The 142,968-nt window shown below is 50.3% G+C and overlaps 1 protein-coding gene across 4 annotated transcripts; it reads left to right on the forward strand.

Annotated features, from left to right (window-relative positions):
• The first annotated feature begins 33,063 nt into the window (after nt 1-33,063).
• LOC103663804 (core histone macro-H2A.1) lies at nt 33,064-109,558 on the forward strand. 4 transcript variants are annotated; one of them, XM_040622421.1, is made up of 9 exons: nt 33,064-33,175; nt 43,172-43,375; nt 64,815-64,921; nt 65,341-65,538; nt 83,608-83,718; nt 91,071-91,170; nt 97,869-97,958; nt 100,338-100,512; nt 108,809-109,558. In XM_040622421.1, the coding sequence occupies exons 2-9, from the start codon at nt 43,204-43,206 to the stop codon at nt 108,972-108,974; spliced, it is 1,119 nt and encodes a 372-aa protein (XP_040478355.1). In that variant the 5' UTR covers nt 33,064-33,175; nt 43,172-43,203; the 3' UTR covers nt 108,975-109,558. The 4 variants fall into 4 exon arrangements, with proteins under 4 accessions (XP_040478355.1, XP_040478357.1, XP_040478356.1 ...); XM_040622423.1 differs by lacking the exon at nt 91,071-91,170 and adding an exon at nt 92,876-92,966; XM_040622422.1 differs by having other exon boundaries at nt 83,611-83,718.
• Nucleotides 109,559-142,968: the final 33,410 nt, after the last annotated feature.

Raw genomic sequence — 142,968 nt, forward strand, 5'->3', positions numbered from 1 at the left:
GTTGCACGGTGAGAGCACCAGCTCGTAGCACTTCCCTGCACAGACACAATAGCTGTCAGTTCCTCCAGAGCACAGATTCAGCAAGATGCAGTAAAATGTTTAGGAGACTGAGTTTTTATTATTTATTAAATGTTTTTAATATAATTTATTTAGCTGTAAGTTCATGCAATTTAATTTTTAATAATGACTGTTTTTTAAAATTTAACTTTAGTGAATTAACACATCGTGTATTATTAGTTTCAAAGGTAGAGTTCAGTGATTCATCAGTTGCATATAACACCCAGTGCTCATTACATCACGTGCCCTCCTCAATGCCCATCATCCCATTACCCCAACCTCCTACCCATCTCCCCTCCAGCAACCCTCCGTTTCTTTCCTGTGGTTAGGAGTCTCTTATGGTTTGTCTCCCTCTCTGATTTCTTGTTTTATTTTTCTTTCCCTTCCCCTATGTTCCTCTGTTTTGTTTCTTAAATTCCACATATGAGTCAAGTCATGTGGTTTCTGTCTTTCTCTGGCTGACTTATTTCGCTTACCATAATACCCTCTAGTTCCATCCATGTCATTGCAAATGAAAAGATTTCATTTTTCATGACTGAGTAGTTTTCCAGTGTGTGTGTGTGTGTGTGTGTGTGTGTGTGTGTGTGTGTGTGTGTATACACCATATCTTCTTTATCCATTCATCCATCGATGCACATCTGGGCTCTTTCCATAGTTTGGCTACTGTGGACATTGCTGCTCTAAACACTGGGGTGCAGGTTCCCCTTCCAATCACCATGTTTGTATCCTTGGGGTAAATACCTACTAGTGCAGTTGCTGGGTCATAGGGTAGTTCTGTTTTTAACTTTTTGAGGAAACTCCGTACTGTTTTCCAGAGGGGCTCTTTAATCATTCGCTCTCACAAGACAGTTTGAGACAGCTCCAGCACAGCCAAATTGAGAAAGTTGCAGCCCCTGAGAACAGGGGCCAGAGGAACAAAAAACCAATGTGAAAATGCCTTGAAATGATTATGGAGCCTACACAGCAGGGCTGGAAAGGTCAGGGTGAGCCTTCTAAGAAAACCGTACCGTGTTTTGCCATTGAGAAGTGAATGTGTTTATATTTACAACATTAGATATTTAAAATAATCTTAAGAGGATCTTAAAGCTTCCCACGCTACAGATGAGGAAGCTAAGATTCACAGAGGGGAAGGGTGCCCAAATCCACTGAGCTGGGAGGTGGGGGATTCTTGCTCTTTTCCTCACCCCCTCCATCCATGCACACATGGTGAGGGGTAGCCCACAAGCTCAAGCTGAACCCCACTCTCAGTGCCCACCTAGCAGCTGTCACCAGACACAGTTCACAATGGCAGTGCTGTGCTGGAACCCTGTAATCAGTCCCCTGGCTTCTAAACATGCCAGCAGGTATTAGTTAAGAGGCCATGCTCAATTCTTTCCTGGGATCTCTCTCTCAGAGCTCAGGGCAGGACAGGTTGCCTGGCATTTTGAGGTAACCTTCTTTCTCAGAAGGAAGGAAAAACATCTCTCTGGGCCCCACCTCATCTCCCTGCACTCTTAGACACTGGATGTTGGAGACTCTGGCAAACTGACCAGCTGGGAGTAGGGAGACTTCCAGCTCAATCTCTGAGCTGTAGCCAAACCCCAGGGCCTCCAGGACCCCAAGAGCAAGGCAGTATCTGGTCGGCCACCCAGGCTGTGTGCAAGCATTACCCGGCATCCCTTTGGGGGGCACAGACAGGCCCCCCCCGCCCCCCTGACAACCCAGAGCAACTGGCATTGGATTCCTGATAAGATCAGGACCCTTGTTTGAGGCTTGGATCCCAGACCCAAACTCACATGTGGCTGGAAACCAGTCATTACAAAATCCTCCAGTGCAAAGTGAACCCCTCGCCCACCTCCCACCTTCTCCCCGCTTGGCTACTGCAGCTCTGGCTTCTGGGTAGGAAATGCCCCATTGTCCAGGCCACATCCCTTCAATCCTTTGTCATTTCAAATTTTCTGGCATGTAGGTTTGGTATGCTTGGCGCTTTATGGCCGTTCGCAGCGTAATTCTGTTTCTGTCCTGCCATTCAATTTGAATTAAATATCAAACAGATGTGAGTCATTTTTTGCTCTTTTTAAAGAAAAAGTTTAATATTAGGGAGCATGCCCTCCTATATGATCAGGAAAGCCGTTCAGAGAAATAAGCCCCTTCAAATTAAAAAAGAATCACACTGGTTAATGTTAAGATGCTTTCAAGTGATACATTTCGAAGTGCTAAGGGAAGGTGTTTCCAGCAAGCTATAAAGCAGCCAGGAGAAAAGAGGAGAAGATATACGGCCACAGGCCGATGGGGAAATTGGAGCTCAGAGAGGGGCAACCCCACCTGGGGAGGAAGCTCTAAACTTAGAGATGAGGTTCACAGATGATGGTGGGGGAAGCCATCTTCCCTGAAGGTCCAGGGGGTGGGGGGACTCTGCTCTCCGCAGCCTGTGTGGTCAGAGTGGGAAGGGAGTCAGAAGGAGAGTCAGCCTGACCTGGGTACCCATTCCCCATCCTCACATACTTGTGCCTGTCTGGCACATCTTCCCCTGGCAGTAGTCCCAGGGTTCATGGTATAGTTGAACATGCTGAATGACTTAATCCCTTGGCCCGCACTGCAGTCTCTTGGGTAGTAGGGTCTTTGGCCTTTTGTGGGTCGTGGACACCTGAAAATGCAGAGAAAGCTATGGCTACTTGTTGGACACATGTATGCATGAACTTGCATACAACCTCAGAAGCCCATGGTCCCCTGATTTAGACCTCCCCCTACCCTCAAGATAACCATGGCAAGGAACATTTTATCACCAAGACACTCAGCCCACAGGACCATGGCCCCTCTGTCACAGAACAGGGACCTACATTCTCAAGCACCTATATGCCCGGCACCATGCACAGCCTTTTCGCGTGCTGGAGAAGCTGGGCAGTCTCCAAAACCCCTCTGGCTTCTTGGCAACGTGCTTGCCTGGAGCTCAACATTATTGGACCTGCCGCCATTCATGGCTATGAGCCAGGGCTTCTCTGGTGCTGGCTCAGGCCCTGAGTGTTTCCATGTGGTCCTTTTACTCACTGTACCTAAAAGGCAGCTCTCCAACTACAGCCGGCTGATTGCAAATGACATTTCCATGTGGTGGGGCAAAGGGCCAGAATGCCTCTGATTCCGGCTGGTTCTGGACATCCTGGCCCTGGGAGATGAGGCTCTGCACACCCAACATTTGCCTGTAGGGATGATGTGCAAATGCCCAGAGACCTTGCTCCACGGGGAGCACGAGGCCCTGCTGATGAGAAACAGAACCAACACTTCCTAGAATTCCGCAGACAAAAGAGAAGGTCGAGTGGAGGGATTTAGAGCAAAGAAAAGCCTAGACTTTGGAATCAAACAGCCAAAGTCTGGATCCTGGCTCTACTCCTTACTAGCTCCATGACCTTGGGCAAGAGACCAACCTCTCCCAGCCTCAGTGTCTCCCATCTGTAAGCAGGAATACTGCCTGTCTCGTGGGGTGTTTGGGAGAGTGAAACCGGATGTTACGTGCAGGGTGCTGAGATCAGCGTTTGACTTAAACAGTGAGTGCTCAGGGTTTGGAAGTTATCTTCCTTTGCTGTTCCCTCCAAGATGACCAGCCCGCTGTGTGATGGTTCTTGTGAGGGCCTAGGGTGCTGGGAGGTGGGTCAGAATCAGCCTTATCCCTAAAGTAGCCATAGTGATAACCACAGGAGGAGCCGGAGATGCAAAGGGAGGGGGTGTGAGTTACTGTTTCATAACTCCAGTCTGGGGGGGAGGAAGAAGTAGGATGGGGGAGTGGAGGAAAGCGGCAGAAATATCTGCAAGTGGTTTTAAAAGAGGAATCGAAATTCACAGGTCATTGCTGCTATTCCAACTGTTATTTTGCATCTGGGGCAACTCAATAAGATGGAGAGCCATTCTGAAAGCCCCCGGGGAGAGGGAGGTGCGGCTGGGAAAGGGTGAGGTCTGGCTCCTGCCCTCCAGGCACTCAGGGCTGCAGACAGACTTCAGAAATGCTCTGAGAGCAGACTGGCAAGGGCTGAGCTGGTCAGAAGAGGTTCCCAGGAGGAGGAGGAGGATGGAGCTACGCCTTGAATGACGGGAAGTATGCTGAGCAAGAGAGATGGCCACCCTCTGTGCCTTGCAGCGCACCAGGCAGCGGTCCCAGGACAAGGCGGCTGGCTGTCAGGGGTCTCAGTTTAGGTCCCCTCTAGCCCTCAACCTACACGGCCACTAGTGGCAGCCCTTCATTTGTGCTTCATGAACAAGAGGAGGTCCCGTCTACGATGCTGCTCAGGTGCCCAGCCGTAGAGCTCCTCACGGCCATGAAGCACACGGCTGTCACCCTACAGCCAAGGGCAGCCGTGTGCCAATCAGAGCCCTGAGGACAGCCCTGAGGACCCTCCCCACCCTCCTCAGGGGCCCAGGCAGTACGTGCTGTCCTGACAGAGACTTAGCCCCATCTCCCCCAGGTTGCCCAGGACGCCCTGCCCCACGCCAGAAGCTCACATGGGTGGCCGCACTCACTCTGATGACCCCGCATCTATGTCCCCTGCAGGGGCCGAGCCCCAGCCACAGGCTTTTCTCCGGCCTTTGAGATCGCGTACGTCTTGTCCTGGACTGATGACAGGAGGTCTCGTCCTAGTAGCCACTTGATAATTGACACACATTCATATCTCTCCCTGTGCTTCTTTCATTTTCATTTTAAATTATGCATTTAAATATTGAGTGACTTAAATATATGTACATAAACAATTACTTGCATCTCCCTCCGATCTTCCCCAAGGTACACACCTTCTGACCGTTGTAATTAGGGCACATAGATTTGTTTTCTTCAGTCGTTTCCTGGGCCTTTTACACGGCTCCATGCTTGTCATCATGATCTTATTGGCTATTCCTTATTACATCAGCGACACACCTCAGTCTACAACCAATTGATGGGCATTTTCATGGGTTACATTTTTTTGGGTCATGTCTAAAGTAATACTTTACACGGTCCAAAAAATAATTTTCCTTTTGAGTGACTCCCCTGGGGTTGTTCCCAGGAGCTGGATACTCAGTTGAGAGCCGCGTGAAGATTCTCCGTGCGCTCATCCCAGGCCGTGGGTATCTCGTTAATCTGTGTGCCAACACCGCAGAGTTTGTGCCTGCAATGCCCATTAGACAACGGAGGTGGCTGGGGTGGGGGTGAGCATCTGCCCAGAGCCACCCGGTGTCTCTCCCTGTGCCATCGCTCAGAATGGCCCTCCCTCCAGGCACATCTGGGTGCAGCGGGAGCCGCAAGTGCCTTTACCCGGGCAGTGAGGGACCGACGGCAGCATGAAGATATTTTGGAAGGAGCAAAGCTGTTTCTTTAGCCTCTGGAACAAACGCTGCAGATGGCTATCTTAGATCAAGCCCAAGGCCGCCTCCCCAGCCCCTCCAGAGACCCTTTAAGCAAGGGAGGGCGTGCTTTGTGGATCCTTAAGCCCTTCAGAAGATGTGCAAATGGGGGCAGGTCAGCCACATGAAGTGCCGGCTACAATGTGTAAACACCACCTCGGGGCGCTGCTAATCTTTCGGGTCAGGCGCTGGTGCCGCCAGGCGCCCACTGCAGGCACACAGGCTGGGGTGCCTCCCACCAAGTCACCCGTGTGATCCCGTGGCAGAGCTGGGCAGTTATGGGGCTCCCAGGGCCAGCTGCCGAACCGTTCGCTGGGACCCCTGTCTGCCCTGCAGTGGCCCGACTGCCCTGTCCAGCCTTCTCTGCAGGCACAGCCGCACAGCTGCTGGGCCACAGAAGCCCCGGGCTCACCGGCATCCCTGGCCCGCAATTGTGCCCCTGGGTGAGGTGCACGGGGCTAACCAGAAACACCTGTGTACATGGAATTTCCTGCCCCAGTTCAGCCTTCATTTCCTCCGCCAGTAAAAACCCAAGGCGTGCAAAGGTGAAAGAAACCAGCCAGTCAATCACCCAGACGACGGCCACCAGGGCCGCAGAGACAGGACTTTCTAAATTAAATTTTAATTCCCACCCGATGGCCTGGCTGGGACAGCCATGATTCAAACCGTGCAACTGGCCGCCTTGGCCCGGCAGATGCCCGCTCGGGTCCTCGCAGGAATTCACCCCCGCCCTGGGCCAGGGGACGGTGGGTGGCGTCTGCCTTGGCCCTCAGATTGTGGAATGAGACCCTAAGAATGAAAGGGACCCCCTTTTCCCTCAACCTCATTGTGCAGCTGCAAAGGCTGCCCAGCTGATTAGTGGCTCACTGCCCCAGGCTGTTTGAATTATTAGGTGCTGGGGAGATCAGAGCCCACCGGTGACTCGGGGACATTTACCAAGACAACATCAAAGCCGGAGGCGCCTGGGTCCAAAGTGTAGGATAACGGTCAGAGCCCGAGGGTCTGCGCTCTGTCCTGGCCTAGCAGGTTTAGGTGAGGAGAGAGTCATAAAAATGCCTCTGTTTTTCCAGAACATTTTTCTAGCGATTCCTGTTGGTGAGAGGAGGGGGGCTTGGGGCAAGAAGAAGGGTGGTATTGAGCTGCCCGTTTTATGGTCAAACCAACTGAAGTGGTGTCTGAGATCGTGACTTACTTCCCTGACCTCATGGTTGGCTGTGAACAGGTCAGCAGACTGAGACTGTCTCTCAGATGGAGCCCTGACTCTCTTCCCCCCATCTTAGCCAGCGATCGGAGGGGCAGGACCGTGGTCCTGAGAGGCAACACCGAGGTCACACGAACCTGGTCTCACAGCCCAGCGTGTGCCCTTAACAAGTTCCTTCTCCCAGCATCAGGCCATTGGTGCCTCGACTGGGAAATCACGACAGCCCCTCCTCCGTAAGATTGCGAGCACTGAAGAAGTATCCAGGAGGGGCTTTACGTGAGGAATGTGACAAGCCAGGGGGCCAGATAAGGCAAACTTTGTCTGATTCTCTGCCATCGGCATGTCAGCGACAGCCACCAGTGGAACAGAGGTGAAGACCTTCAGGAGCACCTGGCCCCATTCTGGACACCCCAGGCCCCACTTGCTGTTCAGCCCCACGTGCAAGACTCACAGGGCCCTCTCCCCATCTTGTCTCATTGGTCTCCTCATCGAGGGGGTCAAACACGAAGACGCATCACTGGTGAGGGCCGGGGGGATGGTGAGATCAGCGCAAATCCTTCCTAGACCTGGAGAAACAAGCTCCAGGGCAAGCGGCCAGGGGCTGGAGGCCACGACTGGCTCCCTGGCAGAGAACTGCAGAACATTCCCTGGGAAGTGGAAAGCATCCCAGCTTTTTAATAGCCACCATCTGCCATCTTTTTAAAATAGCCTTATGATTTTAAAAATAATATAGGCTCATTGTAATATACTACAACTACACACCATAACATAAATGAATCTCACCAACAATGTTGAGCCAAAGAAGCCAGATACGGAGGAGTTCACACCGCATGCATGATTCCAACTTTTATAACAGGCACATGGAATCTGTGGTGTTTAAATCAGGAAATGGGTCATCCCGGCTGTGGGAGTGACTGGAAGGGGACACAGGGGGACTTCTTTTTTTTTTTTTTTAAGATTTTATTTATTTATTCGACAGAGATAGAGACAGCCAGCGAGAGAGGGAACACAAGCAGGGGGAGCGGGAGAGGAAGAAGCAGGGTCATAGCGGAGGAGCCTGATGTGGGGCTCGATCCCATAACGCCGGGATCACGCCCTGAGCCGAAGGCAGACGCTTAACCGCTGCGCCACCCAGGCGCCACCCAGGTGCCCCCACAGGGGGACTTCTAAGAGGTCTGCTGATGTTCTGTTTCTTAATCTGAGTGCTGGTTATGTAAGTATATTCACTTAGTGAAACTCTACTGAGCTATATATGCCTATAAACTTTACTGCAAGCATGTTATATCAATAATAAATCTCTGAAAATAAAATAGTGGGTCTGTGGCAACACTATGTGTACAAATAAATAGACATAAAACACTCATGATCAGTGTAGAAAATGTGGTTGGTTTTTTTTTTTCCTGAAAAGGGAAAACTTGGAAACAGGTCACCTATCTTACCATCCGGAGTTAATTCCTTTAGTATTTTAGCATTTTTTTCCTTCCCACCTCTTCCCAGGTGTGAGGCGTGCTTATTTATACATTGAGTATTATTCTTGTATGGAAAATTATATGTACACCTTTTTTCTTAATATTATATCGTAAGGATTCTTGCATGCATTCTCAATCACTCCTGAAAGCGATCTCTAGGACCCTGTAACACGTCACTGGTTGGCCACATCATGCGTTAACCCAGTGGTTCCCAAACGCAGCCGAACTCGCCACTCCCTCAGGGGGCATTTTGCAAAGTCTGGAGACGTTTTTGGTTGTCACAACCGCCAGGTGGGGTGGTGGCTCCTGGCATCTGGTAATCTAGACACTGTTCGTCATGCCGCTAAAACATCCTGCAATGCCCAGGACAGCTCCCACAGCAAAGAATTATCTGACGTCAAATGTCAACAGCGGAGGCTGAGAATCCCTGCATGACCATATCCTTATTGTCATACCTACAGGCTCCTTTCAGCTTTTCCCGTCACGAGTAAAGCCACAACGCACCTCAGTTTCTATGGGCAAGCTCAATGCTATGGCCACTGGAAAGAGCCCAATACGTACTTTCTGGCCCACCTGCCCAAAAGTGGCCTCAGTTTACGCTCACCACCTGACCCTTCCTCCATGTTGCTGGTGACACACTAGAGACGTCAACCTTTCAGAAGCTCACAGACCTCCCATACCTAAAGATGGCCCTCTTTTGCCTGGCTGCCCTCTCTCACTCCAGCCCATCCTCTTTCTCTTAAAGCTTCCTAAAAGAAATCCACACCCCTCTCCCCTCACCCATGTCCCTGTCCAGCCCTCAGGCATCACAGAAGCCTCCGACCCTCCCCACTCCCCTGAGACTGTCGTCAGAGTACTACAGGCGCCCCTTGAACCAAACGTCAAGGTGGATTTTCAAAGCTCAGCCACATCTGCTCCCAGCAAGCTCCCCACCCCCCATCTCTCTGAGAAGATTGCCAGAGATTCCTAAGCCCGCCGCCCCTCAGGGCCCACCCCACCCCGGGGCTCGGATGCCGCCCTTTCTCACCCAGGGGCAGAGGTCGTTCCGGCCCAGGCTGCTCTCCCCAACTCCAGACCCAATGGAAACAATGTAACTTGGCCTCTTTCTGGAGCTAGAAGACTTGAACCTGCCGTATTTCACCTTCCCTGCACGAGCTTCTGAAACAGAAATCATAACTGCGGTGTGTAGACTGGCTTTGAATCCTGATTCCTACAAATCAACCCTGACACAAATGCATTTTGGGGACAATGTGGGAAATCTGGTTATGAACCTGGTATTAGAAGTTAAGAAATTCCTGTCAATTACATGAGGGGCGGTAACAATGGTAGCATAGCTGTGTAAAAAAAAAAAAAATCCTAATTCATCAAGTTTCTAAAGAGGGTGACTTGATTTGCCTTAAAATATTTAAGCAAAGAAGAAATACTTTTAAAAAATTTGGAAAAACATTAATAATTGTTCAGTTTAAGTACGGGCTCATGGAGGTTCACTATATACTTCTCTCTACTTTGTATGGAATTTGTCATACACTCAAAAAACCCCACAAACCTGACCACAGCGCTCTCCTGCTCAGAATATTCTGGTATTGTCTGCTGCCTAGAGGATCCATTCTGGACTTGTAAATGTGTCATACCAGCCCGAGGGTTCAGGCTGCTCTCCATTCTCCAGCCTCCTGTGCCATCATCTGTCCCCACATCGACAGATGACCCTCTTCACTGTGTGGAGACCACGGGGACTAACCCCGTCCTCTCTGCCTGCAAAACCGTACTCATTTTCCAAGAGTCTCTTCAAAGTGTCCCCTCATTTCTGATCTTCCCTGAGTTTTCCAGTCTCTGACTCTTCAGGCCAAGCCTCTAGCCTGCCCTCTATACCCCTGCCCTGTCCTGATCAACTATCTTATGGTGGCCAGTTGTCCTATGTTCCCCATCCCACCCTCACCCCGCCCGGGACTGAGCTCCCTGTGGGGGAGAGCTATGTCTTGCTCACTCCCCCTTCTCAAGACTGGTGCATTCCCAGAACTTGATCAGGATTCGATAGAAGTCAGGGGAGGGAAGGAGTGAGTCTCTTTCCTTCTTCCTCTTTCCCTCCTGGAGATGAACAATAGTTACATTTGAGTTTTCTAGGCTGGGTTTTTTCTCTGCTTTGCTCTGGATGGGACATGATTAGAATCGTTTCTGAAAATGAGTTTCAGGAACTCAGAGTAGAAGTGTAAGCCAATCTCAAGGAATACTTGAGTTGCCAGGCAACAGAAGGACACAAGCACAAACTCTCAAATACCAGCCCAGAGATGTTTTGTAATTGCTCAGGGTCGTTCTCTTTACTAGTAATCTGATTACTTACATGCATGGAAAGGCAGAGTCAATAAATAGAGTAAACCGCACTGGTCACTGGGAGGAGAATGCCAGAACTGAGATCATGTACCCCTGATGAAAAAAGAGCAATCCTGACCCTGGTCCTGGGAGAATTAGGGAGAAAGAAGACAGCATGACCAACTCCAGAAGGGGCCAGAACCCCAAGTCACCTCCTGCCTCTGGCCTTTGCTGGACCCCACAGACAAGCTTGGCTGGGAAGGGGCAGGCTGGCGATGGATGCAGGACAGGGCTCCGAGGGCTGGCATGGAGGTGGGCAGATCCCACCGCAAGGCCCTGCATCTCAGAGCCACGAGGCTTGGTTGCGGGTCCCTGTCAGTCCTCTGCTCCCAAGACTGCCACTTTCAGGTGCAGCCTGGGGAGACCAAGTACATGGAGTGGCCTACCTTCCCTCGTCCCAATGTTTGAAGTGTGAGAATCCTGCCTCAGGAAAGTGCAGCAGGCCCTCCTCTTCTGTTTCCTTGTGTTTCCCAAGAAGGGCAGGTGGCATGACCAACCACAGCTCTGCATGCTAAAGGAGGCCCCTGGATTACCCACATCGGAGACCCTTGGCAAGCCTGTAGAAAGGCACATCATGGAGCCCCACCCTGGTCTTACCGATTCAACAAGTTGGGGAGCGGGTCTTTGGAGCCCACATTGCAGCAAGCCCTTCTGGTATTTTTTTTTTTTTTTTGATTGTGGTAAAATATATACAACAGAAGATATGTCACTTTAACCATTTTTCAGTGTTCAATTCAGTGGCAGGCGTTAATCACCTCGACACTCTTGTATAATCCTCTCCACTGTTTCCCAGACTTTCCCATCTCCCCAAACAGCAGCTCTGTGCCCATTAAACAGGAACTCCCCCAAGCCTCTGGTAACCCCTAATCCGCTTTCTGACGCTATGAATTTGCCTATTCTAGAGAGTATGTGTAAGTGGGATCATGCTTTTGTGTCTGACTTATTTCACTTGGCGCAAATATTGTCAAGGTTCATCCATGTTGTAGCGTGTATCAGAATCCATTCCCTCTTCGGCTGAAAACCATCTATTGTATGGATGTACCACATTTTGTGTCCCCATTCTTTTGTTGCTAGACACTTGAGACTCTTCCACCTTTTGGTTATTGTGAAGAAGCTGCTGTGAACGTTGGTGTACTGCTATCAGCTCAAGCCCCTGCTTTCCTTTTTTTTTTTTTTTTTTTTTGGTGAGTGTACTTTGGAGTGGAAATGCTGGGTCATGTGATAATTCTATGTCTAACTTTTCGAGGGATGCCAAACTATTTTCCCCAGAAGCTGCACCATTTTATATCTCACCAACAAGCGTGCATGAAGATTCCATGCCCATCCTCGCTAATGCTTGTTATTTTTCTCTTTTTTTAAAGGATTTATTTATTTATTTTAGAGAAAGAGAGAGCATGCACGAGCAGGAGGAGGGGCAGATGGAGAGGGAGAGAAATCCTTAAGCAAACTCCCTGCTGAGTGCGGAGCCTGACGCAGGGCTCCATCCCAGGACCCTGAAACCATGACCTGAGCTGAAATCAAGAGTCAGATGCTCAAACCTCTGAGCCACCCAGGCGCCCCACTCATGCTTGTTATTTTCCGCATTTTTTATTATAACCGTCCTCGTAGGTGTGACACGGAATCTCGCTGTGGTTTCCCTTCAGGTAATTCTGCTGAACATTCAATAGAGAGAGACAGGTACTCACAACAAAGAGAAGGGGATCTGGGTCAAAGAGTGAGTTTTCGTCTTCTTCTTCCTTTGTAAACAAACACTGTTCCCTAGGGGGCTGAGTTCAGTTCAGTGGCCCATCAAGAGCACCTCATAGTCCTGAAGAGAATTTGAAGCGTTTGGGGGTCGTGAGGGTGGGGGTAATCCCGGGAAGCCCGGGCACGTGAGTGTGGCTGAGCTGGGGACAGAGCCACGGTGTTGGTGACCATGGAGCTGTGGAAGCTTACCGCTGGGGATCCACTCTCATTAAGCCTCTGCCAGGGGAAGGGATTGAGTCCGAACCTCTCCCCAGGGTCTAATGATTTTGTTGGCTCTGTAGGATCACTCTGCCTTGTAGGAAGAGCTTGCCATGAGAAGGCACAGCGGGAAAAGCGCCATGCAGCTTTTAATAAAAAGCCACGTGAGTCTGGGGTGGGGAGACAAACTTCTCCACCTTCTCCCCAGCAGTGTCTGTGGAATAGCACTTGGTGGGCAAGACACCAGGCTTTGGGTCAAACAATCAGAGGGGTTTTCTTGCATTCCAGGATTTAAGTCCAGGCTGAGTGAAAATCTCTCCGGAGGCAGGGGGTGCCCCTTATGACCCTCCGTCACCCTGATCACGAAACGGCTGCCCATTAGCCGAGTGTCTGGGAAGGGTGGGGTGGGACCCAGGGCTGACCCCTGAGCCCCTGCAGAGGCTGCCTTCTCCCAAATGTCAAATCCTGCCAGAAGGAACACTCACCGCTTTGGGTAGAATTTTGCTTCTTCGGCAACCCCGGGCCAATTAGCATAGCAGAGCTCTGTGGGTAAGCACGCTCTCAATGGGACTTGTAAGAGCCACAGTCAAGAGATCAAATAACCCCCTTGCTCTCCGTGCAACAGGCCTGGACTCCATCAGAAGGACACGCCCAGCCAGCCAAGACATAACTTCGGTGCAGACAGCAGGGCAATGAGGCAAGCAATAAAAAGGCCTAATCTCTTAAGGCAACATGAATTGTTGGCGAGAACATAAGGGTAAAGCAACATTAGCCAAGGATCATTTTCCTCTTGTTATAGATGCCTGCTGACTGCTTGGAAAAACCAAAGTGGGAAAAAAAATCCTGCTAGCACCGGTGGGCGGCAAGATGCAATTTACAGGACTGGTTTTCCCGAGTTTCCAACAGCTAAATAGTTAGTCTTCTTCCAATCATTAGCAACTACCATGGGCTGAGGGCTTCTTCCGTGACAGGCATTTTCTATTTAATAGCTTGCCTAATCCCGTGATTCTAAACAATTAGCAGGACCCGTCATCTTCTGTCTGTTTGGTTCAGTGTAAGGAACAGAAGTCGTTCTAGATGTTTCCAGCAAAAAGGGGTTTTTGTATCAGGAATCAAATGCTTCCAATACTCTGGTAAGGGCGGGAGGAGCATATACAAGGGGGTGACAGCCAGCTGTCCGTTAGAAGGACCCATCACCTAGCAGAGACTTCAGGAAGCTCTTACAGCTGCCACCGTAGCTACCGTCACAAGTACCTCTCCCAGCCTGAGGCTCCTGACCTTCATCCTTGTCCGCTCCTCAATACACCACGGCCGAGCTTGCCAGCAACCTCAGCAGGAGGGGGAAGGCCTTCCTCAGCTCCACCTTCCAGACCTCCCATGAGCACCAACAACCAGTCGAACTTACTTGCCGTCCGGAAGTCCAGCCGCAAGTGAGTCCGGGGAGTTTTCCGGGCTCCCTGAAGGAGGAGGGTGGAATGGAGAATGAAAGCGCCTCACACCCCCATCATTCAGTCTCATCCCGGCAGGTTTAATCACTTGTACGGGGTCACGCAGCTCGTGGGTAGTGGAGCCATGACTCGAGCTCCAGTTTGCCGGACGGTGAGGTCTGTTCTTACCCACAGATTTCTGAGCAATTAGGAGACAAAGCACTCTACATATTCTAAGCATTTCTATTAATTATAATTACACTAGGGGCTAATATTAGATCTCAGATTAAATTGCCAGGAGATTACTCTGAATTGTACAAAGATAATGACACTGGCAATTGTGAGAAATGAGTTGTTTCAGTGTCAGGGGAGAGGGGATAAAGAAGGCATGTGTGGGAGAAAAAAAAAATGGGACTAGTCTGGACTTAGCTGCAGGGCAACCCTGTTTCCCCCCTAGATCCCCATTCCACGCTACAGGTCCTTGGTCCCCTGCCACCGGCAGCCTGGAAGAGCTTTGCGGCGCTGTTGTTGAAAGATTAGCTTGGAAAGGCAATACTCACAGCTGCTTACTGACACTTAGATTCCGGGCACCAAGGATTAGCTCACTGCATCTGCACGACAACTTGTAAGGTAGGTGACTGTCTCATTTGAATTTCATAGATACAGAGGCTGAGTCTCAGAGAGGTTAAATGACTCACCCAAGGTCACACAGCCAGCCTGTGATTAAGTCAGAATTGACACTCAAGTCTGTCCAAGTCCAGATGCTCTGTCCTTAGCCCCTGGGCTGTGCATTGACTCTACAAGCTCTGGCAGCCCCTCACAGCACACACAGAGCTGGATGAAGCCAAAACAGCCAAACACCAGTCAGGTGAACACTACTTGCGGCACAGTACTGGAGAATGACACCCGGCACCCTAATCTGGAGAACTCCGTGCAGACGGACCTGGGCCTGGGCACAAGCTGGGGCTAAGGCATCTCTCTACATGGGGGATTCTTTCCAGGCCTGTTATGTATTCTCCCCACCCCACCCCATCCTGTAGGATTTGGGGCAAGTCCTAAAACCAAAGTTGTTCCAAGTTCAGAAACCTTAGCGGCTTGCTGATCCAAACCTCCCATTGTGTACACGGAAAATCAGAGATTCTAAAAGAGGAAGTAACTTACCAAAGGTAAGTCAGATGCTGCAATCAAGGGGAGGGCAAATCCCAGCTGCTTTAACGGCTCCTCAACTCTGGAGCTGACACTTAAAGGAGAACCCACACGACGTACTAGCAACTCACTACCCCTAGAATATCCTCTCTCATCACCAAGAACCCCCCGCCCTCCCTTATTCGTTGATTTCTAAGGTAGTGGTAATGTTTTATTTCTTGACGTGGGTGATAGTCACATGACTCTACTGACCTGGTGAAAATTCATTGAGTGGTTTATTTACTGTTTTTTCCCCTTTTCTATATTATGTCAAGCTTCAGCAAAAAGCTTACTTAAAAATAATATTAGCCGATTAGATCTCCCCCAGCCCCAAGAAAGTATTCCATGTTTTAACTGAAAAGCAACTTCCTTCTAGTCTTAAGAGGCTGAAAAATATCATATGTAGCATTGCTGTCAACTCAGGATTTGAATAAACTGAGAGGTTGAATGATCCAAGGAGGTTTAGGGGCTCTTTGCAAAAACGGAGACATTCTTTTTACTTTTCCTTTGGAAAGCAGAAACACACACACACACACACACACACACACACACACACACACAAATGAGACCTGGAACAGAGATTTGATAGCTGTTTACAACCATTTTACCTGTTCCTCCTGGGCAACCACTAGGCTACCCTTCCCAGCCTCCTTTGCAGGTAGGTGCAGCCATTTGACCGGATGTTGGCCAATGAAATGCCCAACGTAGGTATAAGTGATAGATACAAATTCCAAGTCTGGCCCATAAACTTTCCCATGTGCAACCGCTGACTACCTTTTCCTAGCTACTGGCTAATTAGAGAGTTCTCTGAGGCCCTAGAAGAATGTGGAGTCATAAGACTAAAGGAACCTGAGTTCCTGTGACATCAGGTGGAGGAAAGCCATGTAGGAGAGTCACCTGACGAGGAAAACCTCCTGATGGGACACTGCACCAGCAAGAAATAAACTTTCCTGCACAGTGAAATGTGCAGCTTGTTTCAGCAGTTAGCCTACCCTGAAAAACACAAGGGTCATTTTGAAATTCAGCAAATCCTATTCTCCAAATCACCCCTACTTTCTCAACCTTGAGCCAGCCCCAGAGTGCTTTTTAAAATCTGAGAGGCCAAAGTGGAGTCTTGCCTGTTACTTATGGATTCTTAATTCAGAAACAGTTGTTACAGATACAATTCACCAGTCCTGGGTAAGTCAGGGAAAGAGACCAAAGAGAAAGACTCATTGTAACAAGATGTGAGAGTTGGCAGTCCTGTTTTTCTTCTAATTGTTCTGTCTCCTCCTTTGCTGATAGTGCTCAAAATGGCAGCGTTCTAGACCCATTCTATGCAGGGGCTAACAGCTCCATACCACCAGAGGGCAATGCTATATAATAGCCGGTACACACGATGATAACTGAATCAGTGTGAAAGGGAGAACCAGAGTCAATTTTTCTTTTTAAGATTTATTTATTTATTTAATAGAGACAGAGAGAGAGAGAGAGAGACAGAGAGAGAGACCTTGTGTGAGCGGGGAGAGGGGAAGGGGCAGAGGGAGAAGGAGAGAGAATCTGGAAACAGACTCCCCACTGAGCCTGGAGCCTGTCATGGGGCTCCATCCCAGGACCCTGAGATCATGACCTGAGCCAAAAATCAAGAGTCAACCACCCAGTCACTGAGCCACCCAGATGCCCCTTAGCATTTTTTTTTTTTAAGTCGACATCTATGGAAAGGGGCAGGAGTCAGACACCAGGATTGTGGAAAGGTCCCCAGGTGATGGAATGGTGGACAGTGTTAGGAAGGCATCTTTGAGATGCACACCCCCAACTTCTATCTCCCTTGCAATTGTTCCAAGGACTAGCTCTCTATAGTTTTCCCACAGGTATTAAAGTTTTCCAGACTACCAAACAATTTCATTCATATATGGAATTTAAGAAACAAAAGAACAAGCAAAGAAAAAAAAAAGAGAGAGAGAGACAATACAAGAAACAGACTCTTAACTATGGAGAACAGATGTTTACCAGAGGAAAGGGGTGGGGGGATGGGTGACACGGGTGATGGGGTTAAGGAGGGCACTTGTAAAGAGCACCGGGTGATGGATGGAAGTGTCGAATCAGTAGATTGTACATCTGAAACTAATACAACACTGTATGTTAATTATACTGGAATTAAAATGAAAAACAATTAAAAAAAATAGAATTATAAGTAAATATTACATATGATCCTCCATCAAAAGTTTTCAAAACCTTGACAATTTTCTAGGAAAATATAAATTAGCAAAAAAAAAAAAAATTCTCCAGCTGAAAGATCCAGCTGCATGTGGCAAGGAAAATTGTACAAAAGCTACCTTCCACCAGCACACTCAAATGTGGAAAGCAGTTAGAAAATAAAGACACTGAATAAAAATAGAAATAAAACGAGGCATGTGAGGGGCAGAGCCGGCTCTGGTCTCCGCTGGGCCTGGGGCCCGCCAGACTCTAAGGAAACAGCAGTTTCTCTAGCAGTAGCCTGTGGTTTCCTATGAAAACCGAGGGTTGAGTTCTGCTTCTTGGAATGGAGAACTAGCTTTTGTCCAGACCAAGCTTCTAGCTGAAAATAACTAGAAAAAAAAGACAAAACTATATATCTTTTAAACGGTCTGATGGCAGGAAAGAGCAACACAGGATTTCTAGAAGCAAGATCTGAGAGAGAAGGGAGCTTAGGAATCTGAGCCTGATATATGGTGTTGTTTTTCCTCCTGAGATATTAGCCAACTCAGACTTTCGGGTTGAAAAGCCATCAGAAAGTGGCAGCTGAGAAGCTGAGTAGAACTTTCAGGGGCGCCTGGGTGGCACAGCGGTTAAGCGTCTGCCTTCGGCTCAGGGCGTGATTCCATCGTTATGGGATCAAGCCCCACATCAGGCTCCTCTGCGAAGAGCCTGCTTCTTCCTCTCCCACTCCCCCTGCTTGTGTTCCCTCTCTCGCTGGCTGTCTCTATCTCTGTTGAATAAATAAATAAAATCTTTAAAAAAAAAAAAAAAAGAACTTTCAATAGCCTCTCATCAGTTGGCTAGAGCAAGAGCTAGAATTGGAGACCTGCCAATCAGGAGAGGGTGTGATGAGCCACTCAGGTTTTCAGGTGGGGTCCCCAAGACTGGTGATAACCTAGAATAAGAGAGCCTTACCACGGATTTCCTAGAAGAGAGAGTCAGAGGCAAAATCTTGCATGCGGACACTTTCCTAAGAAATGCACTTGCAGGGAGGCCGGAGGGAGGGAGGGAGAAAGGGAAGGGAGGAGAAACAGAAGGAAACACTTGAGCAGAGGAGGGCACTCCGAGCTCCACAGAATACCGGTGCTCCTCAGCGCTCCCATCAAAGTCAGGGAAAATCGGATCCCCGAACAGACCAGAGCCGGAGGAGATGTGCCGAACAAATACGAACTGGTAGCCTGGAACAGAAAACGTACGTGAGGGAACAACTAATGAGATCCAAATAAAGTATGGAGTTTAGGGAATAGTCACGTACCAGTGTGGGCTCTTTAGTTGGAAACGCACCACGTCAGTATAAACCATTAGTAACAGGGGAACGTGGGTGCAAGGTCGGTGGCACTTTCTTCGCTATCTTTGCAACTTTTGTGTAAACCTAAAACTAACACAAGATTTTATTTAAAAAAAAGAGTAAACAGTAGTTTATTTTTTTAATTTTTTTCTTTTTTTTTAAACAAGTAGTTTCCATAATAATGTCTTGTGGGATTGTAAATATGTACTTAACATTACTTGTAATTAAATCATACACATATTAAATATGAATAAACATAAAGACACATAATTATATTCTATTATGTACATAATTAAAACGTACAGCAATAGCAGACAAGGCAGGAGGAGGGAGATACATGAAGTTAAGAAGTTGTAAAATCCTTGTATTGTCCAGGAAATTGTAAAAATATTCATTTATATTAGATTTTAATAGATCAAAAATGCACATCATGATCTCTATGTTCATCACTAATAGAATAGTTTCTAAATATGTATCTCACAACTAACAGAAAAAATAGAATAATGAAAGTACATAATATGAAACAGAGTAAGAAAGGAAATGGAACATATACGAAGTGGGACAAATGGAAAATAAATAGTACGTTGCAATGCTTAGTCCCAAATATCAGCTATCACATTAATATAAATGATGAAAATGTTCCAATTGAAAGTCTAAGAGTATACTTAGAAACAACATTAACCAAATGCTACTCTGAATACACACTTTAACTATAAGAATACAGAATTATTAAAAATCAATGAGATGGGGGGGCCCTGGCTACCTCAGTTGGTAGAGTGTCTGACTCTTGGTCTTAGGGTCATGAATTCAAGCCCCATGTTGGGCGTGGAGTCTACTAAAAATTTTCAAAAAATAAAATAAAATAAAAATCTGAAAAGAAAGAAATGGGATGGAAGAGACATTCAATTCAAACAGTAATCCAAAGGAAGCTAGTATAGCTCAATGGACTTTAAAACAAAGCATCACTAGAGATAAAGAGGAATAATGTATATTAAAAGGGTCAATCTACTGGAAATATGTAACAATTCCAAATTTGTAAGCACTTCATAACAGAGGCTCAAAATATAAAAAGCAAAACTTGAAAGAACCAAAAAGGAAAGAGACAAATGTGCACCTATAGAGGGAGCCACTAATACACTTTCCTAGGTAACAGAACAAGCAGAAAAAAATCAGTAAGGATTGAAAAGAATTAAACTATACAATAAAAAATGTTGACCTAACTAACATACATAGACTACTACCTCCCAACAGTGAGAAAATGAATATACATTCTTTTCAAGTGCATATGGCCTTTGGCCCAAATTGGACACATGTGGAACCATAAGGCAAATTTCAACAAATTTCAAAGAACTGAAACTATGCAGAAGATATTCTCTAATCAAAGTGGAATTAAGCTAGAAATCAGTAACAGTAAAATTACTAGAAAAATACTTGAATGTTCGGAGATTAAGTGATGTACTTCTAAATAAGTTATGGATCAAAGAAGAAATCTCAATAGAGGAGAAACCTACCGAATGGCAATGAAGACACAGCACACTAAAACTTGTGTGCTGTGGAACAGAGGGCTTGCACCTCCCCCAAATTCCTATGTTGAAACACTAATCTCCAATGTGGTGGCATTGGGAGGAGGACCTTTTGGAGGTCATTAGGTTTAGTTGAGGTGACACTGTTGGGACTCGCATGATGAGAATAGTGCCCTTCCGAGAAGAGGAAGGGACAAGACTCCTCCCTCCCTCTCTCTCCACCATGGGAAGATACAGCAAGAAGGTGGCTATGTGCAGACCAGAAAAAGAGTCCTCACCTAGCACCTTAATCTTGGAATTCCCAGCTTCTAGAACTATGAAAAGTAAATGTTTATTGTTTAGGCCACCCACGTCTATGGAATTTTCTTAAAGCTGCCCGAGCTGGCTGAGACACTGTGGGATATGGTCAGCATGGACTTAGAGGGAAATCTACACCCTGGAACTCACGTAAGAGATGAAAGGAAAGAGCATCTATCTCCAGAAAGTTAGAATAACGACAGCAAATTCAACTCAAAGAGTCCCTCCTCCAGGTAGATGTAGTCGTCTGTGGCAAGGCAATGCCCCCACTGAGAAAACCTAGAAACATCAGACAACTTATAAAAATCATATACTCAAAAGCATCAGAGAACTACGGAGGCAATTACAGGAAGTAAGATTTTGTTGAGGAGAGACCTTTCCCCAAGCGACTGCAGGACATACGTTCCTTTCGAAAGAGGTGTATATGGTCAATTCATTTTCAATACAGTTGCCAAAACAACCCAAAAGAAATTTCTTCATCAATGGATGCTGGAACAACTGAAGGTCCAAATGAGGGAAAACAAAGCTTGACTTTCCCCGCCTCACACTATACACAAGATTTAATCTGCCATGGATCATAGCCCTAAATGTAAAAGCTAAAACTATAAAGATATTAAGGAAAATATCCTCATGCTCTGGGGCCAAAGATTTCTTAGATAAAACTGGAAAGACGTAACTATAAAAGAAATCATTGATAAAATGGAATTTATTGAAAGTAAAAACACCTGTTCATCAAAAGACTGTAAAGAAAATAAACGGGCAAGCCACAGACTGGAAGAAAATATTTGCAAGACATGTAAGAAATAGTTAGTGTCCAGAATATATAAAAACACTTACAACTTCACAGTTAAAAGAACAAACAATCCCATAAAAATAAGCAGAAGACTTGACAGACATTTCACAAAGGAAAATATTTGAATGGAAAGGAGCAAGGATATAGAACAATCAACATTCCTCTGTTGCTGGTAGGAACATAAAAGGGTACAACTATTTTAGAAAAACTCCACCAATTTCTCCACAAGTTAAATGTACACTTACACTTGGACCCAACAATTCCAATCCGAGGTGTTTATGCAAGAGATATAAAAACATGTGTTTGTGAACCAACTTGTTAAAGAATGCTCATGACACCTTTACTCACAACCCCCCCCCCCAAACCAAATATCCACCTGTAGGAGAATGAATCAACAGATCATGATATATTTATACAATGGGATGCTATTCAACAACAAAAATGCATGAACTATTAGCCCACACAGCAAAATGTACTGATTCACAGAACAAAAGCAATGGAGCATGAAAGAGAGATACCGCATAATTCCATTTTTATGAAGTTCTATAACGGGCAACACCAATCTGACGTCAAAAACATCAAAACGTTAGTTGCCTCTGGGGGAAGAGATCCACTGGGAAGGGACTCCAGGGAACTTTCTAAGGTGACAAAAATGTTGTGATTGTGATAAAGGCGACAATCAAGTGGGGTATCCATTTGTCACAATGACACAGCTAAAATGTGCGTACCTCCACGTAGGTACGTTTTACCTACCTTAAAATAAAGGAACGATTAAAAATAATTATCATCACCATTTTTATTGGTCAGGCCGCACCCCACTGCCCATCTTTTAAAAATCCGTTTAAACTGGGCATCTAAACTGACCACCAACCTTCAATACAAAAGCCATGAGTTACCGGATTATGTCAGAGCACAGCAGAGTACTTTTCACAACTGTTGAAATTATACCTCCTAACTTCCTTCTTCAGAAAACAATTGGATTAGTCTACACCAGAAAGAAGCAGCTTAGAAAAAAACAGCTCATTTCACCCACAGAAAACCCGTTTTACCTGTCAAAACACTTGCCTTTCTACATACCCAGGTACTGACTTTCAGAGGTTTGGATTCTTCCGTGTTTGACTTTGTACGATAGATTCGGGGTGTCAGATTGCCTTCACCTCCTTTTCCGACCAATCTAAGCCGTCATTCTGGTTTACGGTCCGTCTTCTGAGGAACACTGACAAGTCAAGCTGTGAGGCTAGTGTTTTCCATGATTTATGAAAGTTTTCCTTCCTTTACATTTCCTTTAATACTGTTCTCTCTATAGCCACACAATCTTTTCTTTCTTTTATCTTTTGGTTTATATATAAAAAACAGACTTTATAATGTAGTCAATACACTGAACCGCCTTGCATTTCCTGCTCTTTTCTCAACTTTTTTTTCAAGATTTTATACATATGTGTATATTTGGTGGGGGAGGGGCAGGGGGACAGGGACAAGCAGACGCTGTGCTGAGTGCAGAGCCCCATACAGGCTCAATTTCACGACCCCGAGATCATGACCTGAGCTGAAATCAAGAGTCAGACGCTTAACCGACAGTGTCACCCAGGGACCCCTCTTTTCTCGTTTTTTAAAGAAAAAACATTAAAGACCATTGTGCAAAATTCCTCATTAAAAAAAAATCATCATCATCATCATCATGACCGTCAAGTTGAGGTGCGGTTGGGGGAGATGCGGGAACGGCCAAATCTGATAACCGTCCGTGGGAATTTGTTACACTCTCCTCTTTACTTTGCAAATGTCTGAATCTGCCCATGATGGAATTTCTTGTTAATGAAGGTGCAATAAAGAAGTTTTGAAACTTCTTTAAAGTAGAAAAAGCAGAGAAGTCGTTGCCAGCACTGATGGTAGTCTTTTCCAGAAAAATAATAAGGATCCATGTGGCAACATAGATATGCAGGGGAGAATGAAGAGCACCAGGAAGGGTAAATATGTGGGTAAATGTCAATGAGTAGAATTGTGCTAGAATAATACATTCCTAATAATCCTAGAAATGTAGTGGAGTTTCAAATATGTGTAGGAGATTCATGAGAATAATGAAAAGTGGAGAGAGTTAAGATATTCTAGGTGAAAATATTCTAGGGTCGTGTTATCTTTGGGAAGATAGAAAAAACAATTTCTTGGTAAAATGTCAAGGACACATCTTGTAATACGTGTGGCAATTTGTTGCAACAGTAATCAGAAACTAATATAGTATCCACTGATGATGTTTGCCAAAACCAGTCTTTATTATCCTGGTTGGGAAATGCTGTGCTTATTGCTAAAAGGGAGGTCTTTGCTTCGTGGCCTTTTCAGCAGACAGAGCTAGGAAACATATGTATGTATATACACATATACGCACAAATTTTTATTTTTTAATTTTTTTTAAAGGTTTTATTTATTTATTCCAGAGAGAGAGAGTAGGGGGAGGAGCAGAGGGAGAGAGACGAGGAGACTCTGCATTGAGCGAGAAGCCTGAGACAAGGCTCGATCTCAGGACCCTGAGTTCATGACCTGAGCCAAAACCAAGAGTCAGATGCTTAATGGACTAAGCCACCCAGGTGCCCCATATTTATGTATATTCTAGAAGCGAGTTTATACCAATACCTCCAATCCCAGTTCATCCTCACAGCGCTCCTTCTTGCCTTCCTCCATTCCGTATTTCTTTAAAGATTCAGTTCTTTATTTTAGAGAGAGAGAGAGAGAGAGAGGGAGACAGAGGCAGAGGGAGAGAATCCCAAGCGGACTCCCGGCTGAGCATGGAGCCCACCACGGAGTTCCATCCCACAACCCCAAGACCACTATCCGAGCCGAAAACAAGAGTCTGAGGTTCAAGGTACAGGCGTCCCTCCTCCATTCCATATTTATATGTCCCTCCTTTCCCACTGAGAACCCTGACTCCCAATAACAACGCATTTACTCATTGGCTAAAACCCGTAAGAGATCCAAAGTTGTCTTAGCATTGATTTTCCCGCGCCACTACAAAAAACAGTGACAGAAGTTCAGGATTTTTCCGTAATTCTTCCCAATGCCCTTTCTCACCGCTGACTGAAAGTATCCAATACTGTGTTCATAAAGAAAGTGGATTGCTTCTTTCTCCTCGCCTCCGGGAGGATTATGACATGCATTCGAGGTATGCTTGGGTTCATTGGCTTTGGTTTGATTTCAGTTTTAGAAATTTTCTCCCTGTCCATTATTACAGCTGCAAGGCTAGTTTTTCAACGTGTAGAGCATGAACCCGCTTCCAAAAACCGGAAGTGTGCAAAACAAAATACTCACAGAACTATCTCTGTGTCCCTTTCTTTCGCTATCCCTCACCCTTTATAGGTAACTGTCTTCAGCGTTTTCTGGTTTATCCCCCCGCTGTGTTGCCCTCTGTAGAGAGAGTATGTATGTGTTCTTATTTTCCCTACGTTCTTAGACAGCACAGAGCACCCCATACACGCTCGCCCTCTGCGTTTTTCACTTCCCGATGTCTCTCGGAAATCACTCCGTAATCAGCTGGTAGAGATCTTCATCACTCGCTCTTGCAGTGTGTGGTGCTTACTGTGTGTACGTATCTTAGTGCATTCAGCCAATCCCCTACGCTTGGATATTTGAGTGTTTACAATATTTTGCAATTACAAACAAGGAAGCAATGAATAGTCTCGTGGGTTTGTATTTTCCTATCACTGAGGTGTATTTTCAGGGTAAAAGCTACAAGCAGAATTGCTTGGTTCGGGGTAAATGCAGAGGTAGCTTTATCAAATACTGTGAAAAGTTCCCTCCGGAGAGCTGCAGCACTTTGTGTTCCTACCAGTAATGGATGAGAGCCTGTCTCCTAGAGCTCCGCTCACAGATTGCGGCCTCCAGCCTTTGAACTTTGGCCCGTCTCGTAAGGAGATAGGATATCTAGGTATAGTTTTATTAGCACTTTCCTTGTGAGTGAAGCTGAACATCTTTTCATATTGTAAGCACTATTTTTTTTATCTTTTTGTTAATTGTTCACATCTTTCGAGCGCTTTTTCAATAGTTTTAATGTCCCCCCCAATTTTCACATATACATATAGATCTGTATCTATATCTATATAGATAGATATAGATAAATGGTAAATATGACTGCTGTGGGTTGAATTATGTCCACTCATGTTCATATCGAAGCCCTAACTCTCGATGTGACTGTATTTGGGGATAGGGCCTTCAAGAGGTAATGGAGATTAAATGAGATTGGAAGGATGGGGCCCTAATCCAATAGGAGACACCAGAGAGTACCCCCCACCCCCACCCGCACCCCCGGCCCCATAGACAGGTGCACAGAGGAAAGGTCAGGTGAGGGCAAGTGGCTTTGCTTTGGGAGAGAAACTGAACTGAACCAGAACGTTGATTTTGGATTTGACAGCCTCTAGAGCTCGGAGGAAATTCTATTTTTTAAGCCACCCTGTCTACGGTATTTTCTTATGGCAGCCGAGCAGATTAAGTCAGGAACAATGCTTTTTATCCGTGTCAAATTTTTCCAATATTTTCTTCCAGCACGTCATTTGTCTCTTGACTTTCTTTGTGTGGGATTTTTTTCCATGCGGAAGTTTTATTTTATTTTTTGTGTAGTCAAGGGAGGAATATTACAATAACCTTTTCAACTAATTGCGGATATTGTTCTCTGATTCTATACCGAAACTTGATAAGTTTCTTAAAGTTGCGTAGATTATTAAAACATATTAAAACATAACTGTGAACTTTTCATCTCTGTGACATTAAAGCCGTTGGTTTCTCTTGCGCTTGGAGTGGATTTTCTTTTTAACCTACTCATGATGCTGGAGCGTCATACATTACTCATTTGGAAAATACGAGTTCACTAAGTTGTACTACCATATATCACTAACATATAGAAGACCTTTCCAAATGTTGGCAGATTTTATGATATAATACCAAAAATTGTGTTGTTAATACCATCACCAATCTCATCAGAAAGTTTTTAAGTATTGGGAAGCTGTCAAATCATGGTGGCAGATACAAAAATGTTACAATCTGCTTCATTCAGGACATTTTTAATCAAGTGAAACTAGTCGCTCTGTGTGTGTGTGTGTGTGTGTGTGTGTGTGTGTGTGTGTGTGTTGAAGAATCCCATGCCTGCTAGCAGCTTGGGGCCCCACCTTGATGCCTCCTGAGGCACCAACAGTTTCCCCACCAGTGCTTTTGTATCATCAGTGCAAAGGTCAACATGGTGGCAAAGGCAAGTATGGCCTTAGCATTAATTTTTTTTAAGATTGTATTTATTTATTTGAGAGTGAGAGAGAGAGAACATGAACAGGGGAGAGGGGCAGAGGCAGCAGAGGGAGAGGGAGAAGCAGGCTCCCTCTGAGCAGGGAGACCGACGCGGGGCTCGATCCCAGGACCCTAGGATCATGACCTGAGCGGAAGGCAGGTAACTGACTGAGCCACCCAGGCGCCCCAAGGCCTTAGCGTTATTATGAAAGTACTTTTGATGCGCAGACGCTGTTAAAGTGCCTCATGTACCCCTCAGTGGTCCATGGACCACACTTTGGAGATCACCTCTCTACAGGTTGTCTAAATTCTTCACACTGCATTTTCAATTCAGCACTAAGTTCAGGGAAAGGATATTAAATCTAGAGATGCCCAGAAAGAGGGAATACAGCCCCTCTTCCTTCTGACATACACCCTAGGACAGTTTTCCTCAGCCCCTTTCTGATACCTCACTGAGGGTAAATATTCGCCTGTCCTCCCCTTGGAGAAGGCATTAAATGCTTAACAAAGAGGAGATGGAGTGTAGGCTGTTGAAAACAAGGGAAAGTGTCAGATGTTGCTGCCAATGGCAGATCAAAGAGAGAACTTATCTCTGAAGTAATCAAGCATGGAAGAAAGGCTCCAGCCAGCAGAGAGGACGAATACACCTGTTCGATGGAAAAGAGCCCATCTGTCCGTTTGTGGGGGCAGACGATGGTGGGGGAGAGGTTTAGCAGAGGTTTTCTTTCCTGGAATCCACCCCCCCCCACCAACTCCCTCGAGTGCATACACACTCCTCTTCCTGTGATATGTGTTGATCAAAAGCTTAGGAATTAACTGGAGGAGACTCGCTCTCTGCCCTTCCACAAACAACATCAAGGTAAGCCAAGGGGAAGATTGACCCCCACAGTTTGACTCTCAGATCATCGCAGGTCTTGGAGAACACTCAGGGTGGGGCAAAGAGGTGCTGGGGAATGCAGGAATGTTCAGGCCTGCCCGCTGGGACACCCTGTCCTGCCTTCCCAGGAGGGTGTTCAAACTTCGGGCTGTGGCTCCTGCACCCAGCAGTTGCTCTTGTGAGAATTTACCCTCAGCGCTCAGATGTGCTCAACGATGTATCTCTAAGGCGATTCATTGTGTCTTTATAATAGAGTTGCAAACAGCCTGGCGGGGTGGGGGGGTGGGGGGGAGGGACCAGTAAGGAAATGGTTAAACCAAGAGTGGGACAGCCTCAAGATGTTATGAACAGCGGTTCAGAAAATGGGGTCTACAGGGCCCCGAAGGTCACTGACACCCTTTCGAGGGGGTCCGCAAAGTCAAAGTACTAAGACATTATTTAGACATTTCACTGTCTTGATCTTTGTGTCAGTGACGCAAACACAGTAGTGGGTGGAACTGTTAGCGACTTAGTAGAGTTCAGCAAGGGCGCCGAATTGCACCCATAATCATTCTGTTCTTCACTGCCAAGCACTTGCAGGAAAAAAAAAAAGGTTTCACTTAAGAATGTCCTTGATGAAGCAATAAAAAGTATTAATTGAATCTTGATCCTTTAGGACACATTTCTACCCTTTCTAGGTGACCAAATGAGAAGCATGGATAAAGCCCTTCTACCGTATTACAAACTAAGCCGGTTGCCTTGAGGAAGAGCCTTTGTGGGATTGAGTTGTGAGCTAACCTAGCTGTTTTTTACACCAAACACCATTTGTATTTGAAACAATGACTGACCTCAGGGCTTCATTTACCCCTTCACAGGTCTGCAGCAATTTTACCTTTGTGAACCCTTCTCCTTAAAAAGATATAAAAATTATATTTTATGACCACATGGGTATAAGGATAGATATATTAATATTATATATTAAAATATGTTCTTCTATCTTAAAGAATTAACTTCCACTTTCTTTCTCTGATTTTAAAAGAAAATGTTTCCATGGACCCATGAAATCTTTTGAGCCTCAGCAATATTCCTGATGGAGAAGTTGGGCCTGACTGACGGACAAACTATGGATATTCACACCTGGTTTTGCGCAGGGCCGAATTCTCCATAAGGCACAATCTTGATATCTAATGTTAACATATTTGTCTTTATGTCAATGCAGGTTTTTTGTTTGTTTGTTTTGCTTTTGTTTTGTTTTATTAAAGATTTTTATTTATTTATTTATTCGACAGAGATAGAGACAGCCAGCGAGAGAGGGAACACAAGCAGGGGGAGTGGGGGAGGAAGAAGCAGGCTCATAGCGGAGGAGCCTGATGTGGGGCTCGATCCCAGAACGCCGGATCACACCCTGAGCCGAAGGCAGACGCCCAACCGCTGTGCCACCCAGGCGCCCCAGGAATGTGATTTTCTGATCTTGTACAATGAAAGGTGCTCCCATTTGGAAGACTGGAAGAGCTATATAACTCCGTCGAAACAACTATTTTTCCAAATCACCAGTGTATGATTTTACCGAATCATGCATGGCTAAAACATCATTCAAGATAAAAGACAGATTAATGGACTTTTATGTTACCAAGTTTATTGATCAGTTTCAGATTTTGCATTGCGATTAACCTTTAAGAAACTACTACTTCTTGAATTTTGGTGTAATATCAAAGAAGAACATGCAAAAGAATCTGAGGAATCTATTAAAATCCTCTATTTTTCCCCAAAATACATATCTGTGTATGGCTGGATTTTTTTTTTTTTTTGTATACTTCAAGACATGTAGCAGCTGATTGAACACAGGGGCTGTCAGAATCTAGCTATCCTCTTTTAAACAAGACATTAAAGAAATGTGCAACATTGCAAAACAATGCTACTCTTATTCCTTTTTTTTTGTTTAGAGAATATGATCATTTTTCATACACTTAAATTATTTATAGATTTTAATATATTTAAAAATGAATAAATTAATACATATTTAAATTTTTTCTGTTTTAATTTATAATAAAGCAAATTTTGATAGATACAGCCTACATAAACTAAAGCTCTTCAGAGACCTCATTAATTTTTAAGAGGACAAAAGGGTTTTGAATCTGAATAGTTTGAGAACTGCTGCTGTGGAATAACTACCTGGTAAAATGTTCATAAAAGACCATTAAGCTTGAAAAGCAGGTGACAAATGATAAATGCAATAGAAACCCAAATATGTTTAACATTAAGTAGATATGGATACAGGAGTTGGAAAAGGAGTGGTGGTTCTCTCCTACTGGTGTACCAAGGGTGATTTTTATATTTTGTGCATTTTTATTTTCAAAGTTCCACATGGTAAGCATGCACTTATTTTGCAATTGGAGGGGAAAGATCTGGTGAACCCCCTTGAGCCAGATTAGGTGGGGGGAACAGGCCACCAAGGAGGTGAAAGAACAGGGCATACAAAATAAGGAGAGAAGAAAGAGAGAAAAGGTGGAGCCTTCTAGACAGAGGAGGAGAGGGCCTATGCCTGAACAGCTGTGGGGGACAATATTGCTAGTGAGTTCTATAAGAACAACACACTGTAGAGCGGCTTTGGGGGTGGCATGGCACTGAGATCACCTCTTGGGGGGTGGTATAGACTCTAACCCATGGATGGTGGTGTGGGACTGAGTGGGGACAAAAAGACCCACTCTGCATTGGGGGACGTGGAAGCCTGGTCGGGCACAGAGAGGAAACCAAACCCCCCAGAAGGGGTCCTTCAGGCCTGAGTCACAAAAACTTAGGTCCCGGGTGAACCCGGGTTTGAACCCCAGTACCTGCCCTCTCTGTGGTCACAGGCAGATTTCTTGGCTTCTGGAATCTATAGTGTCCTTATCTGTAAAATGGGAATAGAAACGTATGAGACACGGCCTGCCAGCGGTGAGGGTGATGGGATTATCATAAATTATGGGACATACACGCTCTTCACTGAGACAGAACCGATGCTGGGGTGGACGTGAATGAGTTACTTCTTGGCCTCCTAGGGTTGCAGCCTGGGATCTGTTGGACAGTCATCCTCTGCATCTGGCCTTAGCCATCACTGAGGACCTGGGCAAGAAGAAGCCTCAGGTCTGTCTGCCGCCAGGACACAAGCAGGCTGTAGAAGACTTCCCCTCTCCACACAGGCCTGGCCTTCTCTTCAGCCCCAATGTTGACTCTTGTTAAGGTTTCCAGGAGTACCTCCTACATTTTGGACCAGGGTCTGGATAGTGTGGCAACATACCTAGGTTTCCTTCTCTGGGAAGGAGACTTGCATGGGCCTGGCACAAAGCAGGTGCTCAGCAAGTGTTTGTTGATTGAATACATAAAGTCTGGCATCCTTCTGGTGGCTGACCCTTGCAAAACTAAGGGGCCTGCCCAAGGACCCAGGAAAGGACAAAGCAACATGGCAGGTGGTCTCCGCACCTTCCCTGACACCCCTCTGTAGCTTCCCTAAGGGAGTCTCACACATCCTTAATGCTTTCATCAGAGACCCAAAGAATCATCATTTCCCCAGTTTCATCTCCTAATACTCTCCCCCTCACTCATTTCACTCCAACTTCACACTCGCTATTCCTTTTTTAAAAAACTGAGATACGGGGCACCTTGGTGGCTCAGTCGATTAAGTGTCTGACTCTTAATTTCAGCTCAGGTCATGATCTCAGGGTTGAAAAATAAAAAATGAAACAAAAAGTTTGCAAAGCACTGTCCAATACAGGCCATTCATGTATTCATTAATCCAACTAAGTACTGAGGTCATACTTTGTGTCATACAGCAATGTGGGTGACGCAGATTAAACAGTGAACAAAGCAGGAAAAAATCCCTGCCCTCTAGGAGTTTGAAGTCCAGGAGGGAAACAAAGACAAGAGACTAAAGAGTTGACATGTCAGATAGTGTAAATGCTGTGGAGAAAAATAAGGCAGGGAAGGGGAGAGTGTAAGATGGGGGAGGGGTTCAAATTTTAGAGACGGTTTCCCTGAGAAGGTGACATTTATTATTTTTTATAATAATTTTTTATTATGTTATGTTAGTCACCATACAGTACATCCCCGGTTTCCGATGTAAGGCTCGATGATTCATTAGTTGTGTATAACACCCAGTGCACCATGCAATACGTGCCCTCCTTAACACCCATCACCGGCCTATCCCAATCCCCCACCCCCTCCCCTCTGAAGCCCTCAATTTGTTTCCCAGAGTCCATAGTCTCTCGTGGTTCATTCCCCAGAAGGTGACATTTGAGCAAAGTCCTGAAGGAACTGAAGGATCAAGCCATGAGGATGGGGCAGGGAGTGTTCCAAGATGAGGAATAACAAGTGCAAAGGCCCTGAGGCAGAAGTGTCTCTGAGGTGGTCAAGGACTAGAGAGTATGTTCTTACTACAAAAAGAAATAATTATGTGGTGTAATAGAAGAGGTAATCATATTGCAACATATAAATGTATCTAGCAACCCATTCCTTAAGTTTACATATTGTTATATATCAGTTTATATCTCAATTTTTACTTTTTTTTCAAGAGAGAGAGAGCACAGGGGTGGGGGGCAGAGGTAAAGGTAAAGACTCTTAAGCAGGCTCCACATCCAGCGCAGAGCCCACAAGGCAGGGCTCCATCTCACCATTCCAAGATCATGAACTGACCCCAAATCAAGAGTTGGAGGCTTAACCCACTGAGCTGCCCAGGCGCCCCTGCTCTGCAAATTTTTAAAGTGTGAAAGCAGTATGGCGAGCGGAGGAGGTTACCACAGCCGCCATAGAGACAGCCTGAGAGCCGGCGTGGTTTTGGATAAATTCCCTAATCTCTTCCCATCACCTCGAGCAAGGTACACTGAACTTCGCAATTCTTCCGGGCATGTATTATTATTTAAATTTGGTCCACAGCTGGGTGCTGAGGTGGCTTCGCCCATCCAATTTGGCCAAGAAAGGGAACGAAGTAGAGAGAAGGCCCCTATTTAGGTACCCTGGATGGGGCACTAACGCCTTCCGGCAAGAAAGCTACTTAGCAATATATAGATGGGCTTTGTAGTGGTTCCTTCTCTTTCTGCTTGTCTGCGGTTAAAAAAAATGTGTGATAATAACTTTTGATGTCCGTAAATCCCAGTTTGGGCCCGATAGTGAACCACTTCCATGGACAGAGCAGGTCCAGTCACTATGAAGAAGCCCAGGGGAGCCCATGGTGTGCAGTAGTCAGTCATGCAGCAGAAAAGGGTTTGACGGGGCTTGCACCGAAACACAGCGGCAAGTTCTGAGGTGCGCGGGAGGTTTGCACTGCTTGCTGGTAACAGCAATGATGCCTCCCCCGCCCCGGATTAACGGGAAGGCTTCTAGGGTTGAGTCAGCTACAATGCCGTGCTCAGGCACACAGTAGGTGCTCAATAAGTGTCGCTGGAGAGAGACGGACTGAGACGCGCGCCGGAGAAGCACCTCTGCCTGGGGGCCAGACCCCTTGGGAGCACTGGGCTCAGGGCGCGCCCGGGCTCGGCCCGACCCTGCGTTCGGCGTCCAGCCTCGAGGCGGGGTGTCCGCGGGCAGGGCCTCGGGGCGGCCGGCAGACAGACAGACAGACCGACGTCCCGGCGGCGGAGCGCGGAGGCCGTGGCGCGCGCAGCCGCGGGGCTGGGGTCAAGGCCGGGGCGCCCGGGTGGCGCGGGAGGGGTGGCCGGACGCGCGGGGACGGCATGGGATGTGACGAGCGGCGCGCTGTGCATTGTGGGAATCCCGGGGCCGCGGCGACTGGTTCCAGTTCACTCGGCAGCGGAGCCGGGCGGAGGGGGCGAAAGATGGCGGCGCGCGGGCGGAAGCGAGGGAGGCGGGCGGGAGCGCGACGAGCGCGGAGAGAAAAGGCGCGAGCGGCCGAGAGGGCACGGGCCGGACACCTAGCTGCTGCCGCCGCCGCCGCCACCGCCGCCGCCGAGCCGCCCCGTAAGTGCCGCGCGGGCCCCCTCGCCGCGCGCCCGGTCTCCCGCCGCCCGGTCCGGTCGCCGGCTCTTCCGGCCGCGGGGACCCGGGGAGCGGCCCGGCCTGGCGCGCACGGGCGGCGCTCGGCCGGGCTCCAGTCGCCGCGCTCGGCGTGGCCCACGCGGGGCCTCGCTCGCGCACGGCGCCCTCCCAGGCCCTGCCCGGCCGCGCGGGATTCTCTTTGGTTTTGTTCAAACAGCAAACCCGGAAGCCAACTTCTCTCCAAACCTCGTCCTCCTGCCCGAGCCTGGGCGCTTTTGTGGGAAGGCGACAGTGCGGGCCCCTCCCCCGGCGACCCTTCCCGGGGCGGGCGGGCGGGCTGAGCCGGAGGCCCGGGGAGGCCCCGCAGCGCTGGCCGGGCAGCCTGGGCCTGGGCGACCGGGAGCTGCGGTGCGCGGAGTTGTACTTGGTGAGGCCCCCGCCGGCCCGCGAGTTGCCGGCCCCCGCACAATAAGTCGGGCCCGAGAGCCAGGTGGCGGTGGTGTAGGCGTCTGGCTCGGGTTCTGCGGAGAGGGGAGGGTTGGCGGCTGGGGGATACTCGTGGGATCGGAGCCAGGCAGGGCCGGGGAGGGGGTTGTCCAGGGACTGGCTGGCGAGGATTTGAATTTCCCCCGTTGCCCTCGTTCATCTTCAGACGGGCCTTTTGTTTGCTTTGTGGCTGGGAGTTTTTTTAAAAGGTAACTCCGGAAGGCTGTAGGCTTCCAGGGTGGAGAAGGCCGGGAGGGAAGGGACTCGCTGGGGGTGGGGTGGAGTGGGGAGGTGAGTGCGCTGGATGCTGCTGGCGGTGTCACCTGACAACAGGTGTGCAGGGTGGCGCGCCCCGCCTCCACTCCTGCGGGGACCACGAATCACCTAGGGATCTGGTCAGTAGATTGGAAGGTGCTTTTAGACAAGATGTTGGGGGAAATATTGCTGAGTTTGAAATTGAAAAACGTCTGTACAAGCAGCTAAGACAAACTTTGAATTCAGCAATTACAATTACCATGAAATCCTTGTAAGATTTTAATGATCCAATAAACAGCGTATAAAAATAGACAATTAGAGGGGCATTCCTGCTAGCTTCTCTTTTTCTTCCACCTTTGTGGTTTGAGGTTTTACCGTTAAAGAGGGGGCAAAGTACTTTGTCCCAGGCTTCCTGCTTAGCGGACTAGGGGAATTTCAAACAGCTTTGGGTTTGAGTAGGAGACTCTACTTGTAAGTTCGGTGGGATCCACCTACTGCAGGCCCTTTAGTGTACCACTCTGCCTTCAGAGGAGTTGCGGGCCCTGAAATGGCCACCTTATGCCTGCAACTGGAATTTATACCCCTTGTACACAACTGACTAAAGCTGGGCATCATCATCCCCGTCTTGTACAAGAGCTTCTCCAGGATGGGGATAAATATGCTTTAAAACCTTATTTTTTTCCTTAAAAAAAAAAAACCCAAAAACCCTTGAGTCTTTAAATTCTTACCCCTCTAATTTTAGGAGGAGAGCAGGAAAACTCTTCATTCTGTTATTTTGTTTTAGCCTGTCACCATTGTTAATGCTGATTGCTAGATGAAGGCATTAAGAAGGAGGGAAGAGTTTAAGTGAAAAATTATTTGAGATAGGGCCTTTAGAATGAGGAGTGGTCTGGAACATCCCTTGTGACACTGTGACACACAGCCCTAAGTCACTGGCGTGGTCTATACCAAAGGGGCCAGGCGCAGGGAGTGGTACATCTCCGTCTGCCATTTCTTCCAGTTCTGGTGACAGCAGAACTCTGAGACCCCTTATCCCTTTCCCATAGAGAGGCTTGGAGTACGTGTATTCTGGGACCTGCCTCTGATACCTTCAGAGCTAATGCTGCCCCCAGCCATTTAAAGGCAATTTATTGAAATCAACCAAAGTGCAAACCCCAAGCTGACTAAACACAGTAAGAACTTATATGTGCTATTGACCAGAATTACAGCGGCTTCTACTTTTTGTTGGGTTGTGACTTTGGATTTGTGTTAGGTTTTTCAGAGCTCCGTTCTTGGCACATATGCTGGGAAGGAGCAGGGGCGAGGGGGGCCCCACACCTGTCCTATGGGTCGTCCCCATGTTCTACAGTTTTAGAAGTACATTGGGGGCCACCCCAGCTCTTATGAGTGAGCCCAGGTGGGTTCCAAAGAGTTGTATAGCTCGTTTGCTTGGATCAAGCCTGCCAGATTGGTGTCTTACAGTCTTTCCATAAATAATTCCTGAGAATCGACTCTGAGTCAGGCAGTGGGGACAGGAGCATGATCAAGAAATGCCCCGTCCTCATCCTTGGGAAAGTGATGTAAGGAGAAGACAGGCAAGTGGCTGTTGCAAGGTTGGTGCAGAAGGCCACAGTAGCTCCCATGGTAGCCCCCAGAACAGTGACATAAGCAGGAGCAAGCCCTTCCTGGGTACAGAAAGGCCAGGTAAGAGTTGGCTGGGCAGAGGAGGGCAGATGCAGACAAGTGTTTAAGGCCTGGGGAACCCCATGTGTTGAGTCTTAGAACAGTGAGAATAGAGGTCATATGGGGGAACCACCAGAGGCTCAGAATGGCTGAATCCTGGAGGGAGTCAGGTGAAGCTAGAAGAAGCCATTGAAGGCTCTGAGCAGAAGAGAGACATGGCCAGATGTTCTTTATTCTTACCGGGAATACACCTATTCAACAAATACCGTATGGCTTCTAGATGCCAAGCCCAACCAACCAGGGTCCTCCTCTACTGAAGCTCACATTTAAACTTTTCCTTTGATAGCCTTCCATTGAAATGGCTATCTTAGAGTTTGGCACAACCTTTAAAAGAGAGAGGAGGTGTGAAGGAAAGTTTCCTCTTAAAGCAGGAAGGCCGTGCCTCGCTACTGAAACGTAGTGCCGATTCATTTAGTGCGGCTCACGAGCTTGGCGGGGGGAGGGGGGGTTACAGAGGTGAAATTGTAATCCCAGACTAGCCTCCTGTAAACTCTTTCCTGAATAACACTTGTATTTGGCTTCTGTTTTCTCCCCACCACTGAAAACCTCACACACGAGGAAGATATGTGTGCTGGAACAAAATTTGCAGTTTAGGATTTATTTATTATCTCAATTTGTCCTTCTCTCCTTGTTTGTAATGGCTTGGTTCACTGAGGGTGGACTGTAAGTTCTCTAATCATCCGGCTCCCTTGATGATGTAGTGTTTTATGAATGGAGAGAGATGTTTTTCCTGATTGGCTAGAGTACCAGAACCAGTCTGTCTTCTCAGCCAGTCAGAGTGCTGTTTCTGCACCCCAGCTCTGTGAGTGATAGTTGTGTAGTAGATCCTCATGCCTCTGGGGACATGGCAGCAGTGACACCGTTAATCATCTGGTATGATAGGAGTAAATGGAAGAAAATGCTGGAAACAGGAGTAGTGTCCTACGCTTCAGAAATAAGTGTCTCAGGTTTGCTGTCATGATTGGAGTTGATGGGAAGGTGACAAATGCATGTGGACATGTGGGCATTTATCCAGCTGCAGGGAGTGGATGGCGCGGTCCTCTCTCGGCCACAGTGACTTAAACCACTGATGGCTCCGGTCCCCCATGCTCGGGTGCTGGAGAGAGGGCCGGCTGACTAGCAGCTCCCCAGCAGTTCTGGTCAATATTTCATTCGGGATCGATAGGCATGAATTCATTGCTTAGATAATAAAAGACTTCACAGTCGCCGGTTCCAGTGGTTTTGTAAGTGCCCTGATTAAGAGTTTTCTATGCTATAGCCTTAGCGGAGGTCAGTCACTTACAGATGTGAGAAAGGTAAGTATTTCTCTCTGGTCGCGTTCATCTTTTACTGAGAGCTAGTCTTGTGGCAAAAGAGAGGCGGCCGGAGCCATAGAATTATCAGGGAGTGGGAAGGCCTCTTCGCGGCTCCCACCGTAGCTGTCGGGGCAGTCGTGGTATTCCCTTCCTGGGAATCCCTAAGGTGGCTGGCTCCACAAGCTCCCTGAATTTCGAGGGTCTGAGCTTCCACAGGGATTGGCCAGGTAGGTGTCCACGAATGGTCTCACTGAAGGTCCCTGGCGGGTGTCCCACTTGCCACATCTCTGAGCCCTGTGGCCTGTGGGCTTTGGAAATGCTGCCCTCATCTTTATCAAGAGCACCCCATCCACTGTAAATGCCAACTAATCGCTCACCAGCCAGCCAGCATTTGAGAGCCTACCAGGTAACAGGCAGAGTGGGGGGGCGGGCGTGGGGGCACACTGGTGAGCAGAGCCAGCCGGTGCATCCCATCAGGACAGACAAGGAAACTGGCAGTGATGATAGAGTGTGGCAACCGCTAAGGGTGAGGAGGTCGGCTTCAGAATATTTACATAAATTGGATCTAGAATAACAATCAGGTTAGAAGAAAGGGCTGGAAACTGCATTTGCAGAGCACTTTACTTATTTATGAAGATTTTATGTATTTATTTATTTATTTGAGAGAGAGAGAGACAGAGACAGAGTGAGCACAAGCAGGGTAGAGAGGCAGCAAGAGATAGAGAAGGAGAAGCAGGCTGTCTGATGAGCAGGGAGCCCAATGCGGGGCTCGATCCCAGGATCCTGAGATGATGACCTGAGCCAAAGGCAGATGCTTGACCGACTGAGCCACCCGGGTGCCCTTGCAGAGCATTTTTTATAAGATTGAGAAAAGTGATTGGGTATATTAAAGAATGGTGGCAGGCTCAGGAACATTGTAGGGGATTCGTAGCTGAGCTCCGGGGCCACAGCAGGAATGTCCACTGAGGAAACAGGAGCAGTTTGGCCTGGTGGAGCCGTTGTTGCTGGAAATAGGGAGAGATGGGCTGGAGTTCCGTGGGGCCTTGTGTGCAAGGCTGGAGTCCGGGCATAGGGCTGTCCCAAACTAGACTGTGGCTGGGGAGCACAAGGTGCAGCCGCAGCAGGAGCACAGAGGAGGGGGCCACGTGGTAGGTCTGCATCACCAGACCAGTAGGTAGGATCACCTCAGGCAGGGCTGGAGGGGGTGTTATAGACTGAGATCGCGGCATGTGCCGAAGAGTGAAGGTAGGGGTGAATGCGGTGTGTAATGCAGCGAGGAGCTCGTTAGGGTGCCCTGCTGGGGAGGAGTGGAATGGTGGGGTCGTAGGTAGGACAGCCTTTTGCCCCTCTTACCTCTATAGTAGAGGGCTTGTCATTCTCAAGTCCCATCTCATTCACAGGATCCTCACAGCCAGCCTTCTCCCTAGTCCTGTGCCATGAGCACAGATCACGTGCCCTGGTCCCATCTCGGTTGTCGGGAGGCCTGTGGTCAGAGGCTGGCCTCTCACTCAAGCCTGGCTCACTTCTCCATACAGCCCCTCTCCGATGGTGTGTGACTCTGGGTAAGCTTTGGGTTTCTGCAAGCAAGGTTCATGTCTATTGTGATTGATGCATAGTCAGAGGAGTTGCAGGGGTAAAGACCACAGAGGTCCCTTCAGGATCAACCACAGAATCTTCATTTCCTGGCCTGGTAACAGTAAAAAAGAACAGCCAAGCTAATGTGCCGTGATGAGTGGATGCCGGGGTTGCCTGAAGCCCCCCTATCTTCAGAGCACGTGGGGCCCCGTCTAGGGGTGAGGACTTCTGGTTTCTTGAATGGAGTATCATCCAGGAAGGAAGGACACGGTTTTGTCAGTTTACAAGATAGTACAGCTCTTTCTCTTCTGAGCAACGTCGGTGCCTTGAAGAGAAGCCGAGTGTGTTAGAAGCCACTTTTTCTGTGATGGAGGACCGTCCATCTCTCAGAAGAGGCTGGATGCAGGACATGGGTCAAACAGGGCCCAACAGCCTTTGGTTGGCTGCTCACACCCTGGCTTCATGGTCCGCTTTCAACTTGGTTTGTTATGTGACAGAGACTGGCTGTTTTCTCCTCTGACCAAATAGCTAAAGGACATTTCTCAACCTCTCTTGCAATTAGGTGTGGCCATATGACCAAGTTCTAGTCCATGAATCATGGTCAGTAGTGGTGTGCCGCCCTCTAGGCCTGGCCCTTGAAGGCGTCCATGTGTTATCCTCCATGGCCTTTTCCCTTCTGTGGTAACACTCACTGGGAGTCGTGCATTGAAGGATGGGAGGGGTCAGGATTCATGAGTCGTGTGGAGCAGCACCAGCCAATCATGGAAACCCACTCTGGACTTCCGCGAGGGAGAAATACGCTGCAGGGACTCGTTCGTTAGTGCAGCGAGTGCTGTCCTTGCCAGTACACATAACCAACATCAGTGTCCAAGGAGGGGGCCTCTTTTCAGATTAGACACGTTGCTGTTACTTCTATTGACTTTCCCGAGCACTCGCTCAGTGAGTGCTTGTCAGGCCCTGCATATGCATGTTTCCATTCAGTTCTCCCACCAGTGGTTCGGGGTCCATTCTGTCTTCATCCCCGCTTGACAGCCGATAAAATCTCCGAGGGTTAACTTTATATCACACGCCCAATGACACATAGGCCATAAGCGGCCGAGCCACAGCCTGAATGAGGCCAGTCTGACTTTGGAATTTAAGTCATTAACTGCAGTGCTCAACAGCCACGTCCATCCTGGCTGCTCTCCCCTGACGTGTGTGCCTGGCCGTGGCCACCCATGTTTCCGTAGACCCCTGAGGAGTGGGATGGACCTGGCACATCCGATGGACCTGGGTTTATCTGGAGACTGCCCCACTACAAGGTGACTTTCTGGAAGATATTTTTAAAGTCAGCACACATCACTGGATGTCATGAGGCTGCATGGCTTTGTCAGAAGTCTTTCCAAGCTGTGGCTGTAGCTTGGGGACCTATGGTTAGAAGTGCGGGAAGAACACGGGGAGGGGTGAGGACCAGCCCCAGGGCAGGGGATGAAGATGTGGGGCCTGATTGAAGATCAGGTATGAAGATGTTCTCTTCTCGGCATGATATGGCACCCGAGGATCCTTGACGACGGTCCTGCCTGGGACGCAGGACCTCGGGGATGAGCCCAACACAGCCTGGCATCAAGTAGCTTGCCGTGCAGTCAGGCCAGGGAGGCAGGCGCACAGATCTGTGCCAGAATGCGTGCTTTGGGAACATGGAGCAGTGGGTGACGCCAGTCCGTGGTTGGGTCCGAGGACAGGGATCTCATGAGACCCAGTTCTGCAGGCTGGCAAGAGGACAAAGGGTGTCTGAGGCAGGAGAGACATTCTGGACTGGGCATTGCAGGGCAGGAAGTCAGGGGCGGCAGGAGGCCATGCTGTGGAAGTAGGTGAAGGATGCTGTTTGTGGCTGGCTGGGGGTGATGAGGAACCATCCAGGGGGCACACATCCTCTGGCATCCATGGAGAGAGACCGGAACTGAGGACGGCAGGTGAGAAGGAGAGAGAGCTGAACCAAGGCAGGGAGGGCAAAGAGAAGGGAAGAGGCTTGAGAAGTTACGAGGTGGGTTCAACAGAGCTTGGCTAATGGCTGGGCACTGTGAAGGTAGGCAGAGAAGTAGGGCCCAGGTTCACAGCTGCTTGGTGGCTTGGTGCGTGAGGTCGTCACTGCTGTGGCTGAGCAACCCAGAGGAGGGAGCTCCAGGTGTCCATGGGACTTGCAAGTGGGTCCTTACACAGGCAGGCAGAACAGAGCTCTGGGCCTCCACGCCAGGTGTGCACCTGGGAGTCCCCGGCGTGTCCACATAAAGGCTGGAGTGGAAGGGACGCACCAGGAGCATCACCTTGAGGGAACGAGCATCTCTAGGGCCTGTCAGGTCCCTGAATGTGAATGGCTTCTCTCTGGGGCAGGACATCGCCCAATTCCCACAGAGGCAGCGCCAAACATACCCAGACGGCTCTGCCTGGAGATGGGAGTTGACGCCTGGGCTCCAGTGAGAAACGGGGCTGAGCTGCATTCATCATCAAGGAGGGGAAACGTTCAGATCTGAAAACTCCTAGTCCAGAGGCATTGCGTTGGTCTGTGAAACACGTATGTAGTAAAGCAAAAGACCGCTGGGAAGCCCAGTGACAGCTTTCCCCGCATTCACGCTCATGCACACATATGTACGTATACCATTTCCTGCTCAGAGTCAGCGTGGGCACCTGTTTGCAGGGAATCTTTCAGAATGGAGCTCATCACAGAAAGAAATGGAGCCATTTAATTGTTTCAGAGAAACTCACGCCCTTCTGGGACTCTCTTTAGCACACAGTGATCAATTAAGGCTTGATGCCTCTTGATGAGAAATGTTAAGATTCTTATCATGGTTGTCAGTAGCCACCCTACCCCCACCCCCCAACATCCATCCAGAGCCACCTTAATTCTGTTAGAGTGCCCAAGAATTCTGCTCTCTGCTGTTTCGGCCATCTGTGTCAGGCAGACAATTTGAGATGATCTTAGGGGTCGCGCCGATGTTAGGAATGGACCACGGTGTGTTCCAGATATAGGGTTGGGCGTCACAGTAACAAGGACTCCTAACTCTGTGGCCTCCGCTGGCATAGAGGCATGGCCTGTTGGAGCTGGAGTAGCCTCACACCACACAGCCCGACCTCAGTTTACCAGTAAATGGGAGACCTGCCCATTTGGTTCAGTGGTTGAACATAGATGTTCTCCAGGAAATGCTTGCCTGGTGCTCAAGGATAGGCTGAGGCCTCTTCACAGCCCCTCTCCAGCACCCCCACTGCCTTTCGTGATGATCATTTAAATGACGGTAGGGCTATTTCTTCTCTCTCTTCCTCACCAGCTCTGGGAGAACAGAGATCCCATCTGCCTTGTGCCCTGCTGTCTCCGTTCCCCCGCACTGTTCCTGAAGTGAATGCATGAATGACTTGAATGCTCTTAGCAAACATGTAGACTTTCGGGGTGCCCTGCTCGAAGTACAGACAGGGGCGGCTCTCTGAGAGCCTGCGTTCTGATGGGAGAGACAGGGGCATATGAACGTCATCATGGCATAAGTGCAAGGGAGCCCAGAGGATGGAGGTGCTGTATCTGAGGACTCAGAGAAGGGTTGGCAGAGGGCAGAACACAAGTGTGAGGGGTAGTGGTGGTCCTGGGCAAAGGCCACAGCCCCTGCAGAGGAGGGCATTTGCGGGGAACCGCGTGTGACTCCCCCTGTGTCTGAGTTTGGACCACCGGAGGTATGGGGTGAAGCTGGCTGGATGTGCCAGGCCTATTTTTCTCGGACATCCCATGACAGGCCAAACATCTCGATTTTTCCTCGGGAACTGTGGCAGCCACAGAGAGCTTTACGACCAGGGCTGTTGAGTATTCAGACTTGTATGTACTGCCCTCGGAGGGCAGGTGGATTGGAGAGTAGGGCCGGCGGTGGGGAGATCTCTTCAGGAGGTGTTTGTGATCGGTTGGTTGGTGATGACCTGGATTCAGTCACGGTCGGGGTGGACAGGAGAGGCCTTCCAAGAGCTGTTGGAGGTGGAGCCTCCTCTGGACTTGAGTGGCATTTTGGATGGGGTTGGGGAGGAAGAGCAGGGAAAGACAAGCACTTCTGCGTCTCCTCTAAGGACAGGCCCAGCTCGCAGACTGGAAATGTTCTGAGGGCCTGTGATTGCAGCCCGGCTGTCTGCGGAACTCCTGTGAGCTGTTCTTGCCCCCCCCCACCCCGAGAAACGACCCTGAGGTAGAGACGCTGCTTTCAGCAGAGGGCCTAGGTATCAGGCCTTACATCATTCCAGGGCCAGGTGACATAGTTTTCTTTCGTGAAGCCTTCGGCACATTCATCCGCCCCGGTCTCAAGGGTGTGAAAGTGCAATTATTAAACAAGTGTATAGGACGTAGCCAAGAAATCCCGTTTTCTTTTACATCCTGTGGCATAAAGGCAAGGCACTCAAGAGCACTCATTGTCAGAGTAACGTCCAAGTGGAAGTGGCCGCCGAAACTGGTGTTACGGTATAAAGTGTGAAAAGCATCGCCGTTCTCTCTTCAGGGGCCGAAGTGCTCCAGCCAAGGGCATCAGCCGGGCTCGGAGGGCTCAGTGGCGGCAGGCGGTGGCCTTCCTTCTAGGGGCTGGGGGGGGGGGGCGGGGGAGGCGCCGTTCCGGTGACCCTGACCCTGTGCCTCTCGCCTCCACAGTGTGCTTGCTGGTTCACCTCCAGGCCGCCGCCATGTCGAGCCGGGGCGGGAAGAAGAAGTCCACCAAAACCTCCCGGTCCGCCAAGGCGGGAGTCATCTTCCCCGTGGGGCGGATGCTGCGCTACATCAAGAAGGGCCACCCCAAGTACAGGATTGGAGTGGGGGCGCCCGTGTACATGGCCGCCGTCCTGGAGTACCTGACGGGTGAGTACGCCCGAGCCCCCGGGGACACCGCCATGCTCACGTCGTGGCGGAGCGGACACCTTCCGGGGACTGACCCGACCCGTGCGCTTGCTTTTCTTTGGAAACTTTTCAAACCCGCCCAGAAGTTACACCAGTCGTACGATGAACATTTTCTGGGTCAGTCCAGAAAACCAACCGGGTGTCCCGGTTGTTAACTTTCTGCCCCGCTGCCTTTTTCTCCCCCCACCTTGGCTGTGTATGTGCGTGTGCATAGGTGTGCACATTTATACATTTGTTTTGGGCTGTTCAGTCCACGTGGAGATTGCTTTAATTGTCCCAATAATGGGGGACAATTACAGTTTTTTTTGGTATTCTTTCCTGATCCAGGTTCTGTTTCAGGATCCTGCGTTTCCTTTAGTTGTCAGGTTTCTTTAGTCTTGAAACAATTCCTCAGGTTGGTTTTTTGTTTTTTAATTTTTTTTTTATTTATTTATTTATTTTTTATTTTTTATTTTTTTTTAAAGAAGTTATTTATTTATTTGACAGAGATAGAGACAGCCAGTGAGAGAGGGAACACAAGCAGGGGGAGTGGGAGAGGAAGAAGCAGGCTCATAGTGGAGGAGCCTGACGTGGGGCTCGATCCCGTAATGCCGGGATCACGCCCTGAGCCGAAGGCAGACGCTTAACCGCTGTGCCACCCAGGCGCCCCTGTTTTTTAATTTTTTAAAAGTCTTCCACGACATGGACGTTTTTGGAGAGGGCAGCCAGTTGTGTTGCGGAATGCCCTTCAGTCTGGGCTGGTCTCCTGCTTGGGTTCGGGTTAAATGTTTTGGCAGGGGGATTGCCCAAGTGCCGTTGCGTCCTCGTCGAGGATCATGCTAGGAGGCGCCTGATGTGGGTTTGTGCTGCCACTGGTGATTCACTGGGGTCATACGGTTCAGGAGGTGTCTGCTGGACTTCTGCACAGCCTGAAGCACAGTCTTCCCCCGTGGCTTTGGCATTCCTATGTGATCTTACCTGAATCTGTTACTACGGTAGTGGTTATAAAAGAGTGATTTTTCTGTTTCTGTCATTTCTTCTGCATGTATTAGTTGGCACTCTTCTGTAAAGAACTACTTTCCTTCTGCCCTTCCCCTCTTCCTGTTTTTTGTACTCACAATGTTGCTTCACGGACTTCTTTAATTTAATGGGTTATACGCTGTCACATCATTACTCAGTATGGTGCTCAGATTGTCTCACACTTGACATTCAAGCTGGTTCTGATGTCCTTTGTGATGGCCTCTTCCATTCTTACACATTCTCTTGCTTTCCCCCACAACAAGATGTCCTGGTCTCACCCTGAATTTCCCCAGCCCCAGTCTCAAAACCAGCTATCTCTCTGGGGGGGGGGGGTTGGTCCTTTTCCTGGAAATAATCTTACTGGTCTCTCTGGTGGCTCCATGACCACTGTGGGAAGCCAGCTGGGCAGGGATATCACCCCCATTTGTAGTGATGCGAAAACGAGCCTCAAAGTGTAAGAGACCTTGCCTGGGGCCACATATGGCCAGTAAGGAATTGAGAAGGGACCCAGGTCCTGTTGGCCTCTTGTAATGCTTTTACCTCTTACTGCTCCGTGAACCATCAGGGTCTGCGGCAGAAAGGGCACCCTCGATTCTTGCAGCCACCTCTCCTACAGCCAGACAGGGAGACTCAGCAAGACAAGCTGCCTCTTCCAAAGTGATAATAGGCAGCAGGAGAGCTGGATCACTTCTTGCTCTCCCAAGTCTCTCAGTGAGGCAAGACCAAGGGTTCCATAAAGAACACGGTCATGAGGGATATAAAGTTGTTGTGTTCTTTTGAAAGCACCTAGGCCCGAAAAGTCATTGATGGGTTATAGTTGGGAGGCATTCACACTTGTGGGACATTTAACCCTCTGCTTCTCAGAGACTCTTGGAGGTGGCATACCTGGTAGCATGAGCTAGGCATGATTCTTCTCATTCTGTGGATGAGGCCCAGAGCTTGCGACATACCCAGGAAAGCCAGGTAGAACATTGGCAGTCAGGGGAGGAGTTACTAGACACGAAGCAGAGGACATTGTTTCGTTCTGGCTTGGCAGTTTACATGCTGTGTGACTTTGAGTGATTCACTTCACCTCTCTGGACCCCAATTTCCTTACAACTCAGATGTTGACAACAGCCCGTGCTCCAACTTCAGGCTGCTGTGATAGCCAGAGGGTTTTGTCTGAGCGTGATGGGGAAGCTGATGTGCTGGGCATACCCAGTCAGGCCGTGATTCCCGGTTCCCGAATGCCGTGATGTCCCTCTCACTGGGATGTCCGCAGACACTATCATTAGGTCAAGTACAAAATCGGTTTCATTTCTTCCATCAAGCTTCTGTTTTTCAGTTTGCAGGGTGTGGGGCGGGGGTGAGGGGATACCATTGCTCCAACATATCTGAGGCAGTTGCTATGTGTGCTGCACAGAAAATCTGGACGTTTTCCTCGTCTGTGCCTGGCTGGCTCTGGAACTGAGCACGGTGCTCATGAGTTTGGGGTCAGCGGGCCCATTCTCATGGACTTTGATTCTCTTTGCGCCCACACCCCTTGTGCCTCTCCCCAGCTCTCATGGGTGTGTGGTCGTGGTCACGGAGGAGTGTGGGTATGGTCAGGGCAGCCCATCACTAGTGCTGGACTAGTAGCTCAAGGCAAAGTTTTACTCAGGTGTCAGCCGTGTTAACTCCTGTGTATTAAGAATAATGTATATTTTGAAGTTTTACCAGGTCCTTCCAGTGGAGCTATAGTTAGCTGAATCTGAGCCATTTTTTCTGTCTGCATGCAGTGCTATGTCATTGGGTTGACCATTGCCCTATGCCTGTCCCCACCATGGAGCCCAGCCCACATGATGGACACATCAGGAGACATCCTGAGACATTAGTGCTGTGCTCAGTCATGTTGTGGTCACTTGTGCCCTGTTGCCAGATGGGGTAGTAGCTGAGCTCTGGAGCCATATCCGGTGAAGACCCTGCTCCGTTCCACCCCTCAGAACAGCCCTGCGTGCCCACAGTGACTGACCAGCCCTAACCACCTTGGGCTGAGATGTGGCAACATGTGACTATTTGGAAGTTCTGAGTGTTTGCCCACTCAGAACTTTGGTTTTGCTCCATGAGTGAGAAGGGAAGGTGGACAGGCCCTCTTTCTGCTCTGCTCTTTGATTTCGCTTCCCCGAAGACACTTTTTCATTCATTCCACAAACTGTTGAGCACCTGCTGTGTACCAGGCACCGTGCTAGGCTCTGTATGAGAACACAGTAATGATTGCGACAGAAGTGGTCTCTGTTCTGTGCTGCTCATGGTCCAGTCTGGGAGAAAGAACCAACCAACCCCGATGGTTACTGACCGTGAGAGACAGCATGGAGAGCATGAACCAGCCGAAGCAGTGGCCCGGGCGCCTGAGCGCCTGGAGAAGCTTCTGTGGGGAGGTGCTCTCAGCTGCGACCTGAAGAAGGAGGTGGGGCTAGTCAGCCCTGTGAGAGCTGGCAGTGGGGCTGTGTCACCCCCACCCCTGTGCTCCAGGTGCCTGCTGGGTTCCAGCCTCTTCCCAGAGCTCAGGGAAGATAGGGAACGAGGACGCAGCCCGAGTGCCAGCCCTCGAGCAGCTCAGGGCCTCGACAGCAATGTGGCCCAGACATGGTGCTCTGGCGCGAGGCATGTGAGGGAAGTAAGCCATTCAGCAGGTCCTCACTGAACATGTATCTGGGACAGAAGCCAGAGCAACACCTTTCCTCCCCCCAGAGAGCTTTCTGTCCAGAGACAGGTAGAGGCAAGGAGAAGGCGGTGCCGTAGGTCTGTGTTAGGCAGAGGGGGCTTTTTAACCAAAGCTCGCCGGTGTGTCTAGCTGTCACCTGAAGGGCCCTGTCGAGGGATGTGTTCAGACTCTCCCAGGTGGTGCACAGAGTTGCAGGCCTGGTGATGGAGGTGTGCTGGTGATGCCCTTCGACATGGCGGGGCCAGGCCTCCTGCCTTCAGCAGCCCAGCGGAGAGACGAGGGGTCTGGATGTGGCTGCTAATAGGCAGGCTGAGCTACCAGGGTCCTGCTGGGACTAGGTGGCCGTGGACCAGGGAGCTGATGTCTCCTTGGTGGCCAGCACTGGGGACCAGATGGGATGCCACAATGTCCGGCAGACGTCAGGTACAGGCAGCAGAGCTGGACAGTTAAGATGTGGACCTAGGTGTCCACAGTTTCATAATTGTGGCCTCAGGCTGGTCGCTCACATTTCTGGGCTGCGGTTTGGTGATCTGTACAAGGGGGCTAGCAGCGACGGTCCCGCAGGGTTGTAGAGACTGCAGTGAGGGGACGCAGGGGAAGGGCTTATCCCACGTGCACGCAGTATAAGTGCCCAAATCTGACCCTTAGCAGGGGGTTAAGGCAGAGAGAGGAGGAAGTCCCTAGTGCCCCTGCTCTGACGGCTGAGGTTACTTTCCTAGGGGTGGTGACAGGGGCTGTCACTGCCCCCCCACCGCGTGTCATCCTTCAGCTGCTCAGAACCCAGCGAACCTCCCCACACCCCTGCAGAATGCCTTGGCGGCTTCAGCGCCTGCTCTCCGGTTTGTTTCAAGCGGCACTTTCCTCCTCCTCCTAACCTGCGCTAGCCTCCGCACCAGGACACCCCGTTACCACACTCCTGCGTCTGACGCCGGCGGCCCCTTCTATCCTGAGCACCTGGCACACGCGTGGACATCTTCCCGAAGGATTTTTTCAGTTAGCCAGGAGCCAAGCATGCGAGAGCTGAGGCCGCACCAGCATTAAGAGTGTCTGAGCCAGGGGCCGTCAGAGCCCAGTGACTCCCCCCGCCCCCACTCTGCCGTGTAGAGCATGTTTTCAGGGGTGAGGGACCACAAGGGTCCTCCTCCTTATGGCCGGCTCCAGGCCGGGGTAGATGTCAGGAGGAGCTGGTAGCCTTGCATCTTGCTCTACAACGTGAAGCTGGCCTCCGTTTCTCCTCTTGGGTCCAGAGCCCAATCATCTGTCATACTTAAAAGGAAAAGGCAACATCTGGAACAAGCTTGGGCCTGGCCACCAGACAGTTCCTTCCCCAGATCTGTGTGCGCCTGGCTCTGCTTCCCGGCTGGCCTCTCTCCGGAGCTCTTCCCAAGGAATGGGATGCCGTCCGCTCGTCCTCTCAGTGGCCAGGACAATCTGGGCCTTGCTCCATTCTCCAGCCCCAGCTCTTGGGGCTGCTGTGAGGATTGACACTGCATCTAAAGCGTTTAGCCAGCATTCAAACTAACCCCGCGACACATGGTAGGTGGAAGCGTTACCGCATGGAAACTGAGGCAGTCAGGGCAGCCCCCTCCCAGCCATCGTCTTTGCCCCCATGGTACTGTGGTACTTGCCCCTTCCGTGACATCTAAATGATAACATTTAAGGGCAGTCAAGTTGGAATCTCCCCCCGTGCCCAGCACAGCACTGCTGGAAGGTATGGGAGAGGTGAGACGTGAAATGAGCAACACGGGGCATGGCTTTTGCCCCACTGAGATGTCCACTGATGTTGGGGACACACCAGCCCAGAGACCAATAAAGGAATAGGGCAGATGAAGGGAGAAGTTACAGGTGCTTGAGTCCTACAGTTGGGGGCGGGGTGTAACTGAAAAGTGTGTGGAAGAGCAGAGAGCAAGCGCCCTTGTGATTTGTTGGTTTTTTTTTTTTTTAAGCTTTCATTTATTTGAGAAAGAGAGGGAGCACGGGGGGGGGGCGCGGTGAGGAGCAGAAATGGAGGAAGAGGGAGGGAGAAAAAAATTGCAAGTAGACTCCACACTGAGCATGGAGCCTGACACGGGGCTCGATCTCAGGACCCTGAGATCATGACCCGAGCCGAGATCATGACCTGAGCCAAAATCAAGAGTCAAATGCTTAACCAACTGAGCCACCCAGGCATTCCCGATTTGTTGGTCTTAAGTCATGGGTCAAGGCACTGTGGGTCAGCATTGCTCTGTGTTTAGCAGAACCTAAGTGATGAAACTGAAGAGGTATTCCACCAAAAAACACGGCTCCATGGCTGAGATAGGAAGACGGCTAGATTCATATCCCCTCTTTTGAGGTGGATATATGAAGAACCTCCGATGAGTTTCTCCATGAAGAAATTTGTTTGAGTTTGGGACCCACCAAGAAGTAGCCCTGTTCACTGCAGGACTCTTCAGAGCCTTTAACGTGTTGGTGTCATTGGGAATCCCCACAGGAAGGAACTGTGATCGGTAGTGGTTCCCAAACTTTTATCACAGAAGTCTCTCAGGGAACACCTTAAAGCACCCTGCACAGTGCAGTGTCGGGGACCCTGGTACGGCTTACACCCATGACAAACAGCACTGCGAGCTGGGCCACGTGAAGAAACAAAATGGAAAGCTCCTGCCAAAAGCAGGCTTTGGTTTTGTGCCATTGAGGCCCAGAGCTTGGCTCAGAGGGGCCCGATGCCTAGAAGGTGCCTCAACATCTGCCAGGGGAGGTGGCGTCTCGGGAAGGCCCTGGCACGTACTTTACTGAGCTGAGTTGCTCAGGCGTTAACGCGGGGACGGCCTACTAGACCCCAGGCCCTGTGCCAGTCGCTGACGTGCCCGACAAAGGTCCCGGCCAAGGAACTTACTCCCTGGAAGGGAAGCACCTTTGGAGCCATTTGACCTAACCCCTGAGAGAACAGTCCTGGCTCCTGTTCATCAAATCCAAAAGAGATGTGCAGTGACATCTTTTTCTTTTCTTTTTTTTGGTGCAGAAGCCCTATGCCGTAGCGTGATCACAAACCTTACTCTACCAACTTCCCTCCTAGTAGTTTCACTTGTTTGAAAAAAATCCAGTTCACTCTCAGAGGGTTTCTCGACATCAAGGAGGATGGAAAGCTCTCAAGACTCAATGCTGGTACCTTGTGATAAGTATGGACCCTCCCAAGGTTGCCACTGATTTGGGTCACTAAGCTGGGATCCATGTGAAATCCCAGTGTTGTAGGATTGCATTTCCACCTCTCACAAGATAAGGCTGTGGCTAGATTTTTCTTTTTCTTATCTTCTTTGGATCTAATCTACAAAATGATGAAGACCTCTAGATTTTTGTATTCTTTTCTTTTTTAAAGACCTATTTATTTTAAAGGAGAGAGAGTGCGGGGTGGGGGGGAGCAGAGAGAGAGGGAGAGAGAGTCCCAAGCGGACTTCACACTAAGCACAGAGCCTGATGCGGGGCTCGATCTCATGACCCTGAGATCTGAAACCAAGAGTCAGTCATTTAAGTGAGTGAGCCACCCAGGCGCCCCAGATTTTTGTTTTCTTAATCCCCCACTCCTTCCATTTTCCCAAGCCCTGCCCCTCCCAGCGCCCATGTTTCAGACCTGGTCATCCCTGTCCTGTCTCTTGTCAGGGACCAGAGCCTCCCCCTCTTTCAATCGGCCCTTGGCACCTTCTCCCACCGGATGCTGTCATGGGAGGCTGTTGTGGTGAAGTTCACGGGGCTGGCTCCTGACCTGGGGAATAAGCAGGGTCCCCTAGGTGACCTTATGGCCACTCTGCAGACTAAAGGGGGCCCGGCCCTGGTGCCTGACTGCATCCTACAATAAAAGCCCAAGGAAAAGGATGACTCTTAAGGATATACCTTGCTGTCTGTTTGGCTGGCGAAATGATCATTGTCTCCCCGAGTTTCAGCTTGCTTGATTTCTGATCCATAACTGGGTCAGATGTTGCATATCCCTTTGCTGTTAGGGGTTGGGCTGTACTCCGGCCCTGCCCCTTCTCTAAGTGCAGGAGGGGGAGCCCTCCCGGTCCGCAGCACACGCTGTCACACACATACTCATTTCAGCAAACACCCATCACATGCGGTGTTTCTGGCCTGGGAAAGAAAGGATCTGAAGAGCTTGGCAGATTGGGGTAGGCAGAACCTGCACTTGGCTCGTCACTTACCTGGCCTCTTTACCACTTTCCTATCCAGGACACCCGAGTGTGTCCTGTACTCATGCAGCTAAAAATAGGGCAGGAAGAGGAGGACAGTCAGGCTGACTCCTTCATGCTCCAAGGCCCCCTGAGTTCCTCCTGAGTCTCTTGCTTGTCTGCCTGACCACCCCTACCTGAGACTAACACTTCAGGCCAGGACCCAGCTAACTCTTATGAGCACCTTCTTGGGCACTCATGCTGCCCTGGGGCTCTCAGCACCCCACAGTGCTCACTGTTCTGCAAAGCCCTTTACCAGCTTCATAGTCCTAAACAAGCCCCCCACACACACACATGAAAGGGAGGGCTCGGGATTTTAATGAGTCAGAAAAAAGTTGGGAACGCTGAAGTTGAAACTAGCGTGCTGGACACCCAGTACGCGCAGACAGTATTTAAGTGCGTTTTTCTGTTTCAGGTTATATGAGCAATTTGTGTTTACAAATGTAAGAAGCTAAAACTCATTCATAATCCCACTGCCCAGAGGTAGCTGCTGGCCCTGGATGCTTTTTGTGTGTACGTGCATGAAAGGGAGTTAGATTTTTGCCCAATTATTTGTTTTTATTAATATGGGCCATTGATGGTCTTCACTGACAGCCCGTCACAGAAAATCATCACTATGCATCATCTTCAAAGCAAATCTCGAGGTAGTTCGGGAGGGGCTCCCCCCATGCTTCATGGGCAGTCCTCTGTCTGCACCCCGGGGGAATAGATGATTCCGTGGCCAGGAGACGTTGGGGGAGTGCTGGAAGAAGTGGTTTATCAAACTCAATGCCGGGGGGCCAGCCAGGTAGCACCCCAGGTGGGGCAGGCCTCAAGGCTGGAGGAGAGGGCCTGGAAACTGCCGAGGGGGTGGCATTCCCAGAGCTTCGCTACCCCCACCCAAGACTGGAGGCGACAGCACAGCGGGACAGCACGCTTCTCCCAGAAGCACGTGAACCTGCCGTGGGCGCAAACACTGAGTTCTTATCTGTCCACCACCCAGTCCTTCCAGAGAGTCCCTGAGGGGGTCCACGACAGTTTCAGCATGACCAGTGGCCCCGCTTCTCCTGCTGTCTCGGGGCTGGGGCGTGGACTGTGTCGCTGGGCTTGGAGAAGGGAAAGGCCTCATTGCTTGCTTTTGCAATCATTTTCTCCCAGTCTGTGACCGGTCTTCTTATTCTCTTAACAGTGTCTTTCACGGAGCTGAAGTTTGTAATTGTAGTGAAGTCTAGCGGATCATTTCTTTTTTCATTTTTTGCTCCTTTGGTGTTGTATCTAAAACGTCATCACCAAACCCAAGGCCATGCAGATTTTCTCTTACGTTGTCTTCTAGGAGTTTTATAGTTCGGTGTTTTACATTTAGGTCTGTGATCCATTTTGAGTTAACTTTTGCAAAGGATGTGAGGTCTGTGTCTAGATTCAATTCTTTGCATGTGGATGTCCATTGTTCTGACCTCTCTGTTTCCCTGAAGATGTGCTGCATTGCCTGGGAATGCCCAGTGGCCAGGGAGGCTCACTGGTGCTTCACGATTTCCCTGGGAAGGGTCACATGTCACTTTCTGCCACTGGGGTCTACAGATGCAGAGACAAGTGCCCTAGCAAGGGTTCTGTTTTTGCTGGGGCCAGTGGAAAAGCCCGCAGCAAGACCACACCTGTTTCTGGATTCAGGCAAGGACAGAGGTGGGCCCCAACTGAATGTGCCTCTTTCACCGCAGGCCTTCCATCTGGGGTCACTTTACTCGTGGCTGATGCACATCGTTTAGAATTTCATCTCGTGAGGTCTTTTGGTGATAACTTTTCTCAGGCTGTGGTTTTGAACATGCTTTTTAAATTTTTTTTTAAAGATTTTTATTTATTTATTTGAGAGAGAGAGAGAGCACAAGCACGGGGGAGGCAGAAGGGGAGGAAGAAGCAGGCTCCCTACTGAGCAGGGAGCCCAATGCGGGGCTCGAACCCAGGACCCCGAGATCATGACCTGAGCCAAAGGCAGATGCTCAACTGACTGAGCCACCCAGGCGCCCCTGAACATGCTTCTATCATATCTATAAAGTTTTTAGCTGTTATTTCTTCAGTGTCTCTATTCTAGGCTCTTTCTCCTTATAAAACACAAATCAAACATGTGTTAGTGTCTCGTTCTTTTGTCCACATCTGTTCATCTCATTTATAGTTTTCTGTCTCGCAGAGTTTATTTGTGGGTAACTCTGCTCTGCCTTCTCGAACTATCTCTCCGTTTGCTATTCTCTCTTCAGCTATATCTTACATGCTATTTAATTCAGTCGCTATTTTATTTTTGAGAGAGAATGCTGCCCATGCACCTGAGGGAGGGGCGGAGGGAGAGGGAGAGAAACTCTTAAGCAGGCTCACGCCCAATGCGGAGCCCAACTCCGGGCTCCATCTCCCGACCCTGAGATCATGACCTGAGCCAAAATCAAGAGTCGGACGTTAACCGACTGAGCCACCCAGGTGCCCCCAGCCAATGAATTTTTTATTTCAGCTTTGAAACTTTTATTTCTAGAAGTCCGTTGGTTTTTTTTTTTTTTTAATCTTCTTGGTTGTTCTTTATAATTTCTTATTTTCTCATTTTCAAAATTTTCTTTAGTCATGTTATACATAATAACATATTTATTTGAATAATTTTTTTCAGTTTCAATAAGGAATAAATGACACATATAATTGTATATATTTAAGGTATACATCCTGATGATTTGATATCCATATGCATTGTGGAATCATTACCAAGTTTATCTGAATAATCCTAATAACGAAAGACTTTTATACATCTATTTCTGCCAGATTTTGAGTCACCATTCAGAAAGTCTACTTCTCTCCAAGGTTACAGAGGAAGTCCCTTGTGCTTTTGCTTAGTGTTTTTATGGTTTAATTTTTTACATTTTTACTTCGATCCATTTGAAATTTATCCTGATATATAGTGTGAGATAGGGATTGACTTAATTTTGTTCCAGATGGTTACCCAGTTATCTCAACACAATCCATCGAATATCCCATCTTTTCCCTGGTGACCTGAGATGCTACCTTTACCATACATGAAATTTCTAGATATATTTAGGGCTATTTCTGGACTTTATTTTCTATTTCATTGGTCTGTCTGTCTGGTTACGTACTTCATGTTTCTTTAGTAAGTGGTGTATACCAAAGGTAAAACTCACATGTCCCCACAGAACATACAGTGAGACCTGCATTTCCTTTCCTGCCCTTTTTCCTACCCAGTTCTCCTCCCAGGAGACAGATTATGTATGTTCTGTACATTTCTAAAGATATTTTTCTTCTCCCCTTTCATTTCAAAATAAATCTTAAAAATGAAATGCCAAGAAATAATGAATCAGGATAATGGGTACGTGTGATATGCAGAGACTGACATTTATATTTGAGCCCAAATCTTGGTTGGGGGAATCTGAGGGTTGCTGATCTACCCCAAACCTCTCCCCAGCACCCCAGGGCCCTCTGCCAACCCCGAGACCGGACTTGAGACTGTGAGGGGAGGCCTGCCTGGACCCTGGGCCCTCATGGGGCTGCCTTCCCCTGGGATGACTGCTTTATAGTTCACACTGCCTGCCACGGAGCCTGAGTGTTGGCTCTAATACATGAAACCAGGCCAGTGCCTTGGAGAACGTCCCCGCACTTACATCCTGAATCACGGTCTGAACGCTGCAGGGCTTGGTTTACTCGTTTAGCGATCCATCCGTAATGACCTATTTGTGAAGGACTTACCAGGCTCTGACCAGGTGCAGGGTGCCACTTGGGGTGCTGAGGGTCGAAAGAATCAGTGTTCATTTCAACAGATTTGTAGTGAGTGTCCGTGATGGGTCAGACCTATCCGAGGCCATATTCATGACCCCAGGGCTGGGAGCGCGCCTCTCCCAGCTCTCCCTCATCACCGTGAGCTCAGCTACCAGCACGAGGACTCGCGTTCTGTGGCTGCTTTGTAAATAGTTTTTCACGGAAGGATCAGAAGACCAGTTAGAGGACGATGAATTTCAGGAGGAGGGAATGTTGGTAATGTCAGATGCTGCCAGGACACTGATGAGATGGGAGCTGAACTAGACCCCCGGAGTTACAATGAAGCAGAATTCGGGTTATGCTAATGACACGGGGGGGGAGGCGATGGGGGGCCAGCCCGCCTGGGGAGAGGCAAAGGGTGGCAAAGGGGAAGGCATGGGAACCTTATTGGGGGCTGATCTCTCACCTCCAACACAAAAGCCACTGAGGATGTCTCAGCTATACTTTATAAAGCAGAGGAAGCCAGGAGCTGCCACTTGGTTTAAATAGCATCCCAGGAGGGGTGCTAGCTCTACCCCAGGGTCTCTCTGTGGATGACCAGCAAGAATGCCTTTAAAGAACTACTTACTGGGAGGAGAAGGAAGTGATAAGAATGCTACAAATATCCTCTCTCGCTGATATTTTAACAGAAAGATATCAACTAATAAAATATACTTATAGTCCTCTTGCTTTCCTAGCCTGCCTGAAGGCTTCTACCTCCAGTCGACCCAGAATAAAACATGGTGAAAGCAAAAAGCCACTCCTTAGAGCTATAAATACATCGTAGCAAGAAGACAGACACAAAGGGTATTAGCCACAGTCAGCCTCCCCCCAACTCCCTGTCTGTCCCCACTGCCCCCTCCCGTGCTGGTTGCCGAGAAGACAACACGGACTCAGACTCGCCTTGGATTTGCTAGGCTGCGCAGCCCGCCTGCAGCTCTGACCCTGGCTCCCACCTCCCCTTCCCTGATGTCTTTCCTCCTTCATTTCACATCCCACCTTCTTTTTTAGGCAAGTGCCTTCCATCTGGTGGCCAGGAAGCGTGTGCTGTCATCCCCATGTACACAGGGACACGCGTGTAGAGTGGCCTTTACGGAAGACATTTAGAAATGTCGTCCACATGGGAAGGAGGCTCTTGTTCTGCCAGAGCTCACATTTCTTGTCCGTAGGACGGTGGGAACCGTGTGGGAATCCAGGGCCTCTGGAGAAGGCTAACCGTGGGCTTCCCTGGCCGTGGCTATCCTGCTGGAGGCTCCTTGTGGTAACTGGCAACTGAGGTGGTCTTTGGTAAACAGTAACGTGTTGCTTCTGTAAATCTGGGGACCGACTGCTGAAAGTCAGCGTCAGAAAACGAGGACACTTACCTTGAGCAGCATCGGTTTCCTCGCCCTCCCACGTCCACCCCAGGCCCTGGTGGTCCCTATTCCAGATGGAGATCGTGGCTTGTGGTTGTGTTAGTTTTGGGGGCATGGGGGCCAGTGCTCTGAGTACTAGGCGGAGGCAGAGCCACGTAAGTAATGAAACATCTGCCTTAGAGTGAGCACTTCCTGTGAGCCAGGCACTGGCTCAGTGCTTTGCATTTGGTAGCTCCCGGAATCCTCAAACTGCCTATTTTGCCTAGAAGGAAACCGGGGCTCAGAGTCCAAGTAACCTCTGCGAGGCCACCCTGCATAGTCGCCCATCTCGAGAAGAGCACCTCCTGCAGGCTGTCCTCAGAAGTGCGGACCTTAGCAGTTACCAGGAGAGCTGGGGGGTGGGTGTGGTTCAGGGTCCCTGGGTCCACTTGGTATCTCATGTGTCTTGTGGCAGGAGAATGGTATGTGCCTGGTCCTGGAAGGCTGGCTTGGGTCCTCAGGGGAACCACAGCCTCCTGAGCGGGGCAGGCCCTGAGCAGTTGCAGGTGATGTGTAAGAGCTGGAGACAGTCTTGGGGTCTGGCCTGGGCAGAGGGGACGGGGGTCCTGCAGGGATGGGCCTGGAGGGACAAGGACTCACTGACAGGGAGGAGATGGGTTTGAGCACAAGAGGGCTGGTGGCCGTTGGCGTGACATGTGCTGGGCTATAGAGAAGGGCAGTCTGGTCAGTGTCGGGGGTGCTGGCTGTATGAGCAGCAGGACAAGTGAGGCTCTGGGGGAAAGAGAAGCCGGAGAGTCCTCGGTGAGGGGAGGGCAGCGCCCTGTCCTCCATGAGGAGATTGTGTGGCTCTGCGGCCCTGGGGGGTGGACTAGAGGGCCAGGAACTTTTTGCCTGATGTCCCTTCATCTTCCCCTTAGGGAAGAGGGGGTAGAATCCTGAGTGACACAGCTTTCATCGGACCAGTGGCCCTCAGCATCGGGATTCATTAGAGCACACAGGGCCAGAGCCTCCTCTTCTATGACACGCTCATACAGCTCTAAAAACAGGCAGGGGAAGAACCTAAAAAGTCCAAATGCTCAGAACTCTTGTGAGAAGCAGAATTAAGCAGGCAGGGACAGATGTCAGGGTAGGAGGGTGACACGTGGTCTCAAAGACGGTGGGTGGGGGAGGGGCATATACCATAGTTGCCTCTTCTCATTTACACTGCGGTTTCATTTCTTACATTTTGAAAAGGTAATTGTGCCCAAGGTAAACCGCACAAAAGAGGGCGAAGTGTCTCCCTCTGATGGAGTCCCGATTCCACTCAGAGGCACCAGGGCTCCATGTCTTGGCAAACGCGCACGTGAGTGCAGAAGACAGGCGTCACCTCTCCTCCCCCCAAACCAGGACTGCCCGCCATACCCCATACCGCCTTTCTCCTTGTTTTCCTCTTTGAAAGTCCATCTGGGAAATGACACCCTGTCATGGCTCTTGAAATGAGTTTCCTCTTTACATTACACTCTTGAAATCATTTCATTTCAGCACACCTCTCTGAATGTTCATCCCTTCCCCAGATGAATTAAGAGCAAATGACTGTGATTTTTCATATCCAAACATACATATTAACCATTTCCTTCTAAATTAACTCAGAGTCCTTGAAAGGGAGTGAGTGGCAGGGCAGAGGGCCCTGGCCAGCTGTCAGCCAGGCCCTGGGTGAGAGCAGCTTTCTCTGGGCCTGCCCCAGGCACGGCGTCCTTGTGCCTTCCTTCCTGGGCCTTGACTCGTGGTGTCTCAGCAGCTGGCTTCAGCTCTGCCCCTGCCCTGGTACATGCCCTGTGGGGGTCAGACAAAAGCCCCAGACCCCATCCCGAGCCAGAGACAGCCTGTGGGGCCGCCCCTGGTGCTGCATTCTATCAAGGTAAGTCTGGCAGCCCCGAGGTTAATCGGGTTCAAGTGCATTTTTCAAACATATGTAAACTGTTAAGTGTAACAGCAAAGAGTAAATTGTCGGTGAGGAAACACCAGGTTTTCTGTATCGCTTTTCTCCTCTTCCCAGCTCTCGCACATGTGAGAGCATCTACCCACTTAGCCAGCCCATTATTTTGATAGAGGAATCCGAGGAAAAGAAAGTATAGTTTTCTTCCCTTAGAAATCAAGCCTGCTATATTTTGTAAAAGATGAAGTGTGTGGTTGTAGCCTCTGAAACAGTAGCTGACACCTGCCAACTGTGGGAAGCACGTAACTTACTAAGTTGTGAGTCCTCACCTGCCCGAGGGTGACCTCGTGATCCTCCCCCTTCCATAGAAAGGGAAAGCGAGCCTCAGGTGTGTATGGGCACGTGGACAGCGAGGTGCAGGAGCTGGGATTCGCACCCAGGCTGTCTGACGGCAGACCCCGGCTCTGCCCTGGCGTCCTCACGGCTGCTGCTCCCTGCTGACGACAGACCGAGGAGGTGAGCTCATGCAGGAGGGCTGGGACTCAGGGGAAGGCCCAGGCAGGCTTTCCAGAAAGGGAAGGGACTCGCGCACTGGGCTGGGTTGGTGGGGAAGGTAGTGTTTGTCAAGAACCCTCTCTCTTTTCTTTTGTTCGTGTGTATAATGCAGAATTACTTTTTACTTCGAAATACAAAAAACAGCCTACTTTAGAAACTCCCAAATTAAGCTGCGTTTCTCTCTTCCTGCGAGACGTGGGGAAGGTGGGAGACTGGACCAGATGCTCATGGGTTCTTAGGAGGGGTCTGTAACGTGGGCTTAACAGCAAGGGACAAGTGTGTCGCAGACTCGGAACATCTGCAGAAAAGCAACAGAATGGCTTATTGTTACAAAATACCTTGTATCCTGCACACACACAAAATGCTACCTTCTGTTACTGCTGTTTTAGTCTCTCTTTGGAATCCCTGGTTCCTTTGAGGCCCAGGACAGGCAGGCTGGAGGGCTTTGCTGGGGCCCATGAGTGAGGCCCCGGAACCTCGGGGTGACAGCTCTGTGGGTTTCAGACTCTGCCGCTCATCTCCTGAAAGGCGAGATGTGGGCCGGTGGATTTGGGGGGCCCCCGGGGGATTTGGAGGAAAGTGCGGTGCAGTCAGGATGCAGGAAACTCTGAGCAATCACTCTCCGATTTGGGTTGATTGGGTTAAGGCTTTCCAGAACGGTGTAAAACAGTTCTGAACTCCGTGAACTGCTGACAGAAGCCCGATGAATTGAGAGAAATACAATAAACAGATTGCTCGTCATGTTGTTGGCTTTGTAGCAAATACCTGTTTTCTCCTTGGGATTACGTGAACATTTGCTTTCCTTTGATTTCTGGTTGTTATTCTCAATCTTTCCTTTGTTAGCGGAGATGCTTCAAACAGCTCCGGAGAAGCCCCCCGACTCTCGAGTTTGCAACGTTTGTGTCGAGAGCTTGGCGCCGGCTCCGCACGTCACCTGTTAGTTGTTAGGAGTCTAATTCTGTAAAGCCATGACTTCATCTCCCTCAAGGAAGATAGACGGAATGCTTCCATACAACAGACATAGTTCAGTTCAAGATGTTTGGGGGGGAGGGGAAGACTCTAGGCCTTTGGTCTCTCGGTGAACTTGGAAAGGAGACCTGTCAAAGGTATTCACTTTCGGACAGCTGGTCTGTAGCTGAAAGGGCTGTCAAATCATGCCATTCTTCATGGCTGTGGGGGTTTTGTCAGGCGGCCTTAAAGCAGTCCTGCTCAGTGGGGCTGGGGAACGGTGGGCCCAGGGGTGTCTCTGCAGCGCTTGCTGGTCGGAGGAGAGAATAGGGTCACCGTGCTGGTCTGCGCCAATGCAGATGATGGATCCAGTGGCTCCCTACTTGCCTGAGCGGCCCTGGCCAGGAGTGGGAACCAGAGATAGTCTGGTGGTTTGCAAGTTAGATCTTAAAAATATTTTAAAACAAAAGAAATCGCTCCTAAGCTGGGCAGTCTTGCTCGTCATTCAACTTGTGCCCGTGCAGCATGTATCCCTAGGAACCTGACCACATTACAGTCCCCTCTAGAGCTGTCCAAGCGCTTTGGGCCCCAAACCTGTCCACTGTTGGTCACTGGTAACAAAACTGTTCTGTCGCTGGCCGGGAAGACCCGGCTTGAGCTGGTGGAGAACGTGGCAAGGGGTCTGTTTCTTCTCTTTCTAGCTGCTCTTGCCCAGTTGCCTTCTGTGGTTTCTTGCAGATTCCATTTGTTTTGGTTATAGCCCCCTGGGCTGTGGCTCCTGAAAAATCCCTCCGAGGAGGATCCACGCATTGAGCTCTGGAAACCGTGAAAAGGGCTTCGGTCCGTAGATCTGGTGCTTTCCTGATTCTCTTTCCCAGAATCCTTTTCCCTTAATCCAGGCAGGCAAAACCTTCTGAAATACAAGATGAATCAGGTGCAAGAAACCCTCCCTTGCAGGAAGGCATGGGTTCCGTGCAAGTTGAGGCAGGGCTGAAGCTGGCTCTGGCTCCCCCAGGAGGCTGCCCCCTTGCTTGTGGCGGGGAGGGCCCTTCCCACTGGGTATGTGGGGCGGGGCGGTGGAAGGAACTGTGTACAGCCCCTGAGCCTGGGGCTTCCCTAACCCCACCATTGCTGTCGTTTGCAAAGGTGAGGATCAATTACTAGGAAGGAAAGTGCATGAGGAAATTCCTTGGGTGGCCTGTGCCCTGCCCCCATCCCTCACAGCCAGCACCCTCTCCCCCTGCAGAGTGGAGGGGAACTGTTCCATCCCTACGAGCAGCTGGCGCTACCCACCTCCCCTCTCCCCCTGCAGCAGGCAGCCCTCTCCTGGCCAGGAAGGCCCTTGTAATGGCTGATGCCGAAGCGGGCCTGAGGATGAGAGGGTGGGCATTAATGAAGACCTGGCAAGGGCTGAGTTCGCCCTCTGAGCTCCTGCCTTTGTTAGCTGTCAGATGCAGCCCCCATCTTTCTTGGCTGCTTGAACTGGCCCAGCTCTCTGCCAGCCGCAGGGTACTGGCCGGACGGGCGTGGAACGTGCTTCTCATAAAAGGTGTGTCTCTGAGGTGCTCTGTCTCCTGTGTGTCCCTTGACAAAGGAGTTGCTATGGTAACTGCCCTCTGGAAAACATGCAGGAGTAAACAGAAGATGAAGCTCTTGCTCAACTAGCCACATGTGAATCTGCGCCCCTCTTTATTAGCCCCACCTGACCCCCGCCCCTCCCTCCACACAGGCGGAGCTGAGGGCCCACCCTTGGGCGGGAGGGCCAGTCATCTGGGCCTGCGCAGATGGAAGGCGAGCTGGGGTTTGCAGCAAGAAGGGAGCTGGGGATTTTCCTGCTCCTTGGTGAAGAAGGCAGAGGAATGAGGCCCCCCGCCCCGCTCTTTCTGAGGGGCTGCAGTGCTCCTCATCCCACCTGACACACCTACCCCTCAGTGTCACTCCCAGGTGGAACCAGGCCGAATTCGCAGTAGGTGAGCCCACCCTGTGAGATTTCCCAAGTGGAGAAACTCTGGCCGTTGAGGGTTCAGCCACAGAGTAAGAGCCTAGGGGCTGGGCGAGTGGTGGGGGAAGAAGGGCTCTGGAAAGTGAGGGGGAATTCCTGGAGAACTGATCTCCAGATTTCTGAGCCATGGGTGCTACTCACAGGTCACTGTGTTTTATATCCTTGTGTCACATGCTCCCTGTGTCCCACCCAAATGAGCAGTCCAAGGCCCCTCAGAGTCATGGTGACCCCTCCCCACCCCCCAGGTCTTTGCGTCGGTCAGCACCTTCTTCTCCTGCACACAGAGCAAGTTAAAGGAGCAGTGCCTAAAATAAGACCACAGCCTCTCCCCACAGTGGCCACAGTACCTTCTCTTGGGGAGAGCCTTTCATACCACTCCGGGCAGGAAGAGGAAACAAGCCATGGCCACTTGCCTGCGAAGCCATAATTTTCACATCTTGCCAGAGGGGTGGGCTTAGGGCAGCGTCACAGGTCTCTGCCTAATGCAGGCCCGGTAAAGTATTCTTAGCACGTTATGGGGAAAAGGCCGTAACCATCAGACTCCTTCTGTACATTCTGGCTCTGCGGATACTGTTTGCCCCATGTTTCCTGGTGGCCCCAGAAAGCAGGGCATGGTGAGGAGGTGAGGGGATAGTGGAGGCCAGGAGGAATGCCAGATAGGCTACCCCTCTGTGGTACCAGCTGCTCCTCTCTGGCCTTCTCTCTACTTGGGCTCCCCCCGAGACAGCTGTGGCTAGCTCTCTTCTCTGCCTCTACTCCTGGAGTCGGTGCTCACACCAGGTGAGGCTCCTACTATAGCTTCCTCAGCAGCCACGGGCAGGACAACAGTGTAGCAGGTGTGAGGCCTCCTCCGTGAGTGAAGGAGGAAGAAGCCCAAGCTGGGCCCATTTCTGCATCTTGGCACCTGGGGCCTAGGGCCACTTGGGCATCCCAGGCACCCAATCCTGCTTGGCCAACATAGGTCCGTGTCTGCTGGGCGTTGGAGCACACTGCCACCGTCACTTACAGGGAGGCTTCAGTGAGACCAGCAGGTGGGCTCTCTCCCCCTCTATCTGCGTTCAGGCTGCAGGGGGAACTGTCCTGTGGAGATTAATGGTTAAGGGTGGGAAATGGGCTGGCTATCATCCTGTCCTTGCGGGGCCTCACTCTAGTGATTGTCAAATGGGAAGTTCGAGGTGAGGGACTCTGGCCTGGAAGCGTCAAGGTGGCATGGGCCTCGTGATGCCTCCGGGGGTAGTGTCTCATCAGGGACGTGATTACTGAGTCACTGAATTCCTGCCTGGGGTTCCCGGTGGAAACCTGTTCCGGGTGTGACAGGTTTTCCACTGCTGCCGACAGGAGGGTTTGCATGAGTAGCCAAGTGCTTTCTTAGCAATCTGCACCATAATTACTGCATTGGACCAGCAGCTAGCACTCCTTCATGCGTACCATGTAATATTGTCAAGTGTAAATACAGGATCTATTCCCTGCTTATGATGATTCTGAGTTTGGACTTTGCTGGCGATCTCTAGTATTGACAACATAAACCGGAATACTAGAATTTTTTAGTACCAGGAGGAGGTCCGGCTTGAGCTGGGCCCACAGGGTAGTGGTCATAGGCAGGCCCGTGGCACGGGTAGAATTGCAGACGTGGGGAGGGGAGTGTAAGATATGTTCTAGGACAATCTAAGTTAAGAAAATGAGGAAACAATGATGTTGACATTTCCCAAGAGAACTTTGCTGCAGAGGAGAAAAAACTCTCCTGCCAAAGGGCCCTTGCTGTTTCGGCCCATTTTTGGTGATGTGGAAGAGCCATTGTCCTGTCCGGTGAGGGCCTGCCCTGAAGGACGGATAAATGAACCTGAGCACCAGCTAGGGGCCAGGCTCCTCGCTGTCTAGTTTTTAAAATGCTTTACAGCGCTGGGGCGCCTGCGTGGCTCAGTTGGTTAAGTGTCTTCTTTCGGCTCAGGTCATAGTTCCGGGGTCCTGGGATCAAGCCCCAAGTTGGGCTCTCTGCTCAGCGGGGAGTCTGCTTCTCCCTCTCCCTCTGCCCCTCCTCCCCACTCGTGCTCTCTCTCTCAACTAAATCTTAAAAAAAATTCTACAGTGTCAAGCATACAGAATGGTGAAAGAGGGGCACTTACATCGCACACCTAGATTTAATAGCACTTAGCCTATCCCCACATTGGCTTTACTCCGTGGAGTTTGACGGAATTATTTGAGAGTAAATTGCAGAAGTCAGGATCCTTGACCCCCAAGTACTTAGGCATGTATCTCCTGTGAACATGGCTCTCTACAGGGTGGTGACATTACAGTCACACCCAAGAAAATTAATAATCCTTTAGCATCTAATATCCAGTCTATGTTCAGATCTCAGTTTTGTCCAGAATGACTTTCATAGCTTTTTTTGATCATCAGTACCCAGTCGAGCTTTGTTGGTGTGATATGTCGCATTTCGTTGTGCGTCTTCGGCCTGCTCTGTTGCATCCTACCTCTTTTGGTTTATGTTTTTAGGTTGTTGACTTGGTGGAGTCCCGTCATATGCTTTTACTTTTGAGCCTGAAGGTGTGGGTGTTCGATGTTGCTTTTGTCAACAGAGGTTGGCCAAGCCCCTGCCGTCCCAGAAACCCAGGCCCGCCCCGCTGCTCGGGATGCACAGCTCACTCTCGGGGCCGCACTACTGCCTCCGCAGGCTTGGTCTTGGCGGCATGTGGAGGGCTGACCGCAGGCAGCCCGTTGTGGAAATCAGGATCACGTGTCCTCTCCACCACTTCTCACTGGGGGACCTTCAGCTGGTGCCTTCTTTCTGAGCCTCCGTGTTCATCTCCAAAACAAATGGATTGGAGCGGAGGGGCCTCCTGGGCGCACCCAGCACCTCTGTGACTCAGCTCGTAGTGGGGTGGCGCAGGGCACCTGCAGCGTCATGCCTGGGGGTAGCGGGACACGGGAGCATGCCCGAGATCCTCTGACGCTCTAACGTGCCCGGATGCTCTCCCCCTCTGCTCCCCGCAGCTGAGATTCTGGAACTGGCAGGCAATGCAGCAAGAGACAACAAGAAGGGACGGGTCACGCCCCGGCACATCCTGCTGGCTGTGGCCAACGACGAGGAGCTGAATCAGGTATGGGGCGCTCTTCTCCCTCCCCTGCCAGACGCTTCGGTGGGCGGTCTGCTGCTTGAGAGACACAGGGAGGTTGGCGCTTGCCTGGCCGTCAGAGGTGTGCACTGCGTTTTGGACTCTTAGCAGCTTCTCTGACCCTGTGCCAGTGTTTCCTCGAGGCCTCATTTGGGGATGGGAGGGAATGAAACAAGGTATTTGGCCCTCCCCAGAGGAAAGATAGTGAAGTTCCGCTAGAGTGAGCGACTCTGAGGACTTGCTCTCTGTGTACTGAGCCTGGGTCCCGTCAGCATCCTTGGAGGTGCTGTGGAGGAAGGCACGCTACCGAGCAAAGCAAGAATGTGAACGGGCAGGGCAGACTTCTTGAAGGTCAGAGACAGGGTGCCCAGGCTAACCATCTGCTCCTTTGATTTTCCTGCAAGCTGCTAAAAGGAGTCACCATAGCCAGCGGGGGAGTGTTACCAAACATCCACCCGGAGTTGCTAGCAAAGAAACGAGGATCCAAAGGGAAGTTGGAAGCCATCATCACGCCACCCCCAGCCAAAAAGGCCAAGTCTCCATCCCAGAAGAAGCCCGTGTCTAAGAAAGCAGGAGGCAAGAAAGGGGCCCGGAAATCCAAGGTATGTGATTGGGCAGGGGTATGTGGGTTGGGGTAGGGCAGGTGCAGGTGGGGGAGGTCATGAGTGGCTCCTTCCTGCTGGGGGCTTATCCAAGGACTAAGAAAGAACGAGTCGGAGCTGCTGGTAGAGAAGCTAGTCCAGCTCCGTTGGCCAGAATCTGAGTGGAAAACTTGATTCCTGCAGGCAAGGGGAACGTGGGGAGGAAGCTGGGGCAGATAGCCCCAGGCTGCAAAGACCCCATTCCTGGCCTGCCAGGGAGAGGCTCACACCTCTGGGAAGGGACCTGGGTGTGCAGGAGCTTTCCTGTGCTGGGTGGCCGCCGTCGAGTCCTACCTAGAGGCACCGCCTGCCTCCTCGCCCCCGACGCTCTCAGAATGAACACTAGGTTGCCATGCCTCCACGTCTGCTCCTCAAGGAAGGATGGTTCAGGCAGTTTGCTCTTTAGAATGGTTGCCGTGTTAAGGAAGAAAACAGGTGCATTATCCAGACGCTCCTGCCGGACCCAGCATGGACTGGGATGAGGTCCTAGGTGCTATCTTTTTGTGGCAAGTGAAGCGCTCTCAGTAGCGTGACCTTCTGTCTTCGTGGGTGCGGCAGGCCAGCTGATCCCCAGCCCCAATCCTCACAGTGGAGCGGCGGCAGCCCACCCTCCGGAGGTCTGGGCCTGTGGGGGGTGGCGCTCCCTTCTCTGAGCATTGGCCTGAGGCTCCAAAACTCCTGGAACACGTGTTGTGTGTTCCTTCCTCAGTGGACCCGGCCTCTGAGCTCTTGTCACAGCCTCCAGGCCCAGCCAACTAGGGACCGGGTAGTGAAAGCTCCTCGGGAACAAAATGGAAGCTTAAACTGCCCTGCTCCACCCGCCCTGGGGCACCCCCTCAGGTGTGATCCTTCAGTCTCCAGCCAGACTAGGAGGGAATTGCCTCTGGCAGAGGGTGGCCTGCCTACTTTGAGACCCTCACGAGTAGCTTCCTGGAGACGCCTTGTGGGTCAGATGCAGCGTCAGCGCGTTCTTCCCCAGAACCCAGAGCCTTCGACCAGGCGATATGGTGAGGACACCTTGCTGGGCCAGGCTGCGCCCTACCCCTGTCCACCCTCCCAGCATGTCCCCTACCCCGAGCCGGTCCACAGAGCAGGCCCCTGCCCCCAGCTTCCTATCCACACCGTTGGCCGGCCTTTGGTAGTGAGGCGGAAGCAGCCTTACTTTTTGTACACACTTCTGGGTGTGAGCAAATGTTTCCCTGAGAACAGCAACTCTGAATCCATCTTGTGCACAGGCCACCGCCCCGCCCCGCCCCTCCCCACCTAGCTGAGAATCACTCCCAGCTCTCTGAGACAGAAACCCATTACTGAAGGGCGTCCTGGAAGTTCTTTCCAGACACTTACACGCCACCTCGCTCATGAGTCCTAGGGGAGGCATGCAGCCAGGCGGGGATGTTGCAGAATGCTCCCGTACTCCTTCCTGCCAAGTACAAAATTAGCAGATTGAACGGTTTCTCTCCCCCCTTTCAACATGGACATTCGTGGGGAGGAGCAGGACGAGAGGGAAGGCCGGGGAAAGTGTGCAAGCCTTTCTGAATGCTAGAGGCTGAAGATGCCAAGTCCATCGTCTCTGGATCACGGCCCTGGGGAGCTGGCTGCCCACAGAGCAGAGCCCTTGGTGCTTGGCGTAGCGTTTGTCCAGCTGTGGCCCAAGCGTGGCCCTTGTTCACACAGACCTTCTGCTCGTTGACGTCAGAGCAGCCCCTCTAACTGTGTGCCTCAGCAACCCTGGGCTGAACCCTGCTCCCGTCACCCCTGAACTGCCCCTAGTAGTTATTGCCTGACAGCTTTCTGGCCCTCCCACTTTACCAAGCACTAGGAATGCTGTTTCTTTTTGGACTGGAAATGAAGGGTGTGTGTGTGTGTGTGTGTGTGTGTGTGTGTCTTTAGTTCTAGTAGCTATATTTGGAACTCACTGTTTCTAATAACCATATGCCAATAATCACTCAAACACTCAGCTTTCCCCTTGATTACAAAAGCAGGAAGTCTGTTATGGTGGTCTGTTTTTCTTCCACACAATAAAACACATTGTCTGCTTACTGTACCAGTATTTGGCTAACATTAAACTCTGGGGGAAGCTGAAATTGGAACCGTGAACAGCTAATTTTCAAAACATTTGTTTAATGTAAATTGTGGTGTCAGCTCCCAGAAACAGCAGAGAACCTGCATCTCCAGGTTTAAGTGGAATGTTCTGAAAATAACCTTTCCAGAGACATGCGGAAAAAGCCTTAGTAACATGCTAAAGCACTTGGAGTAAAAGGGAGTTGGTATTTTTCAAGTGTCAACACTTGAATTCCAAATCATAATTTTCCCCCCAATTCGATGTAATTGGGAGGTTTTGAAAGTCTCCAGTTGTGACAGCTGAGTCAGCTATCATGGAACCAGAACCCACTGGGGCTGGGAGTCCAGGGCCCTCACGGTGCCTTGGGGCTCCTCCTTCCTACTTGGTGGGTGGCCTCAGGCGAGTCTGTGCCTCAGTTTACCCCCTCCCCTAAAATGATGGCGTCCCTTCCAGCCTCACATTTCAGCGACCGAACACGTGCACCGTGTTTCTGACCAGGTAGTATGTGTCAGGGTGGGGATGGCACAAAGGAGGGTGCTGTAAGAATTCTCAGCACGGCCCCCCTGCCTCCCAGAGCAGTCCCTGTAATGAGTGTGAATGTACCTTTCAGAAAGTCTATGCGTGAAAGCATAGCAATCCGTAAAGCCCTCCTCATTGTCCCTGCCTTTAAATATAAGAACGTATAAACGACGTTACCCGCCGTTTGGCCAGGGTGCCGCAGCAGTGAAGGGTGCCAGTGCACTTGGCTTTGTGTTCAAATTCTGCCACGTCCTGGTCGTGTGACCTTAGGAAGTGACTTAATTTCCCTGGTGTCTCCGTTTCCTCGTCTGTGAAGTGAGTTCGAACACAGGGTGCGCGGGTGGCTTAGGAGAGCGTGCTGTCAAGTCCTCACAACAGTGCCTGGCACACACCTTCGCTCTTGCTCTCACTGCCTTGTTCTTGGGCGGCTCTGAACACAGAGCTGTTCTTGCGTATTCCCCCGGGTGGTTCTGGTGCCCTGGGTAGTGTGCAAAGCCATTCTCACCAGTGCTCTGCGAATGAACTGGCAGTTCTGAGCATTCCAGCCACCAAGTGCCACAGGGACCCTGAGTGTGCATGGGTGTTCGCCTGCAGAGCATCTTCTCCCAGCCAGAAGTGTCCAACTCTGCCTCCTTTTAGCGGTTAACACCAAAGTTGTTGAAAGAAGATGCCTTCAGTTTGATCGGTACTCACCGAGCCTGCACGTGCTCCCCGTTACTCTTGCTGTGAGGGCGCAGCGGTGAGCGCAGGCCCTTGCGCTCCGTGGGCGCTCGCTGAGCTTTGATCTACTGAGGGGGAGCAGGGCCATTACAGAAGGTTTTCACCCGCATAAAATACTGAAGATTCAAAGGAAGCCATTTATGCTTAAGTCCTCCAGGTTAAGACCCCTTGTCGGAATGTTTACTGAGAGCCATAGGGCAACCTTTAAGGCATCTCCAAGACCGTTTTTGCCAAAAGTCTGGATTAAAAAATACTCTCAATTAGGATTTTTCTGATTTGTTTCCTTTTTTTTTTAAGTTTTTATTTTAGTTCAAGTTAGTTAACATACAGAGTTCTGTTAGTCTCAGGTGTACAATACAGTGATGCAGTCTCACCTAGGACTCTGCAAACATAAACCCACGCTGCCACCCCCACTGAACTCCACCCCCGTGTGGAAATCACCTCCTGAATCATGACGATACACTTGCTCACTGCCTGTCGGAAAGCCCACGATGAATTTGGTAGAGCACCTGTTTCTTTTTTGAGAAATATTTAAACTGGAAACTGAGTGGTGAATGTTGGAGTCAAGGGTGCCAAAGAAAGACATTGGTTCTTGTGAGAAGCTGCCATCCTTGCAAAATTTTGCTGGCCTTTTAAGCTTCCCAGCAGGTCCGACATCAGGGTGAAGGAGACAGGGAATAGGTCATCTTGGGTTGATGATTTCACGTAAGGCTTTTTGGACACTCAGCCCGCACATGTTCTTAAATAGGTCTCCCCCCTGACTCTGACCGAATAGAAGCTGGGTGCAGGTACAATACATGGGGGCTTTAGGATTTGTAGAACATTATTAAATTCCCCAAAGTCAGTCATTTTGGAAACTGACAAAGACTATTGCTTGCTAGCTTTTTCCCCTCCTGCCAGGTTCTGAAAAAAATCTACCGCCTACTCTCACCATTTCATAAAAGAAAGTGGCATTTGAATCCAAAAGGCTGGGAAGGGAAGTGATCCCTGACTACAGGCTTGATGTAAAACTTACGGAACGGTTACTGTGATCTGAACGTAGGGACCTCTCACAGGGCACCTCAACTACCCTGTCGTGGGCCGGGAACCTCGCACGGAAGAGACTCGGGGTGTTTGCCAAATAGCTGGACTGGAGAGAACCGGGAAGGAATGGCTTGTCCTACACAGACAGGGCTTGGCAGCTTTCTCTCAAGGCCAGTGTTTTATCAGATCTCCCACCTTAGACTCATTTTTCCCACAAGGAATCAAAGGCAGAGAGAAGTTAAGCAGTGTGCTCTAGATTTCAGCACTAGTAGAACCAGAAATCGTATGCAGAATTTCAGAGCCCGCACATCATGTCCCTTGTGTGTCCTGTGACCACAGACCACTTACTCGCCTTGGCAGAAGCCCCTCGGTAGGTGCAGGGCTGACAGCCATCTGTTGTAGGCCAAGTGGAGCAACAGCTTAAAAACATTTTTTTTCTTAATATCACATCCTGGACTCTCACTGTATTTGTGCATTCATGGTACCTCTTCTGCTCAAAGTTTCCACCTCTTATCCTCTCTAGCGCTGTTTTCCAGTTTTATCGAGATATGCCTGACATACAGCACTACCTACATTTAAGGTATGCAGCATGAGGACTTGACTTACATCAGCTGTGGAATGGTTACCACAGTGAGTTCAGGCGATATTGTCTCATGTAGCTACAAAAAAAGCGTTCGTTTGTCTTTGTGATGAGAACTCTTAGGACTTACCCTCTTAATAACTTTCAGCTATACCGTGCAGCACTGTTAACTCTAGTTGGCGTGCTGTGTGTTACAGCCCCTGTACTTCTTTATCTCATAACTGGAAGTTTGTATCTTTTTTTGTAGTATTTTTTTTAAAAAGTGTAAATGACCTACAATGTTAGTTTCAGGGTGTACAATGTAGCTGTTTGTCTTTGTATGTTTCACTGTGCTCACCCCCCACTGTCTTTACCGTCTGTCACCGCGCAACCATATTATAACGCCATTGATTTTATTCCCTGTGCTGTACGTTTTATCCTTGTGACTTATTCTGTAACTAGAAGCCTGTACCTCCCACGCCTCTTCACCCATTTTGCCCACCATGCCACCCACCTCTCCTCTGGCAGCCTCATGTGCTCTGTATTTATGATTCTGTTTCTACTTTTTGTTTCATTCATCTCTTTTGATTTTTAGATGGCATGTGTAAGTGATACCATACGGTATTTATCTTCTCTGACTTATTTCACTTAGCATAATATGCTCTGGGTCTATCCTCGTTGTTGCATACGGCAAGATCTCATCCTTTTATATCACTGAGCAATATTCCTTTGTGTGTGCATGTGAATAATATATGCGTATGCCACTTCTTTATGCATTCATCTGTGGATGGACACTTGGGTTGCTTCTCTGTCTTGGGTACTATACATAATACTGCAATAAACATAGGAGTGCATATATCTTTCCCAATTAGCGTGTTCTGTTTCTTTGGAGATATAACAAGTGGATTACTGGACCATATGGTAACTGTATTTTTAAATTTTGAGGAACACGCATATTGTTTTGCATAGTGGCCGCACCAGTTTACATTCCCACCAGCAGTGCACAAGGGTTCTTTTTTCTCCACCTCCTCCCCAACACTTGTTATTTCTTATTCTTTTGATTTCAGCCGTTTTGGTAGGTGTGAGGTGATAAGTCACTGTGGTTTTGATTTGCATTTCCCTGATGATGAGTGATGTTGAGCAACTGTATGTCATCCTTGGAAAAATGTCTATTCATGAAACCCTCTTTATTGAGAGTTTTTATCATGAATAGATGTTGAATTTTGTCACATGTTTTTTTTTTAATCTTTTGATCCTCTTGGTCATAGTATATTTATCCTTCATTGTGTTGATGTGGTGTATCATGTTGCTTGATTTGCAAAGATTGAACCATCCTTGCATCCCCAGAATAAATCCCATTCGGTCATGGTGAGTGATTTTTTTTTTTTTTAAGATTTTATTTGAGAGACAGCATGAGAGAGAGAGCAGGAGCAGGGGTGAGGGGTAGAGGGAGAAACGGACTGCTGGGATCATGACCCGAGCCGAAGGCAGACGCTTAACGACTGAGCTACCCAGGCACCCAGTGAATGATCTTTCTCATGTATTCTTGAATGCAGTTTGGTAATATTTTGTTGAGGATTTTTTTTTAATCTTTGTTCATCAAGGATATTGGATGTAGGGCACTGGGACCCTGCTCCCTCCCATCCACCCATGCTACCAAGGTGTAGGGGAAATGGAAACCATGGCACTAACCAGTTCCTCTGACCTGGAGAGAATTTCAGCAGCAACCCTGCCATTTAGTGGAGTTCTAGGGCTGGATCTTTTATATTCTAGCTGCTCTTTTAAACCAAGGCTATTTTTTCCCTGTGCCCCACGGCAGAGAAATCTGCTCCCAGTGCCGCACTACTGTTCCTCCCTCCTGCAGTATGCAGCAGCAAGGGTGGGGGTTCCCTTCATGATCATGTCTCCGTCTCTTCTGCTATTATTCTCTATGTGGTCTCTTTATCTTTTGTTGTGTAGAAGCTGTTCAGTCAGCCCTCAGTTCTTCAGAAGGAATTGCTGTATCAATAGGGGCAGATGTGGGGTGTCTGTGGTGGAGGTGAGTTCAGGGTCTTCCCACATCACTAGCTCGGACTGGAACTCTAGGTGAAGTTAGTACTTTCTGACCGCTGACATCCAAGTCTCCCACAAATACACAACTATAAATAAAAAATGAGGTATAGGGCTTTAGATGGAATTCGAGCAAGTTAAGGGACCTTTTTTTGTCTTCATAGTACACTTCATTGGGGTGCATATATTTTTATTTTTGTCTTAACATTGTGTTTGATTCATTTAGGTTATTGTATGTAGCAGACAGCACCGAGTCTGTGCATCTCATGGTCGGAATTTACCACCACGTGGTTATCCATTCTGCTCTGGAGATATTTGTTTCCAATTTGAGGCTCCCACCAAGATTCCTGCTCCAAAAGTACATGCCTTTTGGTGCGCACATGTTGTATTGTCTTGGGAGAATACCTTTAAGTGGAATCGTGGTATCACAGGGTATTTATATGTTCAGCTTTAGCAGAGAGTGCCAAATAGTTTTCCCGAGTGGGGGTAAAAGTATGTAGTCCCAATGCAGCAAATGGGAATTCCAGTGCTACATTCTTGCCGAGGCAGGCTAATCTGAGAATTGAATTTTAACCATTCTGCTGGCTGTGCATCGTCTCGATGACCAGTTAGCTTTAGCGTGTGCTCAAACCAATTTTGGCCCTTTGCGTAATTCCTTTTGTGCTAGTGCTTGTGCAGTTTTAAAAATTAGGATTGGCTATCTATTTTAAATGACGTACAGTACTTCTTTTTATATTATGGATTTGAATTTCTTTTTTATTGAGAGAGAATTGGCATTTAACATTACAGTCCTTTCAGGTGTACCACGTGACGATTTGATATTTGTATATATATTGTGAATGATGGCCACAGTATGTCCAGTTAGCCTCTATCACTGTACGTAATTACCGAGTTACTTTTCTTAGGATGAGAACTTGTAAGGTCGACTTTGTTAGCTACTTTCAAATAGGCAATACAATATTACTGACTCTAGTCACCAGGCTTCATATTACCCCCTCAGGACTTCTTTCTTTTATAACTGAAAGTTTGTAGCTTTTGACCTCCTTCACCCATCTCACCTGCCTCCCACCCTCAGCCCCTGCCTCTGTCAACTGTCAGTCTGTTCTCTGTATCTAGCAACTGGGCTTTTTTTCTTTCTTTTTTATGATTCTACCTATAAGTGAGAACATACAGTTATTTGTCTTTCTCTGTGATGTATTTCACTTAGTATAATACCTTAAGGTCACATCCTTCTTTTTTATGGTTTAGTAACATTGTGTTTTATATAAATGTATGTGTATATGTATACATAAAATGATTTAGGAGATATGTATAATAAGACATATAATTATAATAGGACATATTATATATGTAAGGACATATATTAGAATATAAAACATGTTCATATATGTAATATATAAATCTCTTCATTAAATTATCATATTTTCTTTATGTTTCCATTGATGGGTACTTAGGTTCTTTCCATGACGTGGCTATTACAGATAATGCTCTAGTAAACATGGGGGTACATATATCTTTTTGAGTTAGTGTTTTTGTGTTCTTCAGAAGTAAAAATTGGTGGGTCATATGGTAGTTCTGTTTTTAATTTTCTGAGGAACCTCCACACTGTATCCCATGGTGGCCGCACCAATTTACATTCCCACCAACAGTACACAGGGAGTCTCCCTTTCTCCATGTCCTCACCAACACCTCTTATTTCCTGTCTTTTCGATAATAACCTAACAGCTGTGAGGTGATGTCTCATGATGCTCTGGAATCGCATTTACCTGATGGTTGGTGATGTGAGGCACCTTTCCATATATTTGTTTGCCATCGGTATGTCCTCTTTGGAAAAATGTCTACTCAGAATCTGACCACTTTTTAAAGTTTTTATTTAAATTCCAGTTACTTAACGTACAGCATAATGTTAGTTTCCCGTGTCTGCTGTAGTGATTCAGCACTTCCGTACAATACCCGGTGCTCGTGACGAGCACCCTCTTTAATCCCCATCACCTGTTTGACCCATTCCCTCACCCATCTTCCCTCTGGTAACCATCCACTTGTTCTGCAGAGCTGAGACACTGGTTCTTGGTTTGCCTCCCTCTCTTTTTTCCCGTTTGCTCTTTTGTTTCGTACATTTCACATATGCGTGAAATCATATGGTATTTTTCTTTCTCTGACTGACCTGTCTCGCTAAGCATAATATTCCTAGCTCTATCCAAGTTGTTGCCAACGGCAAAACTTGGTTCTTTTTTATGGTTGAGTATTAATCCATTGTGTATATGCACTACGTCTTCTTTATCAGTTCATCATTCAGCGGACACTTGGGCTGTTTCCGTAATTGGGCTATTGTAGATAATGCCGCTTTAAACGTCATGGTACATGTATCCCTTTTAATTAGTATTTTCTATCCTTTGGGTAAATACCTAGCAGTGTGACTGCTGCATCACAGAGTAGTTCCATTTTTAACTTTCTGAGGAACCCCATACTGTTTTCCACAGTGGCTGCACCAGTTTGCATTCCCACCAACAGTGTAAGAGGGCTCCCCCTTCCCCCCTTCCTCACCAACACCTTTTGTTCCTTGTGCTGTTGATTTTTGCCATTTTGACAGGTGTGAGGTGATAATTCGTTGTGGTTTTGATTTGCATTTCCCTGATGATCAGTGGTGATGAGCATCTTTTCATGTGTCTGTTGGGGATCTGTATGTCTTTTATAGAAAAATGTCTGTTCACATCTTCTGCCCATTTTTAATTATTTGTTTTTTGGGTGTTGAGTTTATTAAGTTCTTTATATATTTTGGAAGCTAACCCTTTATCAGATGTGTCATTTGCAAATATCTTCTCCCATTCCATAGGTTAGTTTTAGTTTTGTGAATTATTTCCTTCCCTCTGCAGAAGCTTTTTATTTTGGTGTAGTCCCAATCATCTATTTTTGCTTTTGTCTCCCTTGCCTCAGGAGACATATCTAGGAAGAAGTTGCTATGGCTGATGTCAAAGAAGTTACTGCCTGTGTTCTCTTCTACAATTTTTATGGTTTCAGGCCTCACATTTAGGTCTCTGGCCACTTTTTAATCAAATTTTTTTTTTCCTTTTGCTATTGAGTTGTAGGAGTTCTTTATATAGTTTGGATATTAACCCCTTATCAGATACAGAGCTTCTTTGACTTTTGACGGGGTTGCATCCTGGTAAACCCATTAAAAGTTCAAAATGCGTCTGACACACCTAACCTACCAAACATCATAGCTTAGCCTAGCCTACTGCACATGTGCTCAGAACACTAATTTGCTTACAGTTGGACAAAATCCTTCTCACACAAAAGCCTATTTTATAAGAAAGTGTGGAATATTTCAAGTTATTTATTGAATACTGTACTGAAAGTGAAAAACAGGATGGTTCCATAGGTACAGGATGGTTTTGTAAGTGTATTCATCATGTACCCTTATGACTGTGTGGCTGACGGGGCGCTGCGGCTAGCTCTTGTTGCCTAGCACCCCTGGAGAGTATAGCACGTCGCTATCCTAGGAAAAAAATCAAAATTTAAATTCGAGGTATGGTTTCTACTGAACGTGTATTGCTTTTGTACCATTGTAAAGCTGAAAAATTCAAAGTCAAACCATTGGACGTCAGGGACTGTCTGTAGATGATTTGCAAATTTCTCTAAAGGTTGACTTTTCGTTTTGTTGATGGTTCCTTTGCTCTGCACAATCTTTTCCATTTGGTGTAGTCCCACTGTTGATCTTGCTTTGGTTGCCTTTGCCTGTGATCCCATATCCAAAAAAATCATCACCAAGACCAATAACAAGGAGCTTGCCCTCTGTTTCCTAGGAGTTTCTTGATTCAGGACTTATATTCACATGTTTTCTCCATTTTGAGTTAATTTTTGTGTAAGATGTATAATGTTGGTACAGCTTCATTCTTTTGCATACGGCTGTCCCATTTTCCCAACACAGTTTAATGGAAGAGACTGATCTTTCCCCTTTTGTATATTCTTAACTCTTTTGACATGAACTAGTAATATATATGCGGGTTTTTTCTGGGCTCTCTGTTCTGTCCCATTGGTCTATGTCTGTTTTCATGTTGATACCATACTGTTTTGATTACTGATCTTTGTAATATAATTTGAAATCAGGGAGCATGATGCCTTCTCTTTTGTTTTTTTGCAAAGATTGCTTTGGCTTTCAGAGTCTTGTGATTTTATATAAATCTTAGGATTGTTCTGTTTCCCTGAGAAATGCCATTGGAATTTTGATAGAGGTTGTATTAAATCTGTAGATTGCTTTGGTTGGTACAGACATTTTAACAATTTTAATCCTTCCAATCCATAAGCACAGAATCTCTCTCCATTTGTGTCTTCTTCAATTTCTTTCATTAATATATTATAGTTTTCAGTGTACAATACAGAGTTTTCAGCATATAGTTTTTTGCCTTTTTGGTTAAATTCCTAAGTATTTTATTTCTTTGATGCCATTGTCAATGGGATTGTTTTCTTAATTTCTCTTTCTGATAATTTGTTATTAGCATATACAAATGCAACAGAATCCTGTATATTAATCTGGTATCCTGCAACTTTATTGAATCCATTTATTCTAACAGGTTTTTGGTGGAGTCTTTAGGGTTTTATATATATAATATCATGCTATTTGCAAATAGTGACCGCTTTACTTCCCTTCTGATTTTGATGCCTTGTATTTATTTTTCTTGCCTAATTGCTCTGGCTAGGACTTATATAATAGTATATTGAATAAAAGTGGCAAGAATGGGCATTGCTGTCTTGTTCCTGATCTTAGAGGAAACGCTTTGAGCTTTTCACTAATGAATATGATGTTAGCTTTTGGCTTGGTACTTATGGACTTTATTATGTATAGATAGGTATGTTCCTTCTGTACCCAGTTTTTGACAGCTTTTTATCATAAATGGATGTTGAATTTTGTCAGATGCTTTTTCTGCATTTGTTGAGGTGATCATATGCTTTTTATCCGTCATTTGTTACTATGGTGTATCACTCTGATGGATATTAAACCACGCTTACATCCCCAGAATAAAGCCCACTTGATCATGGTATATGATTCTTTTAATGTACTGTTGAATTCAGTTTGTTAGTATTTTGTTGAGGGTCTTGCATCTGTGTTAACAAGGGATATTGGCGTGTAATTTACTTTTCTTATGGCATCCTTGTCTAGTTTTGGTATCAGGATAATGCTGGCCTGTAAATTGAGTTTGGAAGTGTCCTCCTCTTTTATATTTTGGAATAATTTAAGAAGGATTGGTATTAATTCTTCTTTAAATGTTTGGTAGAACTAATCAGTGAAACCTTCTGGTCCTGGACTTTTGTTTGTTGTGAGGTTTTGATTACTGATTCTATCCCTTTACTAGTAATCCATCTGTTGAGATTTTTATTTTTCTTCAGGATTCAGTCTCGGTAGGTTGTGTGTTGCTAGGATTTTGTCCCTTTCTTCTAGGTTGTCCATTTTTTGGGGGCATATAATTTTTCATAGTAGTCTCTTACAGTTCTTTGTATTTCTGTGGTGTCAGTTGTAACATCTTTTTCATTTCTGATTTTATTTATTTGAATCCTCTGGGGGTTTTTTTCTTGGTGAGTCTAGCCAGAGGTTTATCTTTTCAAAGGGCTAGCTCTTAGATTTATTGATCTTTTCTGTTTTTAGTTTGTTTCCACTCTGATCTGTATTATTTCGTTCTTACTACTAACTTAGGGCTTCATTTGTTCCCTTTTTTTTTCTTTCCTGGTTTCTTTTGATGTTAGGCGTTTGAGATTTCTCCTGTTTTTTGAAGTAGGCCTGTATTGCTGTAAACATTCCTCTTAGAACTGCTTTTGCTGCATCTCATAAGTTTTGGTGTGTTGTATTTCCATTTGTCTCAGGGTATTTCTTTCTTTCTTTTTAAAGATTTATTTATTTTTTTTAATAATATTTTTTATTCTATTATGTTAGTCACCATACAGTACATCCCCAGTTTTTGATGTAAAGTTCGATGATTCATTAGTTGCGTATAACATCCAGTGCACCATGCAATACGTGCCCTCCTTAATACCCATCACCAGCCTATCCCAGCCCTCCCTCCCGAAGCCCTCAGTTTGTTTCCCAGAGTCCATAGTCTCTCATGGTTCTTTCCCCCTTCTGTTTACCCCCCCTTTCTTCTTCCCTTTCATCTCCTACCGATCTTCCTACTTCTTATGTTCCATAAATGTCTCAGGGTATTTCTTGATTTCTCTTTTGATTTCTTCTTTAGACCCATTGGTTGTTGAATAGTGTGTAGTTTAATCTCCACATATTTGAATTTTCCAGTTTTTTCCCTCATAATTGTTTTCTAGTTTCTTGGCACTATGATCAAAAAAGATGATTGATATGATTTCAGTTTTCTTAAATTTATTAAGACCTGTTTTGTGGCCTAAAATATGACCTGTCCTACAGAATGTTCCATGTGGGTATGAAAGAAATGTGTACTGTGTTACTTTTGGGTGAAATGTTCTGAATATATCTGTTAAATCCACTTGGTCTCATGTCATTTAAGGCCAGTCTTCATTGATTTTCTGTCTGCTTGATCTATCTATTGATGAAGGTGGGGGTATGATGTCCCCTATTATTAATGTATTGCTGTCCGTTTCTCCCTTTAGGTCTTTTCGTGTTTGCTTTATATATTTATGTGATCCTAGATTGGGTGCATAAGTGTTTACAATATTTATAGAGTATATATAGATATTCTCTTGTGGGTTTGACACATTTATCATTATGTAATACCCTTTAGTATCTGTTATTGTAGTCTTTATTTTAAAGAATATTTTGTCTGATATAACTGTAGCTACCCCTGCTTTCTCTTGGTTTCCTTTTGCATGAAAAATCTTTTTCTACCACTTCACTTTGTGTCTTGTCCTTACTTGTGAACTGTGTCTCTTGTAGGCAGCCTATCAATGAGTCTTGTGTTTTTATCCATTCAGTCGTTGTATGTCTTTTGATTGGAGAATTTAGCCCATTCACATTTAAAGTAATTATTGACAGGTATGTACCTGTCATTTTGTGAATTGTTTTCTGGCTGTTCTGTAATTCTTCTGTTCCTTTCTTCTCTTGCTCTCTGCCTTTGTGATTTGGTGGTTGTCTTTAATGGTGTCTTTATCTTTTGTGTAGTATCTACTGTAGGCTTTTGCTTTGTGTTTACCATGAGGCTGATAAATAACAACTATTCACAATCTGTTTCAAGTTGATAATGTAAGTTTGAATACATTCTAAAACTCTGCATTTTTATCCTCCTTACACTTCATGTTATTGGTGTCACACATGATGTCTTTTAATCTCACGTGACCCTTAACTAATTATTGTACTAATTGTTATTCCAACATTGTCTTTTAAACTTCGTATTAGCCTTATAAGGGATTAAGTCCCTACTTTTAGTATATACTTACCTTTGCTAGTGAGAGTTACACTTTCATATGTTTTCCTATTACTAAATAGCACCCTTTCTTTTTGGCTTAAGTCCCCTTCACATTTCTAGTATGGCCAGTTTAGTTGTGGTGAACTCTTTTGGCTTTTTGCATCTCTGGAAAATTATTTATCTCTCAATTTCAAAGGACACTTTTGCCAGGTAGAGTATTCCTGGTTGGAAGTTTTTTACTTTCGGTACTTTGAATATATTGTGCCACTCTCTTGTGGCCTGCAAATTTCTGCTGAAGAATCTGCTGATAGTCTAATGGGGGTTCCCTTGTACGTAACAAGTTGTTTTTCTCTTGCCACTTTTAAGATTCTCTCCTTGTCTTTAACTTTTGACATTTTAATTATAATGTGTCTTGCCTGTAGGTCTCTTTGGGCTCATCTTTTTTGGAACTCTCTGGGTTTCCTGTCAGGATTTCCTTATTTTTTATGGCTGAATGTTTCCACAGTTCTTTATCCATTCATCTGGCTGTGGACACTTAGGTTGTTTCTTTGTGTTGGCTGTGACCTCTTGGACATAGTGTTTTTATTTCCTTTGGTTATATTCCCAGAAATGGAACTGCTGGATCATATGGATTCTACTTTTAAATGTTTGAGGAACTTCATACTGTTTTTCATAGTGGTCGTACCAGTGTACAATGTGGGCAACGGCTTTAATGGAGGAGGCCATGAGCAAACGAATCACTGCTGGCATCACCAGTATTAATCATTACAGGCTCAGCCTTAAAACTTGGCTTTATAGGCAGCTCCTGACTCATACCAGGGACACAGGGAAGCTGTCACGGTCCCCTCCTCCCAATAGAGCTAGCTCCGTTTCTTGAATGCTTGAAATCTGTCAGTTAAGGCCTTTTTACCTCTAAAAAAAAAACCAACCAACCAAACAACAACAACAAAAAACAACCACCACCACCACCAAACAAACAAAAACACAAAAACCCAAGTATTTTTGGGCATAAGCACTAAATCCTTATTTACTTATCAACTGCATCCTATTCCCAAGCATTTACTGAACACCTCCTGTATGCATGGTGTTCACTGGGGTGGAGCAGTGATTCTCAAACTTTTTCTGCTTGCAGAACAACAATTTGAAAATCTTTGTATCTCACACATTTAAAATTTGACAGCTAAACTTCTGATAATAAATAAAAATCTGTGTAGGATGTATTTTTTGATATATAAAAACTGTTTTATCACTCATTTAAATGTATCCAAAGAAATCAAAATACTGTGCTGATTTGGAATACCACCATCATTTTAAAAGTATGTAGACAAGCTCTTTTTTAATAGGTGGAAAATTTACATTACTTTTCTCCTTGAGCCCGTATGTCCCTTTCACTTGTCCCACAGAATTTTATCCTAATGCCACACATTTAATGCTGGTGGTAGTATTGTGTTGATCTTCACAACAAAAATAATGTATATAATTTTAAGTTTTCTTGAAAAAATTTCTTGTGATCATAAAGGCACTAAATGCGGATTCTACAGGATTGGATAGTTATCACACTTATTAACATGCAGTTGATCAAACCAATAAATATTTTACAAATTTATTAACTATTAAGGAAAAAGTATTCTTGGAACTGTATGGGATAGATGGAGATATAGTTTTTACAATTAACTCAAGTTCTTAAGATAGAGACTTATTGCTAAAAACAGGTTCAGCATCCTGTATCTGTATATTTACAGGTGTAAGTACCAGGAATGTCTTGTTCTCACGCACGCGCGCACACACACACACACACACACACACAAAAGTGGGAATGGAAAGGATTTTGTTAAAGTGACATCACTCAGTCCTCTGAACTCGAGTTAAGTGCCAACAGTCACCTAGTAATCTGTCATCAATTCGTTTTAATATGTTTTATTTTACAATTGTTTTCGATTGACAGAAAAGTTACAGAGAACGTACAGAGTTCCTCAGTACCCCTCACCAGTTTCCCCATTGTAATGTCTTCCATCACCCCGGTACATTGGTCACAACTAAGAAACTGGCGTTGGTACGTTACTATGAAGTCCGTCAAGCTGTCCTTTAATGACCTCTCATCTGTTAAGTCAATTGGGTATTTCTCCCATTTTGTTGAAAGCACAGAATTAGAAACATCTGAGTAGTGAAAGGATTTGTCACCCAGTCTTTCCCTTTCTTGTTTTCTGGAAAGTATATCAAAAAAGGCTTAGTAAGACTTAGCACGTAACTGTACGTTATACCTTTCACTGTTGGGTTCTCTTTCACTTGTCAAATCTGGTATACTGAAAGAATTAGGAAAACCATAATAGTGATCATTTTAACATATCTTTGCTAATGCCCTGTTTCTTGATAAAATGCTTTTTGTATTAGCATTAATATCCAAACCTTCTAGCTTCAGATTTAGCTCATTTAACTTACAGAAAATGTTCCAGGTTGGCCATAGAACTTAAATGTTAAAGCAACACTTCTTGTTAAAGCAGACCATAAAACTAGAATAATTTTCCAATGTAAGCAAACATGTTAACATGTGACTGAATCTGAGTCCCTAAACAGGCATCTGTACGGGCACAAACCTCGCCCTGAGGTTGCGATCCAGAGCCTTCCTCTAGGAAGGCGTGGCCATCTGGAATACCTCTCACCCCCCTGCTTGCTTGGTTTGCTCACACTGGAGAATCCCCTCAAGAGTGATGTACTTTTTGATAATAACTCAGGGCAAGGGAGGAGGTGGAGTGTCGAAACCCAAACTACCGTTGCTCCCACTCCCCTCAGTCTGTGACGTATCTGAGTGTAGACATCCCCAGATGAGCCAAGTTACCCGCTTCTCATACGGCCCTCCTACTTAACAGAAATGCATGAAAGACTGGTAAAGCCCCGTATCCCGACTCCCGGGGTGGGTGGGGGGTGCCATGCCAGTCAGGGGAAGCGGGACAAGGCTGGTGGTGCAAGGAGGTGGGGCGTGAGACCTCTGTCCCAGGTGCACATCACTCAGGGCAGATCAGTTGCAGGAAAAGTCCATTCGAAAGTGGAGGCTCTGGAAATTAATGAAACCTACCTGGACAACATATGTTGCAGGGCTCTTGGGAACCCCAGGGTATACATACTTGAGTCTGGTTGGGACGGGGAAGAAGCCCAGGAGCACGCTGATAGCCCTGCCCACCAGGAGGACGGGGAGTCCCCAGAGGCAGCGGGGCTCACCAGCAGCCACCATAGGGATCCTTCTCCAGGGCTGGTTTTCTCGAAGGACAGTCGGGGAGTGTCTTACGTCCTCGGCTAGAGAAGGTTGGAGGGTTATGGTCCTTGGTCTGATATTTGGCTCTTTGAGAATTCATGATCGGGAACAGTTTGCTTTTTCCCCTCACACTTGAATAGTGTGCAGACATCTAGAAAGCAAAGACCCTTAATTAAGAGACATTTAATTGGTCTAACTTTATGAAAAGTTGTTAGAGTTTATCACTCCACAGTAAAGGTTTGCCTTTAAGTAGCTCTATTTCGAGATTACGAAGTGATGAGACTACAGCTAACACTCTTGGTGGGACTCCCGGACCTCAAAGAGCCTGCGGCTCCCACGTTGAGAAACACCGGAAAGTGGGGGTGGGTAGTTGCCCATTTCTCCAGGGTGACGGGTGGGGCCCTGGAGCCACCTCCCTGGTAGAAAGCCCCGATTCCTTGGTGCTCTGCCTGTGTGGGCCTCACAGTGACTCTTGTATTTGTGCAAGAAGAAGCAGGGGGAAGTCAGCAAGGCCGCCAGTGCCGACAGCACCACCGAGGGAACGCCAGCGGACGGCTTCACGGTCCTCTCCACCAAGAGCCTCTTCCTCGGCCAGAAGGTAGGCAGACACGTGGCCTCGGTCGGCTCGCGCCCTGGGACGGATGGGTGGAGGCCACCTCTGCTGCAGGAAGGCCTGGGGGTTCCTGGAGGCCGCTCCTGGGCTGGGGGCAGTGGGTGGAGGAGTGGGCGGCCGGGGCTTTTGGGGTGGCCTCAGGGAGGGCCGAGGCAGGAGTGCAGGGGAGGGGGGGACTGTCTCGGTGGGTGGGAAGAGGAGATAGCGCTGAAAGGAGGGGAGGCCACTCCTGCTGTGTTGGGGGGGGTGGTTCGGGACAGCCTGGGGTTAGTCTGCAGAAGGAGCTGCTAATGTGGGATTAAACGGGTCATCATGTAGCCTCGGCCAGAAAAACAGCCCAAAGTCAAAGCTGGGTCTTGGAAAAGGAAAGGTCTAGCAGGCAGCCCGCTCGCTCCGGGGGGCCCTGCAGGCAGAGCCTCTGATTGGGGGGCGGGATCATGTCTAAACATCCTTCGGTAACGGGTACACTGAGCCACCTCTCGACTCCTCAAGCCAATCTTTTGTTTGTTGTAACCGCGGGCACTGTATTTTCAGCCATCCCAGTGACGCCGCTTTGCCAGGACGCCATGGTTTCGTAAAAGATGATTCACTTTTGTTGAAAATAAAAATGATGCAAAGGCTTTTAAGACCTGAGAGTGAGAGTTAATTAATATTTCTCTATTAACACCAAAAAAGGGGGGGTGGAGAAAGAGGGAATTCCATTTCTCTTAATTTTGTAATCCTACATGAAAGAAAATGAAAGGTGTGAATTTGACCTTCTGTGTAAATTGCTTTGTGGCTAACAACTTGGTTCTGAAGCTGCATCATTTTTACAACCTCACTGTCAATTTTCTTTCGCATCTCAAGTGACACAGCCCTCCTGCTCCTGCCTTGCAAGTGCTCCTTCTCCCCTCCCCCTCCTCCCCGTCCTGACTGCACTCAGGCTCTCATGATGCCATTCCTGTGCCGGACCCTGTGTTCCAGCAAGTAACCATCGCAGCTAACATTTTATAACCATTATCTGTACTTTGTATGCATTTTTCAAAGGACAAAAAAAAAAAGCAGCGCTTGTCATCTTAAGGTCGGGGGTTTTGAAAGTTTTCATTGAAGATATTTTTTATTTATTTTAAAAATTTCAACTCAGCAGTGAAGGCAACCACCTGGGTCTACTTTCACACCCTTTAACATGTCCTTTGGGTCATATACTGGGTGTTCATGGGAAGCGTCGTCCCGGTTGTTGTGGTTTGATTTCAAGTGTGAGCGCCCCTGTGCTCGGGAGCAGCTCCAGTGTGCTTCTGATCCCCGGTGCGGACCGTCCGCCGGGCTTGCAACCTGCCGGGCAGGTAGAGCAGCTCCGGCCCTCCTGCTGTCCCCACCGCCCCTCGCTCTTTCCTCCACCCCACCTTTGGGTGCCCTGACCCTGGCTTCTCCCTTCCCTGTGTGGTTCTTGCTACCTCCTGCCGGCCCCCCCAAAGCCAGCCTCCTCTCAGAACTCCTCACACGCCCTTCCCTGGAGAGTAGCCGCGCTCAGCCACACCAAGGTCCACGTACAGATGGATGTCCTTCTTGATCCTGAGATTGGGGTCCTGTCCGAGCTCTGCTGCACGTGAGCCCTGGAAGGGAGGCGGCACAGGCTGCACACACCTGGCTAGTTCCCCTGCACCGAGCAGCGCCCTCTTCCCCGCCATCTGGGGTCTGCCTGGTCTCGGCACCAGCAGCCCCAGGCGTAATGGTCCCACAAAGTACAAACCAGCGAGTACTGACGGTACTCCATGCAGGGGTGGGGAGACCAGAAAGCTCTAGAGAAGTAGCGATACTCTAGAATAACCTACAGGGGCGTCATTTAGTGTTCTTTAAGAAACAGAAAAATGGAAGACAGTGACTTGACAGACACTCATGTGCCCGGTACTGATGTGCTGGCTTTGGAAGGGAGAGTCTGAAAGGACGGGTTGAGCTGGACCCAGTGTAAAGTGGCCCGCTGTCAGAGAGGGAGTTGAGTGCAGACCCAGGCGGACCACCCACCTGCTTCCCCACGTCACGCGCTTAGATGTCAGCAGGGGAGAACAGGCACCAAGCCACCGAGAGGCCGTGCTCCGCGTTAAGAGTGCTTCCAGATTAATGACCCGAGAGTCGCATAGCCAGGACGAGGTAGCCCCAAATCCAGGACCAAAAGTGGCGTTGTGGAGTAAGGCGGCCCTTCAGGTCAGCCTGGGCCCCGAGTCAGGAAGCAGGGTGCCAGCAGCCCCTCCTGGAGCCCTGGGCCCCTGGGGGGTGACGCGCAGCAGGTGCTGATCCCCGGGAGCATTACTTGCAAGCAGTACTTTCCGGCCCTTGGTTGGCTGTTACCATGGGGTGAAAGTCACGGCATGTAAAGCAAAAGTGGCAAGAGCCCTAAAACTGACGTGACTTTTCTCGCAAAGCACATTTTAAAATGTCATTCTTCCAGATGATAGTGTTGACTTAGATTTTTGGAAATGTCCTAGAAAGGGTGCCTGAGAAGGAAGACGGGATAGTACCCGGGATTCTCTGAATCGTGCCTTGCCACCTGTGACGGTGAAGCCGATGCTTGACTCTTGCAAGCACGCGACGGTAGGGAAAGGTGATCCCGCAGCCCGCACGGCCTTGCCAGGCCTGGTTGCTAAGCTGCTCGCAGGGGAAGCCTGCCCGGGGCTCAGGAGTCCGGGATCTCGTTATTGTTGATCAGGTCTCGGGAGGAAGCGTCCTCACGACTCTGCTTCTGCCCAGTGTTCACTTCTTTCGAAAAGAAGACATGCTGTGAATCTGAATCCACCGAATGTTTTTGCTTTGTGCTTCCACAGAGATTCGCAGCTTCCTTTTGGGGATTTGAAAACCTGGTGGTTTTATTGCCAAAGAAAATTCTTCCAGTGTGTACTTGTATAAATCTGGGCCCGTGGCAGCAAATGATTTAAGGCTTTCTTGGTAGGGTCAGCATTATTTGAGGGAGCAGGGAAGGCAGCGTGAGGAGGCTATGAGTGGGTCTCCACGCCCCCCAGACTGTCAGGGTTGGAGCCGCAGCCCCGTCGGCTGCGGGGGTACTGTGGGTTGTCTGCCTCACAGACACACACGGCCGACTCCCGGGCCTGGAACACTGTAAGGAGAGAGGGAACATTAAAGCAGCAGTGAGGAGGGAAGGGTCGATGCCCTCGTTCTGCGCCATGGCTGATGATTGGTGTCTGAGACGTAGCAACAGGGCTGGCTCTGCACCTGGGCCTCTAGCCGTGGCCACCTGTGTCCTTGTCTTTGAGTGATGGGTTCTAGCCTGAGACCCACCAGATGTCACCACCAGACCTGAGGCCTTTGGGAGAACTGAAGCTGGGGACGTGTGCAGGGTGGGACGCAGAGCACAGTTAAAGGAGCCCCTTTAGCCCAGAGGCTGGGCAGGCGTGGGCCACGGAGAAGACGTGGCCCTCCATTGGGCTACAAACAGTTTTATGGAGCACCTCACCCTTTCCCCCTGCCTTGGTCGAAGTGGACTCTGGGGACAGGAAGAGTTACATTTTACAGGGCTAGCACAAGGAAATACGGCTGGTCAGTGTTCTCCCTCCCTTGTCCATCATGAGGCCAGGAGACACACCAGAATTGGACAATGACGGCCAGATCCAACATGTCAGTCAGATACTGTTTATCAATTACTCTCATTTCCTAAAATTGAGTTTTTAAACAATACGTTAAAAAAAAATAGGTCATGTCAAGGCACAGCCCACATGTCTGTCTAGTAGTTCCAAGCCATGGCTCCTTCCCTGTCACTGGCAGGCTGCCTCCTGACCTGCTGTGAGTGGTAGGGGCCCAGCCTTCCTTCCAGGAGGCCAGGTTGGCCCTGAGCCACCTCAGGTCCAAGCCAGGCCAAGGGCCCGGTTCCTGAGCTCTGGCATTTCCATTAGCCCTACTTTAAGAGAAGGGAGATGTTCATTTCACCTCAGAGTTGTTGGGGTGTTGGACATTCAAGTCCAGCTCTGTCTGAGCACCATCTCAGGCATCGTGTGGCACTCAGGGCTAAGAGACAGGCCACGCTCCACCTTCTAGGAGCTTCTAGAGATGAGTTCACTCATGATTAGAGAACAAGGACTGACATGGATATAACCACTAGAGGGAAGATGGGGGCATAAAAGACAGAGACACTGGCTGTAGCTGAGATTAATCAGGGCCCAGAAGTGGAAGGGTCTTGCAGGACACTTGGCTAAGTCCCCTTCTTCCAGTTCCACAGCCATGTAGGACCCCCTTCTGCTCTGTACCTGGCAGTATCCTTTGGTCACTCTGTGGCCAACAATCTTCAGATATTTTAAGTTCCTCATGCTTTGGGTTAAAACTGATTTTTCCACCATTTCCAGTGATAAGACAAAGGAGCAGTGACCTTATGCAAATTCTGAAATCATCAGTGACCCTCCTGCCTCCCAGAGAATCAGACTAAATATGAGAATATGCACAGGTGCCTGGAAATCTTGCTTCCTGCCCCCCTCTGCCCCTGCCCTGTGCTGCAGACAGCCGCACGGTCCCTGGGGGAGCAGGGGCTGGGACTTCCTAGGACTGCCTGTCTTTCCTGGTCCTACCAGGCTGATTTGTGTGCAGCCACAGGACTGCAGGATCCTTGTCAGACCTCTGCACACATGGCCTATTTGTATGTCATGCTCACGGGGTTTCTTCTCCTGTCCAGGGGAGCTGTGGCCTTTGTTCTTGACCATTTCACTGTTGGCTTCTGTCCCCTGGCCTGCCTGCCCAAGCCGAGCTGGTTACCCCTGTGTCTCTCAAAGTGCCTGTGGCAGTTTGTCCTCTCCCCTCCCACCCGTGCCTCTCCCAGACGTACACACAGAGTCCCTCCGCCCCAAACACATGCTTCATAGTCCAGAGGTGGTTTTCAAAAAATACTTGTATGTGTTTAACCGCAGCAAACTGTTCTGCGGCTCAGGCCCTCAGCCTGAGGACTTGTGCTGAGCCTGGCGCACGGCGGAACATAGTCGGAAAAGCCAGAGTCCGATGCCGGGGAGAGTGAGACAGGACTCGGTTAGCCGGGAGTTCTCCTGGCTGGTGGTAGTGGCTCCCTGTGCTGCAGCATTCTGGGCTTCCAAGAGTGGGGCACCTCTTGTCAGGAAGGTGAGGAGTCCAGAGGGAACCGGGAATTCTCCAAGGAGTTTGTTCTGTTTGCAACCACTCCCTTGCTCCAGCAAAGCCCTAAAGCTCCCCCGCCCCCAGTTTCTCCAGAGATCGCATTCCCCAGGCGCAGAGACAGTCTTCGGGGGTCTTCTCTGCTAGCTGAATCCAAGCCCATGGAAATAGCTGGTTTCCCAATGAGGCACTTGCAAGTATAGCTTCAGAAGCATCTATACTGTTGGGGAAAAAATAGCATGAATTTTAGGGATTTGAACATGTATATTTTTAACAAACAAGAAAGAGAACTCATAGATTCCTTCAAAGTATACTCATCCATGCCACCCCAAGTCAAGTGTTGCTTTCCTTTTTTTCTCCTTTCCCTTCCTCCCTCAATAACCTCTTGCTACTTCATAGTGTAGGGTTTTAGGGTGGGGTTTTATTTAGAGCGGGGGAGGCAGGGCGTTTTAGCTTAATTTGAGTTTTTATAAACAGCATTTGCTTAAAGTTAGATGCAAAGATGCAATACTTACCTGGTATCATAACCAAACCCTTTACCTTGTCCTGAATCCTGACCGTTCACTTGCCTTCCTGGAGTGCCCCCTCCCCCTTCAGTCTGTGCCCACCCACACCCCTTGTCCCTGAACGCAGCACTCACTCAGCAACCTGGCCCCGATGCTGGTCTCTTCTCTGCCTCTGTCCCAGCACCAGAGCCTGCAGTGCGGACAGCTCTGCTGTGTGAGGTCCCCCCAGTGGGCTTCCTCCAGCTTTGGGGATATTGGTGGTCCCTAAACCACCCTGCAGTGCTGGGAACCACACCCCAGGAAGTCCCCATGGAGAAAACTTCTTCCCCTTCCACCTTCCAGCCCTAAGTAGAAATGGAGCCCACTGCCCTGTGGCAGGGCCTGGCTAAGTCTTTCCCCAGCCCAGCGTATGACCAGATTTATTTTATGAGTTTTGGTTTAAGTGGGTCCATTTTTTTGAGAATCTACAGAGTGCTTCTGGGAATGAGAAATGTGAGTTTATATTTCTGGTGCTTATAGAGTGTCAGGTTTTCTGTTTGGTTTTGTTTTCAACAAAACATTTGGCCCCAGAAATGCAGTGCCTTGGACCCAGGCTGCCAAGAGCCTCCCTGCCAAGTGTCTGCACACGGCCCTCTCGTCCGAGCGCGCCTGGACAGGGGCGGCTGTCCTGTTGGTCGCTGCGGCCGCAGGCAGCTCTTCCAGCCTGGATCCCAGTTGGTCCCAGGCACCGACTCCTCTGGGGGCTGCTTCGACATTGCTCTTTGCTGCAGCTGTTAGGAATTCGTGTCACTGGAGGATAAGCATCTTGGAGAGCACACGTGAGAGCACTTAGCTGCAGGCACTCGTACCTAAGAACAGGAAGGGAAAGGGTAGGACCCAGGACCTGGGACCGTAGTTCTGGGCCGGCTAATTCCTCTTGCCCCTCTTGACAGCTGAATCTAGAATTCAGGGCTCCTGTCAGCCAGTGGGTTGCTATAGCAACGGGATAACTGTGAGGAGGGAGGACATTCAGTGGCACTTCCAAAAAAGGCCAGTTGGTTTCTTGCTCCTGAAACTGGGGGAAATCCTCAAGCCAGTGGGGCCCAACAGAGTGCAACACTTGAAGAGATACCGCCTGGCTAGAGAGCCGCTCTTTCTCCTCCTGCCTGTCACCAGAACTGCGACATTACCTGACTCCTAGGCACGGAAATTTAGATGTCACTAAGCAGCAGACCATCTCGCTCTTGGCCCCCTCTGAGCAGGGCAGGGGAGCCAGCTGGCCAGGAGGCAGGGTCAGGGGGACGGCCTTAAAAACCCATGGCCACTTGGAGGAGAATGGCAGGGCTGCTAGGGCTTTCCCAGACCAGCTAGGACTTGCGTAGCATCCCGGGGCTCAGAGAGGAGGTCACGTATACCCACCCCGGCCGTAAGCACTCTCATTCTGGGTCCTGATAGCTGCACTCCTTTGTTTCTTCAAAGGGCGGTGGATCCCGCAGTCCACGTGGCTTAGGCCTCCCTCTTGCCCCAAGCTCGCCCAGCAGGTCCTGGCCCCTCAGCCCAGCTTGCTTCCTTCCAGCACCCTGAGCAGCACTCGAGTCTTGTTTGAAACGGATTCGTTAGCCAGCGACTCCCCATCCCCTGTGCGCCCAGCGCACCCGGAGTGCCCACTGCCCTTCATCTGTATCCCAAGGCTCACTTCTCTGTGACTTCCCGGCTGTCCTGTTATTTCCCACCTCATGCTTTTCTTTTCAGCTGAACCTTATTCACAGTGAAATCAGTAATTTAGCCGGCTTTGAGGTGGAGGCCATAATCAATCCTACCAATGCTGACATTGACCTTAAAGATGACCTAGGTAATTGGGGATGGGGTTTGGCACCGCCAGCTGTCAGATGAAAAGTTATGGAACCCAGAATTTAGGCTCTTCATCTTCTCAAACTTCCGGTGGGCAAACCAAATTCCCAAATCCAAGACGGACATTTGAGGGTAATGCTCACATCTGAATGCTTACTCACTCCAAGCCATTTCAAATGGAAATGATCTGATGACGTTTCATTAAGTGCAATTGGCTACTCTCCCCCTTGATTGTCAATATATTGCTATCTAAATTCTCTTCCATAATGATCATACTGACTGCTGGTTACTTGGGAGGGATTTTTTAAAAATGTGTTTGTTTTTTTTTAGAACTGAAAAATCTCAGGTTGCTACAAAATGATAGTTTCTCCATTTAAGCCTTAATTAGAAATGGCAAAGCTTGAATGCACTTGAAAAGGAAGAGACAATTAAACTGCCATCAGCATATTGTGAAGTTGTCTTGAATCCACCAGCAAATTGGTTTCCCCCAAATTTACCTCCTACTCCGTTTTTCCTACGACCGAAAACAGTATATGACTGCATGCCAATTTGATGAATTATTTGATTGGAGGGTGATACTAAACAGAAGGGCAGCACCTCTTTCTGAGTGAGTTCCTAACTCTGCCCCAGAGCCATGGCGTCTTCCCAGCTCCGGGCAAGCCAAGAGGTGCCGCTCAGGTGTCCGATTCCGGGGCTTGACGGTCGCAGAGAGGAGCTCTGCGGGCTCAGTGAAGGCTGCTGTCCTCTTAGCTGTGAGCCTCGCCAGGGGCAGCAGGCGGGCAGATGCCCACTGAGGCAGCCTCCTGCCTGATGCTGACTTAGGTATGTTTCCAAAGCCTTTCGTTCCCACCTTTGGCTGCCTTCGTGCNNNGGCGGCCGCCTCTCTTACTGGGAGAGATGCTCATTCTTGAGCCTGGGCCCGACCCTCCCAAACTAGGTATGATTGTGGGCTGGAAACATGGGAGCGGGGACTCAAGAATGCCCTGCCCGAACTCATTTTCCACCCATATACTTTCTTTATACAGATATTTCCTTAAAAAAAAAAAAAAGGCCACAAGCTAGAAAAAGCAGGGATCGTATCCACAGTCCATTTTATATGTAAAATACATGAAAATAAGATAGACTAGAATAAATGGCAGACCTGGAGAAACATTTTTACACATTGAGGGGGACGACAAGGCAAGTCTTTATGCACACATACTGTTTTCTTGGTTTGCAAGAGCTGTCCCTCGAAGGCAGACAAGACGATGCGTGTCGTTAGGAATAAAACTCCAGCTCTGAAAGTGGCTGCCAACAAAATGGAGAAACTTGTTGTTGTGGTCGGCCTGGTAGTCCACATTTTTTTTAAAACAGATGCCATGTTTTTAGTAGTCTTCTCAGTGGGGTGCCAGTCTTCTAGGCTTTTGCGAAGTGAGATGGGGCATTCGTTGTTTTGTTATTTCTTTTACTCTTTGGAAATGATCTCATGTGTGTGTTTCTCTTTTTTTGGACATGTCATTCAAATGTTTAATTTAAACATGTCACATTTGCTATTCCTCCTCCTCACCCCCATCCACGTGTGCGCACACTTCGTGGACTGATTGCCCCTTGGGCTCATATGTTGGAATCGACCAGGTAGGCCAGCCCTGCCATTGGGCAGTAGTAAATGTGCCTGTGCGTGGGTCTCGGTCCAACACAGTTGATATACATTTGTTTACCTGTTATAGTTGCAAGTTGTACAGGCTGACATTGCCTCGATCGACAGTGAGGCTGTCGTTCACCCGACAAACACTGACTTCTACACCGGTGGTGAAGTAGGTAATGCCTAGCCGGGTGCTGCCGAGTGTGTGTGTGCATGGTCGGTCGGCCGCCGCAGACAGCTTGACCCTTGGACAGCTATGCAGGGCTGCATTCATTTCACACTTCCAGCCGTCCTGACCTCCCCCAGGCCGCCCGTCCCCGGGCTGTGGACCCGAGAAACGACAGCTCGCTGTCGGCCCGGGCGCGCCACACGGCTCCCAGGTGGGCCCACTTCTGGTTTGGAGACTGGTTCGGCAACGTCATTTCAGCGCTCGCTGCACGAGGCACAGCTTTGTGGGAGACTGGGTTCCCCCTTGAGTTAGCGGCAAGGAGGGTGCAGCCAGGTGGGCCGAGTGGCTTCTCAGACCACTTCCGTGCCGTCCGTAGGCCGGACACGCAGGGATGTCTGTGCACGGGTCCCTGCCCCCCCCCCGGTCCCCACCCCCACTTCAGTGTCAGAAGCACCCTTCCCTGACCATGGCCTTGAAGCCTCAGGGGCACTTAGAGAACACACTGGGGTTCTCAGACCTTAACTGCACGAAAGGCACCTCATTCTGATGTGCGGTCCCTAGACCACTCGAGAAACACTCTCCTAGACCCAGAAAGCCCCTTCCTGTCCCCTGGCAGCTGCCCGCGTCGTCTCTTGGCTTGTGGCGCTCACCAGCGGAAGGTGGGGTGAGGGGGAGAGAGGCCCAGGCTGGGTGCCGAGCACCACGGCCGCAGACTTGCTGCTTGAATGGCAGGGACTGCCCTGCTTGGAAGGTGCACTGTGGGCTTGCTTCAACCAGGGGGCATCCGGATGTTTTGGCAAAAAGGCACAGGGTGAGAGCTAGGTGCAAGGGGCTTAAATCATAGCCTTGCCATTGCCTGGTGATGAGCGCTGGGCTAGTAACTTCTCAGCGCCTCAGTTTCCCTATGGATAAAAGAGTGATCATGAGAATGATGGATGTTCATATAAGCAAAGCACCTTGTTTTGTGCCTGCCCCATGATGGGTGCTTCCTGTCTCTCACCCTCAGGGGCATCTAGGATTTTGCCAGTTGGTGTGCCTGTCCCGAGAGCAGCACGGTGCCTGTACATTTGAGCACAGCTTCCTAAAGCAGTGCCCTTTCTAATAAAGGGCAAAAGTGAAGTCATCCTGGAGGCTGAGGCCCCCAGGACTTGCCTGAGTGTCCCAGACACGGGAAGCACGAACGCTGCAGCAGTCTGAGGCTGTCCAGCTCTGTTCAGTGTCGCTGGCAACGCCTGCCGTCCACAGCCTGCCCTAGCCATTGTGACCCGGGCTGATTGCTCTCCTGAGCATTTTGGATCTCAGATGTGGATGGAAAAGACGAATGGGCCGGGATTCGCTAAGGCGTCCAGGCCAAAATGAAATCAGGCTGTCAACAATTAAAATAAACTCCACTTTCACGAGATCTTGGAGGAGTTTAAGAGCTCCTAAGCCAGTCAGCTTAAGAGAAAGATACTCCCTTTTTTTTTTTTTAAAGATTTTATTTATTTATTCGACAGAGATAGAGACAGCCAGCGAGAGAGGGAACACAAGCAGGGGGCGTGGGAGAGGAAGAAGCAGGCTCATAGCGGAGGAGCCTGATGTGAGGCTCGATCCCATAACACCGGGATCACGCCCTGAGCTGAAGGCAGACGCTTAACCGCTGTGCCACCCAGGCGCCCCAGATACTCCCTTTCTTAACCAAATGAAAACTTGATGGGAGGGAAGTACTTCTTTGGAGGAGAATAAACAGCAGGCAAGGGGCTTATCTTTCTGCCTGGAGTGACTAAGGCTTGGGTTCACCCTGCCATCCAGGAATTGGGGTGAAATGGAACTGAGGAAGCTCCCAGTGCAAAAGTATCTCTCCCCCCCCCCCCCCCCCAGGCTCACGGAGAAGAGAAAGCCGACTTTCTCTGCTGTGGAAGGAGGGTGTTCCCCAGCATTAGCGATGCCCAGAGGTAGAGCTGAGGCTTTGAGGCGGGGGCAGGAGCCAGTTTTGGGGTAATAGAGAACCTAGTCCTTCCAGAACCGTGACCAGAACTGGTCTGCTAGGAATCGTGACAGTACTAATACTTTCCCCTGTGATGTGCTGGCCCTCACCCCACTGACACATGCAGGGGAGGCACGATTAGCCTCGGTGACCTGTCAGTCGCCCAGCTCCCAGAGCTTGTGCAAGGTCACCTGGCACATCACTGGCGGACGCCGTCCCAGCTGGAAAAGAACCTCAGCAAGTCCAGACAGCTTTACTGGCCGAGGAGGACCGCAGGTGACTGTGCCAGAACCCAGGTCTTCCAAAGCTCGCCTCAGTGCTTTTTCTCGGTGAACCAGTCCAGACTAGTACTGAGCCCACCTATCTTTTACATTTCCAAAACAATAACAAACCAGATTCATCCGTGGTCTCAATTGGTGCCAGCTCCCATTTCGATGTGCGAGAGGGGAAAAGAGGAAGCTAGGACACGGTCGCTCCATTTCTCCCAATGGGTGTGAATTCCTGAGACCCGAGACTGCTGGAAGAAGGAATGCCAGTGCAGGAATGCTTAGCCCCGTGATTAACTCTTACCCATCACAGTTCTTTCTAACAGTGAAATAGACCACAGGCTTAGCCTGACATTTGTCCAAGCCTAAATTTTCGCTTAGGCTGTTTTGAACACTGATACTTATGCCTGCTTTCTAAGCATGAAATAATGTTCTTGTTCTCATGGGAGTAACACATGTTTATGCTTGGGGGCAAAGAAGCCAATTGCTTTACGATTAACCCTGAAGTGGAGCCTAAAAAGCAAGAGTCTTCCATGATGAGTGTTGACAATACAGTTGCAACGGGCCTGTTTCTTGTTACAAAGTACACGTGTGTCTACATGAACATGTGCATACATGTGTGTGTGTAGGGTCCAGTCCTGAACCGCGGTGATTGCCTGCCACCCGGGGTTCAATTTTTTTAAGTTTGGGAAATGCATTGAGTGTATTTTAACTTGCAAGTTTCACTTCTAATTAAAGCAAGATTTAATTATAAGTAAAAATTTTAAAGTAAACACTCTTCCTAAGATAAAACACCTTTAATGATACATCAGCCCATTTTCTTCATACTGTCTGCTTTAGAAAGGAGTTGGTAGTATGAATATAGTACTGATTTTATTTTACCCTCCAAATTTCTCCGTCCCCCCCCCCCCNCAGAGTATGTACGATAGAGAACGCAGACCTAACGGAGCTCTGCCTGGAGCAGATCGGTTTCCCCTCCTCCAGCTTGAGAACGGGTCAGGAGGGAAGGCCAGACCAGGGGTGCTGGGCAGCAGTGTTTGGGACCTGGCAAATTCCGACTTAAAGATTCCTTTTTCTCAGTTGCACGATCCTTTGAGTGAACCCATAATTGGGCCTCACTCCCCTGGGTCGGATCCCTAAAGTCGGCACTTCCTGCAGGGTGGAGGTGGCCACGAGGCCCGGCCCTGCGCCCTCAGGCCCATTCAGCCACCTGCTGTGATGCTGGTTTCTGTCAGAAATGTGCAGCAGTGCCGCAGCCGTTAGAAGTCTCTGGAGTGGATGTATTTTCCCTCCTGATTCCTCTGCCATTGAAAGCGTCCGTGACTGCTGTCCAAGACAGGCGAAGGCGTGAGGGTCTAGTCCCGGCTAATGAGGGATGCTGGCTCCCTCCCCAGGCATCCCACGCTAATCCCTCCGAAAGCCGGGCCTTCTCTTAGACATCTGAGACTCCCCACGGGTGATGGCCTGCTGGTCACGTTCATTCTCGCACCCCAGACTTGCTGCCGGTCAGCGTGCCCTTCCTCCCCGATACTTCCCGGGGTTAGTTCACTTCTCCAGAACCGTTCTGCCAAAGACAAACAGACCTAGTCACGAAAGGGTGATCCCAAGAGAATTTGGGCTGGTGCACTCCCATGTGCCCTGACTGACACATGCCACAATGTGCCAAGTGCAACTTAGAATTTTCCAAGATAAATGGTGAATCTTAAGGGGAGTATTTTATCCTCTTGTGAGGAAAAGTACTTTAAAATGTGCAAAACTGATGAATCAGAGCTTAAGGAAGACTGAGACCCCATTCTGGCCAAACCTGAAAGGGTGACGTCGTTGGGTTCGAACGCTGTCTGCTGTGCCCGCGGGGCCGTGAAGCAGCAGGCCGCACGGAGGCTGGTCGTCTCGGGTGGGCACTCCGCGTTCACGGCACGAGCGGAACGCTCAGCAAGCCCCGGCCTTCAAGGAACGGGGCTGCCTGCCTCCGCTGGGTTAATCTTGAAAATCTGGCCCTTTCATGTGGTACAAGCTCGCCTTTAAGCTCTGCTTCTGATGTTGCCTTCCTTTACCTAAAGTGATTCTGAGTCATTAGTGTGATGAAGGAAATACTGTCTGAGGCCTTTTTTTTTTTTTTTTCACATATGATGCCAGAGCTGCAAAATAGGAATGAAGCCTGGTACCAATGCTGGTCCAGAGGCGGCCAGACTTGAGTGCTCGCTTCTGGGCCAGTGGCCAAGGGCAGACCTGGCTCCCTCCCGGGAACATGGTATGCTTCCCCACAGCCTCCTTATTCGGGGGTTCTCCCCAGAGACACAGAAGAAAGTCCAGGGGAGGCATGAGCCTCCGAAGCCAACACCATCTGGCTTCTCACAGGACTGAAAAGCATGCAGGGAGGTGCGCCTGCAAGAAACAGGCATATCCCGTGGCCCTCCCATCTCCGGCCTTTCTCGGATTACTCCGAGTCACCCCCAAATGTGGGACAGTGAAGACCGCTCAGTGGTCATTGGCCAGCGGTGGATCCTTTCTAAACGTCACTTTAATGACTTCACCAAGGCTTAGTTCGTGTTTTGCAGCTGTGTGGAAATTTAGCTGGTCAGATCATTGGAAGTCTGTAATCACCTGACATGCTAAGTGTCTGTCTGTGCCCCAAGACGCAAGAATGGCCGTCTGACCTCCCCCTGTCCTTGTCTAGGAAACACGCTGGAGAAGAAAGGTGGCAAGGAGTTTGTGGAAGCTGTTCTGGAACTGCGAAAAAAGAACGGGCCCTTGGAAGTCGCTGGAGGTGAGTTGGGGAAGCGCCCTGCTTATCTGGGCGTGCTTCATGCCGCGTCAGGAGAACCGGGTCATGAGGCATCTTGGAACACAGGTGCGTGGCCATCGCACCTGTCTCCAAGCCGGAGCCACAGGGATGCCCGCCGGCTTTAGAACTGGGACTGACCACGTGCAAATAGTCAGGGGGAGCTTAAGGGTGGTGCAAACTACCCTTCCACTTTTTTTTCTTTATTGCTCAAAATAGCTTTTGTATGTTTGATGTCTAGACCTCTCATTTTAAGGAATTATAGCAGCCGAGTTTGGCAAAGCTAGGAGTCGAGAATTGTCGATAGTGATACTGAGCCATCTGCAGAAGTGCTGGGGAGAAATGCAAAGGAATCCTTTTCATTCAGCCATCTGTGTTTTTAATGGGAAAAATAGAAATAGACATTCTTTGTTTGTCAGTCACACCTTTCCTGATACCAGGGGGTAGGAAAAGGACTTGGAACCTGATGTAGGGAGAAGGAAGGATTGCTAAGAGCTAGAGGCAGGTCCTTATTCCTCTGCTGGCCTGGAATTTGAAACGTGAGGTGGTCAGTAGGACATGCAGGATGGAGGGCCACCTCCGGGCCTGGATGTCCAAACAAACAGTGGGGGGTGAGGCCCGGCTCATTCCACCAGCCGTGTAAGGACAAGCCATTCCCTCCCTTGCTTCTGGGCTCCCCTGTCTCTTCATACGAGATGGTCCCCAGTGCCCATTCTGTCTAGTAAATCCTATTTCTCTTTTAAAAAATGTAGATTAAATACAGGTGGCAACAGTTACTATATGCCTGCGACACCAGCCCTCTCTGAGGGTACAGTGGTGACCCTCCTGGGCTAGTCACGGAGCCCAGGGGATAACAGGGTAGCATTCTCATTGCTGATTTGTGCTTTCGACCTCTGCCCTGCCCCTTCTGTTTTGCCTACAGAGGGCTATGGCATCGGGGTACAGGACTTTCCAAGCCCTTCGAGGTATTGCCACCACAGTCCCGTATGGAACAAGGGAGGACCCTGCATGATTACCCAGCCAGGGGCTCCTGGCCTCACCTCAGTCCCTTCCCGGCACCTCTCTGTGCCAGCCTGGAGGTCCTTCCCCTGGGTGACCCTCTGATGGAGCGGTGACGAGGCAGCCCTGGTGCTCCCCTTGCACCCAACTCAGCTGGGACACCTGAGCCCCAGGGGAGGCAAACCCGTTACATTTAGCATGGCTGCAGACATCTGCTTTACAAGATGTTTTAAAATATTTTGAGACATAAAGGTAGTATAAAACATAGCCGTGCTCCACCGTCCGAAGATGACCCCCGTCAGGATGTTTTTTTGCAGTCTTTTCCCAGGCGTCGTTTAGCCGTGACTCCTCCGGCGGACAGAGCAGTGCGTAATAAACGCCCCAGTCTCCTGTTGCCAGAGGTCAGCACTTCTTCAGTCAGTCAGTGAGCAGAGCCAAGACTCCAACGCAGGCCTGTGACTTGGCTCCGAGCTGTTGCTGCTGCCCCGTGAGACACTGCCCACAAGTCAGTCACTGTCTCCCGCTATCTCCTCGTGTCACAACGTACCTTGACAGCCGTAGCCCTGAGGACGGCAGTCCCTCAGCAGACAGGCTCAGCAAACAGTCAAACCACAGCGGTGGGGGGAGGCCTCCCTGGGCTCCGGTGCAGAAACAGGGCAGGCAGCCCTCACCACACCCAGGGACCCAGAACCGCCCGCTCTAGAGTGCGTCTTGGGGGACAGGCGTCCCTGAACGTGCTCTGGGAGACCCCGCGCGGACGTGTCACCTGGCTGGGGGTAGCACACGGGAGGCCAGGCTGCTGAGGGGCAGAGCCGGCTGTGGTGTGGACATGGCGAGGTGGACAGAGCAGCTCTCCTAGGACCAGAAGATAGTAGCGCCGTGAAGGAACAGTCTAATTCCGTCCGCACTGGGGGGAGGGGGCAGCGAGGGCACAGGGGCATCAGAGCCGCCCGTCCTGTTGCTCAGCCGTTTGTCAAAGGAGCGGCTTTCCTGACAGCTTTACCCTGAGCTGCACCGAGGGATTTGTAGACAGGTCCTCAGGGTCTGTACAGGAGTCCACCGGATGAATGGGGCTCGCAGACCCCAAAAGGCAAATTTGAGGCTGCCCACACTGACGTATTCGGTCAAGTGAGGTGGTCAGGGTCTGCCTCGGGGAGGGTACAGAGAGAGCTCGCTGTCATCTTGGCTCAGATTCCTGGTGGTGATGCATCGTCATGCCAACTTTCTGAGGGCAGGTCTCGGCCCAGTGTCTCCCCTAAGACGACTAGCTGGGGAGCAGCCCCCCGGAGGGGTCTGCGTCGGGCATCTGGTGCCGTGTGCCCTGCAGAGGGACGGCACTCACTGTTTCTGTCTCTTCCCTTCCAGCGGCTGTCAGCGCGGGCCACGGCCTGCCCGCCAAGTTTGTGATCCACTGTAACAGTCCGGTCTGGGGTGCAGACAAGTGTGAGGAGCTTCTGGAAAAGACGGTGAAGAACTGCTTGGCTCTGGCAGACGATAAGAAGCTCAAGTCCATCGCGTTCCCATCCATCGGCAGTGGCAGGTAAGGACACACGGCTTGTGACGTCATTAGTGGACGTGCTCATCGGCATGGGCCCGTCGTCGTGGAGGTTTGGCTTGTGCAAGGTCCGCTGAGGCCGTCCTCGGGCCGCCTGATGTGTCGAAAAGACCCAAAACACAAGATAGGGATTAGTACAAACATGAAACAGTGGTGAACAGCAATTCAAGAGACACAGACAGGAAGCCACGTCCGGGTATAGTGGGACCATGAGAGATGGCAGCTGAGACCGTGAACCTTGCAGGACACTAAGACCCAACTGTGGGGTGAGTGGGGAGCACAGGGGAGGTGTGAATGCGGGATGCTTGTGACGAGAGCACCTTCCCACAACCACACCGTTCTCTGCGTCTCACCTTTGTTTTCCCAAGTGCCCTCCACCTCCCCCAAGCCTGCGCGCTCTACGTCTGTCTCCCTGTCCTGCTGTCGAGCTCAGGAGCAGAGGGCCTGAGTGGGCACTTAAGTAACCGTGAAGGAGCTGGGCCCAGCCTACCTCCCAGCCCCGAACTATGCCCGGTAGACTCTGGGTGTGCACTCGTAGCAATTAAAGGAGCTCTGAGAAGGGAGGGGGCTTTGGGAACTCCATGGCATGATGAAAAGGCCATGGCCCATCCCATCGCGGGGTCGTCCTGGAAGGCTTGCAGTCTGGATTGGGCACCGAAGCCAAGGGAAATGGGCCTGCAGAGGCCACAACCGCGAGCTCTGTCTTGGCTGTGGCTGCACCTGGGGCATCCCATCCAGACTGTGCACCTCCCTGGGTCTCTGCCATCAGCCCCTCCCAGTGCCCCAGGAAGCCTGCAGGGCTGTGTGACGACACCACACTGACTTCCCTGGACCCCACAGGCTGTGCCGGGCGAGCCTGAGTATTGATCCTCAAACCCCTTCCTCGCCTTTCTAGAAAGCTCTTTTCAAAGCACTCCTCTTCCCAACCCACAAGGAGGACAGGTAGTGAGTGGTTTACTATTTCCATCTTGGGCAAGCTTTGTAATTGTGCTGTCCTGAATGCTGCCGGTCGCCGAGGTCCCACACCTCCAGTGACAGAGCTAGGCCCGGGCAGGCTTCCTGTCTTCTCAGCCTGGGACTTCCGCTCCAGCAAAGCTCAGACACTGCACCTAGAAGGCCTTGCCCCCAGGCAGACAGGCGCCACCCCTGTGCCCCAGGGCCTGCTGGGGCCCACCGCCATCGTGTAGGGCTGGCAGGACTTAGCCGAGGACGGATATGGGAGAAAGCTGGGGCGGCCTCCCCTCCCCTCCCTAGTCCCGTAGTTGGGAGCAGCGCTGGCCCCTGGTACCAGGTCCTACCTGGAGTGAGGGCCCCTCCGTCCTGTGCTATTGCAGTGGGCTCCGTAGCAAGAAGGAACTAGAGCGCCCAAGCCGCTGTGTTCTCACAGTATGTGTGTGTGGGGGAGGAACCCACGGGGATAAGTGAAAGCTGGTGCCAGCACCCCGCCCTCACGCGTGCCCACACTCTTGCCAAAGTCAGGGACGTCCAGAGTATGGGATGACACACGCATTGGAGTGCTGCCTACACTTGTAATCACCACAGTTTTTCATTCTGTTCTTTTGCCAAAAGCCTATGTCGAACGTAACTGTAAAACACTATTCAGATGCCTCTTAAAAGCTAACGGAGAGGGGTGTCTGGGGGGCTCAGTCGGCTAAGCATCTGCCTTCGGCTCAGGTCATGATCTCAGGGTCCTGGGATGGAGCCCCACAGCGGGGAGCCTGCTTCTCCCCCCTGCTTGTGCTCTCTCTCAAATCTTGAAAGTTAGTGGAGATGGAGCATTGCAAGCCCCTCGGTGGGCAGAGCCTGTGGCAAAGACAGAAGCGACCGTCCTAAGGAGTCACTCTGTAGCTCGAACGTTCCCCGGAACCAGGGAGACGTGTAACAGGTGCCAGAGTCCATTCAAAACTACCTTTGACAAGGTGCTTTTGAACCAGGCTCTAAGTAGCCAGCTTCCTGCTTCTCCCAGCTCCCATAGAAGGTCTGTTCTTCGGCACGGCGCTGCTGTGTGACCTTTGCTAAATGCGTTAGCCTCTCTGTCCCTGGCCTGCTGTCTCAGGGAGCGAGGCTGTGGGGACGGCCCTTCTGCACAGATGGCTCCGAGGCTCAATTAGTGCTTCAGATGCACTTTGATCTCCTCTGATGAAAGGTGCTTCCGAAGAAAGCAGCAAGAGGAGCCTTTACTGGAGGCCATAATTTCATATTCTTTCATATGGCTATTGGGAAACTTTTAATTGAAGCATAAAAGTAATTCTTCACATTTTTCACGGAGTAAAGTTTTTAAAAACAATCAATTGAAAGCTTTTAAGAGGGCAGCATGCCAAAGGCAAGCACGTGTGTGCAGCCCCCATCTGTCGGGCAGACCTGGCCCCACGGAGCCGTGGAGACCGCTGCCCTTTCATGAGCAGAGATTGGGATCACACCGGAGCCGGCCCGTAAATCACAGTGGGTTTTAGGAGGGGAAGGAAAACCGCTTGTTTGTGGCATCCAGTGTCTCTGGCACGAAAGTCATGTGGGAATTAAAACCGTGTAAACGCAAGCATGTTGGTAAAGGGCCCCCCTGGAGGCCAACGCTGGCCTCAGGGAGACCACCTCCGGCATCTGGACAGCCTGTCCGTGGGCACTGCGGTCACAGTATTGATACCCCCACTCTCTCAGCTCTGGTTGGTGGTGACCGGTCTCCGGAGGGGTTGTATATTTGGGGCCTTGATTACACTCTGCTTAGATTTATGAGCATAAAAGAACCGCCAGTTTGTGTTTCTCAAGCTCCCACGTGTGCGTATTGCCTGAGTCCCAGGTACGCGCTAAAGCCCCGATCTGCATTGTCTCCCTGCAACCCCACCAGCCGAGCTCTGGCATCAAACAACAAAAATGCAAGCTGAGAGGGGTTGGCTCGCTCGCCTGAGGCTCCACAGCTCGGGCTGGTAGAGGGGACATGCTTGGCGTCGGTGCTGGTGAAAGGAGGCGCACAGAGCCCCTTCCTTCGGTCCCAGTTGGTCACCAGACCCCTTTGCCTCCAGTAGATGCCCGTCCCACTGCTGGGCACTCTACAGGAGTGGATTTTAGGGGACCCTGGAAACCCCACCTGGAATTCCCTGACCTGCCTGGGCCTAGCCATCGGCCTCCCTCCATCCTGGGAACAGGCCTTAAGACAAGATGGGACCAAATCAAATGGGGAGAATTATTAGCCTAAAACAAGGACACCCTGGAGTGAGAGAAGTAACCGGCCACAGCTGGCTGTGCTCCCTGGCCCGTCCCCCTGGCATCCAGAACCACTTGTCCACTGATGGCCCACTCTTGACCTCTGGAGAGTGACCCTCAGGTGGGGCAACTTGACAGGCAGATACTCAAAGCCACACAGAACATGGCAAAGTGGGAAGGCCCAGTAGCACAGTGTGAGGACACCTAATCCTAGCAGCAAAGTGACAACCCAAGGGCAGAGACACTTGCCCAGCGTCCCCAAACCTTCTGTGCCACCCAGCCCTACCCTCTTCTAGACCACTGAGACAGGTGGGGTGGTCCAGCACGGAAAGCAGAGTCCGTCTAGAATCCACTTTAATCCTACCCTGCCTTCCAAGCGAGCTCCCAGACTGTCTCCTCCAGAAAGTCTGCCTGGATTTTTCCATCTCCCAGGGCATAGCCTCTCCCCATAGGATTCTCCAGGGTCCCTGATCAGCCTGTTCAACACCGCTCCTGGCCTACAGTCCTTCCTGTGTGCCGGCCAGGGCCAGCCCCATCCAAGGTGGGGGTTCAACGGCGCTGGAGGAACTACACCCTCTTCTCAGAAGTGGCCCTGGTGAGCCCTGAGCCCCTGCCGTCCCTGACCACGTGACCCCAAGGGCGCCAGATCAGGAAGGCCCCTGGGGTCTCCTTGCACCTGTCTAGGGAAGCTGAGGCCGAAGACACTTGGGAAGGGCTGTCCCAGACAACTGGAATGGCTTCAGGGGAAGCTCAGACATCTCCTTAGTCGGCTCCAAGTCAAGAACACTGGCTGCAGAGTAACTTACGGCGCATGCTGGACTCAGCCCTTAACAGGCCCCTTGGGGGCCCAAGTGGGAATCGGAGGCTACACCCAGCTCTTGGGGGCAGCAGCGTCCTTGGCATCACCGCCCATGTACATAATGCTCAGAGAGGTTAACATGCCTGCCCCAGGGCGGCTGTGATCCAAACCCCAATCTGACGCTAGAACAGAAGCCCCAACCCCCTTTTGCTCTGCTGTGTCTTGGCGGCGGGGGGCCTCAGGGCTTCTCCAGAAGACGGGCAAAGTGACTGTCACAGGGCAACAGGCCGGAGCTGGGGCAGGAAGGCCCAAAGACTTGGCCAAGCAGGGATGCCCATGCGGGGCGGCTGCAGCGAAGCACCAGCAGGGAACCCCAGCAGCTGAGAAGCCAGGAGAGCAGCAAGACCCCGTGGGCCGTCGGTGCTCCGGAAGCTGGCCCGTGCCGCGCTGGGCCCCTGCGTCACCCTGCCGCACCGTGCGTGCCAGCAGGCGTGGCTGACAGCCCTGCAGACCGGCTGGGCACGGCGGACCTGCCAGCAGCTTCCCAGGGCCCTGAGGCCACATGGTGAGCACAGCGAAGGCGCAGAGGCCGGCGCTGCCACGGGGCCTGGGAGGACGGCAGTTTGCCACCACGTGAGCCTTGACGAAGAGCCTGCAGGACAGCCTGCTTCATAGAGCCCATGACTGATGGAGGGCGGCCCGCGCTGCGTCTGGCGCACCACTCACGGCCTCCTGGGGCGGTAGGTGCATGGACTCCCCACCCCACGTCCCCGGACGGGCAGCAGCTTACAGAGGCAGGGCCTGGACTCACGCCGTGTGTGGCTGCACGGCCTGAGACCCGAAAGGCCCTGCTGCTCCGCCCGGAAGAGCTGGGGGGGCGGCTCCCCAGGCCACTGCACGCTCCACAGCTGCCCCTGACTTGAGGGCACAGGGCCTGGCGTGTAAAGCGGTCCCATGAGAACAGCTACTTCACTGTTCTGTTTTGCTACAAACATTTCCAACGGCAGCTCCAAAAATCCACTCTGCAGCCCTGACAACGTAAGGAAAGCTCTTACCTTCCCCAGTCCTTCCCGGCGGCCTGTGCGGTCCGGAGCAGCCCCGGTCCCGTGGCTGAGCTCTTCCAGAGCCTGCGTCACCTAGGACAGAGGAATGGGCTTGTCAATGAGAGGTGTTCCTGAAAACCAAGGCGACTGACTCGTACCCAGCAGTGAGCTTCAAAGAGGACGCCAGCCCTTGCTCCGTTAGCCGTAGGGCCTGTGCGGTGTGGATACTGCAGGCCCGACACCTTGGATGCCAGCTCTCCCCCACTTAGAGCTTCCTGACTGTGGGGCCCACCCTGTGAGCTCATTAAAAGTGCGTGCTGGCTGCGTGCAGAGCAGTGGTTCTCAGACGGTCTTTCCTCCACCTGCTGAATCGAAGCCCAGCCCCCTGCGAGCCTGACAGAGGCACAGACTGAGAACTGCTGATGTAGAGGGACGGGAAAGAACACTCGCTCACTGACCGTCACACACCCCTTTCCCGGAGTCCAAAGCAGAGGGGGATGGAAAGCTAGAGGAGAAGGCCTGGGTCAGAAAGTGCTGGAATCCGGCAGTGACAGGCCTGCTTTTGGTCAGCAAGGGCAGAGGGGCCAGAGTGTCTGCACGGCCCCACCTGTCACCCAGCAGCCACAGTGCCGGGGAGGCGGCCCACAGAGCCATGCCCCAGGGCCGGCAGGCTGCACAAGCGCAGGAGGTGGGCCGCGACGCCAGGCTGCTCAGCAGACGGCAGCGTGACTCTACAGGCCCTGCCCTGAGCCCAGCTCAGCCTGTGGGTGTGACGCACAGACAGACAGAAGGGCGCCCCCGCTGGGGGGAGCTGGGCTGCCAGGGCTGAGACGCGCTCCTCACAGCCCCGCTCAGCCCCCGCCAGCCAGGCCATGTCCACACACGAAGCTCTGCGTGGCCCAGAAGCCCTCAGCACTCCCTTGGCTGGAGCCCCAGCTACTTCCTGTCCTGCTGCGACTTCCCTTCCATGAGCTCCCTGCTCCTGCAGGTCGGGCCACTGGCTGCCTCGTCCTCAGGCTTTTCTCACCAGGGATGAAATGAGGGGCTGTAATCTGGCAACCCCTTTGGGCAGCAGCTGAATTTACAGCAGGAAAATAAATATTTGCTCTTTGTGACACTCAAAAGGGGCCCTTATTCCAGTGACCCCATGACCCTGTATCGGCACAACCCTCCCCCAAAGCTGGCCCTGGTCCCACTGTCAGGAGTGGGACTGGGTGAAGGGCAGCTGCTATGCCCTCATGCACCCACAGGGGGTGTGAGTTGGACTCCCCACAACACTCATGTCTACACGTGCCCCTGGGAACGTCCTCACTGGAGATGTCCACCCCCCTACCCGGCCCCTCATGGAAGATCAAGTTTACGTCCTCAAGCACTTGCCAACACAGGCCTTGTTCCAGACAACCTATCCTGTGAAAACTGTCAGGGCCACTCTGTCAGGTGTGGTGAGAATAGCTGCTTCCCCAAATAAGCTTGCAGATCTCACAGGGCATGGGTGGGAGGGGAATGACTTACCTTGTGGGTCCCACTTGTCCCCACTCATGGCAAAACCCTTCATTCCGGATGGTCTCAACCACCCTCCCTCTCCTCCTGCCTGCTGGTCGCCCTTCCTCCTCGGGTGGTAGACCGAGCACGCGGGGTGGGCTCCAGAGGAACCTGGGCCTCACAGCTCCGTCCTAGCTGCCACACCCCTGCAGCTCTCCCTTCAGCCTCACAGTCCAGCTCGGCGTGGCCAGGCCTGCGTGTGCTGGCTGCCCTGTGGGTGTGCCACGTGGCTGAGGACGAGCCGCCTCTGTGGAGGGTCCTTCACAGCCCACCATGGCCCCCAGGCCACTCTGCACAGTCTGGGAGCGTGCCCTAGGTGACATCCCTCATCTGCTCAGAAGAACCTTCACTTGTGAAGCACCCAGAAGTTACTAGGGATCCATCTTCAAAAGCTGGTCAAAGCCCTGTTGGATGGAAAGTGAGTCACCAGAGTGATTTTCGCCTGTGGCTCTGAGCTGCTCTGAGTCCTGACAGCAATGGAGCAAGTGTGGCTCGCCCGGGGAGCCGGCTAAGGTTGTCCAAGCGTCCCAGGCACTGAGTGAGGAAGGCTCGGGGGTGAAAAGACATCCCACACTTTACGCATGTGAAAAGCTCTCACCTAGCGGCAGGTGCCCCATCGGAAGGAGAGGTGCAGCCGGAACTGGCAGGTTGGCCCAGCACTTGGGCCGCCTGCAGTGCCCAGGCTCAGGGCAGCTTGAGGTCTGTAGATCTGCCAATGAAAAGAGAAATCCCCATGAAAACAGGCCCCAGATTCACACCTGAGTATCCGTGACTGTACACTGGGCTAAGGATCTCAAGCCAGGGCACTGGCTCTGAGGCCCACGCTATTTCTGCCAGACGAGGCAGGCTGCTCTGTTCCTGCCCCTGTCCCCGGTCACCGGGGCCCTGCACCTGCAGGGTTGACCAGGAAGAGCCTCAGACACACTCGGAGCAAGGGGCGTCCATCTTTCTAGACCTCATTTGAGACTCTTGAGAATTCTGTGCACCTACCTCTGCAAGTTGCCACCCGACATTCACTGTAAGTGGAAGTAGCTGTGAATTCACAGCCATCTGGCCTGGAGATTCGGATGCTGTCCCTCGAGGTGCAGAGGCCACCTCAGCCAGGAGCTGTGCCCTGTACCCACCGCTCCCCTGGGCCCTGGCCTTTGGGTGGTGCAAGCCGGTGTGTCCCGGGCTGCATTCTGGCCGGCAGCCCCCGCACCTAGGAAGTCTCAGGCCCATGTGAGGGGTGTGTCCCTTTGACCTGTGTGTGTGAAAGTCCCCTCCTGGAGAAGCTCCAGCCTCCCGCTATCCCATGGGGTGAGAGCCACAGCCAGTGTGCGTCACGCCCCGTGCTAGTCACAGCGATGCTGGGAGGGGAAACGCGGGAGCTTGAGCTACCCGTGGGACACTTAATGCCTAAAACGCAGGTCCTGCCTGTCTACCGCTTGCTCCCAGAAGACCTGGCATGTCCCCTTTCTCTGAGGGCACACAGAACATTCTCCTGCAGGTCATAGTTCTCTGCCCACCCGTGGGGCAGGCGCCGGCCTTTCTCATGTCTGTAGGAGCAGCCGCAGGACCCCACACGCCCCGCCCCGGGGCACTGAGGCAGCATGAGGCGAAGCACCACACACAGCCTTGGGGGCCTCGGGGAGGAAGGTGGGGGGAAGGGCTGTGACCTCTGGCCTGTCTGGGTGCTGAGCTCTTTCCTCTCCCGCAGGAATGGTTTTCCAAAGCAGACGGCAGCACAGCTGATTCTGAAGGCCATCTCCAGTTACTTCGTGTCAACGATGTCCTCTTCCATCAAAACGGTGTATTTCGTGCTTTTTGACAGCGAGAGTATAGGCATCTACGTACAGGAAATGGCCAAGCTGGACGCCAACTAGGCTGAGGAGCTACAGAACGGCCTGCTCCGTGCCCCGCCTCCGATTTGAAAGAAAGAAAAACCCCCTTCACTCCTGTTGGGAGGCGGGACCCTTTCATTTCCAATTTTGCTCATCTAGGGAAAATAAGGTTTTGGTTTCCAGTTTGTTTTTGACCTTCTAAAATGTTTTTACGTTAGCACTGATAGTTGGCATTACTGTTGTTAAGCACTGTGTTCCAGACCGTGTCTGACTTTAGTGTAACCTAGGAGATTTTATAGTTTTATTTTAATGAAACCCTGCTTGGCGCAGAACAGCGGGGAGAGCAGTGTCTTCTACGTGCGGCCGAGTCCAGGAAGCTGTTTTGTGACCGTGTGTCGTGGTGCTTCATTGTACATCCAGTGGCGTTCTTTTTACTATAATGTTCTTTTTTTTTTTTCTCAAGAAGAAAAATCATGAATTTGCGGCAGACTTAATTTTTGTTTACTTTTTGTCTTAATAATGGATTTGAAAATGAAAGATTTAAAAGGCAGAACAGAATCTGTTGTCCTTAATTATATTTGCAATTTGGAATTTGTGTGAATTGATTTAGTAAAATGTTAAACTGCTGTTGTGACTGGCGTGTTTCAAGTTACTGTGCCCTTGAGCCCTAGGTGGGCTCCTCTCATCACAGGATGGGGGGGCTGGGGGGCTAGGGTGGGGCAGCCCCCCAGCCCCCCCAGGGCCACCGCTGCCTGGACACAGGGGCATCTTCAGTCCCTGGGGTGGTAGAGGGAGCTCCTGTGAAGTCTCTCCTTCCATCCTTGTGACACCTGGGCAAGGGTGTTCTCCCCATTTCATGGACGAGGAAGCAGATATTCTGAAAGCCATGCGGGCAGGCGGCAAGTGGCAGACTGTTATTCGAGTCCAGGTCTTTAGACTCTGAGCCCAGCTCTCTCCTGCCATCTGCCCCCCTCCTCCCCGCAATGGGTGGCCTCTCCAGGTCATGGATGGGCCCAGTGTCCCTGGGCCACTTGCCAAATTGAAGCCTTGAGACTCTACCGGGGCTGTATTGGGCCTTCTGTTCCTATAGGACAGGGTTCCTGCTGCCAAGAACATTCCAAGGGCAAGGCACCACCACCATGGTCCCCAAGATGTGCTGCCAGCTTTTACATGCTTCTCGAGGCTATGGGTGCTTAGTGATGCAGAGGACAGCTGACCCTTGAGCAACATGGGGGTCAGGGCCACCAACCCCAGCACAATTGAAAATCCACGTACTTACGAATTCGCTACCACTAGCCTACTGTTGACTAGAAACCTCGCTGATAACCTAGCCAATGAACATATTCTGCGTATTACATGTAGCATATACTGTATTGCTACAATAAAGCGCGAGGAAAAAAATGTTAGTAAGAAAAGCAGAGGGAAGAGAAATTTACAGCACTACACTCTATTTATCAAAAAACACCTCGCCTAAGCGGACGGACCTGCACAGTTCAAACCCATCTTGTTCAGGGTCAGCTGTAGTTAGAAAGATCCCAGCTGGACCAGGGTGGGTAAACTTGTTACTTAAATTCAGTTCGCCAAACACAGACGCTGTTTGCTTCCAAAGGTACTTTTGCCTTTATCTGAATTTGCCTGTAACGCACAGAAGACTTTCTCTCTTTAAAAAGACATGCCTGCTTCTAAAACAGACTTTAACCAAGAGAAAATATGCAGCACATCATGGATGGATGTGAAGGATCCTTTTTCCTTTCCGAACTGTGCCTGATGAAATCAAAATAGACGTCCTGAGCCATCACGTAACCACGCTCTTCAATGAAAAGGCAACTACTTCTAACCAAAACCCAAGTTTCTCCTGAAAGTAGAAAGGAATTATTAAAACCTTTACCTTTCTTCCCCAAGATCTCTATCGAGTCTAGATTTCCTACTTCTTTTTTTTTAAGATTTATTTATTTATTTACTTGACAGAGAGACAGCCAGCGAGAGAGGGAACACAAGCAGGGGGAGTGGGAGAGGAAGAAGCAGGCTCACAGCAGAGGAGCCTGATGCAGGGCTCGATCCCAGAACGCCGGGATCACGCCCTGAGCCGAAGGCAGACGCTTAACTGCTGTGCCACCCAGGCGCCCCTAGATTTCCTACTTCTTGATGAGAATTTGGCAATAAGTTTATATAGTTTATCATGGTGTTTTCAAGAAGATGTCATCGCTTCCTAAGGACTACCTTCACTGCTTGCGCGGACCAACCGTACCATGCAGCCATTCACCCAAGAGCATTGTCTCTGCAGGTAGAATCCGCAGTGTGGGGGAAGGGGTGGGGACGAGAAAAAAGCAGGGCTAACGGGAGCTGGAAAGAGTGATCCTTTACTGGGTGCCAGGTACTGTCTTGAGCCCCATGTGGCCATCATTCCATTCTGCCCTACGGATAGTTCTGTGGGCAGTTCCTGTTATCAGAGCCATTTTACAGCTGAGAACACTGAGGCTAGGAGAAGTTAAGTAACTTGCCAGTGATCCCAGCGCTAGTAAGGGACAACCGGATTCAAATGCAGAGATCCTGACCACTGCGAGCCAGGGCTCAGTCTAATCAGCAACTAAAGAGAATCCAGGTCGCTGTGGTGGTATTTCTAACTTGGAGACTGAAACACAGAAGGAACCCAGGGTTTAAAAGCTTCTGGGTGAATCACATTTCCTCAACTTTGAAGAAGGGACCACAGAAGCAAATCCTGTGTTTAGCGGGGGTTCCTCCACTAGATGGCGCTAAAAGGACTGGGAAGCAAATAGAGGCCGGGAGCCTGTTTGCAAGATTCCTTCAGCATGCACAAAAGAGTAAGTTGCATTTGTCAGGATTTGTGTGAATTATTTACCATAATCACCTAAATATTTCTAAACTTTCAATAATCCAAAGTGCATCTCGCCCCTGAGATGTGGGCTCATTGAAGAAATTCTTCCCAATGAAACAGAGGAAAGAGAGCCAGCCGACAGCCTGGGATTCCCATCATGTTTAAACCACCCAGTTAGCTTTTAAAGCCAGGATCAAAACTTGTTCTCTGATGTCAGCCTCATGTTTACAGGGAAAAAAGAAAACAGCCCATTACTTTAAAGAAAAGTTGGTGTAACTGCGAGGGGAAACTTGAAATGTACATGCGCCTCTATTCAAGACTGGTTAGCAGGCAGTGACATTTACCAAAATGAAAGTATTCTGCAACCTGGGGGCCATGCAGCCGTGCGATCTGGTGGTGGCACCAGGCAGACAACACCCCCCAACTTGTTTCTGAGGAGCAGTCCTTGCCCTCCGTAGCCAGGCTCCGCCCTGCATCGTCTAGACAATTCCCTCTGCCTCCTCCATCTGAGATGTCTCATGGCTCCAACTGGGGCCAAGGTGACAGATAACTACTGTGTGTGTACCCAACACACATGGGCCCTCTACCTCCATTTCAGCTACATCCCACAGCAACCCTGAGATGGTGGTAATACTATCCCTATTTTACAGATGAGAAAAGTACAACACACCTCTCTAGCTGAGGCGTATTCCCCAAAGTCACACAGCTCTCAGCACTGGAGCTGTGATTTGAACCCACTCTATGTTATCTGAACCCCCAAAGGTGGCCTCTCCTTTGGTATGCACCCCCAAGTCTCGCTCCGGTTAGGCAGGCCTTCTTGCCTATTCACTGACAGGTCCTGCATGGCCAGCCCTGGCAGCATAAACAGAACGTGCTCGAGGACAGATGGACAGACATATGTATTTAAAGCAGTCTAGGGCCAGCGAGATTTGCTGGGTATTTACTATGAACGAGCCCTCAAACTGAGGCCTCTTGCAAAGGCAGATCAGACAGTGCCTCTGTCCAGCAGAGTGGGAGACCCAGAGCCACGCTTGCTAGACGGGCAGGGACTCAGGAGGGGAGCTGTGCTCACTGGCTCAGTGTGCAGGGAGGGTTCCGTGCGGCAGATGACCTAGACCAGGACTTCCTAGGACAGGCTGCAATCTCCTAGCCCGAGAGAACAAGGGGATAGGTGGTAAGTAGCCAGATGGCACACAGGCATCACAGCCCCAGCCGGGGGAGCCACGGGGTCTGCTGGGGGCTGAGAAGCCTGCATCAGCACCCCACACGCAGCCAGGCCAGCCACGTCAGCCCTGGCCTCTGCTCCCCGGCCCTGTCCCTGGCATGTGGCACTGTCTGTCCGTGCCTATGTTTATCTGGCAGAATTCCTCCTTCCCGTTCAGGGTCAGGCGGCTAGGTTCGGTCTCAGCTACAGTCTGCCCTGACAGGGAAAAGGCGGGAAGCGAAGACCAGAAAACAAGAGGTGAGCAGTCATTTCGGTCTGTCGTCCAGTCTCACCAATCCCGTCTGGTCCCGAGGCCGGAGGGTGGAAGACCCGACTGGGCCGGTCGGGACGGGATCAGGCCGTCCTCAGGCTGTGTCATCAGTGCCCCTGGGCAGGCCGGTCTCCCTCCGTCAGAGGCAGCGGTGGCTGGGGGATGGCGTGGCTGCTTCCCTCACTAGCAACCGCGATGTTTGATTTTCCTGGCCCGGCGCCACCGGCCAACGTTATCTTGGGAGCTGGCCTTGGTGCAGCCCCGGAGGGATCCCCCTGAAAGCAAGGGGCTGGGAGGAGGGTCCTGGGCCCACCCCTGGCTGAGAAGAAAGGGAAATGCTCAGTGGCCAGGGGTGAGGCCCCCTTTTCTCTGGCATTTCTTCTATTTAGAACCTAACCTGTTGTGTTTGCTTCTGGGGGCCCCCTGATATCAAAATAATATCCCATGACCCTCCTGACAGGGAGGTAATAAAACTGCTCATTAATCCCGGCCCCCATCACTGCCCCGCCATGCTCCTTAGCAAAGGTGTGTAAATAGAATGGCCTTTCCCTGACCCCTAAAAATCAACTCAGCCGGGCTGCTTTGTCAAACTGCAGAAAGAGAGTGCTTCACGAATGCTCTCACCGTGGAAGGCACTATCCTCCTCACACCCTTCTCCCACCAAAGGGACGCTCACCCCTCCCACGCCCTGACACCCAGGCTCTCTCTCTCTCTCTCTCACACACACACACCCCAAGAAGATTCCAGAGCCCTGTGTCAGCAGAGTGCAGAACTGAAGGACAGGCAGAGAAACGTCCATCTTGAACAGGAGCATCCTGGACTCTGTCTCCCACAAAGCTGCCGAAATTTCTCCTCAGAGAGGCCAGTTTCGCTGCATAAATGCAGACCTTTGCTAACAGCCCCTTGAGTATGCTTCCAGGGGGCACCCAGACTGCCCTCCAAGGTCAGCCAGGGCCCTGCACCCGAAGTCGAGGGGGAGCCTTGCTGGGCCCTGGGGCACGTGCCACAGGTCACGTAATCACAGGGGAAGAGGCCTCCGACTGCCCTGAAAACTGTCCCAGCGTCACAAGGTGAAGGTCGCTGCCATGGCTGCGGGCTTCCAGCCACACTTTACCAAGGGCGGAAAGCTCAGAGTCCCAGAATGACACCCTCCAAATCCTGTGTCCAAAGCCTTGGAACCAGACCCACGACCACAGCGTAGGGTAACCCAGCCCAAGCACGCACGAAAGTGCGTCGTATGTGCCTTGCTGGCAGCAGTCCCTTCTGGCCCTGAGCCCCGGACCAGGCGACTTTGGTCTCGATGACCCGGATGTCCAGGCCACTTCCATCCCCGGTGACGAGCCCAGCCCCCCGCGCCGGGACCCCGGCTGACGGCACGGCCCCCGCTGAGCACCAGGGCCGCCCGCTCGGGCCTCGGCTCCGCCGTCCAGCACGCCCGCCTGAGCGCCGCACACCCGGGCCGGCCCGGAAGGCCGCTCCTTTGGTGCCCCGACACGGCGCGGCTTCTGAAGCTTCAGAGAGTAAATTAGAGCAGACTTCGAGCAGGCTCAGCTGCAGCGGATGGGCAAATTGATTTGCTTCCCATCTGGGAGATTAAATTCCACCGCCCAAGATGGCAGCGGGGTAATGAGCTGTCAGTCACGGGCCGGCGCGTAATTGAACCCCGGCCGCTCCTCATTAGGTCCCACGGAGGTCCTGTCCACCTCGAGGCAGCCTCCAAAGCCCCGGGGAGAGCTCACCTGGCCCTGTGGCACGCCCGGGGTAGGGTCAGTGCCACCGTGGGCGAGGGGGAGGCCAACGGTGAGGGACCTTCCCTGAGTCCACAGCCACTGACAGCCCGTCCAGGATGTGATCGCGGGCAAATCCAAACAGCTTGCCTTGAGGTGACGTGGCGCCCGAGGGACGTCGCTTGGCAGGGGGACCTTGCCTGAACCGTCCTTGGCCTCGAGCGTCCCCAGTCACCCCAGAGCGCCTTAGAGGGAAGCACCCAAAACCATCACCCACGCAGCCCTTTACAGCCTGCAAGACCCGGCCATGCATGCGCTGCCTCGGTCCCCACCACGCCCTGGGGGGATGGTGCAGTGTCTCCATCTGCAGAAGGGGCAAGAAAAGAGGGACCCACAGAGGTCCGAGGAAGGCTGCTCAGCCTCGCCCTCCTCACCTTCCCACCTCTGCCTCTCTTTGTGCCAGTATGGATTCTGTTTCCGGCCACTCTTATCTTGCTTTCAGGACCCTGTGTATGCCAGTTCCTCGGCCTGGAACATGCCTCTGCCACCTTTTATCTGTAATCCTGCTCAACCCTTCAGGTCTCTGCTCTTAGACCTCCCTGCCACCTCCTCCAGGGAGCCTTCCCTGATCCTTTCGCTATCTGGGCTTCATGCCCTCTCTCGGTGCACTCTGCACACCCTCCAGCCACAGCCCTGTGCCTCCTGGACAGCTGTCGTGTGCTGACCAGGCTGTCTCCCCATCACACAGGGAGTATCACTCATTTGCACAGATCCCCTGAGCCCTCTGGGTCCAGCACTGTACAAGGCCCTGGGCACGCAGCAGTGCCTCCGTGAGGCCAGGGCCAGGGACCTTTGCACTGTATGGCACTGTCAGCGCCTCACCCCAAGGGCCTAGGGCAGGCAGGGGTGTACTCTCAGTGGTGACGTGAATCACTGCTCAAGCTGAGTCCACCAGGACCGCAAAGGCTGGTCACCGGGCAGAGCGCCTGACTCAGAGAAGGCAGTGAGAAGACCGGGGAGCATATGATCATCGCTGACACTCCAGCCGTATCCGAGTCAGCCAGGGGTACCGCCCCGCTGGCTCTCTCGCTTCATGTGGGCACATGGTGGCTTCAGAGTGGAGTCTGATGTTGGCACCAGGCCCCAGCACAGCACACTCTCGCCACACTGCTAACCACAGCCCGGATCTCATGGCATCTGGTGTTTCTGCTTTCTTTGGCTCTTGATTTGAAAAGGGAGTAGTCATGGGAACTTTCTGGCTAGATGCTAAATCCACGATATCAGTAAACAGGGAAAATGGTAGAACACGCTTTCAGGAGAGACCTGTGAGTTACTGTAGCCAAGAGCTCCTTGCCTGCGTGCCAGTGAGCCTGGACGCACAGACTTCCCGGGCAAGGGTACTGGCCACGGGGCAGGTGGCCTCGGTGGGCCCCTAGCAGCATTTCCTAAAGGCCCAGCACACAAACCTGAGTCAGGAATCCTCTTCTTACATCCCCGGCCCCAGGACAGGAGGGCCAAGTCCTGCTGCCCGCTCGGCACAAGGCCTGGATTCTAGTACGGTCAGGCTCTTGTACCAGCACAAATAGCACCACGGACACGAGGGTCCCTACAGGATGTGTCTGACCCTCTGCTGCCTGGACACCATAGTGCAGGTGCAGATCACAACGCCACAGGGCCTTCGAGAACAGAGAGCCTACTGCCACTTCCACGCTCGGGCCGGAAAACAGCAGTCACAACACGGCCAGACGGGACTGCTGCATTAAGAGGGGGCAGCACCTGGTTCCCTAAGGGGTCGACGTGCACTCTCCGGTCAAATCCTCCTCACGACCCCACAAAATGAGCATTCTGATCCCCACTTTCTAGGCAACACAGTGAGGCTCAGAGAGGTGAAGCGACTTGGCCAGGCCACACAGCAGAAGCTGGCAGAACCAGGATTCAGAACTGGGAATGGGAAACTGGGAAGCCAACTCTTGTTCGTTCTCACACGCTGTCTCCCAATGGCCTCCAAGGGGACACGGCCCCATTTCACAGATGAGGACAAGTGAGGAGGAGGTCAGCGGCTTATGCAATGCCATCGTCAGTGAGTGGCGGGTCTGGGGCTTCCGGCTGGGCCTCCCGAGTAGAGACGGAGGACTCAGGCAAAGCCTCGGCTGACACAGGCGCCAGCCCCACGCTCTGCTCCTCCGCAGGCTGGGGACCTGGCCGGGGCCTTCCAGTAATTAGTGGGCTCCTGTTAAGACCCAGTCGCGCCGCGCTTGGGCCAGGACTTGTTTTTGTTCCCGTGCGGAGGCCCTCGCAGGAAGGCCAGGCGCACGTGCGCAGCCCCATAAATCCAGCCGGCGTCGCTCATTACAACGTTCTGCTTCACGGCTCCGCCGGCCCCAGCCCGCACGGGCTTCGCCGGCCCCGGGCCTCCCTGCAGCCAAGCCCGGCCGCCCCGCGCCGCCCGCAGCCTCAGACATGAGCTCATCCAGCACGCCGCGTGTGAGGAAGTGGCCGGGCGGCGCTCTCGGCAGCGAGGGGACAATGTGCCTATTAAGGCTGTCAGCTGTCAGCCCCCCCACTGATACACCCCGCCCCGCTGAGGCAGGACCACCCCACTCTGGGCCCGGCCCGAGCCCCAGTGGGTGCAGACGTGCCCTGCGGTGTGGCCCGTCCACTATGACAGCGGCCGCAGGAAGTCGGAGCTGGAGGTGAGGACTCGGGCGATGGGACAAGTAGGCTCAGGGACCGGCAGCCCCTGAGACCGTCCTGGCCCTGGCAGACTGACCACCTCCCTGCGGGATCTGGGCAGGTCCCCGGGCCCCACAGCTAGAAAATGGGAAGCTACTCCCCGTTCCGGCTGGGAGAACACCGCTCCACAGCCCGTGACCTTGAGCCAGACTACAGCATTCCGTCAGTATGAAACCTGGCCGGTCCCCGGTTTCTGTGGCCTGAGGAACGCAGAAGGGCTGCGGGGCGAGGCAAGTCACCCCACCTCCTGACGGTGTGGTCTGTGGTCTCCTGGGCTGTAAAACAGAGTTGCCAGCACAGTGTCAGGGGCAAATACTTGAAGAAAGGCGAACTATTTTTTTTCTATTGCTCTGATTCCCATAAACGTTAGAAGCCATGGGTCTGCCACGGCTGACATCCAAACTCCGGCTGTGGTCAGTGTTTCAGAGTTAGCCAGCTCATCTCTATGTGCGCCAAGCTCAAGGGACCCTGGCCAGGTGGTTATCAATATCAGGTACAATTCTAACCCAACCTTTACTGTATGTAGCTGAAGGTGCTGGAATTATTGGCCAACGCTTCTCCATCTGCTACTAACACAGCTCAGAGAAAAGTTCGGCAACGTCCAGTTCGCAGGGAACCTTCTAGAACTCTGCTGTCCAATTTGATAACTATTAACCACATAAGGCTATTTAAATTAAAATGAAGTCAAATTTAGAATTCAGTGCCTCATTTTCACTTGTCGAATTGTAAGCACTCCGCAGGCACTTGCGGCTGGTGGCTACTGTATTGGGCGGCATGGCTCTTGAACCTTATGGGGAGATCTCCAGAAAGGCACTCCAAGCTTTTCCTACCATTGAATTTAGTATATGGAGCAAAAACTATGGCCCAGGCATGTCCACCAGGCTACCAAAAGTAATAAAGACAGTGATTGCTCATGGTGGTAGAAACGATAATATCCATGTATTGAATGGTTCTGTGTTTTAGGCACTGTGCTGGGTGCCTCACGTTCATTGCATGAAACTCCCCCCAAATACTCTACAGTTCGTGACATATCCCCACCTTACTCATGACAAAATAGACTCAGGGCGATCAAGGAATTGAAGCAAAGTAGAGAGACAAGACCAGCTCGGCCTTCAACGCCAGCCCGCCGCTCAGGTGCTGGTGACCTTCCAGGCTTTGAAGAGATTTGCACCCAGAGGGTTGACCGTTCTTTCCAGAAGGTATCTGTCTCCCTTTTGCCTTTCCCTTAGCTTTGAACACCTGCTGCTCTCAGGAAAGCTCAGGTCTGTTCAAGCCTGGGCCGAGGCTCACTCTTGTCCTTGGCTGCTGTGCGGAATTCCTTGCACTGGACGGGCCTGTGAAGGCTGCTGCTGCTGGCCGCTGGGGCTGCCCTCACTCCACCCACCGCCCCCCGTGCCTGGACGGACCTGCTCCCTGGGCCCGGGCACCATGGGGGAGACAATGGATGGAGGCCCCACCTGTGTTGCCAAACCCCTTCAGAGAGCACAGCCCAATGCAGGGGTCAGGGCAGCAGGACCTATAGGGACGGCAGGGTGTCAGGGGGATGCCCCACGGTGTGTGCCTGTGAGCAGGACCAGCTCATGTGTTCCTGCCAGGGCTGCAGCTATGGGAGACACTGAGACACAGGGAGCAGGACAGGGTGACTGCCCAGGCCCCTGGGGTGAGCACCAGCCCGTTCATTCACGAACCCGTCCGTTAGCCATTCGCTGAATAAAGGAGCGCCGGGGGCCAAACCTCGAGCCAGGGTCACCTTCTACAGATCAGGCCCCCGTGGGCCACAAAGCACCTCTCCCGCCATTCCCAAACACTTCTATCCCGCTGCAGCCTCACGACAACCCCGAGAGGCAGGCAGGCGGGGCAAGGACAGGCCCCCAACTTGACAGATGGAGAAACTAAGGGCTGAGGAGCAAAAGCCATTTCCCAAAGCCTGCAAAGCGCCTCGCCAGGCTTGACCCCAGGGCTTATCACCTGATTACCAAGTCACTCTTTAAAGGGAGCATTTTACGTGGACAGGGGGTGCTGTGGGCTCTGTGGCTCCAAAGACCACACAAGGACACTGGAGGTACAACTGCATCCTGGGCCTCCAGCCTCCCCCTCCCCCCAGCAGGCCGTCCCCGGGTCCGAGTCACCAGGGACGACTCTCACGAAGCTCCCTTAGCCAGGCACTGGGGACCTGGGGCATTTCCTCTCCTGTGCTTGCTTAGAGACCCCAGGATCGCAGGCACCCCCACAGGCTCTGGGCAAGGCCACCTCTCCGGCTCTCACACCCCAGAGGACCACGCAGGCTGGCCAGGCCTTCCCCAGGGACTCAGCAGGAACACAGTGCACGGGCAGCTCCCCCATCCGGAGCCCTGTGCCCGCTGGCACGAGTCCGCTGCGGCCGGACCAGCCAAGCCGGGCCTTCCAGACTTCAAGCTGAAGCAACATCCGAAATGGGCTCACACCTCTGTGCTGGAGGCAGGGGGATGCACTACACCCTCCCCAAGGCCCGATCCTATGTTTGTCTCGCTCAAGCCCTAGGACTCCAGTTTAAGAGCCTTTTTATAGACTCCTATAAAGGAGAAAGTGAACTTTTAACATGTTTGCACTTCACTAAGTCAATACGCATAAAAGGGACAAGAGCGGAGCTTCCTCGGCTCAGATGCAGGCCGGCAGGGCGGCCGGGCAGCGGCAGGGCCATCCCGGCTCCCGCGGGCGCTGCTGGCCACGTCTCCTCCCCGTGGGCCTGCAGCGTGGCCCCCAATTAGCAGGCCGCCGTCCACTGGGGCCGTGCACGGGCACTAATGAAGCCGGAAAGCCCTGCCTGGCCGGGCTAATGGGTGGCTCCTGCCCTCACTCAGCTGAGACGGCCCCCCAGACGCACGGTTTTCATGGGAAGATTTAGAGGAGCAGAGACGCGGAAGCTGTAAAGTTTTACTAGGAATTCTCAACCATCCTCCTTTGGCCCCGACACTCACGCTGCCCTTCATTTTTAAGAGAGCTTCCTTTCTGCTTTGAACTTACTCCTTAAATCTCAGCAACCCTGTGCCGGCCTCCAGGATCCAGGATCTGGGCTCAACCTCCAGAGAGGCCTGCCCATCCAGGAGGAAGAGGAAGAGACTGCGCGGGCACCCCGAGGGCCTTCTCCTGCCCAGCCTCGCTCTGGAACAATCCCTAGGGAGGCCAGTCTGCCTGCCTGCCATCACGTCCAGGCCATGGGAATGCAGGGCTCATGCCTGAGACCCGACATGCTCCTTGGAGTCAGGGTTACGGATAATACATGCAGCTCTCTTCTCTTGTTCACTCATTTGTACCAACTTAGTACCTACGGTGTGCAAACCCTTTGAAGGCTCAGTGCTTAAGAAAGAGGACATTTGAGTCAATGCTGTGGTCTTGGGCGTATCACTTGGCTTCTCTGAGCCTACAACTTATCCATAAAATAGGAACAATACTACCTTTCCACACACCCCCACCATGAGGTTACTGAAAATATTAAATGACAAGGTACATGTGCCCCGCATACAGCAAGTACTCAATAAATGGTAGCTTAGCGCCCTAACAGCTCTATGAGGAAGATCCCGTTCTCCCCTCTCTGAGAGCAACGGAACTGAGAAGGTTCAATGACTTACCCAAGGTCACATGGGAGACAGAGACAGAACTGGGTTCAATCCCAGCTCTTTCAGACCCCAGGCTACAACCATCATCGCTGGCATGCAAACCACCCCAGGCCCCTAAATCAGTGAGAAAAACTTAGGGTCAAGAAACCTACCTAGAATTTTGTACTCAGCAAATCTACAAAGGAATTATTTTAATTTCAGCATCACGGTTGAGTGCTGTTTCTTCATTTGAGTTAGTGATGGCAGAGAGCACGTGGGCTGCAATGTTTCCAGGGCTTCGGGGAACTGGCTCAGGGCATGGAGCCAATGTATCATCTGCTGCCGGAGATCAAACCCTCAGTGCAGGGACAGTCATTACTGGTGGCTCCTGAGAAGCCAGTCCCTGCAGCACCCCAGCCCCTGGAGGCCAGGCGGACAGGGGCCCTCTGGCTGTGCCCTCAGTGGGTCAGTGGGGAGGGATTGCAGTCAGGAGCCAAGGCTGCCTGGCATCCCCTTCAAAGAGCTGGCATCTCTCTGCCCCATCCTGGTCTGCAATTATCTGGATGATTGGCATCTCTCTGCAAGTTCTGAGGACAGTCTGCTAACCACCTTTGTGGAATTCTTATTTTCTAAGAGAATTTTTTTCAATCATTCACAAAATAGTTTCTCTTTGTTTCTGAATGGAAGGAGGACTCCTCAGTGGGAAGTCATGCAAAGCATGGGCCTGGAGAAATGTCCAAGCCTGGAATCAACAAATGCTACAAGTCCAAAGTGCATGGACCCATGGGCAAGGTCGATAGCAGATATAGAAACTGAGACCCGGCTGCAAAGGGTCTGCTCCAGAGCCAGTGACCAGTCCCGTGTCGGTGCTGAGAATTAAGCAGCATTGTCTTGGTCCATCTGCCTTCTTGTCTTTGCCTCAGTCTCCTTTATAACAGCCTTGAAATGCCTCAATCCCGTGGTAATTGTCTGTGCTCAATTCCTCTTTGGAGAGAGAGCTGATTTTTCTTTCCTAGGTTGTTAAAGGCCCAGGGATCTGCAGATCCATCAGGTCCTGGGAGGAGGCCCTCTATGGGCAAAGGCTGGCCTGTGCGTGGAAGATTCCTGAGGCCTTAAATAAAGCAAAACCCCAAAGCTGTCTACTTCTACCCTCACCCCCCTGGTGCATCCCTACGTTCCGCTCAACACAGCCCGTTGCCAGTCGCAGGCTCACTTCCGCAAGCCGCGGAGAAGGTGGTGGTTTCGCGCGTGCTCCCTGAGGACACCAAAGCCAAGGGAATTTCTGAAAAAAGCTCACAGATCCCATGGGCAGTTTGGCTTTCTATACAGTCATGAACGTGGAGTGAGTTCTCCCGGAGGTTCCCTGACAGCACGCGGCACCCATCTCTTGGTTGCCACTCATCTTTCTGGGAGCTTCTGCCCTCCCGAGCACAGACACGGAGCCAGAAGTTATGGAAGAAAGCAACCGAAGGGAGAGAAAGTGTTGTCACAAAGCTCACAGTTGTGACCCCGCAGGAAAGAAGGGGCAGCCTCCCCGTCAGTCATGATCATGCCCCCTTCTTGTCGCTCCTTACGTGCTGTTAGACCCAACCCCGAAGGAAATGCATGCTCGTGGAGACGACCACCTCAAGCGCCAGACAGGAGCAAGGGGACAGGCAGGAAGGCCCTGGAGAAACTGCTGAAGAGCGGCGGGCTGCAAAGCCAAGTCATGCTGAGGCGTGGGTGCCTGACGGCAGCCTCCCCGGCCTCTCAGGAGGCGCCCCGGGGCAGGACGGGGCACACCGGCCCATCTGAGTGGGGAGCACGGGTTTCACTTGCCAGGTTTCCAGAGAGAGCTGTGGGGGACGGGTCACCCCCCTGGACCTACAGATGGCCTCCTCCCAGAGCTGGAGGGCCACAACCACGCCAACCCTGGCCACTCCGTTTCTACGCCAAAACTCTAAATGCCTGAGCTCTTCATCTAGGCTTTCCTCTGTCACTCAGACCAGAGCCAACACCAGCCACTGCCAGGGACTCTGGGGTCCCTTCGACATGAATGGCAATCACAACCCCAGGTAGCATTTCCTGATTGCTCATCATGGGTCAGGCCTTGTGTGGAAGGAACCTCAGCGGCAGCACAGAGGTGCGCACGCGCACTCTCACAGGTGGGGAAACTGGGGCTTTGAGAAATTAAGCCAGGACCTGAATCCAGGTCTGTCTGACTCCAGGGTCCACTTTCTTAATCGCTCTGCTCCCCACCCTGCCCTGGGGAGCCCCTCCCATTCCAGAACCCCGCCCAGAGGTCCCAGCTTGCAGGCAGCTGGGCCAGGAAGCCTTTGTGAACCCACGGGCAGCTCCAGGCTCTGTGCGGGGTGGCTGAGCTGTCCCAGCCGCTCCCCCGCCGGGCGGTGACAGTGATGGGGATGCAGCGCCAGGCCCCCACGTGCCCCGAGGAGCAGCTTCTTCCTGCTCTGCCCCCAACATCTGCTACAGCCTACCTCTCAGCGGCTGCACAGAGGCTGGAGGCAGTGCCAGGGAGAGGACACGAAACGGGACTTTCTCAATGGAAAAGGTGTACGCAAACACCCCTGGGCTGGGAGAGAAGATGTAAGGTCGGGCTTGTATGCTGAAGCCGTTGCCATCCTTGGGAATGACGCTTCATTAAAAACACAACCAACCGGGGTCCTGGATCCAGCGAGTCCCTGGGGGGGAGTGTTTGGGTGTGACCCAGCAACACAGCAGCTAGACCTGTGGAGTCTGGAGCATGGCCTCAGGGCCAAGTCCCCATCCACACATACACACCTGTGTCTCAACCCAGGTCCTTGCTTGGGTCACCAGAGGCTCCAGATGTGGGCTTCAAAGAAGACTGCGTCTTAACAGCCCCTCGGGCCCCAACCACACCTCAGCCCCCTGCCCTCGCAGATAATCCCCACACCCCATTTAAGAAGTTTACTTGTCTAGTCCTTTGGAATTTCCACGACCATCACGAAAAGGAAAGGAAAAATCCTCTTGAAGCCCCCACTCACTGGTGCCCACCACCAGGCTTGACACACACGCTCAGAGACACAGCTACGCAGAGTGGGTCCTGAAAGGTCACGCAGCTTCCCACACACCTGCCCCGACAGTCGGACCCACCTGTACCTTGTCTTCTGAAGGGGCACAGGACAGGGAGAAGGGGGTGGACCTGGCTTCTCAGCCCAGTCTGCCAGCTTGCTGTGAGACCTTGGGTATCTCGCCTGACATTTCTGAGCCTTTCAAAATGTCTATGTGACAATCAAGTAAGACGCTATGAGTATAGAGGCATGGCACAGACACAGGATCTGGCACACAGTAGGTGCTCAATAAATGAATGGTGGTTATTTCCTCTTTACGTCCTCGTGTCTGTGTGCCCTGCCCTCTCTCTGACAAGAACCTCGTACAGAGAAACCAGGTCTTTTCCTTCACCTCGACGGCCCCTGGGCTGAGTCCAGTGCTGAGTCTTCCGAGGCCTCTGAAGAAACAGGGCGTGCTGTGCGCCCAGGGGGGACAGAGATAAATGTACTTTAGAGGGAGGCCTCCAGCTCCTGGCAATGCACCAGGCCACCCCCGCCCCCACCATAAGCATCCAGAAATGCTGGGTAAGACACAATAAACAGAAATTTAAATGCAAAGACTAATCAGAGGTGGAAAGAAGGTAGGAAGGAAGGGAAGGACGGAGGACGGAACAGGGGTGGGAAATATACAGGGCTAAAAGCTCAAGCTGGAGATGCCCAAGCCATGTGAGGACGGAAACCGCAGGTGCCCTGGGGGCATCAGCCAATCCCAGAAGCAGAAAAAACCTCTGGCCCACAAAACGGGGGAGGTGTCAACTGGAACTTCTGCCTGGACCTAGAACTTTGGAAGTTATACCTCCTCCAGTCCACTCATTGGAAGAGGAGACCAGCAGGAAACACGGCCATGTCCAGCCTTGGCTCGGAGGGAGAAATACCCAGGGAGTGTCCCGTGGGAGCACATGACCCAAGCCTGCCTTCACTCGGGTGAGCTCACAACACCTTCTCGGTCTGGGGAACTCCCAGGTAGATTTCAAGTGATGTCACGTAGGTGGCATCACTGGACACGAAGGAGAAGCCTTCGCAAACTCTCTCGTGAAGCATGCACGCTCAGCCCACGCCCTCAGGAATCTTGCCGATGACAATCAGCTACATATGAGCTCAGCATGAAAAATGACCGAATACCCAAGGGAAGAAGACGCTATCGGTGAGAGTCAGCAGGAAGGGCAGCAAAGTTGATCCCCCAGGGCCAGATTACACATATAAAATATGAAATAAGGCCTTTATATAAGCCTAAACCCAATGGAAAAAGAAAATTTCGAAACTGACCAGGCATACTTGAAAAACGATCAACTAGAATTTCTAGAAATGAAAAATGAAATCAGAAACCCAATAAATAAATACAGCTGGCACGAGAATTAATTAACTGGAAAAAGATGTAAAGAAAGAATTCACAAAGTGGCCCAGAGATCGAATGGGACAGGGGGGGCAGAGACATGAAAGAAATGCTTGAAGAATTCCAAGTGTCACGCTCTGGGACACACCGCGCGAGAAGTGTGCCCTAGACAGCAGCTGCCCTTCAACCTGGGGCCACGCGAGGACAACCACCTGAACCTGACCCACAGCCTGGAGCCAAACGGAAGACCTGTAGACCCCCGAGTAAAATATATTTTTGTTGTAAGCCGCTGGAGCTATCAGGAGGTGTTTCAGATCTGGGCGGTGCACCGAGAGCGCGGAACCAGGACCGAATCCAGGAACACTGCCCGACCCCGCGACGGGAGGATCCCACGGCATTTTCCCGGGAGGAAGACCACCCTGGAGCACGACTCGGTGCCTCCCAGTCCTCCTCTCTTCAGGGATAATGGGTGAGAATTGTGGTCACTTTGTCCCTGCTCTTCAGTTCCATATTGTGCAGGGGATTTTTCGACGGGTAGGGAGTGTGAGTACTTGTCCCTTCGGTTCACAGGCGTCTGCACCAAGAGCAATGATGTCGGTCACAAGCCCCTGAGCCTGTTGTGATGCCTGGGCGAAACCGCCGCACTGTCTCGGGGAAGGAGGAAGTGCATTTTGTTTGAGTCTTCAAGCGAGTGTTTGTGCCTGAGAGGACAGCGGTGGTAGAGGGCATTAGTGGTCAGTGACAATCATCTCTTCTCAACCCCCTCCCTGAGTGAAGTAGACTTTGCCCCTGATCTTGCGGGCTGAGCCACGGGGATGCCCTTTGGCCAGTGAATCTGGGGAGATAGGACATAGGCCAAGGTCAAATGCACTGCTGGGGTCTGTCTTGGCCTCTCATGTGCCCGATAACCCACCAGGGGACTCGCCGCCCCTTCTGCTTGGGTCCTGAGGCGAGTGCCACGTGGACCAGATGTGAACCTGACCCTTAGCATGGACCGGAGCCCCCAGAGCCGACACACAACTGTACGAGCAAAGTGTAAATGTTCCTCTTTAAGTATTTCCCTGAAAAATTAAATGGAAGAAGGAGAAATTTTCTTGATGATCTCATCAGATTTCCTCCATAGAATAGGAGAGAAGAAATAAATAACGACAGACGCTTTTCCAGAATTGGTAAAAGGTGTTAAGCCTCAGCTTCAGGCAGCGCACAGCATCCCAAGTAGGATAAAAAGAAATGTACACGTAGACATATTGCAGGGAAACTGCACAACCCCGAAGACAGAGGAAAGATCTTATACGTTGCCAGCAAGGAGGCAATCTATCCCCTGCCCCGTGTGAGCTCCATGCCAAGGGGTCTCCATAGGGTCACAAATACTTAACCCTTTACCGAGGAGAATTGTCAGGCAGGTGTCTGTGCAGGGATTATGTCATCTGGAAGGAAACCTCGAGGGCCTCTGACCTGGCCCCCTCGATGACAGATAAGGACACTGGGCTCCAACAGGGAAAGGGGAAATGTCCGCATACGCGGTCTCATTCTCTTGGCAGACATGAGACGAGGCCAGAGCGCTACCTCCGAGCCCGTGTTTTCGATCACACGGGGCTGAATGCACCTGGACCTGGTACAGGGGTGTACTCAGCAGGTGCTTCTCAAATCCACGTGCCAGGGCCTGGAAGAAGGAGAACCCCGAAAGGCTCTGGTGCATAGGCCACATAGGCAGACCCTCCTTGGCTCATGATGGTTATTCCTTGGAAAAGAAAGTGCCTTCTGCACGATGCAAGCAGGCTTCTGGGCCTCTCCCGGCAGGCAATAGCCCTGCTACCATTCCCAAGAGAGCACTCAGCCCAAATCAAAACCAAGCCCTGCCAAGCAGGAGCATGCCAGACCCTATCAGAAAAGTCCCTGGCCAGCCAACCCATCCGTTTTGGAATGACCCTCTCCAAGTGGACAAGGCATGATTTCCCTCAACCCTCAGCTGGCCAAGGTTGTTCCAAGGACAGTGGCCAACATAAACAGCACTTAAAAACAAGTCCAGAAACCGAATTTCCAGCTCTAGGATGATGAACATCTATTTGTGTGTGGTAAACCAAACTTCCTGGGACAGCTTCCCAGAGCCCAGGGCCATCTGTCCTGCCCAAATCCCCAAGCCCAAAGGTGCCTCTGGCAGTGTGCTCTCCAGCGACGACAGCTGTCTTGGGGATTTGCTCTCCCACCTCTCTCCCTCCCAGGCCCCAAGAAGGAAGGAGAGACACAGCTTTGGGGCTCACAGGGGCCCAGCCACCATGCAAACGAAGAGTCTAGTGGAATGTGTGGATTGGCAAGCAAAGAAATGGCGAAGTGGTCTGGGCCTGGAGGTGTGACAGGCCATTCCTCAGCTCGTAACAACGAAGAAGCATTGGCTGTGTTACCCAGAAGACACCCCTGAAGTGACCCTTCACCCACAAGTGGCTGTCAATGGACACTTCACTCCGCAGGTGGCGTTGGCCAGTCTGCTAACATTTGGCAACCTCTGGGCTGCAGTGTTGACCAGAGCGAGCTCATTCTCACGTTGACCTGTCAAGGAATGCTGCTGGAAGCAAAGAGACCAGGTATCTCTCCAAACCAAAGGTGGTGGCAACTGAGAGCTGGCTCGCAGGCTCTCACCTCTTCAGAATATTTTGGAGCCAGGGAAGAGGCCCCAAGGAATCTGAGTGGACGAAAGGGACGTCACAACCTCTGCACACGAAAGCCCAGGCCCTGTCCCCACACGGCAAGTCCTGCAGAGCCGGGGACATGGCCCTGGCGAGCTTGTCCCTGGGGCATCCCAGCAGGTGACCTGCAGGTGACACACGGGCAAGAGCGGGAAGGGGACAGCTGCCCACCGACAGCAAAGACACAAAGAATGCAGCACCACACAGATGAAAAGAAATTTGGGAAAAAGTAGCCTGTGACCGTTCAGGGCAGAAACAAAGTGCCTCCCATCTGAGCCAGTTCTGAATGATAGCAAAGAACAAGGCCGCACACACCATCACATGCAGATGTATTGTTTAAATATTTAATTTGAGACAATTTAATTAGTTTTGCCTGAATTATTATTATTATTATTATTATTATTATTACAATGACTGCTGAATGGAGATTTTCCTAACCCCGTTACTCCCTCTATATTGGTCAGTTGGCGTTCTACCATGACGTGGAGCCTTCTCTTCTCCTACACGCCATCGTTTATACCAGTGTGGACTCATGGATGGCCGTCTTTTGGGGTTTAAACCATTGCTATCATGATATATTTTGATGCTCCCATGTCCCGGATTGCGCCAGTGGAAGCCCCTTCAAAATGGCTTCCAGGTTCCGGGAACACGCCCCCATCATTCTTTAACAGTGACCTGACCTTCTGGCAGAAAATATTTCTAGCACGTCATGTACTTTTCCTGCCCCGGCCCTGGAATCAGCCACTTCTCCAAGGATTCCTAGTCCCCGTTAGTGGAAAATGGTATTAGAAACCATTACCCGAGCAACCAGGTGTGCTGTGTGTCCTGCTGGCTAGTCCCTCCTAGTGGAAAGAGCTCATCGATACTTGTATATGTAGATAACACATGCATATGTATATGTAATATTTACATATATGCTCATCTCTACATTTTTCTATAGCAGAAACCACAAGTTTACACAAATACCTCCAATTACAGTCCAACGTAACTAAGTTCATTCTCACTTTCCCCTTTCCTGATCTGTGACTCCCTCCTCTAACAGTGGGAAAACCAGCCTCCTTTACTCTCCTTTATTCACGTGTCTGCTCAATCCCAGTGTGTATAATCGAATTCTCGAAGCCACGAGGCTACCACCACACTGAGCCACCCTCCTCATGTGGCCTTCTACCTCTGCCAGGTCACATTCCCTGTTGGGCCTGCGTTCTGTTTTCAAAGAGCCTTAGTAAATTATAAATGACCATAAAATCAACCCATCTTAAAGAATACAACTCAGTGACTTTTTAGTAAATTCACACAACTGTGTAACCATTACCGCAATTTGGTTTTAGCACACTTCCATCATTCCGGTGAACTTCCGGGCGTCTATTTCAGCCAGGCCCCGTTCCCCGGCCCCAGGCAACCCCCAACCTGTTTTCTGTCTCCATGGCTTTGCCACACTTTGGATACGTCCTACTTTGTTTTCCGTTAGCCAGCTGATGGACATTTGGACGGCTACCAGTTTGGGGCTATTATGTATAAGGTTGCTGTGAATATTCACATGCAAGTCTTTGCGTGGACGCGTATTTTCTTTTACTGTGGGTAGTGTGGCAGGGCAGAATGATGGCTTCCTAAGATGACCAATTTACTAATCAGCCGATCTCAGAAAGCAAGAGTGTCCTGGATTATTTATATGAAGTCCGTATCCTAATCCCCAGAACCTGTGAATACGTTAGGTTACACAATAAAGGAAAATGAAGGGTGCGGATGGAACGAAGGTTGCTAACCAGCTGGGTGAAGAAAGCAAGATAAACCCGGATTCCCTGGGTAGGCCCGGTGTACTCACAGGGGTCCTTCCAAACGAGAAGAGGCAGAAGAAGTCAGAGCGATACTCTCTAAGAAGGATGCAGCCCACTGTTCCTAGCTTTGAAGACGCAGGAAGGAGGCCATGAATCAAGGGACTGTAGGCAGCCTCTAGAAGCTGGGAAGTTTCTCCTTGAGAGGCTCCTGGAAGGAATGCAGTCCCACTGACACCCTGATTTTAGCCCACTGAGACTCCTGTTGGACCTCTAACGTCCAAAGCCGTCAGATAATACATTTGTGTTGTTTTCAGCCACTTAGTTCATAGTGACTGGTTACAGCAATAATAAAAAACCAATACAGATGGTCCCCGACTTAAGATGGGTCACGTGATGATTTCTGGACTTTATGATGGTGGAAAAGCAATATGCAGAAACTGGAAACTGCACTTCGAATTCTGTATTTTACTCTTTTCCTGGGCAAGCGATATGCAGTGAGATACTCTCTCTCAGTGCTGGGGGGGGGGGGGCAGCCGCAGCTCCCGGTCAGCCATGCCACCTTGAGGATAAACCACCAGTAACTTAACCATCTGGTCCCCACAGAACCCTTCTGTTTTTCAGTACAGTATCCAAACATGACAGGACATGTTCGACACTTTATGTTACATGATTTCACTCAACTGTAAGCTAAGCTCAGTGTTCTGAGCACGTTCACGGGCTGCTCGGCTAAGCCACGAAATCTGGTAGGTTCAGTGTATTAAATGCACCTGCCCCTTACGTTACTGACAACTTATCAGGAGATTATCGGGAAACCAACTCACTGTAAGTTGAAGAAGACCTATACAGGCAGATACTAAGAGGGGATATTAGATTGGACAATAAGTTTAACTTTGGGGGGATATTTTAGGGTAAATAACTGCAAAATCTATGTTGGTTTTCAAGCTGGCTGTACCATTTTATGTTCTTGTCAGAAAAGTATGATTTGGGTGAGTTTCCAGAACTCTTAAATGGTTGCTTTTGACACTTCTTGTCCAGTTTTATCACTATTCTTGTAGGAGAGGATTTGCCAAGCTTTTCACTCCACCAGGCCAGCCAATACCCACTGAGTTTTTGACTGAGTTATTGAAGAAGGGAGAAAGGAGGGAAGGAAGAAGGGAGGGAGGAAAGAGCAACTATTTGTAATTGACTTACTGGCGATACTGGAGGACCACAGATTTCAGGGGCTCACATGCTACCCCACTTCTTATGAACTGCATGATTTGGGGCACACTGTCTCCCTTGCCTGGGCCTCAGCATCCTCACTGTAAACAGAATAAACAATAAGATACGCATCCTAAGTTTGTGATAGGACTCAATAAGGTGACACGGATAGGCGCATATGCGGTGCCCGGCCTCTAAGAGCTAGCATTTTGTCTGCACTGCTCTGTTTGAGAAAATGGACGAATGTACAGTTAATCATAAAAACACCCACAGTGTGGGTTCCTAGAAATGTAAACACTTGCCCGGTTGGCCTATTTTCCAAGTCACTCATAGACCTCAGAAACCAAAAATGGAACTACAAAATCTGACAAGTCATGTGTTGCCAGCAGTTCCCCACTCTCCATGTGCTTCCATCCATACCAACGCTATACAGCTGGACAAGATTCTAGGTTTTTAAACGTCTTTTCAGTACATATGTTCACGTGGTCTTCCAAAAACCCCAGTGGGCAGACACAGGAATGATCGATCACATCTGACCGATTAAGGAAACTGAGGCCCAGAGCTGCCAAGTGATTCACCTGAGACTCTACAGAGAAAAGGTGGCAGAAATGCCGCCATTTTCCCTTTTCTGCAGGGCACGTCTCTGGTTTCCACCCAGGGGCACCTTTCCCACCTCTCTTTCCCTGACCTCCTTCGCTCATGGACTGTGGAAAAGATGAGAGTTCGTCAGTTCCAGAGATGCTAATAACACAGTCAACGTCCATGAACGCATGCTGATTTCATTGTAATTCTGCTCATCTCGCTGGGGGCAGCCATGCATGGCTCAGTGGAAACTTAAGGCTCCATTACAGAGTTAAATTGGCATTTGTTCTGAGCCCAGTAGCATTTTAGATGCATTTGTGAAAATGGAAATGAGTCGAGGTACCCAAGGCCGATTACACAGGGTGAGTTAAACACCCCCAGAGCCCACAACGAAGGCCCAGCCACGGGATTCACGGCTCTGCCAATGGCTCTTCATGCCCACCCTCCCAAGGGCAGGGCCTTCAGAAGGACGGTTCTCCTCACACAGCCCTTTTGTGCCTGTCCATCTCAGACTGATCTTTGCAACGGCCTGACAACCTAAGTCCTATCATTCTCCTCATTTCACAGATGAGAAAGCAGAGGCTCAGAGAGGCTAAATGACCCGCCTAACTCATACAGCTTGTACAATGGTGGATCCAGACCTCAAACTCAGGTCCCTGAAACTCAAAGTTCCATGAGCTCCTCAGGCTTCTCCCCCATGTCCCTTGCACACAGACCTCCTCTTCCCACCTCACTAGGCTCCCTTGACCGTAGTACAGTCTGATCTGAAGAACGCAGTGTACGTGTTGGACAACTGTACAGTACTGGAGGAGGGGGTGTGCATGTCCGTCTACCCAAGGCTATCTCTGTGCAACCTCTGCCCTCCAAGGTTCATATACAAGGTCAATCAATTTCTGATCTGAGGCCTTTTAAAACAAAAAACACTTGGAGATAGAAGCCATTTGTATAGAAGAGTAATGCCTGAGGGTCTCATCAAACGTACAAATTTTGCTATTATTCTTTACCAGAAACTGATTTTTGGTTTTGCTGCTCTGGGAAAAGCTAATCCATTAAATGAGTGATGCTCTGTTCTCTTGAGCCAGGTCTTCAACTTTGTGGGAGGGCGTGGGGGAAAGATGGAGAGAACCAGAAAGTAAGAGCCTTTCAAACCCAAGGCACGTAAGTCAGAAAATGAAGAGCCACATATGCCTACCATGGGTCTGTCTCCCTCTCCCTTGATCATACACAGGACCAAAGTTTCTCCTCCAGCCCCCAAAGGACATTTCCTTAGGTTCCCTCTCTAGGCTCTGTTCCAAAAGCCTGCGAAGGGCATGCACACCCCATCCGGACACAGCAATATCTGAGTGGGAGGGGTCACGTCTGCGTGTCTCCAAAGGGCAGTGAGGGTGGAACATGCCTCCCAGGAAAACTGGAGAGAGGGCTTGTACCCCCAGCTCCCTGTCCCTTGTGGCCTTGGCTTCTCCCTACATTTCCGAGGATCAGTGGGAGTTAGGGAGGTAGAGAAGGGGAGCAAACAAGATTCGCAGATTCTACCTTACAAGGAAGGCTATTCCGATTCGTCCATGCATTCGCTCCTGGCCAGACAGCAAGCTAGGAACCAGTGACTGGCAGTGGCAGAGCCCTTCCCCATTCCCAAAACCACTTCGCACACGCTCTCTTGGCTGACTCACACTGTCCCTGTCTGGCACAGTCGATATCACGCCCGTTTTATAGGTGAGCAAACTGATACCCAAAAGTGACTTGCCCAGGTCCCAGAACATATAGCAAAACCAGGTCAAGAACCCAGAAGCAAGGCAGGTGGATAGACTTCACTGCCCATGCCCTCAGCACTGGGCAGCCTTCTTTCACCAACCAATCCCTGCCCGGAGTTCCCAGAAAAAGCCCAACTACAGGCCTCCATTCACATCCCAGCTCCACCACTGTCTGGCTGGGGCTTGCCTGACTGTCTTCATCTTTAAAATGGGCACACGAGTGACTCCATCATAAGATCACTGAAGGAGATAAAGGGGAGCTGTGCCCTTCACAGAACCTGGCACAGAGTGAGGACACCGCGGACATCAGCCACTCGTGTTACTGTGGCACCTTGGGGCCCTGCTGGGTGGGCGCACTGCGGGGGCTCAGGACCCTCACTTGCACCGAGCAGGGTCCCCAGTCGGTGAGCTGGCTTCTCCCCTGCCGCGGCCCCCCAGGAAGATAGCAGGGGCTGGGAGGGAAGGAGGGAGCGGCCCATGGCAGGGCTCCGGGCAGCCTTGTGGCCGGGCACTCCCGGTCCTCGCCTTTGTCTGTGCGCCTGTAACTGAGAGGCCCGTCTAGACTGAGCGGCTACTAGAAGTAATCCCGGGAAAATCTCCCTGAAACCTGATCCCTGCCCTTATCGAGGGCCAGGCAGATTAGCCTGATTGATTGAACAATGGACGCCAGCGCCTTAACAGGATCGCTCTGTGTCTCCTGCGCAGAAGGGGCTCAGGGCAGGCACAGGGCCCACTTTGCAGAGGAACCTGTCCTGCGGGGTCAGCAGGAGGGGGCTGGGAGGACTCCCTTCCACCAGGGCCGTCCCAGCAACCCACAACCACTGGTAGCACGGAGGCGCTGCTTCCCATGACCCACGGTCCCCCGGGGAGTGCCTGTCCTTGTCACCATGCTGGTCCTCGTGGTCATCGGTTTTGGAGGTCGGGCCTCAGGCTCACACATCAGAGAGCAGCAGAATCAGGAGCCAACTTGGGCCTGCGGACACGGACGCAGGAACACTTATCCACATGCCAGTCCAGCCCCTTGGTGCTCACACCACAGTGGCCTGCAAACCACAGGCCCTAGTCATGGTTTCAGACGACCTTCCGCCATCCTTCCGTGGAGAAGCCAGTCTGTGGGCCCCACTAACCCCACCCTGGGTGTGGAAGTGCTCCGTCAGCGGCAGCAGACACCTGCAAGCCGGTGTCGTCACCCAAACGGTCATTCCCTTCGGTTTTTCTCTGAACCTCAAGCTTGGAAACTCGCTATAAACAAAGCAACGCTGCCCCAAGCTGCCTCCACCAAGAGCCTTCCAGAGTGAGGGTGCCAAACAGGGCAGGGCCGCCAGTCACACGCGGGCCTCAGCTCAGGAAGAGAAGGGCCGGCCCAGCCACAATCTACCGGTCCTCACCGAGGGCTGGATGCAGAAATACCTGGTTGGTACATCTTGTCATCGGCGTGCTTTGGGAGAGCCAGGGAAGGAGGATGGACGGCTGAGCTGGTCCGATCAAGGCTGGCAGGGTAGCCCCGGAAAAGAGTGCTCAAAGCAAGCCAAACCTGACTTACCCCCTCCCACCGTCACCGATGTGACCTTAGGACAGTGACCTGCCCCATCTGAGCCACAGAAGCTCCATTTCACAAGCGACAATTTCAACCCCCCATCCCTGCCCAGCTCTAAGGGCTGTCGGGAGCAAAATGAACCCATCAGTCCCCTACATGTTGGGTTAGGCATGCCAAGAGACTTGCCCCCCAACCCAGGAACTCTTGCTCAGAATTGGTGTAACGGGTAACAAGCTGTTACCATGTGAAAGCAATGAAGCAGCAGGGCCAAGTTCTATCCCAACCTGCAGAGTGAGTGCGCATGTCAGGGGTTCGGGAATGCTGCATCCTGGGGCGGCCCCCTCTTCACTGTGCATGGCACAGGCCGGGAGTCTCTCTCTCCTGGACACCACCAGCCGCATGGCCGGAGGGCTGCTGTGCCCGGGGCCTCATGCCACAGAAGAGGAAACTGAGGTCCAGGAGACTTCCCCATAGGACCCAGTGAGAATGTTCCCGTGCAAGCGTGATCGGCTCATTAACTAGAGTGGGTAACACTGATCCCCTAGTAATACCACTTTGAGGGGTATTTTTTGCAACTCACATACCCAGCTGGGGTCCTAATTCATTTCAGCAAATGGCTTCTGTCTGTGCACAGTTCTGTCTCTGCGATCTTAAATTGGATAATCCCTGCTCCTCTGGTTTCCTGTGAGCCAGATAACACCTGTGCTTCCAGAAGCCCCTCACCTGCCCTCTCACTGGTCCCTGTGTGGGGCTGATGTCAATCCCTGGCCATCCCCGTATCTTACCCCAGCATTTTCTATGTCTGTCCGGAGCCAGCCAGACCCTCAGCCCAGGTCTGGGCCCCATTCTACCTTCTGGATGGTGGGCCCTGGGGTCTTCTTTTTCTGCCCATCTCAGCCCACCCGTCCACCGAGAGGCAGCACCTTCCTCTCCCATCACTGGTCAGTTTCTTCCTATACATTTATTTCTAGGCAGGGATGGGGCCCATGCCAATTGGGGAAGGGGGTCTGCAAGAGTGCAGAGTCCATGAAGCACCTTGGGTGCTAAGGACGAAGAGGCAAAAATTAAGTTTTCGCACACAAGTTAGTGTAAGAAGCATTAGCGGAACACCCACTATCGGCCGGTCCCCGTGCAGAGAGTGGGGCGGAAAGACAAACAACATACTCGGCCTACCCTCCAGAACCCCATCTTACCAAGGCCGCACATGCCAGGGACCCCAAGGGGCTCACAGAGGAGCTGTGACTGGCAGGGAGGGAGTGCCTTTACAGGAGGGGCTTTTGAGAGCCAGGCAGGAGGCCTGGGCTCAGGTATTCTTGGGGACAGCTAGGCATGAGGGACAGAAGCCCAGGGTGGAAAGGGCCCAGCTCAGTGGGTCTCCTAGCAGAAGGTAAGTGGAGCTCACATCACAGTGTGAATCTGTACCATGGGAAAAGGGAAGCGACTGATGAGTGCAGAGCAGGGCTGAGACCCAGAAAGACCACTCTGGTGTCACAGCGGCAGGTGAACTGGTGGCGGAGAGCAGAGCAGAGAGGGGACCACTGTAATAGCCCAGGTGACGGAGCACTCCAGGGCCCACACTGTCTCCCATTAGTAAGCTGTGTGACCTTGGGCAGGTTACTTAACCTTTCTGAGCTGTACTCTCCGCCTCCGTCAAAAGGAGACTCCACAACAGCGGCGGGTCTTGTGGATTCAAACTGATAATGCATGAAAAGCATTTAACATGATGCCTGGCACACAGTAAATGCTCAATAAATGTTTGCTTAGAAAAACAAAAAGGCAAAGGCTGACTCCTAGAGCCTCCTCCCTCCCCCAAGCTCCCCAATCAATAAAAGCAGCCCTTTTATCTAAATCCCTGGGACCAAAGGGAAACCAAACACAGCAGCTGTAGCCCTGCTTCCCGAGACCCGTGCCCCCCCTGCCCGGGCTTCTCCCGTTGGGGCCCATCGCGGCCGCTGCGGCCGAGGAAAGAATGCTGGCGCGGTGACCTGGCCGTGAACCTTCCCCCCGCCTCCGAACATGCACAAAAGCATTTCTCCTGCTTCGGAATCGCAAGTGCCACCCGGTCCAGCACCCCCTGCCCACGGGAAGCCCACCGAACCCACGCGAGCCATGCAGAATTACACACCTGCCTTGTTCTGCTGCCTGCACCGTGGCTGGGGCAGCAGGGGAAAAAAGGAAAGAAAAATTTGTTCTTAATATTTATGGCCCTGGTGGTATTCTTGTGCACAGGGCCGAATTCCTGCATAAAGAGGAGAAATTCAATCCATTGGTAGAGGAGAGGGTAACACAAGCTCTCGAAACCCTGAGAACTTTTGGTTGGTCTTTTCACAAGAAAATTGAGGGATCTTCCAGGTGGGCCAAGAGGTTGGGAGGCGCACAGTCTGCAAATAAGGGGGGGGAGCCAGATTGGGCCAGACTCTCGAGGACTTCAGAGACAGGTCGTGCCGGCTGCTCCAGGGTGGCGATGTGGCCTGTCCCTTGCTGTGGTCCTCAGCCGCAGACACGTGGGGCAGGCCAACAATTCGTGGTGGGCAGATGAAGCAAGAGAGCGTTTCGGGTACAAGAGAAATGGGACTGTTTCTCTGGCCATCTTTGGATCACCACTTACTTTCCACAGCAAGTATTGCAGGTTCCCAGCTCGAATCTCGTTTCCCGGTTTACAAGCCACACCGCTCACCTGCGGTGACCTGAGCCACCAGTGGGTGGAAGGACATGATGGCGGCTGCCCGAGGCACCCGTCGTGAGCGTGAACTTGAACAGGACGCTCGTGAAGCGCTGACCTGTGCCGGGCACATCCCTGCCCTCAGTAACAGGGCCCACTTCCAAGTGCAGCAGACCCACGCCACCCCCAAAGCGGGCGGTGGATCAATTATCTAGATAAAATAAATACTTTAAATGACTGTCACTAGGTAATTGAAATAACAAGGCTTTTCCCCCCATGGAAATTATCTAAATAGCCTCAAGTCTCTCATGTGTGCAATAGATACGAACAGATAAACAAGGGACTTAGTGGCCCTCTTGGAAAAGCCAGCCCCTGGTCATATTTCCAGAAATCGAAAGGACAACGTCGCCTTTGCAGAAAGCATGATGAGTCCTCGGAACCAAAAATGCAATTCTCCGTCCTACAAGAACTGCTGTGTGCAGGGAGCCAATGGTAAAGAGAATCTCTAGACTGGTACAAAGTTTGCGTGAAATAGTTGCAAGCAAAGTCCTAAGGAGTGTGACGACCTGCCAACTACCCCTGTCTAAAAAAGAAGATTTGACATTTTTTTTCTTCTGTTTTTAACTAAGAATGTCTCAGATCAGGCTGCGGGATCTTCATCAGAATATCCCAATCAGGCTACGACGTGAGGAACCTGGTGAAACTTCCCATGGGCTCCAGGTCTTGGTCGGCATCTTTTGTTTCTAACTTTGTTGAAACACAATTTACACGAAGTAAATGTATCCCTTTTGTGTGCTTTGCTGAATTTTGACACACACACACACACACACACACACACACACACACAAGTAACCAGCACAGCCGTCAATATCTCAACTATTTCAATCACCCCCCAAAGTCCCCTGTACTCTTCTGCACTCAGTCCCCCTCACCTCCAGCCAGGGATGCATGTGGCTTTCAGTCTCCATAGTTTTGCTTCTTTTAAAGCTTAACGGAGAGGAAATCTCGGAAGAGGTGCTTTTCTGTCGGCTCAGCACACTGAGAATGCTCAAACGGTACAGACCATAGCCTGTATGTCAGCAACCTGCTCCTTACGGCGGAGCGGTATCTCACTGTTTGAACGTACCATAATTTGTTTATCCGTTCGCTGGCTGTTAAGCGTTTCGGTTCCTTCTAGTTTGGGGCTCTTATGAATGAAACTGCTCTTAATATTCATATGAAAGGCTTGTGGTGGACATACGTTTCCATTTCTCTTGAATAAATACCTAGGGTTGGAAGACAGTTACGTGGGAATGTGAGTTTAAAACAACCTGCCAATCCGTTTCCCAGAGAGGCTGTATAATTCTCCAGTTCACCCAACAGTATGTGAGCGTTACAGTTAATCCATGTCCTCGCTAGCACTTGGAAAGGTCAGCTTTGTGTGTTTGAAATATTTTCTTATTCTGCAGATTTACTGAGGTATAAATCACAGTCGATAACACTCATCTATGTTAAGGGTACAGTTTGATTAACTTTGGTGTTTGCATATAGTCATATAACCACAATCAACAATCAAGTTACAGAACATATCTGTCACCAAAAATTCTATCCCCCGCTGAGCCCCTGGACAGTTGGGTCCCCTCCCCTGCACGTGAATACTCAGCCACCACTGATCTGTACTCCTTCCTCGTCTCTTATTTGCAATAGTTTGAGAAAGATCGGTATCAGCTTTTCTTTAAATGTTTGGTAGAATTCACCTGTGAAGCCATCCGGTCTTGGACTTTCAGTTGCTGGGAGGTTTTTGATCTGTGATTCAATTTCATCACTAGTAATTGGTCTGTTGAGATCTTTTATTTATTTCTGACTCAGTCTTGGAAGACTGTATGGTTCCAGGAACTTATCCATTTCTTCTGTGTTGTCCAATTTGTTGGCATATCCCTTTTTTGTAGCAGTCACTTACAATCCTTTGTATTTCATATAGTGTTGGTGGTAACATATCCTCCATCATTTCTGATTTTGAGTCCGCTCTCTTTTTCTTGATGAGTCTGGCTAAAGGTTTATCAACGTTGTTTTTATTTGCAAAGAATCAGCTCTTTGTTTTGTTCTATGATCAATCACTTATGGTTCATCTCGTGTCTCCTCAGATTAATGCAATGCTTGGGACATTTTGGTGTGAATGATTGCAAAATCTATGATAATCTTAATGGATATTGCACACTGGCTTGAATGCAGGAACATGCCGCTGGATTCCTCAGGGATAAGAAAGTACTATTTCAGGAATTCTTAAACTATACCATCTTTTTTAAATTGAAGTATAGTTGACATACAATGTTCTATTAGTTTCAGGGGTACAACACAGTGATTCAACAATTCTATGCATTGCTCAGTGCTCACCAGGGTAAGGATAGGACCAGCTCTTAGTTTCGCTGATCTTTTCTATTATTTTTTAAGTCTCTAATTTATTTCTTGCCTTCTACTAACCCTGGACTCTGTTCTTCTTTTTCTAGATTTAAAGGGTGTCAGGTTAGACTGAGATTTTTCTAGTTTCTTGAGACAGGCGTGTATTGCTACAAACTTCCCTCTTAGAATTGCTCTTGCTGCGTCCCAAAGATTTTGAACCATTGTGTTTCCATTTTCATTTGTCCCCAGGTATTCTTTTGACTTCCTTGATAACCCATTGGTTGTTTAGTGGCACATTGTTTAGCCTCCATGTGTCTGTGTTCTTTCCAATTTTTTCCTTGTAAGCGAATTACAGTTTTATACTGTCGTGGTTGGAAAAGATGCTTGAAATGATTTCAATCTTCTTAAATTTACTGAGACTTGTTTTGTGCCCTGTCATGTGATCTTTCCTGGAGATGTTGCATGTGTCCTTGGAAAGAATGTGTATTCTGCTCTATCTGGATGGAATGTTCTGTATATGTTAAGCCCATCTGGTCTAATGTGTCATTCAAAGACAATGTTTCCTTTTTGGTTTTCTGCCTGGTGATCTATCCATTGATGTAAGTGGGGTGTTAACGTCTCCTACTATTATTGTATTACTGTCCATTTCTCCCTTTTTGTCTGTTAATATCTGCTTTATGTATATGGGTACACTTATGTTGGGTATACAGATATTTACAATTATTATATCCTCCTGTTGGATTGACTCCTTTATCATTACGTAATGTCCTTCCTTGTCTCTTGATCCAGTCCTTGTTTTAAAGTCTATTTTTTTTAGGGGTGTATGGGTGTCTCAGTTCTCTCAGGGTCGTGAGTTCAAGCCCCACACTGGGGTCCGCACTGGGCAGGGAGCCTACTTTAAAAAAATAAAATTTAATTTAAAAATCCTATTTTTTCTAATACAAGTATTGCTATCCCAGATTTTTTTTTTTTTTTTTTTTTTTTGCTTCCATTTGCCTGGAGTATCTTTTTCCATCCCTTCATTCTCAGTCTGTATGTGTCCTTAGGTCTGAAATGAGTCCCTTGTAGGCAGCACAAACAGGCTTTGTTTTGTTTTTCATTCGTTCAGTCACCCTCTCTTCTGATTGGCACATTTAGTCCATTTACATTGCTTATTGCCATTTGTTCCTTGCTTTCTGGTTGTTTTTGTAGTTCTTCTCTGATCCTTTTCTCTTCTCTTGCTCTTCCATTGTGATTTGACGACTTTCTTTAGTGTTATGCATGGGTGCCTTTCTCTTTTTTTTTTTTTTTTTTGTGTGTGTGTACCTATTTTAAGGTTTTGGTTTTTTTGTTTGTTTTTGTTTTTTTTAACGATTTTATTTATTTATTTGACAGAGATAGAGACAGCCAGCGAGAGAGGGAACACAAGCAGGGGGAGTGGGAGAGGAAGAAGCAGGCTCATAGCGGAGGAGCCTGATGTGGGGCTCGATCCCAGAACGCCGGGATCACGCCCTGAGCCGAAGGCAGACGCTTTAACCGCTGTGCCACCCAGGCGCCCCTATTTTAAGGTTTTGGTTTGTGGTTACCATGAGGTTCACACATAACATCCTATGTAAACAGCAGTCTATATGAAGTTAATGCTTGTTTTAGTTCAAACACATTCTAAAAGAACTACATTTTTACTTCACCCTCCATGTTTTAGGTATATAATATCATATTTCACATTTTTAAAATTTTGTGTATTGCTTCATTTTTTATAGATATAATTGAATTTGCTACTTCTGTCTTTTAACCTTCATACCAGAAATTGCTATACTTTTATACTAAGTTTTGAAAGCAGGTACTTTAAATTCTCCAAATTTGTTTTTTCTTGTTCAAGATTACTTTGGATACTCTAGGACCTTTGCATTTCCATAGGAATTTTAGAATCGAGTTGTTAATATCTACCAAAAAAAAATTCACCGTGACAGACTTGAATTGCATTAATCGGGGAGGACTGACAACCATACTGAGTGCTCCAATCCATGAACATGGCACCTCTCCCAATTTATTTAAGTCTCTTTAAATATCCTCAGTAATGTTTTGTGGTTTTCAGCGTAGAGGTCTTACACACATTCCATTAAATTTCCCCTTACATATTTTCTGGGTTTTTTATTACTCATACAAGTGGAATTCTCTCTTGAAGTTCATTTTCTAATCATCTGGTCCTGGTGTATGGAAAAAAACGGAGGACAACCCATTTACAAAAATGACACTGTACCCTCTGGACGTGCTAAATCCACGTTTCAGTTCTAGATGTTTTTTCATAGGTTCCTTAGGATTTTTCTACATACATGATTGTATTACCCCAAAATGAAAACCATTTTAATTCTTCCATCCCTATATGTAGGTCTCATTGTTTTTACTTGACTCCGGCAGTGCCTAGGATTTCCCTAATGCTGAACAAAGTGACCAGAGTGGACAGTACCATCTTATTTTTAATCTTAAGAAGAAAGTGCTTCATGTTTTAGCATTAGCCTTGAGATAAATTGTAGGTTTTTGGTAAATGTCTTTTATTGGGTTGAAGAATTCCCTTCTCTTTCTAATTTGCTGCATTTTTATTATAACGGTGGCTGTTGAATTTTCTCAAAATGCTTTTCCTACGTCTTTAAGATGATGTGGCTTACACTGATTGATTTTTCAAATAGTAAGTCAACTTTGCATTCCGAGAATAAACACTGCGTGGTCATGATGTATT

This window comes from Ursus maritimus, unplaced genomic scaffold, assembly GCF_017311325.1.
Source record: "Ursus maritimus isolate PB19 unplaced genomic scaffold, ASM1731132v1 scaffold_5, whole genome shotgun sequence".
NCBI lineage: Eukaryota > Metazoa > Chordata > Mammalia > Carnivora > Ursidae > Ursus > Ursus maritimus.

Coding starts and splice junctions, on each gene's coding strand:
- LOC103663804 (XM_040622421.1), top strand. CDS start 43,204: ATGTCGAGCCGGGGCGGGAAGAAGAAGTCCACCAAAACCTCCCGGTCC. Junction 43,376..64,814: donor CGTCCTGGAGTACCTGACGG/GTGAGTACGCCC, acceptor TGCTCCCCGCAG/CTGAGATTCTGGAACTGGCA. Junction 83,719..91,070: donor GCCTCTTCCTCGGCCAGAAG/GTAGGCAGACAC, acceptor TTTTCTTTTCAG/CTGAACCTTATTCACAGTGA.